Source organism: Cricetulus griseus, chromosome 4 (assembly GCF_003668045.3).
Source record: "Cricetulus griseus strain 17A/GY chromosome 4, alternate assembly CriGri-PICRH-1.0, whole genome shotgun sequence".
Lineage (NCBI taxonomy): Eukaryota > Metazoa > Chordata > Mammalia > Rodentia > Cricetidae > Cricetulus > Cricetulus griseus.
In genome coordinates this window covers 100,766,621-100,909,340 of record NC_048597.1, presented here as the reverse complement: position 1 = coordinate 100,909,340, position 142,720 = coordinate 100,766,621, and the positions used below count along the sequence as shown (strand labels likewise).

At 48.5% G+C, this 142,720-nt stretch overlaps 3 protein-coding genes across 4 annotated transcripts; 2 read left to right on the top strand and 1 right to left on the bottom strand.

The window, feature by feature from the left end:
- Positions 1 to 51,810: 51,810 nt before the first annotated feature.
- Positions 51,811 to 101,467, top strand: Rph3a (rabphilin 3A). Its single transcript, XM_035444566.1, has 20 exons — positions 51,811 to 51,869; positions 57,332 to 57,343; positions 64,742 to 64,888; positions 79,595 to 79,724; positions 81,303 to 81,389; positions 83,295 to 83,460; positions 85,097 to 85,135; positions 85,219 to 85,371; positions 87,199 to 87,285; positions 87,708 to 87,770; positions 88,790 to 88,984; positions 91,255 to 91,334; positions 92,908 to 92,982; positions 94,149 to 94,258; positions 94,992 to 95,118; positions 96,090 to 96,146; positions 96,732 to 96,886; positions 98,521 to 98,602; positions 100,542 to 100,638; positions 101,337 to 101,467. The coding sequence occupies exons 1-20, from the start codon at positions 51,811 to 51,813 to the stop codon at positions 101,465 to 101,467; spliced, it is 2,052 nt and encodes a 683-aa protein (XP_035300457.1).
- A 6,521-nt stretch (positions 101,468 to 107,988) lies between these two features.
- On the top strand, positions 107,989 to 120,104 carry LOC100770794 (2'-5'-oligoadenylate synthase 1A). Of its 2 annotated transcripts, none has more exons than XM_027414118.2 (6): positions 107,989 to 108,258; positions 110,218 to 110,506; positions 112,981 to 113,165; positions 116,113 to 116,345; positions 117,042 to 117,195; positions 118,295 to 120,104. In XM_027414118.2, the coding sequence occupies exons 1-6, from the start codon at positions 108,076 to 108,078 to the stop codon at positions 118,367 to 118,369; spliced, it is 1,119 nt and encodes a 372-aa protein (XP_027269919.1). In that variant the 5' UTR covers positions 107,989 to 108,075; the 3' UTR covers positions 118,370 to 120,104. The 2 variants fall into 2 exon arrangements, with proteins under 2 accessions (XP_027269919.1, XP_027269918.1); XM_027414117.2 differs by having other exon boundaries at positions 107,990 to 108,258; positions 118,205 to 120,104.
- An 891-nt stretch (positions 120,105 to 120,995) lies between these two features.
- Positions 120,996 to 131,133, bottom strand: LOC100761048 (2'-5'-oligoadenylate synthase 1A). Its single transcript, XM_027414121.2, has 7 exons — positions 130,865 to 131,133; positions 129,040 to 129,331; positions 126,200 to 126,384; positions 123,722 to 123,954; positions 122,903 to 123,056; positions 121,481 to 121,507; positions 120,996 to 121,352 (listed from the first exon to the last, which is right to left on the bottom strand). The coding sequence occupies exons 1-7, from the start codon at positions 131,045 to 131,047 to the stop codon at positions 121,320 to 121,322; spliced, it is 1,107 nt and encodes a 368-aa protein (XP_027269922.1). The 5' UTR covers positions 131,048 to 131,133; the 3' UTR covers positions 120,996 to 121,319.
- Between the last annotated feature and the right edge of the window lie 11,587 nt (positions 131,134 to 142,720).

The window sequence follows — 142,720 nt, the reverse complement described above, 5'->3', positions numbered from 1 at the left end:
TCAAGGCCAATGTCTTAGTTATTTTTTCTATTGGTATGATAAGTTACCGTAGCTATGGTAGCTTATAGAAGAAAGAGTCTATCTGGGACTTAAAATCAGAGGGTTTAGAGTCCATGATGGAGAGTCCATGATGGGGTAGCAAAGGCACAGGGACAGGAACAGCTGAGAACACACATTTTTTTAAATTAAAATTTTCTTTAGATTTATTCTTTTATATATATGAGTGTTTTGCCTGCATGAATGTCTGTGCACCACATGCATGTGTGGTATCCACTAAGATAGTGAGCTACCATGTGGGTGCTGGGACTTGAACCCAGGTTCTTTGCAAGAACAAGTTCTCTCAATCATGGAGGCAACTCTCTAGTCTGAGATCTCATCTGGACCCACAAGCAGGAAGCAGAGAGCACACTGGGAATGGCAAGGGTCATTTAGAAACCTCAGAGCCTCAGAGCTCACCCTAAGTGACATATGTCCTCCATCGAGGCTACACCTAACTGTTCCCAAACAGTTGCACTAACTAGGGACCAAGCATTCAAACTTAGGACCTGTGGGGGCCATTGTCATCCAGGTCATCACAGTTAACATGACAGTGTTGGGAATTACCTGGGAGACACACCTCGGGATATGTTTGTGAAGATGTTTCCAGAGAGGCTTGACTTAGCATTCATCTCTCCCTGCTTCCTGATTGTGGATGTGACCAATGCGTCATGCTCCAGCTGGCCTGCCTTCCCCATCATGATGTTTTGCACCCTCAAACTGTGAGCCAGTACAAACCCTTTCTTCTTTAAGTCGCTTTTGTTGGTCATTTTGTCACATATATTTTCAGATAAATCATACATTTGAGAAATTTTCTTTAAAATTTTAATTGTTTTAAAAGTTATGGGGTGCAGTGTGATGGCTTTGGATAGTTAATAAGAAATGTTCACTGTGGGGAGAGTATTGTGATAAATTGTAAAGAAACTGGTTGGGGGGACCTGGCTCAGTTAGCAGAGTGCTTGCCTAGCATATGTAGAGCCCTGGGCTGGACCCCAAACACCTCATAAAACTGGGTGCAGTGGCATGCCTGAGACCTCAGTACTTTGGAGGTGGAGGCAGGAGGGTCAGAAGTTTAAGGTCATACCCCACTACATAGCAAGTTTGTGGCCAGGTTGAGCTACATGAAACTCTCTAAGAGAAAGGCAGGTAAAATACAGACACCAGAGGTCATATACCAGGAGCCAGTATAGGAAATCAGCCTCTGGGGTGCATGGAAATCTAGGGAGAGGGATATTCTGGAATGTTCTGTAATATTCTGGAATGTGCAGAAGTCTAAAGAAGTCTTTTAGCTTCCTCTAGTGAAATTTATATTGCTGAGTCAATGGTTAGGATCTCAGCCAGAAAAAAAAAAATACTATTCTCTGACTCCGCTGTCTGAGAATTTGAGTATGGGGCTATCTCTGAGGCCACACTGTCCATGTCTAAAAGGTTCAGGGAGGCCTGGGCTCTGACTTTCAGATGTTTAGAAACAAAGCTTCTTTGCATGGGGAGTGGCTCCCGGTGAGTTATCAGTTGGCCTGGAGGATTCTGGGAACCCCATCTGACTGTGGACTCCCAGCTGCTATGGTATCATGGATCGTCAGAATCTTAGTGGGAGGGACCATCCTGCCTTGAGCTGGCACTGCCCACTTCATACACCAGACTTGTGGGAACCAAGCTGTCCTCCTGGAGCCTAGACAGTGTTTGCCAAGACCAATAGAATCCCCACTAAGGGCCAGGATGGAGCACATTCGGACATGTGATTAGCCTGTAGTCAGGTTTTGTCTGTTTTTTTTTTAGTTGTTTGGACCTGGAGTCACCTCTACTGCTGATACAGGGTAGCCCTGAAATCCAGGGGCACACCAGTTCTGCTATGGATGAGAACCAGATAGCACAGGAGCTTGTGAAGCAGGGGTGTGGGGTGGTCACTTGGAGGGGCATGCAGCTTTCAAACTCTTATTCATGATGAAGAACTTGACTGAATCATGCCCTGGGTTGTTCCACTTGGGAGAGAACTAATTTATGTCTCCCTGTAAAACACATTTGCCAAGTATCCATGTTCACCGGAGATCCCTTTTTCTGGGCTTTCTGGTGTGTCATCTCACCGATCTTTGCAGCCTCTCAGCCCCATTTGAAGAATTCATTTTTATCTGGATGGTTGTTTTGCCTGCATGCACATGTGCACAACATGCGTGTGCCACGGGGCTTAAGAAGACCATAGAGCGTGAAGGATCCCCTGGAAGTATATATAGAGTTTTGACCCACCATGTGGCTGCTGGGAATCAAATCCCAGTCCTCCGAGAGAGCATTAAGTTGCTCTTTATCACTGAGCCACATTTCCTTTCCCTTATTGGTTCAATGTATGGGTGAAGAAACTGAGACTCAGGAAGTGAAATGACTTGCCCAAAGCCACAAAAGCCAGCAGGTTGCAGAGGTGGGATTTGAACACAGGTCCCAAATCCCAGGGGCCAAATTCTACCCTCTACTGTTGGAATATTCTTTCCAGTTTGTTTGTCCAGGTATTCTTACAGTCAGTGTGTAGAGATCTGAGAGACGGCTCAGGCAGTAAAGTGAGAGCTGTGTAAGTAAAGTGTGAGGACCTGAGTTCAAATCCCAGAACCATGTTAAAAAAGCTGGACCTAGTGACACCTGTAATCCCAGTGCCTGGAAGGTGGAGATGGGGGGCTTGGGGCCAGCCAGTGTAGCTGAATCGGTGAGTTCCATGGTCAGTAAGAGACTGTACCATGCCCCATCAAAAAGAAAAGAGTGGAGATGGTCAAGGAGGACACCTGATTCTGACCTTTGTCCTCTACTTCCCACTGTCGCCACCACCAAACTTGTCTCGTGTGTCCCTAGGAAAAAAGACATCCTCTATTATGGTCATATTTCACTTTTTAAAACCAGGGAATCTGACGTCTCTATCCCATTAGCCACATAATCCTCAGCTCACTTCAAAATTTTGTCTCCCGTCCCAGCAATGTCCTCCTAACCCTTGTCCAGAACCCACTCCAGGGCACCACTTTCCAGTGAGGTGTCGTGTGCCGTGTATCACCCTTTCTTCTTTGTCTCTTTGACATCTTTGAAGGGTTCAGGCTGGCTTTGTAGAATGTCCCCTCAATTCAGGCTTTCTGGAATGTTCCCAACATGGCGGATGCATTTGGGGCAAAAGTAACCCAGCTGCCACCCTGAACTCTTATCCTTCCTCATGTCCTCAGGCACCTGCTGGTGGCCTGTGTATCCTTGGTGTGGCCGACACTCCACCGTCCTCCACTGTGAAGTTATCATGCCTCCCCCCTTTGTAAAGAAGAGGAGATTCATGTGAGCTGCTTTGAGACTAGTTATCTAGACGTGTTCAGACCACGTTATCCTGTAAACTCCCACCTGTAGGTTTACTCATCCAGGGAAGGTCTTTGCCCCCCTCCCCCGCCAGTTTCACATATATTATAATATTTGCCCCTATTGTGCTCTGGTGCCCCCTTCCTTTCCTTCCTCTTCTCCTCACCTATCCCCCAGCCACTACACCATGAGAGAAAAAGACACTCTCTCCCACCTCCAGCAACCAGTAACAGCCTTTGGCACATCAGGAAGGGGAGGCCTTGGGGGTGCCTCCGCCACCTGTGATGGGAATGTCCAGTATTGCACAGGCATCTGTCTATAACGGCTGTGTCTGTGCTTTCAAGCCATGTCATGGTGGATGGCAGCATTTTATGACACTCGTCCCCCTCCTACAGCAGTTAAAATTTTATGTCCTCTTCTGCAATGTTCCCTGGGCCTTTGTGGTACCTCCCCCTTCCTCATTCCCTCCCACTTAAAAAAAATCAAATCAATGCCTCTGAACTCTTAGCCATGCATAAATAGTCACAGCTAGCTCTCCAGATGCTCAGAGACAAACACACATCAAATATCTTCACACTTAAGCTTAGAATGACTTTTAGATCCACGCTAGGACTCAGTGTCTGGGAGGAAGGCAGGTGCTCATGTAACAATTGATGGCTTCATGCCACCAGCAGAGCCAGGGAGGGTCCAGAACCTCCAGTGCCCAGCCTGAGCCCCATGGGTTAAAAGGAACAAAGCTGGATACCAGCTCCCTGAGCCAAGCACCAGGCTGCCTGCAGGCAACTTAACTGGGATCTGGAGGCAAGAAAATATTTACCCTTGGTGCCAAGTACCACATGGGGGTGGGAATTCTGTCTTTGGTCTAGACCAGGAGGAGGGCATTGGCTGTATGGTCCCTATCACACTGTCTCCAGACACCTTCCTGCTCTGCTACTTGGCTCTCTGTCTGTCTCCCCAGCATCTCTCGCCCCCTCCTACTGCTTCTGCAGTTTTTATTTCCCTGATACCTCTTATCACCCCCCCCCCATCTCCCACACTCTGTTCCAGACAGGCAGAAGCGCCTCCAACCCTCCACCTCCAGTCCGGCTAGCCTCTATACTCAGTGTTTCTTTCCTGCCAGTGGGTCTGTGCCCGCCTCACCCTTTTTGAAGCACGAGGAGTTTTAAGTCTTTTCTTCAAGGCCTTGCATTGGTTTGAGCATTTATGTCCCTTCCCTGTCCTAGGCTAGCATTCTGACACTCAGTACCAAGAGATGGTACTGAGAGGTGGGGTTTGGGGAGATAAATGGATCTCAGAGGCAGAATACTGGTCAGTAGGATGGTTACCATTGGGATACCTGGGTTACTTAGATTTGTTGTGCTGTGGCAAAATAACCGAGACAATGTAGGAAAGTTTATTCTGGTTCATACAGCAGAGGTCTCAGTTGGGGGCCAGGGGCCCCCCACTGCTGGAGGCCTAGGATGAGAAGGGCACTGTGTGGGGAGAGGGCATGGTGGATGGAGCAAGGCTTCTCAGCTTCTGTGGCCCCGGGGAGAGGTGGAGGAGAGGCTCAGGTGACTAACTTCTATCTCCTAAAAGCCTTGCCAGCTCTGAGCTCAGCCTCAGCTTGACTCATGGAGGAGTCCAGTGTCCCCATGATCCTGTCACCTCTCAATACTACCTCCAGTGTCTTCAACACAGGAGCCTTTTTAGAGGGGACACTTCATATCCTCGCCACAGCAAGGTCTCATTGACAAGCCCTGCTTGTCCCTTCAACCCCAGGAACGCATGGCCAGATGTCTATCTATGAACCAAGAAGTGTCCTCACAAGACACACCAGCTGGTGACTTCATCTAAGACTTGTGAGCAACCAGGACTGAGAAACAACCTTCCGTGGTTATTAAGCCATCCAGCTTATGGATTTTTGTTATAGAAGTGGGAATGGACTTGAGATACCTACCGTTGCATCCCCTAAACCTTTTAATGTGACTGCTATGATAATAGTTCTCTTTTTTCTCCTTTTGAGACAGAATCTTGTGTAGCTCAGGCTTGTCCCAAACTTGCCCTGTAGCCAAGGATGACTTTGAACTCATCCTGGTGCTCCATCTCCCAAGGGCTGGGATTAGAGGTGTATACCATGGTGCCTTGTTTGCGTGGTCCTGGGGATTGAGCTCAGGGCTTCCTGCAAGCAGACAATAAACTTTTACCTACTGGATTAATTACTTTTAGAAAAGCATCCAGTGCAAAGTGAGTGCTCAGTAAGTATTTGTTGAATGATTAAATGAGCTCATAGGAGGCTGGCTCTGATTTCCCCTAGTCTGTTTCCATGCACCCATAGCATCTGTATCTGCTGTAGTGCTGTTGTCCCAACCTCCATCATCATTGCCTACCTAGTGTGCTAGTCATACTAGCTGAAAGGGAGGCTGGGAAATGTAGTCCTGAGAGTGCCTTGGACGATGCAGAGAACAGGTTTGGTTGGCAGCTGGTAGCCTATTATCTCTGGTTCCCTGTTTGGGTCCCAGTGAAAGCCTAGGGCACATCTGCCTGGTCATCTGCATTCAGGGCCACGCATGCATCTTGGCTCACTGTAGCAGTGGCTCCCAAACTTGACTGCACATGGTTATTATTTAAGGATATCTCAAGTATCCTGATGCGCAATACTTGTGTATTCTGTGTCATTGCTACAGTGTGGGACCTGGACACTAGGATTTTAAGGCTCATTACCCAAATAAATAAATGCATGCGTTCTCAAATGAACATGATCAGAAGCCTATGCTCTGTTGCACAAATTATAGATTGATATTTTGGGGAAGGAATATGCTTAGAGGAGGGTTAGGGGTGTGTGTGTGTGTGTGTGTGTGTGTGTTTAACTGCATCAATTTTTCTGGCTAAGAAGAAGGCTCAGTGGGTAAGAGCACTTATTGCACAATCATGAGGACCTGAGTTCAGATCCCCAGCACCCATGTAATAAAAACCCACTCATGGCCATGCATGCCTGTATACCCAGCACTGGTGCGGGTGAGAGGGAGGCAAGTAGATCCTAGGAGTTCACTGGGCAGCTAGCCTAGCCCAACCCATGAGCTTTAGGTTAGTGCGAGAGCCTTTCTCAGGGGAATAAGGTAGAAAGTAATAGAGCAGACTTGATGTCCTCCAGGCACTCATACCCAGCACCCACATGTGAGCACCCCTCCGTACATGCACACACAGAGACAAAATAGAACTACACCAATCTTCAAGATTTAAGAGCAGGAAGACCGACCATGTTTTGCATCTTGGCTTCTCTTTAAGGAGAGTCCATTGTGCCTTAATACGGTGGCTGCTGGAAGCAGAAAGCAGACACCTACAGCTAAACACTGAACTGAACTCCTGGAACTCAGTTGCAAAGAGGGAGGAGTGATGAGCAAAGGGGTCAAGACCGGGCTGGTGAAACCCACAGAAACAGCTGACCTGAACAAGGGGGAGCTCAGGGACCCCAGACTGAGAAGAAGGGGGATGGGGTGAGGGATTGGAGGGACTGGTGGAGGGGTAGGGGAGGAGGGGAGGGAGAAGGAGCTGGGATTGGCATGTGAAGCAAGCTTGTTTCTAATTTAAATAAAAATAAATAAATAAAAAGAGAGAGAGAGAGAAAGTCCATTGCAGCATGGACTTCTTGACCTTGTCCCATGCGCCACAAGTCCCACCACTCCCTTATTCTCACCCCTTACAAGCATTTGTCTTTGATTCCTTCCATCTAACTGATCTTATCCCACAGTTGCTCTTTTCCCAGGTAAGAGGGAGTGAAGGAGATATTAATTCCCAGGGTCATTCTAGACTGGCACTGCACTGCCTCTGCCTTTTATTTACCGGGTCCTACAACCCAGCCCTGCTTAAAACAAAAACAAAAACAAAAATAAAAAAAAACAGAGTTCTTCCTCATTGAAAAAGCCATTTTGAGGTAGCTGGTTGCTTATCGGATGGCTGGGCCCTGAAATGGAACTGCGCACACGTCTCTCCCTAATGGAAACCAGCACTGATGCCGCATCCCACTGGGCTGAGCTGTGTGGCAGTTAATTACAGCAGCAAATAGATGATCGCTGTACAAACCCTATTAGCAGGCATAGGAGAGATTAGATCTTTAGAGGTGACTTAGGAATGCATGCTGCCATCATCTGAGGAAGGGTTTGTGTTTTCATTTTCAACCTGATGAATAGTTTGTTTATGGCTGGCGCCTCCAGAAAGACATCTATTTAAGAGCTCCAATACACAGTGCCCAGCTGGCCTTTTGAGTTGCTGCTTGCTCATTTTTCCTGAATGGATGTCTCTAAGAAGTCCAGATGTCAGGATCTGCAGGGTGGCCTTGCGGTGGGGTGCTGAATAATGCATTTGGGTCTGGGCCCTAGAGGGACAGCTGAACCTGCAAAGTGCCTCTCAGGGGAGGTAAGATGGAGTTGGGGGTTCCTTTCTCTTTTAGGTAGAGGGGGAGATTTTGAAAGGCAGATGTTACCTTGTCATGAGGAAGAGTGATTGCATGAGGATCATTAGGGCTGAGGAGGTGGCTCAGTTGGTAGTGTTTGCCTATCATATACAAAGCTCTGGGTTCAACTCCCACCCCCCAACAAGATACAGTGGCACACACTTGTAATCCCAGCATTTGAGAAATGGAGGCAGAAGGATCAGAAGTTCAAGGTTATCCTTAACAACATAGTGAGTTTAAACTTAGCCAGGTCAACATAAGGCCCTGTTTCAAAACAAAGCAAAAAAACCAAATTAAATAAATAAATGAACACACACACACACACACACACACACACACACACACACACACACACACAATCTGCCACCAGCCCTTTAACACTGTGAACTTACCTGTAGGGCATGTCCATGTCAGATCAGTGCCAATGTCGAGAGTGGCTTTGCAATTGGTCAGTGTTTTAATGTGCACTCCTCAGAAGGTCACCCTAAGTTAGAGATACAACTGTAAGAATTTCCTGTGTGATAATGTCCCTGGGAACCCTGGGAGGGAAGGAAGACATAGGAAGGAAGAGAAAAGCTTGTGGTATTCATGCCTGCAATCCCAGCACTCAGGGGGCTGATAGGAGGCATTGGAAGTTGGAGACTAGCTTGGGCTACATAGGTCAAAACAAAAAAAAATGGACGTAAGTAATTAAAGAAGGGCAGGACATGATCTGAGAATGAGAGTCGGCAGGTCAGGGTTAGGCTGAGTAGTGATGACTAGCCAGTCTGTACCATGGGTGGCCGTGAGGGCCTTTGTTGCTCTGTGGAAGGGTTGAGGGAATCAGGGTGTAAATCGTTTTTATCTTCAGGTTCTGATTCAGGACAATGGTCTTTTGCTGGGGATAGAGTGGCAGTGAGTCCCTCTGAGAGTTGGAGTATGGAATCCCCCTGGATGCCTGGACCCTGCTCCCCTAGTGTGCTGTTGGCTTTTGCCCTCCACTCGGTGGCAGTGAAACCTGTCCCTGCTGGGGATGTAGGAATGAGTGGGAGGACACAGCTCAGGTGGAAACTCACACAGGCTCTGAAGTGAGCAGCACCTGGTCAGGTGGGGCCAATTACACAGGCTCACAGTGAGTACTCAGGTCTGGTGGCGCCAGTGGGAGGCTGGGGTTCTGAGGATGACCTCACTCTCTTGGGAACTTGCAAAATCAGTCCTTTCTTCCTCTGACAAGACTTGGGAAGGTGTGAGGATCATCCTTAGCCCATAAAGAGGGTTTGGGGGAACACTGAACCCTGACCCACAGTGGTCGGGCAAAGAGTGTCTTTCTGGGGGTCAGCCTTGTCCATAGCCCTTCCTTGGAACTTCTGATTATTTGAGTCAACACATCACTGAGTCATTCACCTCAACTCCAGTTCTCTGTGTTGACTGGTGGAGCAGACTCCACACCTGATTGCAATAGGGACCGCCTCCCTGGTGTTGGGGTTACAAGTACTCACTGCCATCCTTGGCTTTTAAACCTGGGTTCTGGGGATCCAAACTCAGGTCCTCATGCTTTTGCAGGAAGGACTTTACCAAATGAATTGTTTCCCTGGCCCAGAATCTTTTTTGCTTTGTTTGTTTGTTTGTTTTTGAGACAGAGTTTCTCTGAGTAACAGCCCTGGCTGTCCTGGAACTCACTTTATGGACCAGGCTGACCTTGAATTTACAGAGATCCACCTGCCTCTGCCTCCCAAGTGCTGGGATTAAAGGTGCATGCCACCACTATCCAGCCCAGAATGTATTCTTAAGTGGAAGTTTCAATGTCTATTATTTGAGTATTTGGTTATTATACAACAACCATACTAGATTTGACAATCAGAACACAATACATTCTTTCTATTTTAAAAGCACAAATGAGACCCGGTTCTCCTGAAGGGCTGTATTATCAAGAGCCTCTCATTTTTATGAATATAAAATGAGTTTTCGCTTTCCAACAGAAGCTCTGACTCACAGAGATGAGTTTTGGAAGCTTTTTATTTGTGTCTTGTTATCAAAGTAAGAAAAAAATTCAATTACAGAAATCTACACCTTCCCCACTCTCGGATTATTTCACTCCTAAAGTCCAAAATGTATTTATTTTTAGCCTTTGGATGCATGAAGTTATCTCTGAGCTTATTTTTCAGGTGTGTGATAATTTGAATCTTCTACTCAAGGTCCCCTCTTTGACTTGCAAAACATAAACACAGCCTTCTATGAGACGTGGGTGGTCTTTACTTCAGATGGAACATGAAGTGAAGCTCTTTCTTAAGATCCAAAACCTGAACGGATGTGCATATTGTTACATGTGTGCACGTGTGTGCCCGTGTGTGTGTGTGTGCGTGCGCATGCGTGCGTGCGTGCGTGCAGCACCCATGGAGGCCAGAAGAGGGCACCAGATCCTGGAATCCAGATGGCTGTGAGTTGCAGGTGAGTGGGTGGGTGATGGGAATTGAACTGGGGTCTCCTGCAAGAGTGGTAAGAGCTCTTAATTGCTGAGCCATCTCTTAGTCCAGTCCCTGTTTTCTTTATAAAAGACACGGACCCTGTGCAGAATCATCTGACAAGTTTACATATTTATTTACTTAAACACAAGACTACATTTTATAAGGAGCTCCCTGCCCCTTGCTTTTTTTCATTTAGTGATGTATCTTGGACACCCTTCCCCAGAACTGGGTTGGTTCTCTGTTGCTATTCCCTATTGGAAGTCTCACCTTGGGTCTTAGAGAATAGAATGTATGGTGTGGTCTTTTAACTTTGATTGGGCTAATGGGGGGGGCGGGTTGGGATGTGAGGGCTTGTCTTGCAATCAGGAGCTTTGTGACTTACTGTGGGAAGAGCATGTGTGACCAGTGGGCCCTGCCCCAAGCCTGGCTCTTTAGTGAGACCCAGACTCCAGCTGCAATCAGCTCTTCTTCTGCTGAATGCAGTCTCACTACCCTGTGCATGAGGGTGAACCTCTCCATTAAGTGATTTGTTGGGTAGTGCTCTTTTGGAAACATCAAGTCCTCTTTGCCTCGCTATGAAACAGTATACACAAAGCTTTCCCTATCAGCCATGCACCCTGCCTGAAGACACCGTGTTGACCTTCAGACACCTGTCTCCTCTTCCGAGGCATCTGGGGAGATGGCCCAGGAGGCAGATGCTTGCTGCAAAAGTATGAGGACCAGAGATCAGGACCAGAGAATGCAAGTAAAGGACAGACAGGTATGGAGGCTGCCTGTAATCCCAGCACTGGGGAGGTGCAGACCCAGGACTCAAGAGCAGGCTGGCTGGATAGATTGGCTGATTCAGTAAGCCCCGGGTTCAAGGAAGAGATCCTGCCTCAGTATATAAGGTGGTATCTTAAGGTTTCTATTACTGTGACCAAGCATTGTGACAGGGAAGGGTTTATTTCAGTGTACACTTCCACATTACAGTTCACCACTAAGGAACTCAAGGCAGGAACCTGGAGGCAGGAACTGAAGCAAAGGCCTTGGAGGAAACCTGCTTACTGGCTTGCTTCTCACAACTTATTCATCTTGCTTTCTTATAACACCCAGGACCATTTGCCCAAGGGTGGCACCATCTGCAGTGAGCTGGACCTCCCACATCAATTGTCAATCAAGAGAGAGCATCACAGGCTTGCCCACAGGCCAATCTGGTGTGTGTGTGTGTGTGTGTGTGTGTGTGTGTGTGTGTGTGTGTGTGCGCGCGCGCGCGCGCGCGCGTGTGCACGCGCATGCGCGCGCGCACATGCATGCTTGGGGTATGTGTGATTTTTCTCAACTGAGGTTCATTCCTCCAAAATGACTCTAGCTTGTGTCAAGGTGACATAAAAACCAGCCAGCAGGTGGATAGAGATTGAGGAAGATGCTGGATGTCAACTTCAGGCTTCCACTGCACACATGTGCACATAGTCACACACATACATCCCAACATACATGCACACATAAGCACTATGCCCAGAGGTGTGATTATCCCTCAAATGCATTCCCTAGTTCTGCAGTGACCATCCCTGCATGTGTTTGGTCTTAGTCATCTTGCACAGGCCTGCGTATTCTGTGGGATGTGCTCCCAGGGAAGTCTCCTCTGTACATCTGGCCTAGCTTGATATGGAGCTACAGAGCCATGCTTCCATAAAAAGACACAGTAATGACACCCACCTTTCAGATAAGTGATATGCTATGCTTCAGCACTCATGGGTGAACCTTGCTGGGGAAATAACTGTGGGAAGCAGGCCTGGGGGTGGGGTTGGGGGTGGGGGTGGCGGGCTTTCCAGACAGACACACCCACTGTGGCCACCAGAAATAGGTTTCATGGTCCCTGCCTGACTCTAGTGATCTACCCGAGATCCCACCTTGTTCTCCATGGAGCTGGTGTGTGGTCCTGTGATTAACAGCCTGGCCACAGGCATTGCTTTGGAAGCATGCAAAGTAGAAGATGCAAACAAGCTCAGACGGCCTAGAGGTGACCATCGGGGATGTACAGTCTCTGTCTGAAGTGTAGCCATTTTTAATACTGATAACCAGCATGGTGAATGTAGTTGACCACAATGTATATTTTATCCTGTTGAACACTGGCATCTCTAGTGGATTGTTGGACGAAAGCAGAGCATGAAGGACTTGACCAAGGTTGTATAGCTTATATGGGCAAAGCTGGTATTAGAATGTGGGTCTCCAGATCCTGTTCTTGGATGGGGGCATTACTGCCTCAGGCTGCAGGGTCCTTGAGGTCTACATACATGGTCCTAACTCCAAGCTTAGAAGGATGAGGGTTTGGGAAATGGGAAGAGTTTCTGAGTCTTGCAACACCCTGACTCTCCACCAATAGCCCTTCCCCATGTTTCCCACTGTCTCTCCAGTGGAGCCCTCAGCGAACACCAAGATCCCAGGCTCAGTTCCCTCCCTCCACCACAGGTAAGATGTTGATCATCCTTCTAAAAGCACAAGCTATTTAAAGAGCCACGTGTTTCCAGTGCTGAGTCATTCTGAGTTGGACCTGAGGCTGGGCAGTGCAGATGCTCACGTACTGGACTGCAGGCTGTCACTGCAGCCTGCTTCAGATCTCCTCAAACCAGCCTGGAGATGCTCTGCTGTGGTTAATAAGACCAGAGGGGGCACTGATGCTTTCACTGCCTTCTAGCAGGCCACTTTATTACCATGGCAATCAACCAACTATCACAGGACCTACAGCTCTGCTACTGTGTGACCTTGGGAGGAGTTGAACAACTTATGGGAGTCCCAGTGCCCTCATTTATAAAATGGGGTTAAATAGTTACATCGTCCAGTAGAGGAGGATGTAAATATGACCATGTTTGGGAAGCCTATACCACACTCTCCAGCATAAAGCAGGCAAACAAACGATAGAAACTTGAATTAACATGAGTGAGTCAAGAGGGAGGAGCCCTGTGGACTGCATTTCCTAGACTTCACAGCCCCTACCTGGGACAGCCAATGGAAATGCTTTCAGGCAGAATGAAGTAGGGCTGGGGTGCATTTCTGGGTCCCCTGCCTCTTTCCCCTCCAACCTTCCTTTGCAGTGGTCTCCTCTTGCTGGCTCTAGCTTTGCCTTGTGACCTAACCCTGTGCTCCTCTCTCTGTCCACACATTTAAGAACAATTGTGGCTTCTTTGTGTGTGCATGTCTGCATTCGGGGATACATGAGTGCAGATGTGCATTAGGGGAAACGTGTGTGGAGATGTCATCCTTCTGGCATTGTCCACCTCATGTTTGGAGAGATCTAGGGCTCTCCACCTAGGTTGGCTGGTACAAGAGTCCAGAGACCCTCCTGTCTTCCCAGGACAGTGCTGGGATTACAAGCTTGAAACACCATGCTAGGCTTTTAAGTGGATTCTGGGATTGCACTTTACCAACCAAGGCATCCCCCCAGCCCCCAAGTGTGTCTTCTTGCCATGACTGACCTCTTCCTGGCCTCTTTCTCTTCTCATGGCTTCTGGACTTTTCCATCTGTAATTTCCAGTTTCAAGTCTCATCTGTTTGGAAACCTAAAGTGGAAGAGTGGAGTCTTACTGTTTAGTGTCTGAATGTCTTCCTGTGAGTGTTGCCTCGAGAGAGAGAAGTCACCTTCTTCTGGACTCTGTATTCATTCAGCATTTTCTATCCATCAAATATCCTGCTGCTTGCCTGCCTGGTTCCAGCTGCTCTAAGAAGAACAAGCCTGTGGGTAGTCAAAAGACACTCACTGTGCAAGTGGCTGGGGGATGGACGCAGGGTGTGTACCTGAGGGAAGTTAGTCTCTTACATCCACATTTTGAGTTTTACATAAGGAATTCAAGTTTATGTGAATTATGATCCTAAGACATTGGCTTAAAGCTGTTTGTGCCTTTCCCAACAAGGGTGGGATCCAGCAAGCAAAGACTCCAGAGGTAGGACCAACTCTTGCTCCCTTCATGAGTTTGCTCAAGGCTGCCTCTTCCACTTAATTAAAATGGAAATGTATGACCTGGTACTCACTACCCATGCACTCAAGTGACTGTTCCCTAACATGGTCAGTGTTTAATCGTGTGTGCATGTGCATCTCTCTGTGTGTGCATCTGTGTGTGTGTGTGTGTGTGTGTGTGTGTGCGTGTGCATGTGTGAATGTGTGTGTGTGCATGTACATCTCTGTGTGTGTGTGTGCATCTGTGTGTGCATCTGTGTGGGTGCATCTGTGTGTGTGTGTGTGCGTGTGCATCTCTGTGTGTATGTGCATATGTGTGTGTGCATGTACATCTCTGTGAGTGCATCTCTGAGTGTGTGCATATGTGTGTGTACATCTGTGTCTGTACATGTGTTTCTCTGTGTGTGTGCATACAGGGGTGCATATATGTGGAGACCAGAAGTCAACATCTGGTCTTCCTTAATGGCTTTCTGCCTTGTCTTTTGAAACAAAGGCTCTCAGTGAACCTGATTGATTTGGGTTGCCTGGTCAATGAACTCCAGGGACCCATCCATCTCTGTGCCCTGTGCTAGGCTTATGAACTTGTGATGTGTTGGCTCTTAACATGGGTTTTAGGGATCTGAACTCAGGTCCTCGTGTATGATAGGCTCTTTACTGACTGAGCCGTCTCCCCAGCCCAGAGTCTAATAAATGCTTGCATTTGTGACAACAAAATTTCTAATCTCACTGTTTTCATGGGCATCTCCTTTAGTCTTTAACCTGCCACCTCTCTGAGGTTTCTTGCTTTCTCCTGGCTCATCCCCTAAGAGGCAGGGTGAGCATTACCCTTGTAGTCTAATTAGGAAGCTGCTCTAGAAAACAACTTGCATCTCACTTTGAAGCAAACTTTACTTTCTTTAAAGGACAGCAGAACCCCTACTGAATTCTGTACTGCAATGAAATTAGTTTTCCAAAGCAGATGTGGAAGCTAATTTGTGTATTGCTGTCAGCAGGAAGCTTTGAAATTAATTGTCTTTGCCAACCTCATCGAGATCTAACATGGTACGTTTAATGCACGAACCCACTCCTTCCCTACCAGTGTCTGGGGACAGAGACCTGCCTCCTTCTCCCTCAAGATGGAGAGGGGGTTGGTGTTGACTTCAAAATTGAGATGGGGAAGAAACTGGCAGCAGAAAGAACTGTCAGAGTCTGAGGTAGGTTGTAGAACTTGGATTCTAGAAGCAGCTCTGATGCCTGCAGGCAGGGGGCTTTCTGTGTATTTGTGTGGTGTGTGCATGCTCACACAGGTATGAGTGTATGTAGGCCAGAGGCAGACATCAAATGTCTTGCCTCAGTTACTCTCCACCCCATATTCTAAAGCAGGGTCTCTCAATGAACCTAGAGCTAGCTGATTTGGCTTGTCTAGTCAGCCAGCTCACCCTGGAAATGCCCTGCCCCCACCTCCCAAGCTTTGGGGTCATGGGTGAGCTCCTATGCTCTCTGGCTTTTATGTGTGTCCTCATGCTTGTGTGGTAAGCCCCGTACCACCAAGGCATCTTCCCAGCACTGGGAGCAATATATCCTAGAAAAAATTTTACTTACATAATACTGAAAAATATTTTGTTATATGTATATATATATTTAAATCTGTGAACAAGACTGGCATCCCATTTAGTCAGACTCCTTCAAGTGTCTGATGTAGCTTGGTAGATTTTGCGTTTTCAGGTGACATTCTTATGCACGTGTACATTAATATAATCACTTATCAGTTAATGTCAAGGGCACATTCTGAGAAATGTGCCTACAGGTAATTTCGTGCGACGAGCTTACATTAAAATGCTTGCAGTGTTGCCAGGCAATGAGATGGCTTCGTCACCAGGCATAGGCCCTTAAGGAGCCATGTGGCCCATTGTTTTCTATAAAGGTACAGTGTCCCAGTTTGAATGTGAAATGTCCCCAACAGGCCCATGAGTTTAAATATTTGGTTCCCCAGAGGGTTGCACTGTTTGGGGAGATTGTGGAGTTTCTGGAGTAAGAGGCAGGTCTGGCAGAAGTCCACTGGACATGTGTCTCGGAGGAGGTGTCTGCTGCGAGTGCACTTAGCTCTCTGATCTACTACTATGAAGTGAAATGGCATGTGACCTGCTCCTGCCACCCTGGCTCTGGCTGCCCCAGCCACCATCCCTTCACCAGTGATAAAAACTTGCTCCTTTAGGTTTGTTTCTGGCTGCTGGTTTTTTTGTTTTTTGTTTTTGTTTTGTTTTTTTCGAGACAGGGTTTCTCTGTGTAGCTTTGGAGCCTATCCTGGCTCTGTAGACCAGGCTGGCTCACAGAGATCAGCCTGCCTCTGCAAATTAAGCATGCTTTATTATCTGCTAGACAGGGCTGGGTCCCTAAAGCAAGGATTGAGAGAATAGCATTGAACACAGGAGAAGGTGGGGTTTATATTAGCCTCCAAAACTGAAAGATTAGTTTTTTTTTTTTTTTTTTTTTTTTTTTTAAGGGTTGGGGGATTTCCAGAGGAATTTGTGTTATGTAGGGACTTGGCTGAACATTTCAATGATTTGGAAGACATCTTATTTTATCAGGGTGTTGGTTAGATATAGGGTGTGAACATGTGAGATTTCAGAAAATGTATCAAGACATGGTTAAACCCAAGTTTTACAGAAAACAGGAATGAACTTATTTTGAAAGGGTAACAAGATGGTTTTTAATCTCAAGATGGAGTCAGGCTGGTCTATCACTTCCTTCAGGTCTTCATAGGGGATAGAGTCACACTCCCACCACAGCCACCAGACACATGTACCACAGGGAAAGGCCGTAGGGCAGGCAGAGGCTTTCTGGGAAAGGAAAATCAAGTAAGGATGCCAAGATGGACTGAGTGTGTGCTGACAAAGGAACAAGTCACGCCATGAAAGGAAAAGAGCCCCAGAGCACAATGGATGAATCCTTAGGATTAGTTCCCCCACCCCAGCCACTTTCATGTGTATGTTTTACGTGTGTGTGTGTGTGTGTGTGTGTGTGTGTGTGTGTGTGTGTGTGTGTGTGTGTGTTCATGCATGTGGATCTTTGATCACTTTTCCATCTTATTCACTATTCTCTCAGTCAAACCCAGAGTTTGCCAATATGGCTAGTCTCACTGGGCAGCTTGCCCCCAGAATCTCCCATGTCCATCTTCTGAGGCTGGAATTGCAGGCAGGCTGCCACACCAACTTTGCACTTATATGGGCTCTGGGGATCTCAGTTACGGTTTTCATGGTCACTCAAGAAACTTTTTACCATTGAGCTCCTTCCTAGCTTTTAATGATAGCAAAGGGGTTGGAATAAGCGAAGATCTTTTTTTTTTTTTCATTGGTGGGAAATTCTCAGATTGCGACTGGCATATGGAAGGTCAAGGCTGGCTGCATGTGAATTGTAACATTTACTGAATGAGACCATTAAACTACATTCGGCTGCCAGGGTCCTATGGATGGCTCAGAGAGTAGCGAGCCCAGAGAACCAGTCGGAGCCCTGGGAATCTCTCTCTAGTTTACGATGCTCCTTTACACAGAGTTTCTCAGCCCCATGTCCTTGACATAGCATCTCGACTGCTTAGCTTGCAAGGTTTGGTTTGGTGAGGCTGAAAGCAGTTACAAAAACACGTTGTTCATAAAGAACAAAGGACGGTGATGCATACCTGCAGTGCTAGTACTTGGAGGCTGAGACAAGAGGATTGTGAGTCCTAGGCTAGCCCGGGCTACACAGACAGATCCCTTTTAGAAAAGGACATTGTGTTTAAAGTATAATAGTTACAATAATAACATTTTAAAATAGTTTTGTTCTAAATCCAGTAAGTGCTGGGTACTGTGTTAGGCCCCGCGGCTGCTCTGCAGGGTCTAGAGAAGCAGGGATAGATTACTTTGGATGGGGGTAGGGAAACTGATTCATTTTAGATTATGACACCTGAGCTAAAAAATGGAAAATAACCACAAAAGAACTTTTAAAAGTGTAACTTCCAAGTTTATGGTGAAAAATGTAAAAGTCAGGAAAAGGCAGAAGAGGGAACCATGGTAAAAGCATCGTAAAGAAAACCCAAAATTTGATGGCAGAAAGAAATTCAAATGGAACCTCAGTGTCAATAAATATAAATGGCCTAAACTCGCCAGTTAAGAGATAGGGATCAAAGATGGGATGTGATGATGGTGAGGAATTTAGCTATGTCCCTGTGGTAGTTTGGATGTAATTGGCCCTCGTAAACTCATAGGGAGTGGCACTATTAGGAGGTGTGGCCCTGTTAGAGTGGGTGTGGCCTTGTTGGAGGAAGTGTGGGGGTGGGCTTTATGGTCTCCTATGCTCAAGATACACTCAGTGTGGACACAGACTCCTGCTGCCTGCAGATCAAGATGTAGGACTCTCAGCTAGTTCTCTAGCTCTGTGTCTGCCTGCACACTGCCGTGGCCTGCCACAGTGATAATAGACTAACCCTTTGAAACTGTAAGCCAGCACCAATGAAATGTTTTCCTTTATAAGAGTTGCCATGGGGGCTGGAGAGATGGCTCAGAGGTTAAGAGCACTGCCTGCTCTTCCAGAGGTTCTGAGTTCAATTCCCAGCAACCACATGGTGGCTCACAGCCATCTATAATGAGATCTGGTGTCCTCCACTGGCCTGCAGAGATATATGCAAGCAAACACTATATACATAATAAATAAATAAATCTTAAAAAAAAAGAGTTGCCATGGTCATGATGTCTCTTCATAGCAATAGAAACCCTAAGTAAGACAGTCCTTTTCTTATATTTTTATTCTAATTACTCTTTGCTTGTGTATGATAGATGTTTGTCACATCCACCTTTCATTAACATCTAGACATTATAACATAAAACAGAGATTTGTTTCCAGGAATGGATTATATTTATGTCAAACATGTTTTCTCCCTATTTAACATGTGTCCCTTTCCTGAGTGACCGCACAATAACACAGGGATTGAATTACATCAACAGATTAAGGATAAAGGGTGGGAAAGAAAAGAAAGGGAAGGGTATTTATTGAATTAGGTACTGGGTGCTTATTTTATTTATTGTGTGTGGACATGAATGCTATAGTGCCAGCAGAGGTCAGAAGACACGCTGTGGGAGTCACTTATCTCCTTCCACCGTGTGGATCCCCGGGATCAAATTCTGATTGTCAATCTTGGTGGCAACGCCTTTTATCTTCTGAGCCATCTTGCCAGTCTCTGGAAGGTTTTTAAAAATAGAAATAAAGTGGCTTAATGTAGAAAGGTATATTCTGTATATTGATCTAATACACTGGGGTGTCAAACAGACATAGTTTAATTAGTGCATATTGAATACCCACTGTGGAATAGGCTGTTAGCAAGTCACTTCCTCATTCTATCAGTTACCAACCACTACCTTAGAGGCTGTGTAAGAAACATCCACAAATCCCCAGTGGCTCTATAGATATGTATGTATGTATTTCTCCATAGTCTATAGATACCTGTGCTCATCTGCGTAGAGCTTGGTTAATCTTGCTGGGTTTGCTGTGACTCTGGGCACTAGCCAGTCTAAGTGGCCTTGGTTTGAGGACTCTTGTCTTCCTGCAGACCAACTTGGACCATAGTTGAGGCAGGGATCAAAGATAGGGAGGGCTGGTGTCAGATGCTGTGGGGCCTTGAACAGTCCAGGAGTATTTACTGGCGAGAGCAAGGTGCAGACTGAACCCAATTCAAGGGCCGGAGAAACTGACTCCACCTCCACGGGCAGATCTGCAAGGTCATGTGGCAAGGATCATGCACAGGAAGAGAAAGCATTAGGTAGACCTTTTGTTTTTGTGGCCGACCTGTTATGCTTCCATAGTTTTGTGAAGCTGTAAGAAGCCCCATCAACGAGGTAACATGTGCATACACAGCGTGACTTGGAGTCAGGTCTGCAGGAGTCTCTCAGAAGACACAACCATTGTCATTGTGTCATTGTTACCACAGTCACTGGTCTGCATTGTCCTGTCCCTGGGGTCACTGGTTGAGGGTGCTGGTCCCCATGTCGACATCGATACTGTCTGCCTGTGCTCTCCCTTTTCACAGAGGAGCAAGGCAGTCGGTGGTGCTTCCTTGCTGTCGTTGTACGTTAGTGTCCTTAAGCTGTTAGCTGTCCAGACAGCCAGGGTGGCAATCTATTTAAAGAACATTTGGGTGGCTTTTTCCTTGGCTACCAAAGCTACACCATGACAAAGATGTATCTGAAACAGGTGCACAAAGGCCCTAGAATGCCATAGAACCACCTAATCTAGAGAGGGAGTGCCTGGGATGTTTGCTTTCCTTTTGTTCATTGTGGACCATGAATGAGTTATTTATTTTTATTTCCAAGGGAGAGAGATTGAGTCTGAAACCGGCTACAATTTGGCCCTGCCTAGGCCACCTTGTTGGATTACCTCTTCATGAACTCTCTTTACACTGATACAGGACAAGGCTTTGTCCAGGCTTGGCTGTGCTGGGCCTTTGTTTATTCTCAAGCCAACATCACCAGGGTCCTCCTCTGCCACACAGGATGAACCCAAAATGTAACTGATCTGATAGGTGTGACGTCAATTTCCCTTCCATATGGGAGGCACCGGCGTTCCCCCAGAGAACCCACACTCAGGGCGAAGAGCGCATGAATATATCAATAGACACCCCGCAGCTCTCAGCATTTTAAGGAGAAGGAAACCCCCTCTCTCTCCAGAAATGCCAGAGAGCAAATGTGTTACTGAGTCATCAGAAAACAGACAGATTCCCATCCCCTCTTATTTTTAGACGTCGCTGTCTAGGTACTGGGAGCTGTCGACAGAGATTATATTTGGAAGTCCTAATTTGGGAGAGGCTAGCTTTAAAAAGCCGACAAGCTCCATGGAAGCTGCTTGGCTCCTTCCCTTCGCTCTGTCATCCCGAAGTCCTATAAGCAGATCCTATGCCGAATCAAATGAATCCATCTTGCCCACCCTTGATGTTTGCTTGACGTTGTAGTTTTTCTCTCAAAGCCACAGTCTCAACTTTGGGCTCTCATTGGAAAGAAATGGCAACAGGGACTTTGAGTTTGAAAAAAGTTTGGAATGCCTGACTCAAAAGAGACCAAAGCAAAAATGGAGGAGGCAAGGGAGGAGGAAGAGGAGAAGAATGAGGAATGGGGGAGGAGGGGGAGGAGAGGGGGGAGGGGGAGGAAGAGGGGGAAGTGGAGGAGGATGGGGAGAAAGAAGAGCAGGGGAGGAGCAGCAGGAGGAAGAACTGATTTGTATTGTGGGAAAGCACAGGAGCTTCAGGCGTGGCTGGATCTGGGTGCTCAGTTACCATCAGGGCTCAGTTCCCTTTCTTGCCCTTTTGCAGGTATGTCAGTCTCAGGTCACAGGGTACAAAGCCTTCAGGCGTCCTAGGCTTACATTCTAACACTTAGTGATTGCAATAAAAAGACGGTTCTCTCTGCACATGCCAGAACCCTCCTTTAATTCCAGGGCTCAGAAGACAGAGGCAGGCAGATCTCTGTGAGTTCAAGGCAGCTAGGGGTATATAGTGAGACCCTGTCACAAAAACTAAAACCCAAAATGATGTGCCTCTCCTCGTTTCTCCTCCCTCTCCCCTCCCCACTCTTTGTTTTCAAGACAGGATCATGCTATGTTCTGTGTTTTAAGTAGCTCAGGATAACTTTGGATTCATGCAATGTACCCCAGAAGGCCTTAAACTTTTATCGAATCTTAGCCTCCTTACTGTTGGGATAACAGGCATATGCCTCCATGCCTGGTTTCCCCTCATCCCACTCTAATACTGAGGATGGAAGTCAGGGCCTTAAGCTTGCTAGACAAATGCTCTGTTACTGGGCTCCCCTCAACCCAAGACATAACCAACAGAAATTTCAGATCAGAACTCGTTAGCTTGTTGAGGCTCTCTTGAGCCCTTTTCCACATCAATTGTTGTGTTCATGGAGTAGATGAACACATCTTGGGTGAGTGCTGGTGCCTGAACCACAGAGAGAACTTCCAAAATCTTCCAGGACTGGCCAAGAGGGAAGGACTGTCTACTGGAAGGATAGTGCTGCAGCTCTCAAGGTTCTCACCACAGTCCTCTACTGCCTTTGGAGAGGCTGCACCAAGGCGCCTTGCCACTCCAGGTCAGTGCATCTGCCTGCTTAGCCATCTCATCCTCTCTGATGTGTTCTGCCCAGCCCTCCTCACTTGGCCAAGTGGGGATCTTGGTACAAGGTCAGTTTGTCTCTGCCTTTCCCAAGCTTGCTGATTATCTGTCATGTTGCGCTAAGATTACATAACCGTGGTGTTGAGAGAACTCCTGGGAGGGGAGATGCTCCCCAGATGTGCAGGGAATGCTGGGGTAGGGAGGGAGAAAGGCTCAGGGCAGTGAGGGGCTGGTCACGTGGCTTCCCTGCTCCCTGCCCTGCTTCCCTGGTCTCTGAGGATGTAACCTGATTCATTATCTTCCTCCCTAATGAAACAGAAATAAGCCTCCCACAGCTCTCTGTGGGCTCCCTCACACTGCGCTGTGATTTGGGGACTCTTGCTTCTCTTCTGGGGCCTGTGGCTTAGAAAATGGAGCTCCAGTCATCTGTATCTGTGGTTTCTGCTTTAAGATAACAGTTTTGAAAACTGGGGATTGAAAGATAGCTCAGTGGGTAAGGTGCTTGCTGTGCAAGCCTGGGGACCTGAGTTTAGATCCCCAGGACCCATGTCAAAGCTGGGCATGGCAGTGGAGCACGTCTGTCACTCCAGTGCCATCCAGGTAGAGGCAGTGGATCCTGGGGACTTGCTGGCCAGCTGGTTTTGTTGAAATGGTTCTAGGTGCAGTGAGAGATATTGCCTCAAAAAATATAGGGGGAGGAGCCGAGGAAGATGCAAAGTTCATCTCCAGCCTCTGCCCAGGCACATTCACTCACTCACACTCACACAACTCTCTCTCTCTCTCTCTCTCTCTCTCTCTCTCTCTCTCTCTCTCTCTGTCTGTCTTTCTCTCTCACACACACACAACTCTCTCTCTCTCTGTGTCTCTGTCTCTCTCTCTCTCTCACACACACACACAACTCTCTCAGTCTCTCTCTCTCACACACACACAACTCTCTCTGTCTCTCCGTCTCTCACACACACACATACACACACACACACACTCACTCAAACACATTCACACACACATTCACTTGAACTCACACACTCATACACACTCATACTGTCACACACACACTCACAATGCACTCATACACGTGTATCCACACATACTCACTCACACACACTCATACACATTCATACACACTTACACACACTAAGATAACTAATAAAGAAACATGGAGATACAGTAAATCTGGGGAAGAAAGGCTGGAGAGATGGCTGAGCAGTTAAGAGCTGCTGTTAAGCACTGGCTGTTCTTTCAGAGGACCCAGGTTCAATTCCCTGCATCTACATGGTGGTTCATAACCACCCCCCCATAACTCCAGTTCCAGGGGATTCCATGTCCTCTTCTGACCTCCACAGGCACCAGGATTGCACATGGTAACAGACATTCAGGCAGGCAGAACACTCATACACATAATAAAATAAATACATCCCTTTTGTTTTAAGAGCTGGGGGAGAAATTGAAATTTTCCAGCAAATGTCAGCTCATCCATTCTCCATGCCTTGGTGGGCATGAGGACATCTGAGTTCATCTCTCAAGTTGCTGGCCCTCTGTGCTCTCCTGGCTTTCTGCTTGCTCATTCAACCCAACACATTTCCATCCTTGCCCCACACAAAGGACCCAGCCCCTCACCTGCCTCTCTGCCTGCCTTGGCGGCTCAGCCCAGAGCCTGTTACATTGTCCCAAGACAGCAAGCCATGCCTTGAATACTCGGGGTTCCTGCCAGTGGCTACCCTGCACACCTGATAGATCCCACCTCTGGTTGGGGCTCTTCAGAGGGGTTCAGTGAGGTGCAGTTCAGCCTGCAGTGGCCACAACTGGTTGTTTGCAAGCCAGAAAGGAAGGACAACAGTGGCTTCCTTCATCCCCCTGTCGTAGATTGTCCTTCTGGCTTCACAGGCTTAAGTGGGGAAGGTTCAGTCACTAGGTGGTGGTGGAGGGGAGGTGTCCAAGCAGTAAGACAAACCTAACACACACTAGGGGTTGGTAACAACCAAGGCAAGCAACTGTGCTAAGACACTGAAACTGTTATAGAGGGCTACAAACCATGAGTATAGCACAGAGAGGCTTTACCAAAACCACTCAGCTCTTATGTGGGATTTGAAATTTGGCAACTTTGCTTTGAAACTTGGCCCTCTGACTCTGATTATTTTTACCCTGCCTGCTACAGATACCTGGCTTTTCCTCCCTGCTGCTGATTGGGTACCACCCGCTTAGCTACAGTCCTTGGGGATGAAAGGAGCACATAGTAGGTGCTGTCCTTGGGGAAGAAAGGAGCACACAGTTAGGTGCTCAATGACAGCTGCTGTTTGCTCTTTGGTGAATGAGGCCCCTCATTCCTAACATTCCTAGCAGGACAGGTGGTCTACTCCCCCTTCTCGGGCAAGAAACTGAGGCTTAGAGTCTGTCAGCCACGAGGCCAAGGTCACACCACCAGTAGGAAATGAACCAAGAGTCCAATCATCAAGTCCAAGTTCCCAGCTGTGCGCGGCGCCTAGCCTGATAACACCAAACTGGCTGATTAATAAGTAATACTGGCTCATCTGTCTCCTTGAGCCCTGCTGCGGCGCCTCTGTAATTACCTGGCTGTTTCCCAGGGGGGTGCAGTGATCTCCCGGGACGAGCCCCTTTTGATGGTGAGAAGAATCTGTCTGGCCATGCAGGCCAAACACGGGGGTCCCTGCAGCCCACCTGCCCTTCTTTCTTCTCTCTCCCCCATGCAGCCCTTCCCCTCCTCCTGTACTTGCATCTCTCTGCTTCTTTTTCTTGTTGTCTCTGATCCTCCAAAAGGAGTCTGTGTCTGAAAGCATCTCTCTGGAGTGGGGAAGTGGACAGGGCAGTGAGCATAGCCCAGGGGGATGGAGGCCTTTCTGGTGTAGGTCTCTTGCCTGAACACCGCCAGGCACCCAGGCTGTATCTTCAGAACAGTTTGATGTGATCGGGTCACCATGTCCTTCAACTAAGAGGGCACTCAGTCTTAACTCCCCGGCCAGTGAAGGTACCCCCTGGGCTGCACCCCCCGCTGGAGGTCTGGGGATGTCTTGCCTTTCCAGCTTCTTGAGGGTGAGGGGGGCCTGGTGGGTACCTTCACTGAAAGACCCTTGAGCCAGAACTGCAAACTCTCCCATCTGTGGCATTTTAAACCCCTAAGCACATGGTCGCTTCTCCCAGCAGCTGCCAGCAACCCATACAGTGAGAGAGTGCTGGAGACCTTCACTGGCCGGGGAGTTAAGACTGAGTGCCCCTTTGGTTGAAGGGCATGGTGACCCGATCACATCAAACTGTTCTGAAGATACAGCCTGGGTGCGGGGCGGTGGTGGTGGTGGTGGTGGTGGTGGTGTTGGGGTGTGTGTGCAGGCGAGAGACCTATACCAGAAAGCCTCCTTCCCCTCCCCATCCCCCAGGGCTGTGCGCTCCCTGCACCTCTCCAAAAGGCAGAGAGTGATAGAGCAGGTCACCAATATTGTCCTTTGGCCTCTGGTGTGTTGGAGCCTAAACATACGTGTCCATATAGACCCCGCATACACTGACATTGTTTAGCATGAACCGAGAATCACCTGAAAGTTTCAACTGAGTAATTGCTGTTATCAGATTGGACTGGGGGTACATTTGTGGGGCATTTTCTTGATTGTTAATTGATGCGGAGGGGCCAGCCCACTGTGGGCAGCATCACTCTTGAGGAACGTGGGCTCGGGTTGTATAAAGAAACTAGCTGAGATGAGCCTGCAAGTGAGCTGGCTAGCAGTGTTCTCCAAAGTCTCTGCTTCAAGTTCCTGCCCTGACTGCCCTCACTGATGGACTGACTGTAAGCTGAAATCAATCCATTTCTTCCTCTAAGTTTCTCTCTCTCTCTCTCTCTCTCTCTCTCTCTCTCTCTCTCTCTCTCTCTCTTCTTTTTTGCTTTTTTGAGACAGGGTTTCTCTGTATTGCTTTGGAGGTTGTCCTGGAACTCTTATCTTTGTTTAACTATGTTGCTTTTAAAATGCTGTGACAGAACTCTGCTTCAGTGAAGCTTGGGCAGGAGCCCAGCATACAAAAGCAGCTAGAAGCATCCAGTTAAAACCAGGCTCTTTGCGGGTATGTGTGGAGGGTTATCAGGCCAGGCCTCCTTTACCTTTGCCCAGGAAGTTTAGAGGACCTGACTGAAGAAAGGATGATAAAGACCAGGCTGGTCTTGAACTCACAGAGATCTGTCTGCCTCTGCCTCCTGAGTGCTGGGAATAAAGGTGTGTGCCACCAAAGCCTGGCTCTAAGTTGCTTTCTTAAAAAAATAAAAAAAACATTAAAAAAGCATTTCTTTTTATGTATGTGTGTTAAGCGCCAGCACATATGTCTGTGTTCTATGTGTGTGCCTGGTGTCAGAGGAGGCCGTAGATCCTATGGAACTGGGGTTACAGACAGTTGTGAGCTTGCATGTGGGTTCTGGGAGTCAAACCCTGGGCCTTTTCCACGGCAGTGAGCACTTTTAACTGCTGAGCTGTCTCTTTAACCTCTCCCCCCTTAAGTTGCTTTTGGTCACAGTGCTTTATCACAATGGTAGAGATGAAACTAGAAAGCACACACAAGCACACACACACACACACACACACACACACACACACACACACACACACACACACACACACACACACCGATATGGAGCTGGGAAGAGCCTGGAGTGCTTGAGAGCTCACTTGTAGCCATCATGGCTCGCCCTGCTGTGGGTAGCTGAGAGTTCTAACTGGCTGTACACAAGAACAAGAGCAGGACAAGGCAGCTGGTTGTTGCTGCACCCAGCCCCTTGGGATGCTCTTTGCAAGCTCTGACTTGAATGAAGCCTCAGGGAGAAGCCTCGAGGAATCTGGTTTCAAGGCAGCTCCCTACTGCAGTGGCTGCCAGGCTCATAGCAGCTGCCGGCAGCTCTGAATGGCTTCTCAGTGCACTTGGGGCAGAAGAGGAGTTTGGGGACTGAACAGGGATCTGGGAAGGTGAGTGAGTCCCCCTGAGAAGACAACGTAGATTCCTAGAGGGTAGACACCAGGGAGGGTGCAGAGCTGATGTTTAACTATGTTGCTTTTAAAATGCTGTGACAGAACTCTGCTTCAGTGAAGCTTGGGCAGGAGCCCAGCATACAAAAGCAGCTAGAAGCATCCAGTTAAAACCAGGCTCTTTGGGGGTATGTGTGGAGGGTTATCAGGCCAGGCCTCCTTTACCTTTGCCCAGGAAGTTTAGAGGACCTGACTGAAGAAAGGATGATAAAGACATAGATTTTGGCAGACAGATGTCCTTCCTGTCACCTGCACCCTGGCTGTGTGAGTTTGGGGCTTCACTCTCCCCTTCTGGGTTTCTCATCTGTAGCTGGACAACCTAACTCACCTCATGTCATTATAAAAACAAATGACAGTAATTGTGGCTGGACTGGACACACAATAGGTGTCTTGGCATTTAGTATTTGGTGGCTCTGTTTCTTCCTGAAGAGAAACCTGACTCTGAGATAGGTCCTCCCAGAATGCATGCCTCATGGTCAAGGAAGCCATACTGGAGTAGGAGCTCCTCAGGATCCAGGAATCAAGACTCCTGGGAGATATTTGGGTTCTGTTGCATCATCAGTGCCCAGTGTGACTTTTGTTATTCTTTGAGTTTCTTGAGTGGTTGTTCAAATGTTTATTGAAGGCTTACCATGTGCTGGGCTTGTCTAGGTATGAGAACCCAGGCTCTGGCATCCAAATGCACTCAGTTCTGTCTTCCATTCTGCTTGCAAGGTCTTTGACTAAAGAGACTCTCCTACCTCCTGGGTCCTCAGTTTCTCCATCTGTGAAGTGAGAGGAAGAGATTTGTGCCATAGTCTCTTCTAAGAAAATACTCAGTGAGGTCTTGCCCCCAAATTGAAGGTGACCATTGAGTGGTCCTGCAGGACAGATGTCTTAGGGGGCATGCTTCGGAATCACAATCCTGGGTATGATTCCTGTGACTGTCACTGTGTAACCTTGAGCAAGGAATTGAATTTCTTGAGTCTCAACTTCCTTGTTTATATAATGAGAATGATATAAGCCTCAGAGGGGGCACAGAGGACCCCAGATGTCATAATGTTACATGAAAAGTTCCTGGAACATAGCAACATATCAGTCTCTCTCTCTCTCTCTCTCTCTCTCTCTCTCTCTCTCTCTCTCTCTCTCTCTCTCTCTTGAGACAGGGTTTCTATGTGTAGTCCTAACTGTCCTAGAACTCACTCAATGGACCAGGCTAGCTGTGAACTCAAAGATCTGCCTGCCTCTGCCTTCCAAGTGCTGGGATTAAAGGCGTGCACCACCAGTGACCAGCCATAGCAGGTTCTTAATAGTGAATATGGCCATAACTATCACAATCAATGCTATAATCATTATTACCATGATCGCCACCACCACTGTCGTCAACAACATCATCACCACTGATACAATCATTGCCAACACCATCACCATCTTCATCAACATTACCATTATCATAAACACCATCACAATTATCATCATCATCTTCATGTCATCATCATCACCATTATGATCGACATCACCATCAATGCCTTGCTGTCATCACCCAGGTCACCACCACCATCATCAACACCACCATAATGATGATTGTCTATAGAGCCAAGCTCCAAATGGTCTCTCAGACCCTGACAGTCTGGATCCTAGCTCTCAAAGGGAGAATTTAGTGGCAAATGTAGTGACTAATTAATTCTGGGCCATCGATGGGAAACTTACATATGTGTCTCCAATGGAGAGAGGGACCTCCCTCCCTTTGCTGGGAGGTTTCTAAGTGGCTCTTGGCTTGTTTGAGCTCTCCCGTTCTTTCTCCAGCATGAGCACTTTCTCACAGTTGGCAGGCGCAGAACCCTTGGGAGCTGGGCTGTTGGTGCCATGGGAACACATTCCCATTGTATATACCACCCCCCAATGATTTATTTCCTGTGTGTAGTGTCTTTACTTCAGAAAGCCAGTCTGGTTTGGGGAGATGGGTCTTTGGCAGAGGACCATGTCTGCTCTGAAACTCCCAGAATTCCAAGCTCCATCCCACTCAAACCACATGCTGCAGGTTGGCATGTGCCATCCTGGTTGGCTGTCAGCTCCTTTATCTCCGTCAAAACATTTGAATCATAGGGTGGGTTATACATCTTGGAATCGTAGCAGCCCCTAGTGTGGGCATTCCTATTGCTGTCGTCTTAGCCTCGTTCTTCTTGCTGTTAGGATAATGAGGTAGTCATGTCTTCATTTTGCAGACACGATAGTGAAACATTAAGGGACTTCCCAAGGTTTCATGAGGACTGTTTAACCAAATCACCCTCCCCTTAAAGCACTCTTGCTTTCCTAGCTTTGTTTGTCCTGCTGTCTTCTGAGCATGAGGTGCAGACTTCAGCAGCAATGTGAATGATTTTGGAAGCCACAGGGAGACACTTACACAGGGACCAGTGAAGGCCAGGGGTTATTGAGGGGAGAGGGGCAGTGAAGTTACAGCTCATTTGACAGTATTAGCTTAAGTGTGCAGTGAGGTGGCCCGCCTGCAGTCTGACAGAACAGCCCCTGTGCCTCTACTCTGGCCTCCCTCTTCCTCCAGCCATCCAATAACTTCCCCTCTTCTGTCTTGGGGTTGGTGGCCGCCCTTCCCCTCCTCTTGCGTCCTGGTGCTGTCCGTGGTGCTGACTGCCAATCCGGATCGTTCTGGGGCGCCCAGCCTCCCCTCCTGGCCTCCCACCTCTCCTCCTGCAAGCAACGCGGCACAATGCATCACGGTGGGAGGCAGGCTCAGCTCCCCTGCGCCGGGAAGCGGCTGCCCCTCCCTCTGGATCACACAAGGTTTTTGCAGTAGTGGTGACAACCCGATTGGGCACGGGGGAAGCAATTGATTCGTTTACTGCATACAGCCTAGAGTTAGAGAGAGAGAGAGAGAGAGAGAGAGAGAGAGAGAGAGAGAGAGAGAGAGAGAGAGAGAGAGAGAGAGACTTACAAAACCTTCCATCCATGTGGAGTAGTCTGAGCGAATCACTGCCCACCGTCTGCAGACTCCAACTGTACTTAGTTTCCGCCTCTGCCGGGGGTATTTCTTTTTATCCTGGTTTTGCATGATTTAGGGGCATGTGTGCATGCTGATGCCTTGATTTTTATTTTGGGAAGACCAGGAGAATCAAATGCACAATTTTCTTTCAGGCACATCTGCTGATCTTTCAAGCCAAGTCGCCGGGACTTAACATCTCCCCGCCAGCAGGGAAGGCAAGGAGTTGGCAAGAATTTGGCTCACCCATTCCACTGCAATCTTCTACTGTCCTGGTGAGTGACATTCTTCCTGGTTGTGCAAACAGACTAGGAGATCTCAGTACCCTCACTGAGATGAGTGTGCACGAGCCGAAGGAGAGGGTAGCGGGGAAGGTAGGGCTGTTGAGAAATGGCCATAGTTCTTTGCCTGCATTCTGCAGGGTTTTATCAGTAGAGCGACACACTAGAGACAAATGAGATTTTAGCTCAGTGCCCAGGGAGGGGGCAAATGTGTGCCTGTTCAGGCAACATGAGCAAGAGAGTGGTTTCTGCCCAGCTTGTCCGCTTTGCAGCAGAAGCTAGGGAAAGTGATTGGCAGCTCCTGAAGTTAACCCTTCATGGCTGTTCAGGCACAGGGGGGCTTTGTGTGTTCTGATTTAGTGGGTGGGCACCTTGGCCCTGATTGGGAGAGTCACCTGAGACTGGAAGGTTAACCCTTGCCTAGGCATCCTGGGCCAGTGTTTGCTTAGGACGGGGCTCAGACTGGGCTGTCTGCCAGGGCCCGCTGAGTAATTGAATTGTGGTGGGTTCTGCAAACTCAGCTGTCCTGAGACGGGAGAGCAGGGATCCATGAAACCACCACCTTTTCTCTTGGCATGAATGATCAAGCAGTCAGCTGCCTGATGAACTAAGGGTTCTTCATTTTTACAGGTGGTATCACCTGTAAGAGACTGGATGGGGGTATGTGTGTGGCTGTGACACAGGGACTCTGTCACTGAGCCCATCTCACCATTGAGAAGGGGGACGGGACATTCTGATCCCAGGTCCTCAGTTGCAGGGCAAGCTGAACCCCACACCAGTTTCTTTCTCTGCCATCCCAGTGAGGTGACCCCACACTAACCTGTTAGCGATCGGGAAGCAGAGGCCCCTTGCCACTCAATCCCGAAGCTCTTCTTTAATTTTAACATGCTTTGGCCAGTAATCTGTGATCTGTGGGAGAGGATTCTGCTTTCCTTTGTGCTTTAATTACTTCTACCCTTTTTTTTTGGGAAATGAAAGTCTTTATTTTTAGCACTGTGATCCACTCAGAGGCCACTTCAGCAGTCTCAATCCATTGGAATTCCTTCAGGAGGTTGATCTTGGGAGGTAAAAGGAAGACAAGGTTAGCCCCAGGGACTGGCAAGATGGAAATGTCAGGAGGGTCACCCAGCCCCAGAGCCAAGAGGGGCTGGGGAGTACAGAGGCAGGACGCAGGAGGAGAGCGTAGGTGGTGGTCTGGTGGTTAGTGCCAAGGTTATCATCCTCTGAGTCCTGTCTTCCCATCTGGGTGACCTTGAGGAAGCTGCCTCCCTAGGAGGCTGTAAGTATGAATAGGAAATGAAGAAATTTGGCTTGAATGAGAAGCTGCAGGCTTGCCCAGGGGTGACACTTTAAATGCTGGACTCTCACACTCTTTGCTCAGAATGGACTATGGCTGGACATTGGAGTAGGGTGCCTTTGAGGTCCACTGCTGTACTGAGTGTTAACCCTTCAACTACTGGGCTGTGGGGAGACTGCGGGGCTTGGAAGATTATCAAAGGGACATGAAGGGTCCCAGGGAAGTGTCACAGATACCTTGGGACATTTCTCTAGTCAACTTCTAGTTCCCAACCCTGCAGCACAGGACAGCCCCTTGGACCAGCCCAGGCCTGGGGTGACCAGACATGAGGGTTTCCTGGCCATCTCTGTGCCTCATCACCTCCCTGGGGGTGGCTGGGAGCCAGCAGCCTGCCTCTTCCTGTCACATCAGAAGTGGTGCATTGGGGTGCACCAGTTAGAGAAACAAAGAGAACCTTCCGGAAAGATTCTTGGACTTAAATCAAGGCACTTGAGTCTTGGGGCTTCTCTTGCCCTTTTGAGCCTCAGTTTCTCCATCTGTGCAATGAGCCAGCTTCTCTGGGTGACTAAGGCTGTATCCAGATCCTCTGATCTTCATGACAGCGGATGTGGCAAGGGGTGGCCATACTTTTAGGGAAAACTAGTGTTTTTCTCTAATCCCAACTTTCAGGGGGGACCAGAGAGGGAAAGCGCCTTGTCCATAAACCACACAGCAAGTCCTAGCCCTGTTGGAATCCACCTTCATGAAGATCAAGGAATCTTCTTACCCCTCTATCCCCACAGCCCCCACTTCCTATCCCTAGCCTGGCATATGGAAGGGATACCATCATCACCCCTCCAAACCTGTACTGGGTTGGGAAGCTGAGCCCTGGAGGCAGATATAGACAATCCTTGTAGAAGGGGATTCCACAATCCCACCAGGGTGGAGGAGTGTGGGTCCCAGCAGCTCCTGCTGCCCTGTTCACTCAGTAACTGTGTCTGGTGTGTGTTTGGGGTGGGTGGCTGCAGGGCGTGGGCTGTAGTGGCTTGTAGGATATGGCATATATAGGCCACGAGAGTCTTTATTAACCCTTTCCCTTTTCTGTATTGCTCACAGACAGTGGCTTTCTGTCACCATCACCCCCACGTCCACCTCCCCAGACAACATATGGTTCTGTTTCTTTTCCTGTAAGGGCCTGGGGGCAGGGTGGTCCTGCAGGCAGACAAGTTAAGGTGGTGGGGTTTATTTCTGTTAAGAGCTGTGGCTGAACTTGGATAAAAATAAACCCGGGACCCAGGAGTGGTGGGCTGGGCCGAAGCATCTAAATTATTCAGCTGCCACCCAGGATGGAGAGGCTCATGTGTTCAGAGGAGGAGGAGACACTGCAGATACAGCCCATCATTCCTGTTGCCCGCCTGCCCGCCCTACTGCCTGCGAGTCTGGGAGCTGCAGTGTAGGTGCTGGGGCTGTGTGACTTCAGGCAGGGCTTTAACCTCTCTGAGCCTCAGTTTCCTCCGTTAGGTGTGTTAAGGTAAAACAATATTGTAGTCAAGACCACAGGCTCTGAGATCTTGGTTTAGATCTTGGTTCTAGAATGTTGCGTGTCCCTGGACCCCACCTCATCTGAAGAATGGGGCTGGTGACAGTACTAAGGACAGTTAAGAGTTAGTGCATGCCAGGTACTTTGTCCTGAGGCTGACAAGGAATAATAAACCTGGCTAGGGGGTGGGGGCTGGATGGAGTGAGGAGGTTGTGTTAGCATCAGTAATAGCAAGATTGCCCACACTGAGGCAAGCCTGGGTGAGGGGAGCCTAGAAGGACCCCTGGTCCAGGACAAGGCCGTGAGACCCAGGAGAGAGCAGGTAGGCTTGCTGAGGGATCGGAGGCCTCAGTTTCTCCATCTGTAAAGTGGACACAATGACCTTCTTTTACCAGGCCATCCCAGATCATCCATCGTGCAGGGTGGCCATAGGGAGGGTTAGAGAAAATCTTCTGCCTGCAAGGTCTATGTTTCTCATAGCTCCAGGTCCCCTGGAGATTTTGCCGAGTCATCCCATCCAATAAGCTCAGGGTGTAGGGTTTTGCTTTTCTTCCTCCTAGGAGTCTTTTTTTTTTTTTTTTTAAATCTATCCTGGTGTTCCTTCCTCAGGGGCCTAAGATGCTACATGGTAAGGCCCTTAAGTGCTAGGCTGTCAGGGTGAACCCAGTAGTGGCTTATCACCAACTGGCTGAATGAATGAACTAATCAGTTGAAGGGTGAGATGTTAGTTGATTGGCTAATGGATGGGTCAGTCTGAGAGTCGCCTTTAATCTGTGCTCTAGCCAGAGGCATGAATGCAGTAGGCACTCCATTAGTGTTTGTTGATAGTGATGAGTCATTGACGGGGTTGGTGGGGTTTTGCTCTCATCTCAGATCTGTTGCAGACAGATCCCTCTTTTGCTTGAAACTCACTGCTGCTGATTCACTTATTGAGCACCTATGGTATACCCAGATCCAGGCTGAACACTGAGACAAGGTCCCCCCCCTCCTTTGGGCTCTTGGGTAATGTGTACTATTGGGTTGGGGGAGAGCACAGAAGGGGGTCTCTGGACACCTTGAAGCACAGTGGCATGAATAGATGAAATTCCGTGCAAAGGTTTAGTCCCTTGTCCTAAAGTGTTGATTAATGTCGGATGCTTCTGGGGTAGGGTGGGTGGAGAGTCAATGCAGCTATTTGTAGTCATTTACACTATAGTAAAAAGGCCTATGCCTTCCTACCTGTGAGGCAGGCTTAGGTTTTGCGGCAGAGGAGTTCGTATCAATCAGGGCTACAGGGGTGGCAGAGACAGCCAAGGACTGAGAAAGGTCAAAGGTGCTAGCTGTGTCCTGCTGAGCAGGGTGAGGAGGGTGGGGAGGGTGGTGGATACTGAATTTCCCTCTTTTGTACCTGAGAGGCTGAGGCGCCTGGGTTGATGGCTGGTTCACTCTGTGTGATCCAGGAAGTCCCATAGTAACTTGTTATCAGGATTTCTTGATCCACAAACTCTTGAATGTGGGCACTTGTGTTTTCACAGCCCCAAGGGCTCTAAATGAAGGTATTTGTAAGACTACAGAGTCCTTGTGTAAACAACACTCTTGACAGTTCTAGTGTGTAATGAGACTTGGGCTGCTCCCCAGATCAGGCCTCTCTATGCAAGAGGCTGCGCAGGACTCAAATCTGGACCACGTTCCCACACACGCCATTTGCTTTCTGATTCTTGTCCCCATTCCTGCTAACCTTGGGGGACTCTGGGTTCTAACCTGGCACCAGACCAGTCTGCCATGTCACCACAGTTTCCTTGAAGCCGTTGTCCTGCTGTCATTAGCTTTAATGATATAATGCAGGCTGAAATCTCATTGCATTGGAGCCATGGCTGACTCTGCCTCAGTGAACCAGCCAGAGAGCAGGAGACTGTGCCTTAGGAAGCTGGGGTGGGCCCCCCCCCCACAATTAACCACCAACAGGGGCTCCTCTCCTCTCATGGCATCAAGGCATGTCTGGTTTACAAAGAGAGATGGAAGAAGGAAACTCTCTTCTGCCTCAGCTCCCACCTGGCGCTTCCGGCTGCCCTGTTCTTTTCCTTTTCCCCTTCACTGCATCATCACAGTGACAGGCAGAGACTTGTGAATGAAGCCACTTTCAGCAACACACACCTTACATAAGTGGCTTTTCTGTGCCAGCCGCTGATGGCAGGTGGCAGGCGTTTGGGGACCCACTTGGAGCAGAGATGGCCTGAAGTCAGTTAGGAGGCGATTCAGGCCAGCATCGGGAAGCACCTGTGTGGCTGGCCCTGGCCAGCATCCCCAACACCCCTCTACTTGCCTGTCCTCCCTGTATCACTGTGGTATGTTTTGGAGAGACTGCCTCTGTCTGTCTGTCTGTCTGTCTGTCTGTCTGTCTGTCCTGCATCCCCATCTCTTTTCCTTCCCTTTAAACCTCCCCTTCTTTTTCTTCATGGGCTCACTTCTCCTTACTGTGTTTTCTCCCCATCTTTTTCCTGTCCCCTCCCTTATCCCTTTCTTCTAGTCCCCCTCCTCTGACCCATTGTTGTTACCCAGTGAGCAATGGGTCAGGGGAGGGAGCTAGAGGATGAAGGGACCATGTGTGAGGTCCTGGGGCTCAACCAACCAACTTGCCTGGGGCTGTCTATACTCACATCAGCACCCAGAGCAGCTGGAACAAGTCAGTCATCTTTCCTCCAAGCCATGCGCACCTGGAGCTCAGCAAGGCTTTCCAGAGGCCCGAGGCTGTGTGCTCTTGGTGAGTTGCTCTCCTACACACTGGCTTCTGAAGATCCCCCCAGCCTGGGAATCCTGCTGCTTAGGCAGGCAGTGCAGTTACCTATCCAGGGGTTAAGTGGACTCCCTCTGCCATCCAGCCACTCATCCATCACCGGTCACCAGGGGGAATTGAGAGCATTATTGCAGATTCAACTCCAAGTACTCTGTCAGATTCCCCTGCAGGACTCCTATCAGTTTGGGGATCTGTGAGGCTAGGATAGGGTTCACAGACCTGCGTGTCTGACATGTTCTTACATGGCACTGAGGTGGCTGACCAAGGCCCCACACTTAAAGGGTCACTGTCATTTACGGAGTTGGCTCTGTTCCCACACCCACAAGTACAGGTGGTGTGTACCATGGGTTAAGACCCTTCTTGGGCACTAGGGACCCCAGCAGCAGGTGAAGTACAGTATTCACCCCAATGCCCCAGCTAGCAGGTCTTCTATGAAGCAGTGATGACAAAAGACAAAAAGTTGTGTATGAAGGATCCAGATAGATCCAGTTCGGTGCTGGGGAGGAGATGGATGGGAGGGGTACAGTGGTGGCATGAGGGCTGCTTTTGCATAGGGAGCCCCAGGGAAGAATGACTGGTAAATGGCTACTTTGCTGGGGGTGGGGGATGACTTTTAGCAGGGGAGTCCATGACCGCCACTCATGACACTAGCAGTGATTGCTGATCTGGAGTCTCAGTGGAGATGGACAAGGAAAAGTGAGACAGAAACCAGGGAACTGTGAGCAGAGCCACACTGGGCCTGTGCCCGGTGGTAGCAGGAAAGCAGGAGGTGAGATGTGAGTATATATTGCAGCTGTGTGATCAGGGCCCATTCCAGGGGCAGTGACTGTCCTTGGCCAATGTCCAGTGCCTGTGATCTTGGGGACCCTGACTCTAGTGGAGAGGGGCCTCGTTGTGTGCAGGGACCAGTGGAGTGTAGCAAGACCAGCAGAAAGTGCCGAGTGAGACTACCTGGGAGTTGCAGGTGCCCACTGCATGTGGTAAAGGCATAGTCCTCTCTCTACAGAAGATGTGGTGGCTGGGAGTGGCCATGTTCATCAGACACTAGATATAGGACAGGGCAGCTCAACAGGGGTAGTGAGGCTCCTGGAGGTGACTGATGCCCTGAGAGGCCTGGTGTGTCCCTTCAATCACCTTCTCAAAAGTCTAGAGGTGAGGACTTGTGGCTTAGTTTACTCTGGTTCTGCTTTTGGCTTCCAGAGTCATTTAGACCAATTCTTAAGGGAACTAGCAACTATGGCAAAAAGCAAGACCAGGGGCCAGTCAGAGGCTGAGACAGACCAGCAGGTCTACATGCATCAAACTTGCCTGTCTTAGTGGACCATTGCTGCTATCTTTCACCCAACTGTATGGTGTGTGTGTTTGTGTGTGTGTGTGTGTGTGTGTGTGTGTGTGTGTGTGTGTGTGTGTGTGTTAGTGAAGGTTCTCTACAGGAACAGAACTGATATAGGATGAACACACACACACACACACACACACACACACACACACACACACACACACACACACACACACGGATTTGTTAGAACAATTACAGGCTGTGGTCTAACTAGTCCAACAATAGGTTTCTATCAACAGGATGTCCAAGAATCCTGTAGTTGTTCAGTCCATGAGACTGGAAGTGCCCGCTAGTCTTCAGTATACTCTGAATTCCAGAATTCCAAAGAAGTAGGTTCAAATGCCAGTGAAGGAATGGGCTTGCCAGGGAGAGCAAGCAGGCAAAGAGCAAGCTTCCTTCTTCCAAGTCCTCTATATAGGCTGCCAGTGGAAGGTGTGGCTCAGATTAAAGGTGGATCTTCCCACCTTAAAGATCTGGATTAGCAGTAAATTGTCTTGCTTCAAGTGTTTTACCTAAGGAAAAAAAATTCCTCACAGGTGTGCCCAGCCATTTGGGTTTTAGTTAATTCCAGATGTTGTCAAGTTGACAACCAAGAACAGACATCACAGTGTCCATCCTCAGAGGAAGCCTGAGTTTTGTCTTCATCCTTGGCTAATATCTGTCTGGGAAAATAAATAGTGGCCTGGGGAGGTTAGGAGTGTGAGTGGGGATTCACTTCTGGTAACTCTGCCAGTCTTGGTCACCACTGCTCAGTTATCCATGGAAGAGGCTGGGGCTTTGTAAATTAGCAGAGATTTGTTGTTTTGCTTTTTTGAAATAGGACCTCAAACTCACTATGTAGCTGAGGATGCCCAGCTTATACTTCTTATTTGCCAGGCTTACAGCCCATGTCTTCCAGCCTAGGACAGAAGACCTGTTTTGGTGGGAGGCAGAGTCCAGTCACTCCTCATCTTCATTTCCTAAGACTGGCCTTCAACTGGTGTGTTCCTCTTTACTGGCATTTCATCAATTGTTCTCTTTTATCTCCAGATGACACTCTCCTCCCTCTCCACTCCCCTTCCTTCATAAGCAATGCTGTTCTATGCTGTTAATAGTCTCCCTTTTGATGGCAGATGCAAGTTTTGAACACGCCTTTAAACTTACATAACCAGTGTTGTGCCGGACAGCCTGAAGTTTCTCACTTTCCATATGATTCTCTGCTTCTACACTATTGCTGGGCTCCAAGGTGTGAATTGGCCAGTTTCTAATGTGTTTAATTATGTGGTGTGTGTGTGCTCAAACATGCATGGTGCTAGTGATTGTACCCCAAGTCTTGCATACATCATTCAAATGTCTACTACCTAGCTGCTCCCCAGCTCCCATTCTCTGCCAGCCCACAGTATTCCTGAAATTTCCTTGCACTCACTGACTGCAATTCCTTCAGGACACAGAAGTCACTGTTGGTTTTTGTTATTTTTCTTGACAAACACTAGGCACCAACTTATGATACCAGGCCCAGAGCATGTAGAAGAGGCAGAAGATTGCCTGGGGTCTGGAACTGGGTTTTTGTTTGTTTGTTTGAGAAAGGATTTCTCTGTGTAGCCCTGGCCATCCTGGATCAAGCTGGGCTTGAACTCAAAGATCCACCTTTGCCACCACTGCCTGGCTGGAGCTGGTTTTGAATCCCAGCTCTGCTACCCAATGGCTGTGTGACTTTCGGTGAGGTCAGTTTCTCTGAGCCTCAATTTCTTCTTCTGCAACATGGGATAAAGATATTCATTTTATAAAGTTGAGTGTGAAGTAGGATGACAGGTGGCTTGCTTTGGGTTAGGAAGCCTTTCCAGAGGGCAGTCTTAGAAATAAACAAACAGGATGTTGATTGTCCGTGTTAACCACTTTTTCATTACTGTAATAAAATACCCAAGACAATAAACTTAAAAAGAAGTAAGGTTTGTTGTAGCTCATAGTTGTGGAGGTTTTAGCTCCTGGCCTGTTGGCCCCCTTGCTTTTGGTCATAACCTGATCAGAGCATGGTTGAGCAAGCTGATTTACAGTGACTGGGAAGCAAAGAGAAACAGACAGGAGTCCCAAAACCTAACTACAAGGCAGGCTGGGGCTTCAATGGCAGGGTAGTCACTGACATCTCAGGGGCCCTACAGAACATCTTGTCACCCCCACCCTCACTCCCCAGCCCTGTTAGAAAGACCAGGGAGCTGAGAGCCAGCTCTCCTGAGTTCCACTACCCATTGGTCTCCCACAGCTGCAGCTTTGAGGCTGACAGAGGATTACTCAGAAGTCCATGGTGCCCTAGGTCTCTCTCTAGCTGGGGACCTTCTCCTTAGTTGCTCTTAATTCTAGGAGGAGCCTTGGACCATAGGCACAGTTGTCACCTCTATTGTGCAAATGACACAGAGGCAGCTATGCCTAGGAATTCTCAGTCTCCAGAGCCCAACTGTGAGGAAAGGGTGGATGCAGGCCCTCAAACCAGACCCTTGCTGATGCCAAACTTAAATCTTGAATTCTCATAGTCAGGAAATGGCCACCCTTGTGCCCTCCTCTGTCCCGTGCCAGTTCTGCTTACTTATTGGAGGATTTCTGAGGATAAAGGAACTGCCAGAGAGTCTTTGTAACAAGTGTTCTTTATTTGTAGCCTGGGTGGATATGGCAAAGCATAAATGCCATTACAACTAGACCATATGACCATTAGGGGGCAGTGTGATCAGTGGCTGGAAGCACCCTGCTGTCTTCTGAGTCAGAGATCCCGCTTGTCAACCTGTGCCATGGACCTGGCCTCATAGCCTCTATTTACTCACTGTACTGTTGGACCCCAGGCCCCACGGGGTCTCTGTGAGTTGCTTGTCAACCAATAACCACAGGTGCATCCTGTTTTCTAGTCCTGGCTTACAGACCCGGCCTTGCCCCACTATACCTGGGAAAACATGAACTCTTACACCTAGGGTTTCGCCACTGTACTGTAAGTGTATAAAATGCTGTTCTCCCTCTGGAATAAGGTCAGACAGATGCACATAGCACAAGTGGCCAAAGTCTCTGCTTTTAACTAAATCTCCAGGCTTTTGCCTGACACTTGTACTTAGTCATGTGCACAAGTGGAGGTTCCACCGAGATCAGGAAAGAAAGGGGACCCTGAGAGATCCCCCTCGGAAGGCTGGCCAGCAAGTAAAGATTTATGAGAGAACTAGATTGGTAAAGGTAGTGGAAGGGTGCTCAACTCCTGAGAAAGTTGGATAGGAAAAGTGCTGGAAAATGGGTACCTCAACTTCTAAGAGAGTTGGAATAGAGAAGTGTTGTCTCAAAGGAAAATACACAGAGAAAGTTTAAAGAAGCAAGGTACTGGTATTAAGATGAAAAAATAAAAGTAAAAATAAAATAGAATAATAAATAAATAAGCCACGTAAAGATGGAAAATACACAGAGAATCTGGATACTGTATGCTATTGTGTTGTCTTTGAATTGTTTAAAGTTGGACAGATGCACATAGCACAATCTCCAGGCTTTTGCCTAATACTCAGACTTATTACATGGATGCCACACTGTACTTTGGGAATCAGTATGGCATCTTCCCAATGCCCCCATCAAGAGAGTCTTGAGAGACTCTCTTGTGAGAGGCCCTACAGGCTAACTGAGTGCAGAGGAATTTCTAATTTTAAAACGATTGCTTTGGTACTGGAGGACAGAGTGGGAGTTAGCGTTCCCCTTAACAGAGGAGGAACGGGCATCACACAGGGGAGACAATCGTCTGTGCTTACAGGTAGGTAGGGGCTATGGAGGGTTCTGTCTTCAAGGGTAACAACATCTAAAGTGTGGCAGGTGCACCAGGCTACCAGCACACACAGCAGGCTGAAAAAACGTGGGCAGGCACTTGGTGGCCTCAGGATCTTTCCTGGTGGGCTTCCAGGTGAGCTCTGTGGACTTCCAGTAGGGGCACAGGTGGACCCTGCAGCTATCCCATGACACTGAGCACAAGGCCTCCCAGCAGCTTGCTCTCTCTAGAGTCTGAAGTGGAACCTCCTTCTGCTTCAAGGCTTTGTCTCCTGTACGAGCCATCAGCTGGGCCCGGGGAAGCTTTGCTGGTAGATGGAAACCACAAAGTACCATATGGCCTATGTTCAAATCTGTTTTGGTCAAAAACAGCTTTTGCTGTTCTCACCTTGACAGTTATCCAGGCTCCCGGTACGTCAGTTTCTTTCACTGTAGAATGAAGATCCTGTTCATAAAAGGCGGATGTCAGAAGTTTCAATAAAAAAGCCAAATAGGTTCCTATGAGAAGGACTCTTAAGACACTGTCATCATCACCATCACCACCAACATCACCACCATCCTCCCCATCAGCACCACCACCATCCTCCCCATCATCATCACCACCATCCTCCCCATCATCATCACCACCATCCTCCCCATCATCACCACCACCATCCTCCCCATCATCACCACCACCATCCTCCCCATCATCATCACCACCATCCTCCCCATCATCATCACCACCATCCTCCCCATCATCACCACCACCATCCTCCCCATCATCACCACCACCATCCTCCCCATCATCATCACCATCATCCTCCCCATCATCACCACCACCATCCTCCCCATCAGCACCACCACCATCCTCCCCATCATCATCACCACCATCCTCCCCATCAGCACCACCACCATCCTCCCCATCATCATCACCACCATCCTCCCCATCAGCATCATCTTCATCGCCACCACCACATTGCCACAACCTTCATCACCATTACTGATACTTGACAGCCATCACAGACTTGCAGATCTTTGGATCCCCCTAATTCAAGAACCTGCTGGAAAGTTCTCTTTTACTGGTGGCTTCCAAACTTGGATTGGCCTGCTATTTTTCTGCTGGTTGCAGTGAAGTGAGTGAGGCAAATAAGGCATTTACAGATGGGTGCGATGTTGCTGGCTCTCTTTCCTGAGAAGGACTTCCCACTATCCTGCTGCTGTCATTTCTTCTTCAGCATTCAAATGTCGCTTTAAAGACAAAGCTGTGGCCAGAGTTGATTGCAACTTCTTTTGCAAAGCTAGTTTTAAGTGTTCTTTGAAAGTAAAACTGGTGATGGTGACAGACAATGGAGGGAGCTGTACTCCTCTGAGGAATCCAATATCCAGGAGTTAAGCTCCCCCTGCCCCGACCCCCCACCCCAGACACTGATATCCGTGTGTGAATGAGGCCTCCCCCTTCCAGGCAGGACCCCAAGGCCCTTCCCTGAGATCCTGGGAAGCTGTGCATTGGTTTCCTGAGTGTTCCAGTTGCAGCTGTTCTGTGGGGCATTCTGGGAGCGGTGCTGTACTTCCTGGATGGCATGCCACCTTATCTTTCCTGGCACAGATAGGCCCAAATGGCTCTGGAGAGGGAGAGCCAGTGCCTGAAGAGCAGCCTTGTGCATGGTTGGCCAATCCTGATGAGCTGGGTTGGTATTTTCTCTTCCGTATGTGTGTGTGTGTGTGTGTGTGTGTGTGTGTGTGTGTGTGTTCATGCATTGCAGCTACACATGTGTGCATATGCACATGTATGTGGAGATCAGAGGTCAACCTTAGGTGTCACCCTCACAAACATCATCTACATCCTTTGAGACAGGGTCTCTTCTTGTCTTGGAACTCACCAGTTGGGCTAGCCTGGCAGCTAGTGAGCCCCAGGGATGTGTCTGTCAACACTCCCCAGCACTGGGCTACAAATGTGAATAGTTACAGCCCCTGATGTTTTTGTGTGGGTTCTATGGGATCAAACTCAGGCCCCTGTGCCTACCCTGTCAGTCTCTAAACCCCTCTGCTCACCCATTTCCCCTTCCAGAAAATGGGGATAAGAACATGGACCTCACTGACTTGTCACCACTATCCAGTCTTGGCTTAGAGTGAGACTTGGCACTCAGCAAACCTTAGGTATTACTCTGATAAAGAGGATGATTCAACCTTGGACTGGGGATTCTAGAAGGGAAGCTGTTAGCCGGTCCCACCTCCGGTCATTCCTACCACCTTCCCAGTGAGTCCTTTTCTACTCCCTCATTTAAAATAGCACTTTTTTCCTGAGGACTCCTCCACCTCCATAGGACCTGGCACCCTGAGATACTTTCTAACAGTGCATTTTGTTATTGTCTGTTTCCAGAATGGGACAATTTGACTGTGGTATTTCCCTCTATGCCCTTCACATGCTGTGTGCCACAGTGCTCAGCATGCAGTAGGTGCCCAATATTTGTTGGCTAAATGGAGCTGGCAATGTTAGTGCAATGATTCTGGCTCTAATTGGAAACCTTTCCTCCTCTCCTGGCTGCTCCAACTCACTTGACAGGTCATTACACAGAACAGAAGCAAAGGGAAGGAATAAAAATCCCAGCTGAACCTCCACTGGCCTGGAGGCTGGGCAGGAGACATGGGGATACGAGGCAGGGGGTGACAAGGGAGGAATCAAGACATTTTTCATGAAACTGGCTCCTCTGCCAGGTTGTTAGAAGCTGCTGAGCCATCTTGAGCCTTTGCAAATATCCACGCCCACTCCATGGACCCCTGTGGTTGATGGGGGTGGCAGCTCAAGTTGGAATTTCAGGAGACCTGCATTGTGATGAGGATTGGGCTCACTTGTGTGAGAGCATGCAGCCAGTGCTCACAGATAACCCTAGAAGCGGTGGATTACTTTTGAAAAGGAGAGAAATAAAGAAGGAAGATTTTAAAAAGCCCTCAGCATACCCTGGCTTTCCATAGAGTCTGCTTGTCAGCCTGGGTGACACACTCTAAGCTCTTCTAGAGTCCTTCTCCAGTTAGGGATTGTTTATGGTGAGGGCTGGCAGAGGGGCAGTAGCTCAGGCTGGGCTCCCACTTGCTGTGTAACCCATTGTGAGTTCAGTCTGGGGTGTTCAGGTAGCAACGGGGAAGTGGATGAAGCTTTCTGGGGTGGATGGGAGCTTTTGGGTATATCCGGTTGTTTCTTGACAACTGCATAAGGTACCAGTTCACATCCTTTTGGGGAGCTAGGACCACAAGGATATTCTCAGAAGAGTCCTCTGGGTACCTGAATGTTTTGATGATCTTCTTAGGAGGTGATGGCAGAAGAGGAGATGGGTATCCACTGTATCCTTGCAGGCTGATCTTGGCTTTGGGATGCCATGCTAGAGTGATTGCTATTCTCAGAGGGGAAGCAGGCAGGGAGGGAGTAGTTCTCACGAGCTAGCACACCCCTTGCTAGATGCTCTGCACCCCTTCCTTCACCCCATCCTAACTTCAGCTCAGGGAAGCTGTTCAGTTACTTTTTTTTTTTTTTAAAGATTTATTTATGTATTGTGTATATAGTGTTCTGCCTGCATGTATGCCTGCAGGCCAGATGAGGGCATCAGATCTCATTACAGATGGCTGTGAGCCACCATGTTATTGCTGGGAATTGAACTCAGGTCCTCTGGAAGAGCAGCCAGTGCTTTTAACCTCTGAGCCATCTCTCCAGCCCAAGCTGTTTAGTTATAATCCCCACTTTTTTTTCCAGACAAGGAAAATGAGGCGCAAAGGGTCTCAAGAGCCTGCTCAAGGTCCCGGGCTAGCAAGAGACTGAGCTGGGACTGGCCCTGCTTGTAGTAGCTCCTTCATGTCAGACAAGGGCCTGGTCTACAGTCTGTGGGCTTCCCAGGAAAGGCAGTCACTGAAGGGAGCTGCTGTGGATGTCCCAAGAGGCACATGACAGGTGACCTGGGAGGAACGCCCATCCTTGGCTCCTCTTATTCCTTCTAGGTTCTGAGGTACCACGCCTCCTCCTATGTCACAAGATTTTGGTTTGGTGTGTTCCCCAGATGAGCAAGGACCAAATGAGGAGGGAAGACTTCCTGGAGCTGTTTGCGTTTTCCTGTCTTGTTTCTTGTGGTAGTGCAGTCACATGAGACCAGAACAGAGCTCAGAGATATCCCTGTAAACTTAAGAGACTCCCAATCTCCCATTATTAAGGAACACGTTAAGTTAGCATTGAAGGGATTCAGTCTATTCTGTCCTCAGCTCTAAAAGATGGAGGCCCCCATGCCCTCCCACCTGAGTACCGTGTTGTTCTAGAAACTGAGCCGCAGCTTAGCTTGGAGTGAACCTCTTGCAGCTTCCTGTAGCATGCCCTCAGCTCCCGGCAAGGTTTTTACTTTTGAGCCTGTCTGCAGACACCAGAAACTGGAAAGGCACTTAGAGAGACCCATTTGCAGCCCAGCTCAGCTGTTATCTGATCAGGCCCCAGGGCGGCTGGATGCTAGACCAACACTTGTAAGTCATCAGTAGTGGTGGGTCTCCAGGCTGGCAGGCTTGCTTTGGCGAGCTTCCCTCCTCCTGCCTCCACAGGGATGAGGTGAACCTGCATCTTTAGGTTCCTGTAGAACAGTGGTTCTCAACCTGTGGGCAGAAACCCCTTTGGGGATTGAATGGCCATCTCACTGGGGTCACATATCAGATATTCTGCATATCAGATATTTATTATTATGATTCATAGCAGTAGCAAAATTACAGTTATGAAGTAGTAATGAAATAATTTTATGGTGTGTGTGGGGGGGGCAGTCACCACAACGTGAGGAACTGCGTTAAAGGGTTACAGCATTAGGAAGGTTGAAAACCTCTGCTGTAGGAGATGGCGGCCAGGAAACAGCCTCCAGGACAGGACTTCACTGCTCCCTGTCACTTCACCTTTTAAATGGCCTCGTTTGGACAGTCATATCATGATGAGCCCATTGCCTCTGCCACACTCAGAAAATAAGACATAAAACAGGCCCACTCCTCTTGTCTCTGTGAGAGTGAAGAGTGCTCGCTGATCATTCTCATGTTTAATAAGTTACAAATCAGACTATGAGATGAATCTGCACATTAAAGCCTAAGTTTGGTCACAGGGAGGGACCTATATGGTAGAAGGAGAGAACCAACTCCCCTAAGTTGTGACTCCCACTCATCCACCCATTCACGCACCCCTCCCCCAAATTTCCTTTTGAGACAGGGTTTCCAAGAAAAACTTTGCTGTTTATAGATTGGCTCCTGTGAGAAAATGTTCCCATGTGACATGCTTTATAGAAAATGAATTAGATACCTTGTTCAGGCACAAGGTACATCCAACCATCAGCCACAGCGAATCCACAGCACTCATGTGACAATCCCTCAGGTATTACAAAACTGTCATTGCCTCTGTGTGGCTGTTGTTGACATTTCCATCCTCCCTCTGTTACCATCAACTCCATGTCCATTCTCCGAGCTCAGGAAGCCAGGGACATGTCATTCTCAAGCCAAAGTAGGACCCCCCCCCCCGTCTCTTTAGGAAAACTCAGCCGACTTTAGCAGTAATAAATTAATAATGCTTCCACTCCATAAGGGGCTGTTGGATGCCTGGTCTTGATCTCACATGTAGCATCTCATTTAACCCTCACAGTTCCATGTTGAGATGGGTTCTACTTTTATTCCTAGCCTTCATGTGAGGTAATAGAGGCACAGGAGGAAAGATGTGTGCCCAAGGTGACCTCGCTCAGAAATGGCAAACCAGCCTTCAACGCTGTATTTTTCCTGGTCGGGATCCATATTCACCAAACCTCCCATTGCCTAACATCCCGTCCCTGGGATGCTGAGTCTTCATTCACTCAGTGCCCCTCCCCCACTCTTTCTTCTCTTCCTGCTTTATGACTTGTATACCATAGTTGCCACTTCAAACCCAAGCTTTCCTTTTCTGGGGAGATCTCCCACCCTTACCTCTCACTCATCTGTCCTAGCATGTCTGCCCCGTGTCATTTAGTGTGTCAGTGCAATTTGAACCTTTTCTAGAAGCACACGCATGCACACACACACACACACACACACACACACACACACACACACACACTACACTACACTACACATACCACACACATGGTTTTTAAAGGGGGAAGACAATCATCTTTGGTTTTAATTAAGGCCAGCTTGCTCATCCTGACTTTTAATACCATCACCTCATTTGTCTTGTTAAGTACTTAGTTTTGCTTTTAATTAGTGTTGTTTCTTGTTGCTGAGTTTTAATTGCCAGGGCAGGGTCCCTTTGGGGAGGATGCATCTGAGGGCAGAGCCTAGGGGACAGTCAGAGACCTACTGTGGTCCGGATGGGAACTAGCATTAATTTTTCAGGTCCCACAGCTCGGGTTGCCTTTGGAATCCCTGCTTGCTCCAAGCTGACATGGGGCCCTGCAGTGACAAAAATTCAATTCAAATTTGACTTCATTGGCTAATGATAGCTCAAATGACAACTATGGATTCAGGCATGGCAGGATCCAGCACCCCCCAACCCACCTGTGTCCCATGGGACAGTAGCATTTCTCTATCTCCCTGCAGAAGGCTTTCTCTGAAAGGTGGCTTCTGTCCCTGCCAGCTTAATACCTGAGACAGAAAGAAAATCACTGTCTACAGCATTCCAGCAAAGCTTTCATTGGCCCAGATCAGGTCATATGCTGATCCCTGAGCCAATCACAGCAGGCCAACTACTGATTGACCAGAAGTGGGCCACAGGCCCATCTCTAAGGGCAGAGCTAGGTGAACCCAACCTGAACCTCACTGGTGGATTTTAAGAAAGGAACCATCTTCAAGGAAATCTGGGGTACTCCTACCCCCACCCCAATACTAAATTAGGGATGCGTATGGACTGGAATGATGACTCAATCAGTAAAGTGCTTGTCATATAAGCATGAGGACCTGAGTTTGACCTCCAGATCCCATGTAAAAAGATAGGCATGGTGGTGCCTGCCTTAACCCAAGCAATGGAGAGAGGGAAACAGGCAGATCTCTGGGGCTCACTAGCCAGCTGGCCTAGCTGAACTGGCAACCTACATGCCAGCAAAAGACCAGTGGACAACTCCTGAGAAATGGCACCTAAAGTTGACCTCTGATCTACACACACACACACACACACACACACACACACACACACACACACACACACACACAGTGCACCCCAGGTATCTATTACACCTTCACTCAGACTTACAACATCCCAAAGATGGACATTTCTCCTCACCTCTCCCAGGTGCACCAGGAACATGGACTGAGTGCTCTGTGGCTGGAGCCTGGAAAGCAAGTTGGCTGACAAAGCCTTTGGGGCAGTCACTCATTAGCCTGGGAGGTAAGCTCCCCAGAGTGGGAGTCCTCATTTCAGAGCGGGATAGCTAGCCAGGGTCACTCAGAAAAGGATGCAGGGTTGGATGTGGGAGTTGGGTCTGAGCCAGCACCTTCTGTCTGACTGTGCTGTATAACAAACCATCCCGCTAACAAGTAACTCAGAACCACCATGGTTGGTTGTCTTCCAGTTCTCTATGGCAGCTATTTTCAGCAGGGCAGTTCCTCTGGTCTAGGCCAGATTTGGCTCACTTGGCTGGGTAAGTTGCTGTTCCAGTGAACTAGCCTGGGTTCCTCATATACAGCAAGAAGCCAGATGTAGAGCATTTGCATCTTCAAAATCCCAGCTGGCCAAACATGCTGCCATCCCATTGGTCATGGGAAGTTGCATAGCCAATCAGAGAATGAGGAATCCAGGTTCATCTGTGGATAAACACTGCTTCTCTGATACCCAGCCTGCTCCCTCCTCTCTAGCTTCCCTGATGTTTTTCTAATTTACCAGGTGCTTGCCCATCCCAGGGCCTTTGCAGTTCATTTTCCATCTGTCTGAGATGGTTTGTTCCAGTTGTCCACACAGATCAGTCCCCTGCTCCAGGTCAAATGTCATGGTTCAGCAAGACCTTCCTGACACCTATGTAAAACCAAACATCCAACCCCTCCCCAGCTTCTTTCTGTGTCAGTAGCTGGCACATTTCATACTCAGCTTGCGTGCTTTCTGTCTTCCCCACCCGAAGCCAGCCTCATTTCTGTTTCTAGTTTGTGTTTTGATGCTGTTTCTCTAGATCTAGACCAGTGTTAGACACTTAGTGACAGTGGGTGCCCTGGGAAAGGAAAAGGGAGGGGAAAGGGAGAGAAGGAGGGAGATGCGTATAGGCCAGAGGACAACCTTGAGAGCCACCTACCTTGTTTTTGTAGACAGGGTCTCTCACTGGGATCTGGAACTCTCCAAATAAGCTAGACCATCTGGCCAGTGAGTCTGAGCCCCCTGCCTCTGCCTCATCAGAGCGGATTTTCAGGTTTCCACCACCATGCCCAGCTTTGTTATACGGGTCCTGTGGATCAAACGCAGACCCTTGTGCTTTCGAGGCAAGCATGTTACTGACTGACTGAACCAACCAGCCCTCCATGAGTTGCATTGGCTTCTCTGTCTCTCTCTCTCTCTGTGCCTCTCTCTGTGTCTCTGTCTCTGTCTCTGTCTCTCTCTCTCTCTCTCTCTGTGTTTGTGTGTGTGTGTGTGTGTGTGTGTGTGTGTGTGTGTTTTAATTCAAGTTTTTTGAGAGAAGCTCCCAGTCTTAATGCCTCCTCACTTCTGGCTTAGTTTTACTTAAAAAAAAAATACCATGTAGCTCAAGCATAATATAAGTCTGGCTGCGGTGTTGTTCGTTCATGTGTGTTCCCTCCTCAGTCTAAGTCCCTTGTTAGATGTCATCTTCGACCTCCAGTAATCTGAACAGGTCTGCAGGAGCCTTACTGGTCAGTGATGAGCCAGAGGCAGGGAAAGGAGGCAGGTGAGGGTGGAAATGGAGTCAGAAGTATCCGGATGCCATCCAAGATGTTGTGTGCAGGTCCCCCATGATTTAACACAGGGCTATGGGACACAGAGGCTGGCCATAGTTTTGAATCCCCTCTCACATCTGCAGGTGACACAGACCCCTGCAGCTCTCCAGAGTACCATGTGAGGTCCCTGCCAGCCAAGTCCAGCCTCACTAGTCAACTTCAGACACTGCTGTGCTTTTAAATGAGCTTTGAACTTTTCCCCACTTATCTTTAAGCAGAAAAAGACCAAGAAGATTCTGAGGCGTGGGACTCACTTGTCCTTAGCAATGGATGCTGACAGAGAGAAGTAGGGACAAGATGCAAAGGGGAAGGGTCCCATAGTGTGTCTTTCTAGGGTTTGGACAGTGGCTTTTGTGGCAGTCCAAGATGCAGTGTGGCCTACGGGTCAACAGGCTATTGCAGCAGGCTGGCTCTGATGTTTCACACATCTGTGTACTCGTCAACTACATACCACATATAGGGCTGATTGCAAAGTATAAATTTCTAGATTTCTCATGCAAGACTTGTGAATAATCCCAGGAAATGAGCACAGAGCTTTGAGCTTAGGGGTCTAGGCCACCTGCAGATGATTGTATGGGGGTGTGGGATCCTTCTGCACACAGTCCACACAGCTGCTTGGCTCACAGGTCCATGATGCTGGCCCTTTGTGCACTGAGGAGCTGCAGTTGAACAAATGCAGTCTGGAACTTGTGGCTCTTACTGACTAGGTGGAGAGATAAATGCAGATAGCAAGAAGACAAATCAGATGCCATGCTAAGCTGCAGGATGAGGAAGAACGGGACTAGGGGAGGGACTTAGTATGACCGGGGAAGGTGTCTTCTTGGAAGAAGTGGCATTTGAGCAGAGACTGTTTGGAGTCTGGCTTTCTTCTTTTAGCACCCACAGTGAGCAAGCATATCTGGTCATTCTTTCCTGATTTCAAACATCTGCCCATGGTGTGGTGGACTTGGGGCCACTTCCACTCTGTGCTGTTATGAACATCAGATTCTGGTAGAGAAAGGAGTTTTCACTCCTCCTGGGAGATGCCTAGAGGTGGGATGGATGGGCCAGTGGACTCCCTGTGACTTACTGTGGAGATGTTTGCCAAACTATAAGTTTTTCAAGTGCTCCCTGACTGATGTGTGGAGGGTAAACTGATACTGGGCTGGGCAGATACAGAGATGCCCAAGCCACTGTAACAAGGAGCCCACCACAGGCTGTGTGTGAAGTAGAGAAAGGTTGATTTGTATTCATGAGTTTGGAGACTCAAGTCAAAGACTGGATGACCCCATAGCTGTGCCCTTTGGCATGACTGGCACATCCTAATGTCTGATCAAACTGCTCACACCACAGCCAAATAACAGAGGGATCACAGAACCAAGGCTCCTTGTTCTTCAAGGACAAGTTCTCAATGACCCCAACACCTCCTTAAAAGTTCACAACAGGCCCCCCAGCACCACAATGGGGACCTGTGTCACCAATAAACAGGAAGCATGCTGCCCCATCTCTCACCACTAGGTGGCTGTGACTCCCAGGGGGTCACTGCTCCTTAGTGGTGCAAGGTTCTGCACCTGGACAGTAGAGGTGCTGGCTGGGTCAAGCTCCCTCCCTTTTCTGTGTCTCCATATGTGTGGCATAGAGTGAGCGCGCATGAGCTAAAAGTGGCCAGATGATTGGGTAACTGTCTTGGATGGGTGTTTTCCAGGTGTGCCAGCCTTCTGCCATGACTGACACTGTGGTGAACCGGTGGATGTACCCTGGCGATGGCCCGCTTCAGTCAAAGTAAGTCTGTGGTGACCCTGGAAGTAGCTCATTTGATTTGGGCATTCCTAAAAGTCTTCCTCTGAAGGGAGGAGAAGAGCTGTGAGTTTCTTTCCCTGGGCTAGGTGTGTGTGTGTGTGTGTGTTGTATATGCACATACGTATGGGTGTACGTACATGTGTGGGTACACATGTATATGTCTGCATGTGAGGCACAAAGTTGACATTGGACATCTTCCTCTGTCACTCCCAACTGTATTGATTGAGGCTGAGTCTCTCACTGCAGGCCTAGCTTCCCAGCCCCATGGTGAGTTTTATGGTATAAGCTTCTCAATTTTCCATTACCCCCCCCCCACACACACACACTATTCCCTGTGTCTCTAATAGGAAACCTACCATGGGTGTCTGTGTTATCCACCCAGCCCTGTGGCCATGGTTTAGAGACAGCCTCTCTAACCTCTATGCCTCAGTGTGGTGGCTCTGTTTAACAGAATTTTAAAGACACCATAAGGTTGAAGTTCCTAGTCGGAAGGGAAGTGGAGAGTAGTGGACTGTTTGCTGATGACTATTGCTGGCCCAAAGAATACAGAAGGGGTTTCTGTAATGGTTTCTGTCTGTTAGGAAAAGAAGTTTCTTTGATGAGGGGGTGAAGACTACACTTACCTGTGGGTATAGGGCAAGTGTTTATAGAGTGTTGTTCTGGATTATGCTGGTTTACTAATAATAGTACCTATTGATTCTTTTCCAATAACTATACTTTTGCTAGTTCTGAGTACTTGGCTAGGTTTCTAGTTACCGGGCATGGTTTCCCTTTTGTTGAGCCCATCTTTGAGGCCTGGTGGGCTTTCCCCTTTGCCCCATCCTGTTTGGCATGTTCATTGATGTCATCCTTGTTCTGCTCATGTTTAGGCAGTCACGTTGGTGAGACTTTATGGGCATAGCTTCAGGCATTCCTAGGAGACACAATCTCACATCAAACTCCCTGATTCCCTGACCCTTACAATCTTTTCTGCAATGTTCCCTGAGCCTGAGGTACGGGAATGTTTTGTCGATGTAACCATGGGGACTGGGCTCTGCAATGGTGCATTTTGATTGGTTGTAATTTTATAATCATGCCATATCGGACAGGGAAAATCCTATGAGGGCTCACAACCCTACACAAAGAACTACAAACAACTGACAAATGCCAGGAGGTGGGGGGCGGGTGGTCCTCCCCAAGAAGAACACGGCACTTGGTTATCCAGTGCCAACAGCCCTGAAAATATAACATACAAGTAACATTATATGGACTCAACAGGTTATATATATGGCTCTTTCTCTCCCTCCCCCCTCCCTCTTTCCCTCTCTCTGTGTAATAACACTTGATGAGAAAAGAGGCCATGGATTTAAAGGAAAGCAGGAAGGGTATATAGGACGGTTTGGAGGGACAAAAGGGAGAATTGTTGTAATTAAAATAACAAATATAACACTCCCCCCACAAATAAATTAAAAGAAGAATGCAGAAGAGATTTTCAACTAAGGCCATTTCTTATTGGGTGGAAAAGTGTGCCATCATTTGTCATATGGCCATACCTTTACAATTTTCCTCTTATCTATGAAACATCCCCATTACTATCTTTTTAAACTTGACTCATAACTCTCACTTTTATTAAAGAAGAAATTGTCTTTTACAAGAGGATGCAAATAGATACTACACACTTTCCAGGAAATCAAAAAGTAATTATAAAAATAAATAATATTTACTAATATTTTGAAACAATGTCATTATCTCCTCCCTTATACTGTAGGGGAAGTGGACCATTGAAAGAACCAGTTTTCAAAACAAACTGTTACATCTGGCCAGTAAGAATAGACCACTAAAAGAAACACTGTGGGGATTACCTAGTCTAGATTGTAGCAAAAATAGATAATTAAAAGAAACAGTGTTGTGTGCAGAGGGAAGATGTAGCAAAAATAGATAATTAAAGGAAACAATGTAAGTCGGCCTAGCTCTCTGTCTCAGGCTCCCAGAGACTCCAGCCTGAGATATTTTCAGGACACTACTTTTTCATTAAACCATTGTATTATATTTTTAGAATTTTAAGTTACTTTATTTCTGATAATTTCTTTTCATTGTCTTTAGTATTTTCCTGGTCCTTTAAGTCTCCAGCTCTTTGATCAGTTTTTGTTTGTTGTGTTTTTGTTTGTTTTCATAAAGGATCTCACTACAAAGCCCAGGCTGGCCTTGAACTCACAATCCTCCTGCCTCAGCTCAAGTGCTGATATTAGTGTACTATGAATGTGGCCCATGTCTTTGATGAGCTTTGTGTACATTTCATGTCTTTGACCACATGGTGACATCACTCATGAATGATCACTGCGGACTCAGTGGTGTGCTAATCATCCACAGGACTTCTTCACAATTGATGTGTAAATTCAGGACCTTTGCAAGCCACTTGCTGATCATGGCCACAACTGAAAATTGATATAAATTTATAATCACACTTTATTACACAAAAGGTGATGAGTACTTGAAATTAATTACATTTAAATAACCCAATGACAGGTTGATACTCTCTCTGCTATTGATTTATTACCCCTGGGTACTCTGAATACTATACAGAGGGATGTCTTGGCATGTCCCCAGCTCCGAATATTGTGATGGCATTCTAGTCAGTCATGATGACTGTGAACATTGCTAAGCATCTACCACACACCTGAAGTCCTTGCCTGTATAGATAAGATGTTTATTGTCCCTGCAGTGACATCATCATCATCAATATAAATTATTATTGTTGTTGTTAGATAGGTCTCACTCTGTATTGCTGGTTGAACTGCATGTGTGTGGGTGTGTGGTGGGTGCATACACATGGGTGCAGTACTGCTAGAGGCCAGAAGAGGGCACAAGAGCCCCCTGAAAATGGAGTTATAGATGGTTGTGAGTCATCATTTGGGTTCTGAGAACTGAACCCTGGTCCCCTGCTCTTGAGCAGCCTGTGCTCCTATTGGCATAGCCGGCTCTCCAGCCCCATCTTTCTGTGTTTTTAAGGGCAGGTCCATTTTCTTTTGTCATTAAACTTGTCATTCAGGCTAAATTCCTTTGTTACAGAATTTTATAGTTTCCCACAATCTGTGACTTAGGTTTTCTTTTTCATAATAAACTCTTCAGGAGGGGAGACCATTTTATGTTTTGTTGAAATATGTTTCTCTGTTTTGAATAAAAGAGCTGAAGAAAAATCCCCTTCTTTCTAACAGTCCTTGAGTAGCAATGGAAAGCATGGCTTGGGGGATAAGGCTCAGGTGCTGGATACAGCCCACCATGCACAAGGCTTTGCACAATACCCTGCATCACCTATAATCCCATCACTTGGGAGGTGGAGACAGGAGGATCATAAATTCAGTTCATCCTCAGCTACCCACAGAGTTTGGAGCCAGCTAGGCTACATGAGACCTTATCTTTAAAAAAAAAATGCCTTTAATTAATTTGTTGAGGACCTACATAAATACCTAGGAAGAGTTTTTTGACCGACCCTATACTCAAAAACTCAGGTCCATCTGAGACCTGGGTTTGATCCCCAGAACCCACATGGTGACTCACAACCATCTGTAACTCTAATTCCAGGAGATCTGATGCCTCATCTGGCGGCCTCATGCACCAGACATGTGTGTGGTACACAGACATGTGCAGAAACACCTATACATCTAAAATAAAAATAATTAAGTTCTCTGTCTGTTCCCCAGGTCTACCTACAGCCTTCCTCTATTCCTTGGAAGATACCACAGAACTCTGGGTGCGCCTCTCAGCAGGACACCTCGGGCACTTCCCTCAGTGTTTTCTTGGACAAACTTACTGTGTAGATAGTATTCTACCCACCAAAAAGTGTGTCTCAGTGAGATAAATAGTTTCCCAGAGGGTGGACAGGGTAAAATATTTATTTTATTTAAGAAACACAAGTTAATTAAAATCCCATCCATCAGAATTTACTTGATAGGAAGCCAAATAATTTGTCTGGCAATTAAATTAGAATTATTCCAGCAGTCTAGACACAGCTTCATTAACCACTCCTGTGCTCCCATGCTGCATCCTGGTGCTCTGAACACGCATGCTGCCTTGCTCACTGCTCGACCTCCTCCAGACATTAAATAATAGCTGAATTGCAGGCATCACACACACTGTTGAGCCTGGCACCATAGCTTGACCTGGGAGGAACACGATTTTCATGTCTTCCTCCAGGTGAGGAAGAATAGAATCTTCGTCAGCTGCTGCCTAACCAAAGAGACTGCCTGCTTTTGCAATTTCCAGAAACCCTTCTGGTTCAGCCTCCTGCGACCTAGGAATACTGTCTGTAGGTGCCAGTGTGGGAGTGAGAAAGAATGTATGCATCTGTTCCTGCCCCTGTGGGAGCAGAGTGAGGATGATCAGAGAGGATGCTGCCAGCAGCCAGTGCCAGGGATGCGAGGTGGAAACTGAGGTACCAAGACAGGTTGCCAGCTGCCTGTGGTGGCGAGGTACTGGAAGTAGACGGTTGCACCTCCACACATATCTTGCTGTGCAGGAGTCATGAACAGGATCTCCCACTTATCCTGCTGTTCAGGATCTCCCGCTGTTTGAAATAACTCAGCCCAAGATGGGGAGAATCAGACTTTCATTGAGTGATTTCCCTTAGTGTCACATAGAAACAGTATTCAAATATATAAATGGGTGCCAGGGCTGGGGCTCAGTTGGTAGAGTGCTTGCCTAGCATGCTCAAAGCCCTGGCTTCAATCCTTAGAGATGGATAAACATGATGATTTTGGAATTGAGTAGGTAGAGGCAGAAAGATCAGGGGTCAAAGCATCCTTAATTGTACTCTGTGTAGTCAAGGCTGGCCTGGGCCACATGGACCTCTATCTCAACAAAGGGAACAAGAAGGAATGGAGGGCTGATCAGTGTGGTTTATTAATGAATTGACTTATTTGGTCTCTACTTACAGATGGAATTTTGTAGCCCTACCCAGAGGCAGCCAGGGTTTAGATGTGACACTAAATAAATCCAATGTGCAGAGGAACAACTCTGTAACCCCAGCAGTTGGGAAGCTGAAGCAGGAGGATTGCTGTGAAATCAAGGCTATACATTAGAGACCTTTCAAAGCAAACAAAAGGAAGATAATGAGTACACACACACACACACACACACACACGAAAACTGAAAGTGGGCCATCAGAATTCAAACTATGATATTGCATCTGAACAATGTGGGCAGGATGATGAGTTTTTTAAGATTCATTTTCTTTTTAATTATGCATACATGCTTGTGTTTCTGGATGCGTGTGCACGTGTGAGTGCAGTAGCCACAGGAGCCAGAAGAGGGAAGAACTTCTCCTGGAGCTGAAGCTAGCAGGTGGCAGTGAGCTGGCTGAGGGATGCTGGGAACTGAACTCAGGTCCTCTTTAAGGTCTTGCTCCTGAGAATTCTTAGATAACCTCTTTCGTTTTCTCTTTCTCTCCTTGCTTGGCATGCCCGCAGTGACAAGGAACAGTAAGTATTTCACTCCATTTTCATTTTTCTGCAAATTGAGTTTTGATGCTTTTTCTGATTAATGTGATAAGCTGGTGAAGAGGGAATGAGCCAAATGTGTGTGTGTGTGTGTGTGTGTGTGTGTGTGTGTGTGTGTGCGCGCGTGCGCACGTGCTCACGTGCTCACACACACGTGTGCTCGTGCAAAAAATGTGAGTATTTCCAGGGAGGAAATAAGAAATCTCAAAAGGAAATTCCATCTTGGTATAAAGATGGGATGTGTTCCTGAAGCAAGCCCACAGTCGAGATTCTGGGTAGTCTTTGGTATTTTGGGTGACAGTGCTGTGTCTGTGTCATTGGCCCTTCAAGTTTTGCTAGGACAATAACTCCAGTCAGTGTTGTTCTGAATCAAAGTGGTAGTGATTGGGGCAGTGCTGGAAGGCTCTCTAGGCCATGCCTCCTGGCTGTCTCTTTCTGGAGGTCACCCTGACTGCTGTGAGATGTGCCATCAGCTCCTAGTGTCTGGCTTTGCTCACCGAATTTGTGTTTTGAATTAGATTCATGTACTAACTATGCATGACAAATTGGATGTTGGCAACAACAAAGGGGCTGCCAGGCAGCTCCATCTTAGTGACAAACACATCCAGACGCTATAGGATGTCATTGTCACCCTGGAATGATGAGAGGCTAAGACTCATCATCACTATGGCCTTATCTATCACACTCCCCATCATTTCCCTAGACTGTCCTGTCTGTAAAGTGGGTTTGATAACCTGCCTTTCCTTATCTGAGGGTGGAGGAGCCTTCACATGTAAACTGTAAAGCACCAGCAATCAATGGAGGTGTAATCACCAACTTGTACTCCCATTGGTGGTTGTAGTGTGGAGAGAACAGACTTGAATGTTGGGTCCAGCCTGTTTGGATCCAAATAATCTGACCCTCAGTCCTCCAGGGAATGGCTGGACCCCAATAACATATACCCAAGTGACCCCTGCCATCTTCCTCTGCTCTAGGCCTCAGTTTCCACATACGTCCAATGGGCACTCAGTGATCTCTGTGCTTGGCTGGTGGGACCCTGGTCACACAAGGTTTGCTTTTCATTAAACCACAGATGTGTTATTGAGAAGTGTCAGGGACAGGGGCTGAGGCGCTGTCAGATTAATGGTGGATGAGAAGTCTCAGAGGGACAGATGCTGCCTGTCACCTCTCACATGTGGACTCTAGACTGAAGTGTGTGCACACTTCTGAAGTGGAAAGGGAACCAAGAAAGGAAAGAGTATTCAGGGATGGGCAGGGGTGAAAGGGAGGATGACAGAGGGGACATATGGCATGATAGCAGAAAGGAGGGCTATTTGGGTAGAGGAAGGGGGCAGCAGGAGGGAGGCGGGAGTGCAGCAGGGAAGAGGCTAAAGAGAACGAAGAGGAATCACACGTGTTCATGAAAACACTGTAGTGAAACCCACTACTTTGAATGCTAACTTAAATGATTTATATTTATGTATTGCCAGTCTGTGCACCACATGCGTGTAGGAACACGTGGAGGTGAGAGGAGGGAGTTGGGTCCCCTGAAACTAGAATTATGAGTGGTTGTGAGCCGCCATGTGGGTGCTGGAAACTGAACCTAGGTTCTCTGCAAGAACAGCCAGGGCCCTTCACTGCAGAGTCATTTCTAAGCCCCTTAAACAATTAAAAACCAAAACAAAACTGTAAATAGGACATCACTGAGCCATGACTCCACAGGGTCTCAGAGCTCATAGAGGCTTCTGGGTACTGAAGGCTGAGAGAGTTTGCTCTCATTCCCCTCCCCCTTTCCTCCCCCTCGCCCCTACTGTCCCTCCCTTCCTCTTCTTGTTCTTTTCCTCTCTCTTCCTATTTCCAGTGGTGTCACACACCTTTAATCCCAGCACTCAAGAGGCAGAGGCAGGTGGATCTCTGTGACCTCAAGGCCAGCCTGGTCTACAAAGTGAATTCTAGGACAGGCTCCAAAGCTACAGAGAAACCCTGTCTTGAAAAACCAAAAAATAGAATAAAATAAAATAGCCAGGAATGGTGGCATATGCCTTTAATCCCAGAACTTGGGAGGCAGACGCAGCTGGATCTCTGTGAAGTCAAGGCCAGCCTGGTCTACAAAGTGAGTTTCAGGACAGCTAGGGATACACAGAGAAACCCTGTCTCAAGAAAATAAAAAAGACCAAGTACCTACTGTATACCAGCTGCCATGTTAAGCACCAGAGACACATGCGTAGCCCCAGTGTGGGTGACATCTAGTGGGGTCTACACTCAAACCACCTGTAATCAACAAGCATACTTTCCCATATAAGGAAAAACATAATTGTGGGACCCTGAGTAATATTATGTATCCCAGGCTTGGGGACCATGATTTGAGAGTTTTCCAGAGAAAGAGTGGTGTAAAGGCAGGCCGGATAAGAGAGAAACATCGATCCACACAGGAAGTGTCTTCAGGCAGTATCTTCATGTGAAAGTGCAGAACTTCAGAGAGGCTGAGGGGGTCGATGGCTTGCATTTGAGGACAGTGGCAACCCCAGGGTCCCTCTGCATCCCCTGTGGTGTCACTAGGATGGAATCCATGCAGAGGGGCCTTGCCGACCATGAATGAAAATGTCTCACAGCACAGCCCTCCTGGTTCCTTCATTAAATCTCCCCACTGAGCTGCAAAGATACCCTCTGATACCTGCACTGTGCGCATCCCAGGAAAGGGAGGGCAGGAGGGAGGGACACAGAAGGGTTCATTTTGGCTGCTGTGGAGAAAGCTTCGGAGCCCCTGCACGCTAACAGCACTTCCATCACCCAATTCCTCTGGGGACCCATCATGTATTAATAGACATCTGGTAGGCACGTGATGATTGTGCATGGAAAATGAATGCAGGTGGGTGTGGGAAGGGGCGAGGCGTTCTCTGTGTGTTTCAGGGACAGACAGGTGGGTGGGGCTTCCAGGGGGGTCACCCATCTCCTGTTGTCTAGAGTCCTCTGATGCAGGCTTTGGTGGCAGCAACCATCCGCTTTCTTTAGGTGTGGGGACAGATGCGGCAGGGGCTGTTTCTGTCAGTTCCTGGCCATGCTGTCTCTAGTCTGCATCAGTCCCTTCCCCTAAGTGTCGGGCATCCAGGAAATGGAGCATTTGATAGCGGTGATCTTTCTGCTTCCATTAGCCATGAAATTTTCTCTGGATAATATTTTATTCAAAAGCTAAATATTGGAGAGCCTCGGGAATATAGCTGGGTAAAGACCTTCCGTGGCCGAGAGTATTCACGATGAACTTTATACAGCTGCTATTTAAAATAATACCTGTAAAGTGAGTCCGGCAGTTTGCCCTTTCCTCTCTTTGTTGTCACGTGTATCATTTAGCTTCTGTTGTGTGAAAAAACATCTTAAACTCAGCGAACCCTATTTACAGGCACCCCAGTTACCTAACTTGTCAACAGACCCACAGAAATAAACACCCTACCCTCAAGTTCTTGCCACTTAATCTCACACTGGGTTACCTGGGAACCTGCTTCCTCAGAGGATTGAGCTGGCAGGTGTGGGGTGTGCCCTCTGGGCACATGATCCTCTGTGTAACTTGTCCCATGGATAACAGTGCTTCTGTCTCCAGCATTGGCTTTCAGCAAGACCCCTGGTAGAGTGCTTGCCTGATATGCAAGAGGCCCTAAGTCTGATCCTCAGCACCTTATACACTGGGCGTGATAGTCCATACCGTAATCTCAGCACTCAGGAGGTGGCGGCAGGAGGATCAGGAATTTAAGGTCATCCTCGGCTACTTAGAAATTCCAAGGCCAGCCTGGGATGCCTGAGACCCTGTCAGAAAAGTAAATAACAACAAAACAAAAACTCCAAACCTTGTCCTGACCACGGCAACTCTTTTGTTGTTGTTTTTTTGGTTTTTGTTTTGTTTTTCAAACAGGGTTTCTCTGTGTAGCTTTGGAGGTTGTCCTGGAACTCACTCTGTAGACCAGGCTGGCCTTGAACTCACAGAGATCCTCCTGCCTCTGCCTCCCGAGTGCTGGGATTAAAGGCGTGCGCCACCAACGCCCAGCTGACCACGGCAACTCTTATAAAGGAAAATATTTAATTGAGGCTAGTGGCTTACAGTTTCAGAGGTTTAGTCTATTGTTGTCTTGGTGGGGGAGCATGAAGCCATGCAGGCAGACATAGTGCTGGAGAAAGAGCTGCTACCTGTTGACACGCAGGTAAAAGGAAGTCGACTGAGACACTGGACAGTATCTTGAGCATATATGAGACCTCAAAGCCCACCTCCATAGTGACACACTTCCTCCACCTAAACCACACCTACTCCAACAAGGCCACATCTCCTAATAGTGCCACTCCCCATGAGATCATGGGGGCCAATTTCATTCAAACTACCACAACGTCCAATATGCAGAGACCACACTGTCTTGTCCCAGGGCCCCCATGTCCACAAGGTTTCACAGCCCGGGGGCTCCTTCTGTTCCCGGAGAAGGGCTTTGGTTGAAAAGCCCTTCTCATTTCCATCTGTTTGCTTTGGGAATGAAAGCATGTAATCCACAGGAGGCCTATGGTCTCCCACTGAGACCCAGGAGGAAGTTTCCAAACACCAGCTGAGCTATGTGTCAACTGCTTGGTCTACATCAGTATAGAAGGAGGCTTCAGACGAAGCAGCAGCTTCCAGCCACCTTCGGCTCCCTACAGTCTACAGAGGGAAGCAGTCTTCCTATAAGGGACCTTGGGGACACATCCACTCTGCTCATTTGTGTCTCTGAAGCCACACTTGTGCAGCAGCTTAAGTTCCTGGTGTGCACAGAGCCCAGCAGGTTGTATGGTGGTGGGTGGGAGGGAGGCACTGGCTACGGTGCCTGGGACCAGACTGAACCATAGAACATGTCCTTGGGGGGTCTACACTGGGTGGGCCTCAGGTAGGAATGTCCCAAGTTAAGAGTGGAATTGCTATGTAAAGTCAGGAAAGCACTGGAGGCAGGAGACCATTGGGGGGCAGTGACGGTTCATATTGGTGGTGGACTTAACAAGATTTCTAGAATCATCTTGAAGACCCTCTGGGCATCCCTGTGGAGATATCTGAGATTAGGCCAGTTGATGTGGGAAGACCCACCTCATGTGTGGTCAGTTCCATCCCATAGGCTGGGGTACTGGACTGACTACCAAGGGGAAAGTGAGCTGAGCGCCAGCGTTCATCTCCGTCTGCTTCCTGACTGTGGGTGCCTTGTGATTCTCTGCCTCACACTCCTGCCATCCGCCCCTGCTGTGCCTTCCCTGGTATGAGGGATCACACCCGCCCCCACATGTGAGTTCAAATGAGCCCTTCCTTAAGCTGCTTCTCAGGGCAGGGCAATAGGAAAAGGGACTAAAACCAGGACCCGAGGAGCAAGCAAGGGAAAGATGTGGAGTTGAAAACAAGAAGAATTGGGCCGATGGAGACCACCATCCCCCTGGGAAACCACAGGCCTGGGGAGATGGCTGGGCACTGTGGGATGGGTCAGGAGCCACCGTGTCAATCTCAAGTAGGGGAAGAAACCTCAGGCAGGCCTCTCTCCCAGCTCTCTCTATCCCTTCTTCCCTCCCTCACCCAGCTCATCTCTGAGGTCTTGGCATAGCCTGGAGGGATCTGAAGTTTCCTTAATTTAGGAGTCCTTCCTCCAGAGGTGGAAGACAAGTCCAACTTTTGCAAAAATTTCCAAGGAATTGACCAATGCCAGGACACCCCAGAGCCTGAAATGGGGTTAGGTGAACACAAACTCTGAATTCCTAGTGTCCCCAGGATCCCAGGAGCCTTTCACCTTCCGGGACAGTGCGCTGTGGTTTGTCTAGACTGAGGGGGAGGAGTATGCCTTGCTTCCACCCCACTGCGGAAGACTTTAACATCCCTCTGTTTACAAGAGCCTGGTTTCTAGTCAAGGTCTCTGTGTCCCTGTGTCCTCAGATATTGTGTTTCCATCAGATCGCTCCAGATGCCACCCTCTTTCCTCTCTCACAAGACCACTCGGGACATCTGCTTCCCTTCCCTCTAGTCCTCCTCTGCTCTCCCAAAGCAACCTGATAGATGAGGGAAACAGAGGAGGAGGAGAGGGAAGGCAGAAAGGGGAGGAGAGAGGAGAGGAAGGAGAAGAGGATGGGGAGGAAGAGAACTAGGTTTTAATTCCCAACTGCTGAATCAAAAGCAATCTCATTGCCCCCATGCCAAAGTGACCCTGAGCTGGTGGCTCAGTGTCCTGGACTCCAGGGCTTTCCCAGATCTAAGTTTTCCAAGTAGCTAAAGAAGTCTGAGAGCTTCCTAGTTGGTATTTAACTCAGGAGAGTGGGGTGGGGTGGGGGTATCTCAGTCCTGTGTTGTGGAGCACGGAGTTGAGAGGACAGGCAACGCTCTTCATGAACACAGCACATGTGCTCCCAGAAGGTCCTCCCTACACACCAGGAAAGGGGGACAAGGGCAGGGATGCTATGAAGATCAAAGCTGCTGACTTGGATATGTCCTCTATGTCTGTATTTGCTTTTTACAAGTGGTAGAAGGAGGCTGGGGGCATAGCTCGGCCGATAGAGTGCTTGCCCGGCGTGGATGAAGGCCTGGGTGTGAACCCCAGTGCCACATAAACTAGGGGTAGTAGTGAACACCCATAATTCCAGCACTTGTGAGATGGAGGCAGGAGAATCAGAAGTTCAAAGCTGACCGTTGCTATATCGCTAGTTCAAGGCCAATCTGGGTGATGTGAGACCCTGTCTCTCAAAACGGGCAGGGCAGGGGAGAATGCATAAAGTCCCAAATGTTACCAGAGTCTTTAATGTTTGGAAACCTGGTTATTTGTCCTTATAAAGATATACTTACAACCATATTTTAAACAACTGGTTTAAGTTTAAAGAGAACTGTACCTCCACTCCAGGTATGGCAGCACATAGCACTCACCTTTGTTCTTGGAAGGTAGAGGGAGGAGGACCAGGGGTTCAAGGTGTCATCCTCAGCTACAGAGGGAGCTCCAGTTCAGTTTGGACTATATGAGATCATGTCTAAAAATAAACATGTATCAAGCAAAAAACATCTTTGGGTCAGGCCATCCATGGGGTCCACCTGGCCTGACTGTATTCCCTGCAGCTGTATGTGTGTGTTGTGTGTGTGTATGGAGTCTGGTTTAGGATTTTTGTGAAAATATCTTACCTTTTAACTTCTTTTCACGCATGTGGTCTGTGACACTTTCTGAAACAGATGCATCAGAGTGGGATGAAGGAATGATGCATGTTGCATTGTTCAGAAAGGCAAGCTGAGGTTCAGAAGCACAATTCTGCCTAGGGTCTCTGGGCTAGAGAGTCTCCCTGCAGAAAGAAGCTCCAGCCCTGGTTTTGCAGATCCCTGGGTCTCTGTTCTGATTGCCGGGATTCTCCAACCCACCTCATGTGTTCTCCTTGGCCTCACAGGCTGCAGGCAGGATGGTCTGTCCATCCCGGAGTGCAGACCGACAGGCAGAGGAACCAGGAAGAACTGACAGACGAGGAGAAGGAGATTATCAACCGGGTGATCGCTCGGGCAGAGAAGATGGAGGCAATGGAACAGGAGCGCATTGGGTGAGGCCAGCTTCACCTCCCCCCGGGGCTGCACGGTGATGCTGGGGTCGGAGGGCTTGGGCACTTGTGATTCAGAATCCTTGTTGCATGAGGTGGCAATCTGATCCAGAAGACGAGGAGGATGGAGAGAGGACGGGACTGGCTGGGGTCAGGGCATGTCCATGTTGGGTGTGCATAGAAGGAGGGAGGTTGAGGGGTTTACCAGGGCAGAGGGAGGTTTCCCAGGGAGGCTGTGCTGTGGTTGTGAACACTGGCCGTCTTAGCTGATGAGAGCTGTACAGAGATTTCTGGAAGTATTGAATGCCTCACTGAGGGTGGAGTTAGCAGAGATGGTGAGCAGAAGACACTGCATTTGACAGTATAGGCAAAGGCTCAGAGGTAGGGCAGAGTTGGAGAAAGGGTTCATGGCTGGGGCAGGGAGCAAGAGGAAAGGAATCTGGTACCCTACAGTGCAGGATAGTGACCATGGATGCCAATGAACTGAGTGTTTTAAGACAGCTAGCAGAGAGGTGTTGAGTATTTCTAATGATGAGATGGACACAAGGAGGACACCCACCTGATCATGGCAGAACACACATGTGTGTCTATATGTGTGTGTGTGTATACATACGTGTATATATGCATATGTGTGTATAATGTATGTATTATGTATCAAGGCATCACTATGCATCCCATAAATATGTTAAAGAGAATGTATAAGAACACATCCTAAAGTAAGCTATAGAGTTACCCTGGCAACAGGCATATGGCAGTCAGGCATCCTGTGGGCAAGGCAGCTGAGGTGGACCCAGTGTGGGGACACTCTGGGCTTAGAGAACCCGGAGTCCTTGGTGGAACTGGAGCACAAAGATTTACTTCCCTGAGCCCCATCTGCTGACAGGAGGAAGGGCATAATGATACCACAGGGTTCTAAAGAGGATAGAGTGAGATGATGGGCGTGCTCCAGTTGTAACTGTGTTTAATGGATGGGAGGAAAGAGGGCAAAGTAGGTCTCAGGGAGCAGGGATAATGGCTTGTGTATGGGAGGGAGGTGGGGCTTGCAGGAAGCAGATGTGGAAGAGAACAGAGTACATGCTGCAGGGGAGTTGGAAGCTGTGTAGATGGGAAAATGTCAGGTATCATCAGGGTCAGGGTGACTGAGAAAAGGGGAGACTCTAGGCGTGGCTACAGAGGGACCCACCGAGCAGTCCCTTACACTCCATTCTCCAGTGGGAAGTAGGGAGCAGCTGAGAAGCCACTTCGCCTCTTGTCCTCAGGAAATCTCTTACTGTCCCAGTGCAAAGTGAAACAGATGCATCGTGTGTGTGTGTGTGTGTGTGTGTGTGTGTGTGTGTGTGTGTGTGTGTGTGTGTGTAGGCTGGCCGGCCAATGGCCCAGGGATCCTCCTTTCTCTCACCCCTAAGCTCTGGCACTTACTGCCATGTCTGACTTACAAGTCTGCTGGGGATCACAGCAGCCTCATTACCCACTGAGCCATCTCCCCAGGCCTGCAGATGTGTGTGGTACCATTCTACAGGCTGGGGTCCTGGGCTAGCATATAAGGAAATAGCTGAGTGCAAACAGTTTCTTGCACCTTGCAGAGAACCTGACCCGGCCCTTCTGGTCCTCAACTTTAAAGGCACCCTCCCACACACTTAGCACAGGGTCAGTGAGTCCCTGTCTTGTCCTCTGTGGCCTGACACTGACTTGATGTCATGAGGCAGAGTGTTGTGGTTGAGAGCTAGGGTTCCCAGATCAAGGAGACCTGGGTTCAAATTCTGCCATTCATTTTCTCTGTGACCTCATGGTAGCCACTTTGCTTCTGGGCCTCAGTTTCCTTATGTGTAAAATGGACATGACACTCTTTGGTGAATAAATATGCAAAGGATGACGGTGAGGCACACATTTAGTAAATAATAGCTATCCAAGCAACAAAGGCCAGCTTAGTTTTTAAAGCAAGAGGCTCTTTTTGTTTTGGTGCTTGCTGGCGCTTTTGGTCTGCACCTGTGCTGGGATGCTCCAGTTTGGCAAGCCCCGGAGTCCCAGCATCCCTTGGCTTCCCCGGAAGGAGATTTGAGAGACTTCCAGGGATCCTGGGCCAAATCTGGGCTGGCAGGGTGTACCTCTGCTGAGCTGGTGTATTTTCTGGCTTCCCAGAGTGGGGAGGGCAGCCCTGGAGGCCTGAACAGCCTGTGTCTCCTCCATCTCGGGCCGTCAGCCCTCGCTGGAAGCATCGCCAGAGGCAAGCCCGATGCTATTTGTGTCTTCTAAGCTCCACACCGTGCCTTCATTCCTGTTCCTCCTACACTTCCTGGAGGAAAATCAGATGAAAGCCAGGTGGGGTAGCAGGTGGGGCACAGGACCTGAAGTGAGACTATGAAAGGAGTTCTGCTATCTGGGGCATCCACTGCAGAAGCCAAGGCTCTCAGTGAGCAAGGCTTCTACCTCAGTTTCCCTAGGTGACACTCAGGTGCCTTCATGCTCATCCAGCTGCTATGGTGGTTGGGCATGGTGAGGACCTCACTGTGCATTGTTGGCTGTGTCTCTGAGGAAGGGGACTCTTTGTAACTGGGTTAGGATTTCAGGTGCTGAGTTTTCCCTTCTGTTACCCAAGGGAAGCCATCTGGGACAGTATGATGTCACTTTGAATCAACATGGAAACTAAGCCCCATAAGGGACACTACTTACCGTGCACCCACGATGTGCCATGTCCTGCATTTATTTATTTACTTATTTATTTGGGACTTGGCCTCATGTAGCCCAGGCTAGCCTGGAGCTCAGTATATAGCTGAGGATGACCTTGAATTTCTGACTACCCTACCTCTACTTCCTGAGTTCTGGGGTTACCAGCATGTACCACCACACCTAGTTTTTATGGTGCTGGCAACGAGACCCAGGGCTTCGTTTATTGTAGGCAAGCTCTCCACCCACTGAACCCCAGCCCTGAGTCCTGTGGTTTAAAACCTCATTTGACTCAACACATTTACTGCTTCTCTTAACCCCATGGAGGCGGCACTATAGTATCTCCACTATACAGATGGGGAAACTAAGGCTGGGAGAGACAGGGTCATAGACATGGTAGATTTGCTGCTTCCTTTCTGGTCAGCTCTCAGAATGATGTCCTTAACTCCATATGGTGTCTTTCCTGGACCTGTCCCCAAACTCTCTGACTCTGTGGACCTAAACTTCTAAAAATATATACGCCATGTTACTGCTTTCCATGCACACGTGTGTGCCATGGCATATGTACAGGGGCAGGAGGTAATTCTTGTGGGTCAACTTTCTCCCTTCACTGTGTCGTTATGGGGATTGAACTCGGTTCATCAGTCTTGGCAGCAAGCCCCTTTACATGCTGAGCCATTTTACCAGCCCCAAATCCAAACTTCCATTGAAGAATTCAAGCTCAGCAGGGCACCTCTCCAACAGACTCTTTCCTGCCTTGTTTATCTACTTCCTGTGCCAGCAGTGTTGGGCTCTGATTTCTGGGGAGGAAGGCATCAGGCCCCCCAGGAGGCTTTACTTCCTCTGTGGGACAGTTTTGCTGGAACTAAGAACCCAGGAGAGCCCCAGGCTGTGCGGAGTTCCAAGCTACCTTCCTGCAGCTCCATCCCAGAGTTTAAATGCTCAACCGCCCTTCACCACCTCCCCAGCTCTGCCCTGTTCAGGATGTGAGGATAGAGAGATGATGACCGGGAGAGAATCTCTTCTAACTGTCCTTTGTATGCATTGCATCTTCGGGCTCAAGGTGGTTTGTCCTTCATGATTAGCTAAAGCAGACTTCAAGGGGTTAAGAATTTGGGCATGGCTCTGCTGGGTGGTTTTCTATCCTGTGGGCCCTCTGGGTGGCTCACTGTGTTCATCTGGCAGTAGAACTACACCACACTGGAGGGTCCAGTGTCTTCTTGCTCCCCAGACCTCTCACACCCTTCCTTGTTCAGTAGCCCACCCCTGCCTGGCCCCTTTACAGGTCTCAGAGAGCAAAGGTGGAGGTCACTAAATGTCTTTGTAGCCAAGTCTGGGACTGAGACCATGGTTGAAGGTCCCATCTCCTTAAGAGAAGAGTGGCTGGAGTGTGCAGGGCAATGTGACTGGCTGCCATCTTCCCCCAAGCTGTGCACACAGGGGGACCTCACGGAGGCTACAGGGCTGTCCCACAGGGTCTGCAATCAGGCATACAACCTCAGAAAAAAAAAAAAAGAAACAAAAAACCTCACCCCATGTGTTAGCAAACGCTGCCGCATCTCCATGGAAACAAAGCTGCTGGGGGCTCCTCTGAGTAGGAAAGGGCTCCAGCTGAGTCAGAAAGACACACTGATTATCACTGGACTTTCAGAATGTGCTAAGTCTGGAATAAAACGTTTGCCTAGAAAAGCGGTTTGCACCCCCACTCCCTCTACGTGACAGTGCCTCTGTCCGTGAGGCTGTCCTTCTGTGTCCCCATTGCACTTCCTTCTGTCTGGATCCTCTCCAAGGCATTTGCACGTATCCTGCCTGCAAAGAGGCAGCAGCTGGGTGGCTCTGTTCGAGGTCAGCTTCCTGAAACAGACGGGCTCAAAAAAAAAGTAATTAGAGTTGTCATTAACCTTGGCATCCCAACTCGATGATGGAGGAAGAAGCCAGAGAGATGAAGGAAGACCTGTTGTCACAGACTCCATTGTGTCCCTGCCACTTCCCTGTTGGAGTTCACTACCCCCTCCCAACTGTTTGGCAAAGAATTTTTCCACAGTGTTTGTCCTTAGGCAGGTGTCATTCCTATGGCTGGGCAAGGACACAGACAGCCAGGTCAGTCTCATCCCTTCTACACCAGTCTGGAGCCCTGGCCTTCCAGAGAGGGGTGTGAGGCAGGGTAGGGACAGCCAACGTTCAGGACATTGTTATACACATGTTCTTTTTTTTTTTTTTTTTTTTTTTTTTTTTTTGCAAGAAGCAAACATCCATGGATTTCGTCAGGTTTAGTAGTACTCTGTAACTTCCCAATATTAAAAACTGCTAAGCAGTGCCTCAGTTTCCCCAAGTGTTAGATAAGTGCTTTTAGTATCCATTCAGCCTTAACCATATTTAGTGGTACATGCCTATAATCCTAGTACTCAGGGGGCTGAGGCAGGAGGATGTCAAGTTCAAGGTCAGCTTGGGCTCACAGTGAGACCTTAGCTCAAAAAAAAAAAAAAAAAAAAAAGCAAGCAAACAAACCCTGAAGCTGGAGGCTGTCTCAGTTAGTAAAATGTCTGCCAAGCAAATGTAAGGACCTGAGTTTGGATCCCAGCCCTCATATAAAAGCCAGCAGGAGCTAGGGGCAGTGGGTGGAGACAAACTGATGTCAGGAGTTCATTGGCCGGCCAGGCTATCTGAATCAGTGAGCAACATCCAAGGTCAATGGGAGACTTGGTCTCAAAAAGTAAGATGAAGTGCCATAACATTGACCTCTGACCTCCACACATGGCTGCATGCATGATGAGCACAAGCATGCAGACACTCACGCGCACACACACACACTCAAGCATATACACACACTTGAGCATGCAATGCACTCAAGCATACACAGACACTTCAAGCACACACACACTCAAGCACAGACACACAGGCACTCCAACACACACACACACACACACACACACACACACACACACACACACAGAGAGAAACATACACTCTATCCCTGAAGTTTTGTGGAACCTGTTGGCACAAAGCAAATGACAGTTTAAAAAAATTTCCTAATTGCCCCAGGTTCTGCGTCAAGGGACTGTAAATTGTCACACTGTGTGAATGGTACACGCAGGTGGGCTGTAAATTCAACTGTCTTTCACTGAGGCTCTTTAAACTTGAGGCATCCCATAACCCACCTATAAAGTGGGAAGTCCAGTCAGGTGGCTCCCAAGTCCCTCTCTCACCCAGGCATTTCATCCTCAATACCCACCTGCATGTGTGCCTGGGAGACTCTTCATATTGATGGCTGTGCTGTGCATTGTATGATGTTTAAATAGCATCTCTGGCTTCTACCATTCTACCTACCAGCTCCCTGTAGGTAATGCCACCGGCTATGATAACCAAAACCGTCTCCAGACACTGAGCAGTAGCCTCCAGAGGCAAAGTCAGCTGAAAACCATTCCCTGTACAGGGACTGGTGGTTCATGGACAGAAGAAATGAGCTGAGGAGTCTGGTGTATTATAGTCAACCAGAGCGTGCCAGGGGCAGCAAGCAGGGAGGCCAGAGAGAAGGGGCCCCATGTGCCTTGCAGCCCCTTAAAACCCTATCATGAGTCATTTTGACCTCACCTTGACCACTCCCCGACAGGTGTGGTCAGGCACACCTGTAACCAGCTTCTAGCAGGTATGGCTTACACTGTCCTCTACTTTAGGGGTCGATCAAAGAGAACACTGAGCTAAATCATCCAGTGTCAGCCCCGTGCTTTAGAGCTCCAAGCTGGGCAGTTACTGTCTCAGCAGTGGCCCAGAGCACATTGCCACCACCATTTTGAGGAGCAAACTGAAGCACAGAGAGGCTAAGCAACCTGCTCAGAGCCACACAGGTGATGGAACTAGGAACAGGTGCCCAGGGTAGCCCACAGCTGTAGCCCTATTTTGTGGTTCCACAAAGAAGTATTTCTTGCATCTTGCACCCTGTGCCAGGAACTCTTGGATGCTGATCACTTCCTCTTACCCGTGTAACGTTCCAGGGAAAGAAAGACTCATTACTGCCTAGCTGCTAAGGAATCTGAAGCCATTCACCCAGGCATGCGCAGCCTTCCTGTGGCCACCTGAGACCTGTGTCTTTCACATCCTACTGCCTCTGGGGCGTGCAAGTGTCAAGGGCAGTTGACAGATGGTGGAGGGACACAGAGAGACAGGCAGTCACAGTTTCTTGGACATCCCTCGGATTGACTGGTTCTATCTCACTCGTTGGGGTTCGTCACTTTCTCTCAGTTCCGTTTATCATGATGGGAGCTGGTGGAGCAGCATAGCCTGAGCCATAACCCTAAGCACTGAAATACACAAAACTTCCCTTGTCCAAAGTCCAGGCAGTTAGAACAGCTGCCAGGGCCACTTGCAAGTGACTGCCCTGCACATGTCTCAGTGTCCCCATCTGTAAAGTGGGGGTGAATGGTAGAATTGATCCCATAGGTGCTCACTGATCAAGAAAAACGTGGCAGGGAGTACTTAGCATGGCACCTGGTACACTAAACGCCCCAAGGTGAGATGGGAACTGTGGCCGCTTGGGTGGGAGAATTGATGAGCTTGCCAGGCACCAGCTGTGAGTGCCAGCTGTGCATGGGGTGGGGCAGCTCGGTCATTTGAGGACAGGTTCTGAGAGCCATGCCTGGGAGCCTGGGGCTGGCCTCCACCAGAACAGCCACCTTCTGCTCATGGCAGATGGGCCATTTCTGCTTCTGACAATACTACAGCCCTGAAGCTCAATAAGCGCCACACTAATATCCCCCTGCTTAGCAATCGGGGAGCCAATGAGTGCGCAGAGGGATTCAGGAATTGATGGGGGAGGGAGAGAGGATGTGGGGAACAGAGATGGATGGACAGACAACACAATGCCTACTGTCTGTGCTGAGACATTGTAAGGTAATGCAGCAGCTGCCCTGGCCCCTGCCTACTCCTTGGTGGGACCACATAGTTCAGCCATTTTCCATGCTGGCTCAGGGACCAGTGCACGAACCACCACATCCAGGTTAGCTGGGCAGCTTCTGTCACATAGGTTTCCTCTGCAGCAGAAAGCCATTTGACTCCTCCACATCTCAGGAGCCACAGCCATGCTAACTGGCAGTTAGTGGTGGGGGTATTGTGGAGGCCAGCTTGAACTTTCACGGGAGCCTGAGAGTCACAAACACAGTTGCTGGTCTCTGCAGGGCAGGTTGGAGATGGGTTCTCCCAGGAGCCAAGAGCCATGGTTGTGTGCAAACGTGTGTTCTTGCATGTAGATGCTGATTGTCTGAGTGTGCACTGAATGTTCCAGGGTGCAGGTATTCCTATGCCAGTGGTTCTCAACCTGTGGGGATTGACTGACTCTTTCACAGGGGTTACATATCAGATATCCTGCATATCAGATATTTACACTGTGATTCATAACAGTAGCAAAATTACAGTTATGAAGTAGCAAATGATTTCATGGTTAGGGGTCACAACAACCTGAGGAACTGTATTAAAGTGTCACAGCACTAGGGAGGGTGAGTACCACTGTCCTATGTGATATGTGTCTAGAATAGGCCTTGAGCCCTATGGTCATTGCAGCCTTTTACAAAATGGGAATGGGTTCCCAAGCATCCTGGTCACAGAGACACATGGGACAGCTGGAGAGTACAGAAAGTATAAAAGTCTGCAGCCATCAGTGAATGTCACCACGACCCAGGCACATACACATCATTTCCTCTCTATAACATTCCCAGAGCGAAGGGCTTGGTTCTCCCTAGGTCACAGGGCAAGGAGCCGAGGCCCAGAATGGCTAAGTTACTCACCTGGCATCACTGAACTGGGAAGTGACAGATGCAGAGCCAAAACTGGTTGCATCCTAACTGTCCCTTGTCTCACAGTATGGGGTACGCAGCAGGTTTCAATGTTTGACACCATGCTCATCTTCCTGAATTGGAGTGGCAACATCTGGCCAGTGGTGATCCACTTCCCACTTGCTCCAGAGGTCAAACATTGCTATCCAGAAAGGAGGGTAGAGGAACGTGACCCTTCCTATGCTCCCAAGGACATCTTAGGGAGTGGGAGGTGCCCACCCAATTCCTTTGAGTAGTCAGTGGTCCCCTGAAGCACCCGCCTTGTGATGGATGTGTCCTGGATGGCACCAGGCATCATAAAGTTAATTGGGCATGTGAAGACCTAACTAGAGAGTGACAGCTACTTACAGTGGCCAGCTAATTGCTTGAGCAGAGGAAGAGTGGAAAAGAGACAGCTATAAAACCAGGCTCCCTCAGGGACTGTCTCAGCACCAAGGACCAGAAGGGACATCTGAGTGTTTGGGCTCTAGGACCTAAGGTCTCTCAGTGCTGTCTACATTAGGAAGTTTGAGGAGTGGCTTCTATGACCCTCTTAGAGCAGAAGCTAGACAGAGGGTACCAGGAGAGCCAGGTTCATTCAAAGTCACTGGGCTGGTTAGTTTTTTTTTTTTTTTTTTGTCAACTTGACACAAGCTAGAGTCACCTGGGAAGAGGGAACCTCAATTGAGAAAATGCTTTTGGGTAAGTTTCTGAGGACATTTTCTTGATTGGTGATTGATGGAGGAGGGCCCAACCCACTGTGGGTGGTGCCATCCCCTGGGCTGGTAACCCTGGGAAGCATAAGAAAGGTGGTTGAATATGAGCCCATGGGGGCAAGCCAGTAATTAGTGTTCCTCCATGGTTTCTACTTTTGTTCCCACCTCCAGGTTCCTGCCCTGACTTCCCTCAGTGATAGACTATAAGTTGTAAGCCGCCAAATAAGCTCTTTTCTATCCCAAGTTGTTTTTGGTCATGGTCTTTATCAGAGCAATAGAAAATTAGCTTGGACAGTAATTGGTCCCATAGAATGGGCTACTACTGTGACAAACCTGACTGTGTGGTCTTGGGGTGGGGGGTTGTGGAATGATTTTGGAGCTTGGGGCTGGCAAAGCTACTACTGAGTGTTCAGAGCTTAATGAGCCATTGCAGGAACTTGGACATAAGAAATGCTATAAGAGAAGCAGACCATGGGGGCCTGCTCAGCTTGGGAGATTTCACTGGGAAGTCTGAAAGCCCCTTCCAGGCTCTATGGGGCTGTTTGTGCAGTATTTTTTTTGAATGAAGGATCTGTGATTTCTGCTCATCTTGAGCTGCATAATCAGTGGTAATTAAGAAAATACCAACACAGCCGTCAACTGGCTAAGAGGAAGGGTTCCCACTCACACTCTTCAGCATTTCACCTGCACACCTCAAGCTTGGGGAATTTCCTTTTCTTGTCTAATGAAAGGTGATGTGTGTTGCCCATGAAGAGTTAAAGTATGGAGGAGAAGCCTTTGGCGATGCTTCCTGTGGGAGACAGGGACAATAGTTACTGCCAGTGTTTTGATTTTTCTTTTGTTTTCTCTTTGATGCACACAACAAAGGTATTCAGACATAACACCTCCAATCTCATATTCACAGCCTGATGGATTTTGCACTCTGGCTCGGGGCTCTTTTCCCACTTAGCAGATTGAGGCAAGGGTTCACATGAGGTTCTCCCTCACCTCTTCTGAAGCAGCATTTGGCAAGGCGGGGGAGCTGGAGCTGGTCTGTGCAAGCTCAGGAGTGGAGGGAGCATCAGCTTCATACACATGAGGCCTTAGGTTCCACCCCCAGAACCAGAAAATAACAACAAAAATGAAACAGTGCAGAGTGCATATGGAGCCCCTTTTAAAAATTCAGGTTCTTGAGTCTTGTTCTGTGTGGTGATATCTTGAGTGTACAAATAAAGTCTGTCTGTAGATCAGAGAATGGAGCTTGCCACTAGCTAACCATAGAGGTCTGTAGGTCTGTACAGCAACATATATTCACAGCTTACAGTTCTGAGCCCATAGAACCATCTTCTAAGCATTACATGTGCTCTCTGGAGGATCAAGATGGGCCATGGGTTTGGGGAACATTTGCTCAAGGTTGCATAACTGAACACGGATGTTCAGGCTTAGCTGGACCAGTCACCAAGATGGAGCCAGAACCCGATCATGAGAACTTTGTCACAAAGTTGGGTGATTGACAGTTAGTGAGGGGGTCCCAGTGTGCCCTGAGCTCTCCTGCTGAGATCTGTAAGAGCAGATGGTTCTGGTGTAAAAGAACAGAGAGCTTTGTCACCAGACTGTGAACCTGCTGGTCACACATAGTGGCATGGTTTTGTCCTAGCCCCTTGCAAAATTTTGTTGCTGGATTTGAAATCTCCAGCTCTAGAGGCCTTCCAAGTAGGCCACATTTGGTGCCGAGTGGAGAGTGTCCATGTAGGTGGATATGAGATGCCTTGTTCATTCCTGGGACAAGAAGAAAGGTCCACCTGTCACCTCACAGCCTCCTCCTAACTGCTGTGACAAGGGCTGGGGGCATCAGGTTATGGCCTTCATTCAGTCTGTAGGACTTGTAAAGCCTCTAATGCACACTCAGGAAACCTGCCGTGGACGTATGGGGTAACAAGCCTGCAAGCATGATGGAAGGACCAGGAATTCTGATGGGGCAGTTACAATGTGGGCTTGCAAGTGGGGACAGTCTATGCCCTGTTTGTCCAAGAAGAGGTAGAAAAGCAGGAAACCCCCTTAAAATGGTCACCAGTGAAGCATGTTGCAGATTGGCCATAGCTGTGTGACCTTTGTGAGCCTCTTACCCTCTCTGTGCCATGGACCCCCATGATAGACAGATCCTATCAGTTAAATCTGAAATGCTCCCTCAGCCAGGCTTCTGTGTTGAATATCTGCTCCCCATATGGGGGAGCTCTTTTGGGGAGGCCATGGAACTTCCTGAGACAGGGCTTTGTTGGAGGCAGGAGGTCACTAGGGAGCAGCCTTTGGAGATTATACCCACTTCTGGCCCCTGGTGCACTCTGCCTCTTCCACATGCTCCCTCTGCTGTGGATTAGACAGCTTTTTCCTTTCCCTACCGTGATGGACTGAGACCCTCTGAAACTGTGAGCCAAATGAGCGCTCCTCCCTTTAGTTGCTTCTGTCAGCTGACTTGTCACTGGTGATGAACAGGGACCGAGGCACGGGAGATAAAGTTTTCCAGCCAGAGCAGTGGAAGAGAAGTCTTGACAAGAAGAATGTCATCATGCATTGCTTCCACTTTCCCTACAGCTGCCCTCAGGTTCTCACACTGTACAATCCGACTGCATGGAGAGGAGCCATGCTGTTTCACTGTGAGGCCAAATTGCCAAAGGTGAACTCACCCAGCAGCCCCAACTAGTAGAGATGAATTCGGGCTGGCTCAGAGGAGATGGGGTATGGAGCTCTCAGAATCTCCTGCCACCCCCCACCTCAGCTGGCCCTGCAGAACCCCCAGGACACTGAGAAGCACAATTTAGCAAACATTGGTATGACCACTATTGTCTGGATGAGACTGAACTGTAGACAGGCAAGCCAGGCTGAAATCCCAACATCAGGATCCTACAGTAAGGTGGCTTGCTTGTTGGGTGGTTGATCTCTTCCCCCTCCCTCCCTCCCTCCCTCCCTCCCTCCCTCCCTCCTCCCTCCCTCCCTCCCTCCCTCCCCCCTCCCTCCCTCCCTCCCCTCTTCCCCCCTCTTTTGTCTGTCTCTCTGTTCATGTGTGTGCAGGTGCACATGTATGTAGAGGCCCCAGGACATTTGGTTCATTCCCCAGGAGCTATCCACTTTGTTATCCAGACAGGGGCTCACTGGCCTGGAGCTCTCCAAGCAGGTTGGGCTGGCTGGCCAGTGGGCCCCAGGGGTCTCCCATTTCACTGCTGCAGTTACCAGTGAGCACCCCCACATCCTACATTAACTCAGATTTCTGGAAATTTCTCATGTTCTTATGCTTGCAAGGCAGGTGCTTTGTCAACTTCACTATCTCCCCAGCCCCTGGTATTTTTGTTGTTGTTGTTTTCTTTGGTGGGAGAGGTACACAGGATAGCCCATGTGTCCATGCTGTCCTGAAACTCACTAAGTAGCCCAGGCTGTCCTCACACTCCTGATCCTCCTGCCTCAGCCTTCCAGATGCTCAGATTGCAGGTGTGACTACCCTGCTCAGTTGCAGGGCACAGAAGCAGCACTGAGGTCACTTTGCCATTGGTGTGGGAAAGGCATGAGAACAGGGCAAGGTGAGGTTTGGCTGCTTGAGTGGAGCCCGACACTGCTTGGCATGTTGCTCTGTGTGTGGCAGTAAGGGACAGGGCCTGGGACAGACTGCCTGAATCTTGATCTCTCTTGTGAGAGTGGCCCCAGTAAGCCACTTAGCCTCAGGTTTCTGAACTGAGTAAATGGGTACAGGAGCATGGAGGATCCTCATTGTGTGCCGGGGTGGTAGGATAAACTCATCGTAAGTTGCAAAAGTCATAAGTAGGAAATGCATGTGACTTTTCACTGTTAAGTGGCCCAGTGCACAGTCAAATGCAGTCATTTCTCATAATGATTGTGGGGCTGGCAGGAAGCCAGGCCCACTGCTGCCACACACCATCATGAAAGAGGACTACACCATAGAATTTTTATCTTCTAGAAGGAGATAAAAATTACAGATAGTTTTTGTCTATTTAGTTCGTTATTTTCTTTGAGACAGGGTCTCATGTAGCCCAGACTGGCCTCATACTCACCATGACCTTGAACTTCTGATTCTCCTGCCTCTGCCTCCCAAGTGCTGAGACTATAGGCGCGTGCCACCACTCCTGATTTACGTGTGCTGGCCATAGAACCCAGGGCTTGGTTTATGCTAGACAAGTAGCCAGCCAGCTGAGCCATGTCCTTACCTAGGATGGTTTTAACTTGAGTCTCTTTAATACCACAGGGAAGGAAAAAATTCTTAAGTCAGGGATAGTGGGAATTGTGAGTCCCTGGAGAGGTTGGAAGGTTTGCTCAGTGAACTGATACAAAGTGTTGACCTTGGTGCCAATCACATGGCAAGTGCACCGCAGGGGCAGTTACCACCACCTTGGGCATTCTGGGAGCACAGACTGTTGGTGGCTCCAGTTACTGCCTCTATGGGTCCATAGGAATAGTTTCTGGGGAGAGGTGTGTGAGCTTGGGTTCTTCGCTGATGCCTCCCAGAAGTGAGGTGTAGCCTAGGTCACAGTGGCTTACAGAGTGCTCTTCATTCCTCCCTTGGGGGGACTTGAAGGGGAAGTACCAGCAAATGATTTTCAGGAGCCATGGGGCCCTCGGGCAGAGTCCATATTTGATGGCTGTGGGCAGGGCTGCCGGGGGACCCTCTGGAGCCTGTGGTTCCCAGGTCCCTCCAAGGCCTCTCTTGCCCACTGTGCACTATGGGCTTCACATCACAAAGGTATGGCCGAGTCTAGTTCCAGTGCCCCACCCTACCCCCGGGTCTAGAATAAGACAACACGGCTTTCAGTTTTGTTTGACATCTCTTTCATTTTGTTTGAGACAGGCTCTTACTCTATAACCTTGGAACACAACCTGACCTGGGATTCCCAGCAATCCTCCCAGCTACCCAGGTGCTGGGATTATAGATGTGAGCCATCTCACTCAGATGGACCAGTAGATCTTTGGTTCGAGGAAAGGACAGGGAGAGGACTTGAAACCAGTAGATATGTCTGAAAACCCAGATGCCAACCCACAGGGTGCCTGCAGGTTTAGTGTTTACACCTGTTGCTTCATTATCCAGCCAGAGCCTGGGCCAGCAGCATTAAGCAACTCTGCTTCAGAGCTTTCTAGAAAGTTCCCCCTCAGACTCATGTTTCAGAACCGGCATTTTGGCAGGTGCCTACAGTATGCTTAGTTTGAAAGCATTTATTCCAGAGGCTTGTGATGATGGCCAAGTGCAGGTGTGTTACAATTAGCTAGCTGACTCAGAACTCTGAAGGCAGGTCCTTGGAGGCTGTGACAGTTAGGAAAGGCCTGGCCCTGAAGCCATTAGCATAGATGGGCACTGAGGGGCCTGGACTTGGAGTGGGCTCAGGAATTCTGAAAGAGCTGGCACCTGGAAGTCTTTCCAGGGAAGGTTCCACAGCCACTGTCAGAGTCTCAAGAACATAGACTCAGAGATGGAGGGCCTTGCTCTGCTTGGGCCACATTGGGAGTGCATGGTTCTGAGGGTCTTTACTGCCCTGTCTCTGCTCCAGGCGCCTGGTGGACCGTCTGGAGAACATGAGGAAGAATGTGGCCGGGGATGGCGTGAACCGCTGCATTCTATGTGGAGAGCAGCTGGGCATGCTGGGCTCTACCTGTGTCGTGTGTGAAGACTGTAAGAAGGTACCAACATCACACACCCTTCCTTTCCTGTTGGACACCTGCATGGGGAAGAGTGATGTGGGGGACTGAACTGTGGATCTGGGGCCTGAGGTCTGTAGGATGGAGTTTGGCTTCTAAAGGCAGTTGTAGGATATGAATTCTGCAGGATTCTCAGTCTCCCAAAGTCACCTGGGTGCTGGTTCCTTCCATGGAAGGCCTTTCTGTCCCTTTAGAGCTGAGTTCATCTATACAAGATGAACTCAGGAGTCTGGGGCATGACAATCCTGTCTATAGGTTAGTTAGTAAGTTAGGTGTGGTCTGAAGAGCATGGTGTGTGAATGTGTGTGTAGGTATGTGTGTACACATATGTATGTACATGCATGCACATACATTAGCTCACACACATTTGTGTGTTCCCTTAACATGCATCAAGCTATAAGAGACTTAGATAACAAAGGCAGGCAAGATGGCTCAGCAGGTAAGGCACCTGTCATACAAGCCTAGTGACCTGACTCCATCCTGGAACCCTGGCAATGTAGAAGAAAAGAATGCCACAGAGTTCTCCTCTGGCCGCACACACACTAAAACCCACACTAGTATAAAAATAAAATTACTTTTTAAAAAGGAAGATTTAGAAAGTCTCTCTCCAGCCAACATGGACTCCTTGGACTTTAAGAGCATTTTTCCAAGCAGAGAAACCCCTCCCTGAGCTCTTGCCCTGACCACCACCAAACTATGAGCACCCAGCCTTTCCAGAACAGAGACATGACTGCCTTTGATCCACCTGATCCCACTCAAGGGAATTCGGTGATTCACCCAGCTAGAGATACCCATCATGCTATTGGGCATCTCCCACCCGGTGATACTGTAGAGTCAGTATTGAGATAGCTGGGCGTGGTAGCTCAGGTCTTTAGTCCCAGCACTTGGGAGGCAGAAGGCAGGCAGATCTCTGTGAGTTTGAGGCCAGCCTTGTCTACAGAGTGAGTTCCAGGACAGCCAAGGCTACACAGAGAAACCCTGACTCAAAGAAAGCAAATATAGTATTGGGGAAAGTTCATCTGAAAGATAATACATTATAACAGTTATCTTGACAGACAATTTTATGCACTCTTGGGTTTTCCTGTTTGTCCTTAACTGATTCAATGCCCCTCTGTGTTGTCAGGTTGTTATTCAGACATTGTTTGTTTACTAGAATAGTGGGTGTGTGGTCATGGCTAAAACTGTCTCAAGTCTTCTGGGAAACGAAAGAAGCCAATAAACAATGAATATACTGACATTTCTTAAAAATCATGCCAGTGGTTTCCTCCATGTGGTGGGTGAGAACCCAGACCCTACAGGATGGATTCTTTGAGAGATCTCCCCTCCAACCCTTGGAAAGAATTCAGCTCTTGCCATTGGCAGCAAGACCCAAAGTGAAACTTTGTTCCAATTGGTCTTGCTCTCCCGAGAAAGTGAGGAAGGGTTTTAGATCTTTTCATCCCCCAAGATATCTTGAACTCCATTGCTGCACCCACTCCCCACCCCCACCCTACCATCCTTAGTCCCCCAACAGCTCAAAGTGCCTCACCTGTGTGTGTGCCCTGGCTGTTTTGTTCACAGAATGTCTGCACCAAGTGTGGGGTGGAGACCTCCAACAACCGCCCGCATCCAGTATGGCTCTGTAAGATCTGCCTTGAGCAGAGGGAGGTGAGTGACCAGGCCTGTGCCTGGAGGTGAGGTGAGTGGTGATGCTTGGAGGCTTGGCGCTTGGCCTGGCTCTTGTGTCTTAAGGGTTTGGAAGGATAGGAACCAGCCTAGATCTAGGGTTGTGGCTAGTGGATAGTGTTTGGTTAATACACATGAGACCTGTATTTAGCCTCCAACATGGCTTGAACTGGGCATGGTGGTGCACATTTGTAATCTTAGAACTGGAGAGGTGGGTGTAGGAGGATCAGGAGTTCAAGGTCAGCCTCAAACTCATAGTGGATCTGAGGCCAGCCTGGATCCACAAGACCCTGTCTAAAAACATAAAAGGAATGAATGGCTGGTGAAGTGTCAGTGTCTCTTCCTGTGCCACTGTGGCCTTTCTCTTCCTCCCATCCTCCCTTTGCCTCTTTATCACTGCCCTCCTCATCCCTGTCCCTCACTTTCTGAGTATCTCTCCCCCAAGTCTCCCTCTCCGTCTTTCTCTATGTGTGGCATAAGTGTATATGCACGTGTGTGATAGTGTGCTCACCCAGGTGTGAACCTGTAGTATCCAGAGGTCAACATCAGGTGTCTGTCATTATTGTCTTTGCCCTGCTTTTAAGTCAGGGTCTCTCGCTGAGCCTGGGTTCAGCTAGGCTGGCTGGCCAGTGGGCCCCTGGGATTCCCCAGCACTGGAGTGACAGGCATACACTGCCCAGATTTTTTGTGGGTGCTAGAGATCTGACAGGTCCTCATGCTTGCCCTCTACCCACTGAGTCATCTCCACAGAACCCCCTGCATCTCTTCTTCCTCCTTGCTTGTTGCCTTTCTCATCTCCCCATTTTCTGATCCTTTCCCTCTCCCCTCCTCCACAATATTTTTCTCTTCACTCTTGTTTCCTTCTCTTCCTGTGCTCTCCCATCCTTCATCCCTTTTCTCTGCTCATTCTTTGCTTTGATCTCCTCTTCAATCTTTCTCCCACCCAGACCTGCTTTGTGTTATTGATTTATCTCCAACCCCTTTACCACTCACCGCCTGTTGCAGATGCTTGCCTTGGAGAGATTGTCACAGTGGCCACATTCTCTCTTTTCAGCCTCAGGACAATAAGGCATGCAGGAAGGGTTGATGATGTGTTATTCATGGCAGAGTGGGGAAAACAAGAAGTGGAGGGGGGACCTCTAACATGAGTGATGGCAGGTCTCTGAATCCACTCCATGGTCTGAAAGAAAAAGGAAGGAGGGCACAGTAGCCAGGAAGATAGGTGGAGGGTACAGGGTCATCACCACCCAGAAGTAGGGAGAGAGCCAAGGGTATAAACACGATGACTCACCTCTCCACATTACACATTCCTCTGGTATTCTGGATCACATAAGCCAGAGGACCAAAGTCATGGAAGCCCTGTTATTATGAGCCACACTGGGTAACTTTGTAGGGCATATAGCAAGATGGGAATGAGGGAGTCTTCCAGATGTCCCCACATCATCTTGTCTAACCTGAAGTCATGATAAAGGCCTGGGGTCTTGAAGAAGTTGTCAGGGAATAGATCATCTATTTTGTCTTTTTGAGGCAAAGTCTTGTATAGCACAGGATGACCTCAAATATGAATTCCTGATCCTCCTGCCTCCAAGCATTAGGGCTTATAGGTACATCCCACCTTCCTTACATCAAGTGCAAGGCCATAGTTAGAAGATGAGAGAATTGGCATTGAGCCCTCACTCTTCCTCTCTCTGGCCGTGAGCTATTGGATAGATCCTTGACATGGTAAACATTTAACTTTCTCTATCAATAAAATGGCCATCATGTTGGTGAGGCTGATGAGTGGAACAGATGTATATGGCCACTGTCATGGCCATGAGCCATGGGAGCAAAGATAAAAATTGGCAGTTGCCTGCCATCTCTCCCACACCTGCCTCCCTCCCTTCCCAGGTCTGGAAGCGCTCAGGAGCATGGTTCTTCAAAGGTTTCCCCAAACAGGTCCTTCCACAGCCCATGCCTATAAAGAAGACCAAGCCCCAGCAGCCTGCTGGTGAGCCTGCCGCCCTGGAGCAGCCTACACCTGAGTCCAGGCACACAGCCAGGGCTCCAGCTCGAGGTAGGACAAAACTAACCCTTTTCAGAACCTTGGACAGGTCCTGGCCTACTGGTCTACCTGAAGGCATCCTAGGAAACTGTTTGTTGCCAGCTAACTTCTGGCCTCTGTCTAAGTTTCCTTAACCCCTTCACAGTTTACCATGAACCTTGTTTGGGAGGGTAGCACAGGGAACTTTCTAGAAACGCCAGCTTGCTAAGTGGCTTTGATGTCTTCCTTAGTGGGAATTTGAAAAGCACAAAAGAAATTAAAATTAGAAGTTGGGAGAGGCCCCCACTCAGCTGAATATGCCACGTAACCCAGGAAACTTGGGCCTGCTAAAGAGGCTCTCTTGGTTTTCTTGTGTTTCCTTCTCCTCTCTCCCTTCTTTTTTCTCCTTCCTCCTCCTTTTTCTTCTCCCCTTCCTTCTCCTCTCTGTCCCCTTCTCCCTCTCCTCTTTCTTTTTCCCCTTCTTCTTTTTCTTCTTGGGCAGAATCATGTGTAGCACAGGATACTCTGGAACTCCCTTTGTATCTGAGGATTTGGTGACCTTGAACCTTAATATCCTGCCTCTACCTCCCAAGTGCTGAGGTTACAGGTGTGCTGCACCATGCCTGATTTTCACTTGTATTTCTTCTGTTGACTATAAACAATTCTGAAACTGGACTAATTAAAAGTGAATGATGAATAGAAATGAAATTAGCAAAGAAAATTATCAGCACTATTAATAGCATGGCTATTATCTGAGTATGGTTATTAATAATTAAAGTGTTCATTAAAGAGAGAGAGAGGCAAACAGGAAGAAAAAATGACTCCACTGAATTGCATTTTCACTGGACAGCACCACTTGGACTGGCCAAATAAAGCCCTTGTAATAATCTCAATTAACACTGGATGGTAAGATCCAACTGGACCAGAAATGCTGGGGCATCATTTCTCAAAAGGGAGCTAGATATGCAGGGCTCAAATCTAAGCACCTGACATATCTCTCATAGAATGACTTCTCAGAGTCATGATGCCTGGTGCATAAGGTTTTCTTTATGGAGTGACATGAGCCATTTCTACTTCTTTTTTAATTTTTAATTTTTTTCATGTCTACTTATTGTGGAATCACCAATTTGTCAACAGATACTGTCCCTGAGGAATGTGCAGTCTTATCAACCATCCTTCCTCCTGGTCACCCTTTTCTCCCTTTGCCAGGAGTATCCAACCCCCCCATCCACAGGCCATATGCAGCCCAGGGTAGCTTTGAATGCAGCCCAAAACGAAATTGCAAACTTATTTAGAACAGAAGCAGAATTTTTAGTCTTTTTTTTTGTAATGTGGCTGTGTGGTGCTTGATCATGGATTCACAGATAACAGTGTCCTGTTGGGATGTCAAAGGTTGGACAGACCTACCAGTCTAGGCAGAAGGTATGGTCATTGTTTTGTTGGTCTGTGCTTGTGTATTCACATACAATAAGGAAATGAGACACTGGGAACAAGCTCAGAGGAGAGGCTGGAGGGAAACTTAGTTATGACTCAAAAACTTTTCTCAGAAAGAGAGGCTGAGCCCCTGTGGATCTCTGAAATAAGAACTCTAGATGCCAGAAAACCAGCACTCTGCATTCTCTCTCTCTCTCTCTCTCTCTCTCTCTCTCTCTCTCTCTCTCTCTTCCAGGTGACATGGAGGAGAGGAGGGCCCCAGGTCAGAAGACAGGTGGGTTCTGCCAACTGTCTCACACTCTGGGACCCCACCCCACCACTTCCCTCTCTCTGTTCAAGCCATACCTTTCTTTGCAGGCCCCGACCTCACCTCTGCTCCTGGGCGAGGAAGCCATGGGCCTCCCATGCGCAGGGCCTCTGAGGCACGAATGAGTACGACTGCCCGGGATTCTGAGGGCTGGGACCATGGCCATGGTGGGGGTGCTGGAGACGCCAGCCAGAGCCCAGCAGGTAAGCGAGGTGGGCATGTGCTGTCTTTATTGAGCACCTACTATATAACATGTTTTGTTCCCATCATCTGTTCTGGTCTATAGTCAAGGATTCACACAATTCTAGCTCCAGATATCATACTTGTGATCAAGACTCTTCTTGCCCCAGCATGGCATATGAAAACCACATGAGTTTTAGCTTTGCTTGACTCCCAAAATGAGAAGAAAGGCCACTTAGCTTTGAGCAAAGTCCATCTAATTTCCCCTGTGGCTTCTGCTGTCACTATCAATGGGCAGGACAATATAGCCAGGACAACACTGATGACAGGTACCACTATCAGGGCCACTTCTTGGGACCACTAGAAGTAGATTACTATGAAATGTCCAGTGAGGAGAGTCTTGTTCATTTGACTTTGAAAACAAAGAGTGTTATGCTAGGAACATTTGTTTCTAATGAAACTATCTGAGCCTTGGGACAGCATCCCTGTTTTTATAGTGGGTGGCTGGGCCTCAACGTGGTAGCTAAGTGTTCAGGACCCACAGTGATCTCTTGTATCCAACCCCCAACACACACAGAAAGAGCAGAGGGAGAGGGAAAGGCATAATAGTCCATTGAACAGACATACCACATTTTATTTATCCATTCAGTCCAAGGACATTTAGGTTGTTACTACTTTTAGCTGTTTGTGAATTGTGCTGTTATGAATGTCTCTTACAAATATCTATTCACAGTCTTTGGAGTAGATACCTACAAGTGAGAATACCACAATGTTGGGCATTTTTATATCTAACCTTTTTAAGAAACCACCATACTGTTTCCGAAATAGTATAGACTACTATTATCTTTCTTTCAACAATACACAAGGGTTCCAGTTTCTATGTACCTTTGTCAGTGAGTGTGACTGGTTTGTTTCATTGTTTTGTATATTTGCTTGCTTGGTTGGCTTTTGGGAACAGGGCTTCCTGCTGTAGCTAGCCTGGACTGGAGTTTACCTCCTGTCTCAGCCTATTTGAGTACTAAGGCTACAAGCATGAGCCAGTAAGCCCAGCTGCTGGTTTTTTGTTTAATTGCTTTTTATATTTGAGGCAGGGTCTCATTGTGTAGCCCTGGCTGGCCTGGAACTCACTATGTAGACCAGACTGACCTCAAACTCACAGAGATCCACCTGCCACTGTCTCCCAAGTGCCAAGATTAAAGGTGTGCACCACCACACTCAGCTGTTGGTTGGTTTTTAAGAACTAGCTACCCCCATGGGTATGAATCAGTATCTCAGAGTGGTACCATAGATTTGATTGGCATTTCCCTGAAAGCTGATGGTACTTGGCTTTTCCCACTTGGATTCTCCATTGAAATGTCTAGTTTGGCTCTTGGCCCGTGTTTTAAACTGGACTCTGTTGCTGTTGGGTTACATCAAGGATTCCAACCCTTTGTCACCGTGTCATTTGTAAATGGCTTCCATCCCCTGGGGATTACTTGTTCTCTTTGTGGATGGTGTCACTTGACTTCCAGGAGTTTAGTGGCTTTGGAGGCTGTCCTGGAACTAGCTCTTATAGACCAGGCTGGTCTGGAACTCACAGAGATCCGCCTGCCTCTGTCCCCTCCCCCCAGTGCTGGGACTAAAGGCTTGCACCATCACCCACCTCCCAACCAGGGGTCTAGTTTTGATGAAGCCTAACTAGTCTGTTCTCTTTTGCTTCCTCTGCTTTGAGTGGCCAAGAAGCTGGGACATGAAGTTTGTCCTTCGTGCTTTCTCTGTATTTGATGCTTTAGTGTGTGTGTGTGTGTGTGTGTGTGTGTGTGTGGGTGTGTGTGTGAGTGAATTATGCTGTCTCCTTTCTTTTCCTGCAGGCTTGAGGCGGGCTAACTCAGTCCAGGCCTCCCGCCCTGCCCCAGTCTCAATGCCAAGCCCGGCACCACCTCAGCCTGTGCAGCCAGGTACCTGCCATGCAGCACCATGTGCTCCGGTGTCCCCCAGCAGTGACCCCAGTCCCATCACCCTGCAGGACTGAAACAGGCAGAGTCCTGAGGTCTTCTTAGACCCTGGGGTGAAGGAGGCCCTGTGCTTAAGGCAGGATGGTGGTAGAGGGGTGGGTGCAGCATCCTATCCACTGTGAAAGGACTGCGCCTTGGTGGTACCTCCTCCATATCTCAGAAGAAGAAGCAGGACTCAGGGGAAGAGCTCCATGCTGAGGCTGGACCTGGGCTTTTCCAATGCCAGTCCCCTCCCCCCACCAGTCCCCGACATCCCAGGAACCTCTGCACACCATTGTCTGCCTCCTGTCCACCCTGTGGAGTGAGGGGAGGGATGGACACCTGAAGTATGACCTCATCACCACCCCTTTTCCCTCCCCTCACAGGCCCCGCTGGGGGCAGCAGGGCTGCTCCTGGGCCAGGAGGACGCTTTCCAGAGCAGAGTGCAGGCAAGTATGAACTGTCCCAGCCACTCCCAAGTGTGAAATGTCCCAGCCTCGAGAACACATTTCCTCAGCCTGTACTCCAAGACCTGTCTGTTGAAGCCTAAACAGCCCACTTTCTAAACCCTGAACTGTCCACCTGACAAGCCAGTTCTGGTGGCTCAGAGTCCAGACTGGCACCACCCCTGGTCCTTCACTTCCAACTGTGTTACTCCTGGCCAATAACTAAACCTCTCTGAGCTTCAGGTTTTGTTTGTTTGTTTGGGGGGTTTTGGTTTTTGGTTTTTTGAGACAGGGTTTCTCTGTGTAGCCCTGGCTGTCCTGGAACTCACTTTGCAGACCAGGCTTGCCTGTAACTCACTGAGATCCACCTGCCTTTGCCTCCCAAGTGCTGGGATCAAAGGTGTGGGCCACCACTGCCCCCTGTTTTTTTCTTTCTAAGAAGTGTGAGTTGGTCTAGGACCTTCCTTACAGTCTTGTTAGGAAGATTAAACAAACTGAAACAATTTAAAAAATAGTTAAAATAAAACCCCCAAACTAACCAACCAAACAAAAACCACTTCTTGTGAAGCCTGGGGAATTTTTGGCCCATGATAAGCAAACAGTGATTATTCCATGACCCACATGCAGGCCTCAGGTGCCTGGTTGTCATGGTTACGAGGTAGCTTTTTTTTTTTTTTAATGAACTCTCATTATTTAATACAACTAATACTGATTGCCAGAGAGAGAAGCACCTTTGGATTTGGTAACTCTCATTCTACAAATAAGAAAACTTAAAGCTCAGAGATGTTAAGTAATTGACCCTATATCACACAACTGAAGTTAAGGTTCATGCTCTTTGGCTGAGTCTACACCTCTGACTGACTTCCGTGGGGTCTGTCTGGCTTTTATCCAGATCATTCCTGGGGTTTGGCGGTCACATGCAGACTCCAGGACCCCTGATTCTGAGTGTAGTCCGGGAACCTGCATCCTGGAAGCTTCCTCCAGAATGTTGATCGCCTCTTCCCTGTTTTGTGTTCCCACAGAGGCTCCTCCAAGTGACTCTGGCTATCCAGGGGCTGTCGCCCCATCCCGGGAGGAGAGGACAGGACCCTCAGGGGGCTTCCCCTCAGCTCCTCATACTGCAGGCCCCTATTCCCAGGCGGCCCCTGCCCGCCAGCCGCGGCCACCTGCAGAGGAGGAGGAGGAGGAAGCCAATAGCTACGACTCTGATGAAGCAAGTAGGTGACTGGGGGTGGGGTAGGGCATGTTGGGAAAGTCACCCAGAAACTGAACTGGGGATGGGGTGGGAATAGGACTCTGGAGTCAGTATGCCCCCTCACCGCTAACATGTGGACCCTCAAAATCCCGTGGTTCTGGGCATCAAACCCAGGGCTTTGCGTTTGCTGGGAAAGCACTACAGCCATCCACTCCCCAGAGCTGGGATGGCTGGTGAGCGCCATCATGTGGCCATAGTTGGTAGCGCGGAGCATCATTGAGTCATTTGAAGCCTCTTGTGGGGTTTCTTGAGGTTCAGCCATGTGGCCATGTGCCAAACAGAATTATCTGGTGGCATACAACCCCTTCAAACACGCACGAGTCCCTGAAGTCTAGTAATGTGTGTTTATCAGCAGTCATTTTTTTTCATGACTGGGATCCCTGCTAGATCATTAGATGCTCAATGGTTTATTAGGTACCTACTGGGTCCCTCTTGAATTCAGGCCTGGGGACACACACACACACACACACACACAGAGAGAGAGAGAGAGAGAGAGAGAGAGAGAGAGAGAGAGAGAGAGAGAGAGAGACAGAGACAGAGACAGAGAGACAGAGAGAGAGACAGAGACCTAACTTATCTTTGTCTGCTATGGCTGAAGCAGTCAGTACAGCAAAACTGTTGGATGCTACTGGGAGGTGGCGCTACCTGGTCTGGACCCCTAGCCCTTATTGCTTCCTTTGTGGGCTGATGGATGGGTAACCTGAGACACCGCAGGGAAAGTATTTGGTAACCTGGACACCGCCACGATCGTGTTGTGCTGAGCACACATGAGGAATGTCAGCAATGTTACCGCAAAGTGTGTAGGCCAGGAGAGAGGACGCTGGTGGAGCTGAGCTCCAGTGGGCCTCCCCTCCCACTAGGCCTTCCACACTCACTACTTCCTGTCCCTAGCAAGTGGGAATGGGACATTCTCTCCTCTCATTCTGCATATAGTCCTGGAAAGGCTCCCTGAGACTCAGAAATGGCCAGTTAGTTTCTATTGCTGTGATAAACACCATCACTAAAAGCAGCTGGAGGTAGAAAGGGTTTAACTTCATTTTACAGATTGTAATGCATCAAGAATGGAAGTCAAGTCAGGAACTCAAATAGGGCAGGAACTGATACAGAGGCCATGGAGGAGTGCTGCTTACTGGATTACTCAACCTACTTTCTTATGGAACCCAGGAACAGCAGCCCAGGGATGACATCACCCACAATGGGCTGGGCCCTCCCCATCAATCAAGCAAATGTCCCCCAGGCCAGTCTGGTAGGGTTATTTTCTCAACTGAGGTTCCCTCTTCCCAAATGACTCTAGCTTGTGTCAAGTTGACATAAAACTAGCCAGCGTAGCCAGTGAGTGGAGGGCCTGGCAGCTCATCGCAGGGCTTCAGTCACTTGAAGGCCACATTATATGATCTAGAAGGAATCCCCTTTGACATGGGGGCTCTCCAGAGATGGGGTCTCAGGAAGGGGGGAGGGGAGCCCGCCTGCCTTGCCAGCCCCAGCAGAATTCCATATGTACTGTTCCTCCACCCTTGTCCTGGATGCTTGTCAGTCCTCCATCACCTGAGTGTGGCCTCTCAGCCTCCGGCTTTCCCTGACATGAGCCCAGTCACAGGGCTGGGCACAGCAAGCCTGGCCTCTCTCTGGTTCACACTTGCTTGACAAGGATTTATTGACCTCATGTCAGGTGTCTCAACTTCTTCAGACACTAGGACATGGGAACAAAGGGCACAGGGGAGGCAGAGTCAAACTTTGAATAAGCTCATCACATGCTGAGTGACCTCACCAGTGTCTGCTTCAAGGACACAATCAGGGAGGGCTTCTGGAGGAGGTGACTTTTGAGCCAAGTTGTAGAGCATGAGAGGGTGTAAGCCATGTGAGCATTAAGAGAGAGAGAGAGCATTCCCAGCAAAGGAACAGCAAATGCTGACATTCGTCTGTTCCTGCAGCACATACAGCAGTACCTACTATGCGCTTCACACACAGTCAGAACATGGTGTTTAATCAAGAACCCTAGTTCTTATCTTCAGGGCGCTCTCAATCTGACAGGGGAGGCAGTCACTACACGTACACAAATGATTGCAGAAGGCTCCTAGGAGCTAGGTCTACCACGATGGAGTATGAGACCAAGGCCTGCCCTCCCTCTCTCCTGTGGTCCCAGTACCCAGCTGAGGCTTGGTAAGTGCCCAGGAAATGTTTGTGGATTGACTAAACAGATGTTTTCTTGACTCCTGTCTCTGTCGCCTGCAGCCACACTGGGTGCCCTGGAATTCAGCCTTCTCTATGACCAAGACAACAGCAACCTGCAGTGTACCATCATCAGGGCAAAGGTGTGTGGGGACCCCTGGGGATGCTCTGGTTTTCCTAAGAGACTTGGGGGTTGCTGTCACTGCTCTGTGGTAATGACAGAGTTATAAACAGGGTTGTCACCAGCCATGGCAAACTTCCGTAGGGAGGACTTCCTCTGGGGGTGGGGGGGAATGGTCCTGTGGCTGCTTCCTGGGAGTAGGAGGCAGCTTGGCTGTGAGGGTCACCTAGGCCACCTACAGCATGCAGAGAGGACACTTCAGGAGTCACCAAGACAGCCTGACTTGGTGACTCTGAGTTTTCTGTCTCCTGCTGATGTAGTCGTCCGCCGGGGCAGCAGTGAGGTGGGAACTATGCCTGTGGATACTAAGGTGGTTTTGTGGGGAGGGAGGGGCCACAGCAGGGTGCATGGAATGTGGGCTTAATGAATTCCAGACCTTGGGAGACCCGGGGTGAACTTAAGTCTGGGACCCCAGGAAAAACCCAGCAAGATCTGGACCAGATTCCCTTGGAGTGGCTGCTGGCTGAGGACACCTCACTGTGTTACCTAGGGAAGGTGGCTGACCATCTCTGACTCTGGGGTGACAGTAGCGTCCTTCCTCGAAGGCATGCTGGGAAAACCAAATGCAGAAAGTCTGGCCATTTGTGGGTATCTAGGACAGTCCCCTCTCTGTGCTTGCTAGCCTATGGTGGAAATGACACAGCCTTCCTTTCACTCCTGTCCTCCAGTTTGGAGGATAAACAAGAACCAACATGCTTAAAGCAACTCCTGCATCAATGCACCTTCCAGCCCAAACTACTTTTTGGCATGCACTTATTGAGCCCCTACTGTATACTAGACACTACAGCGAGGTGATCAGGTATATATTACTCTCTTCCCAGCTATTTTGGTGACCAGGTGAGGGAGACATTTTTATTAGTCCCATTAGTCAGGGGGGGAAACTGAGGCCAGCAACTAATGCCTGGGGTTACATCCGTGAATACAGGAGGCCCATCTTCAAAGGCAAGATTTCATTTGTTACTCTCTGAACCCCACAGAGCTGTGGACCTCATCGGCTCCATCAATTAGATGAGCAAGTTGAGGTCACAGGTGGGACTCCTATGGAGTCTGGGTGGGTGGACAGGGTGTCTGAGGTGCAAAACCTTGAGGGTTGCCCAGGTGAACAAGGTCAGTTTAACTCATCTCAGAAAATGATACTAAAACTACTTTCTCCTGGCCTTGAGGAGGGACAGACAGTGTAAAGTGGGGAAACTGAGGTCTCAAATGAAGGCAGAGGTGAGGTCCTGGATTCAGGAATGTCTCTGTCCTCAGCCACTCCTCTCTGCTAACTATACTGGGATGTCCTCTCCATTCCTTTTATAACACCCAGGGGCAACTATGCTAAAACTGCCTCCCCACCCCCATTCAATAGTGTGGAAACAGGCCCAGAGAAGCATAGAAAGCTGCCCATGGCCACACAGCTAGGGAGTGGTATGTTGCTAAACTCTGTACCTGATTCCAATGGCACAGCATCCCTCTGTTCTGTGCCTGCTGGGTGAGACAGATGTCATCCCCTGTTGTGGCTAACAATCTTGTGCCACCGCCTCCTCTTTCAGGGACTGAAGCCCATGGATTCCAATGGCTTGGCGGATCCCTATGTGAAGTTGCACCTGCTGCCTGGGGCCAGCAAGGTACTCAGCGACCCTGGGTTCTGCACTGGCTCTCCACTTAGAGCCTAAGTCCCCACCCCATCCCATGACAGGCAAAGCCCTCACAGTGAGGGAAGAGGCAGCATCCCCAGAACAAAACACTGGAGCCCAGCAGCTGCCAAAGGCCAGGAGGGAGGCAGCCACACACATGCAGATACCTTCACTGGCCCCAGTGCCAGCATAGTCTTCCTGCCCTCCAGCTAGTCCCAGCCAGTGCTCCTTTGAAGTGGAGGGAGCACTGTGCGTTGTGTTCATGGGACGATGCCTGTTATACATGCCTGTGAGTTTCAAATACCTAATAAGGTAAGAGAGAGCACATACATGTACATATACATTTAAACACATGTATACACACATGCATGTGTATACACATGTATACATAAATACATGCATATACACACGAAACACATATTCATACACACGCATACATTCATGAATGCACACACATACAGGTACACACACATTGTCTCATCATTGTCTCTGAGTAGCTAAGGGCATACTCACCACCCCTTGCTGTGATTGACTAGTGATGCTATGGTCCCTCCTCTCCTCCAGCTCACTGGTGACCGTTGCTGCCCATCAGAACCTATCAAGTCCAATCATTGACTTCCACATCAGTGTGAATTAGGACCATCTGGCCTCCTCTTGTGTTTGTAGCTGTATTTCTAGTCTTCTCTCCTGGAGTAAAATGAAAAACTTTGTGCTACTTTTTCAAAAGGCTGGACCTGAGGGCACAGGTTTATGACTCCAGAGACTGGGGAGGCTGAGGCAGGAGGGTCACCAGTTCAAGGCCTGCCTGAGCAACCTAGTGAGCTCCATGTTTAAGTTTGTTTTTGGGTGGAGGTGTTCCTCACGGGGGAATACCTGCCTACTGTGTCAAGGCCGTGGCTTTCCTCCTCAGTGCTGTGGGAGGGAGGAGGGAAAGCAGGCTGTCTCCTCTGAGGACTCGCAGGCATGGAGGACCCTGCCTGAGGACTCAGGAAACATCTCCATGCCCCTGCCTCAGAATGAGTGGCCTCATTTCCGCTGTAAGCCATGTCTGTCTCCATGGAAGACGCCCTAGCTGCCTCACTTAAGGGGATGTCCAAGGAGGGTCTCCAGGTTGTCTCTACTGATGGGTGCCCCTCTGTCTGTTTTGGGGGCTCTAGTCCAACAAGCTTCGTACAAAGACCCTGCGCAACACGCGGAACCCTGTATGGAACGAGACGCTGCAGTACCATGGCATTACAGAGGAGGACATGCAGAGAAAGACACTCAGGTGCCTGCAGGTGGCAGTGGAGGGTGGGGCTCTAGGGGGAACTGTAAATGCAGGGGGCCTTCCATGTTATGGTTAGCGCTCAGCCTGTGATGTACAGGCAGCTGTGACAACCATCTACACAAGCTCGGCACTGACTTAAGGGTTTTGTTCCTGAATGTGTTTGGATGCAGAGCTCACAGATGCAGGCATAGCTAAAACCCACAAGTGTGTTGCTGACAAAGCAACAGGGAAGGGTAGATAAGCAGGCAGTAGATAAGATAAGCAGGGTTGTGCATGCCTATCATCCCAGTAATCAGAAGGCTGAGGCAGGGGACTCAGGCATTCTAGGCTGTCTTGGATTAAACAGTGAATTTGAATCTAGTCTGGACTACATCACAAGTCCTAGCCTGGGCTACTTCCCAAGTCCTTGTCTCAAGAAAAGCTGGTGTGCACTGTGTGGTCCTGTTTACACAGGATCAAGTGCAGGTGCATAGCTCCTTGCAGGCAAGAGTGGGTGGGTCTCTTAGGGCAAGGGAGGGTCTAGTTAAGGACCTTGATTGAGGACCTCTGGCATTGCAATGTTCTAGCTCGGGTTGTATGGTGGTTATATGGGATCATGAGAGGGATAGACCCCTCAGTCTGGGAACTGAGTCACTCACTGGACTGCAGGTAAACTGAGGCCATACCCAGTGCCCCTCACCCAGGTTCACAGGGGGCTCAGTATCCGTTGCTCTTTCTCTCTGGTCCACGACAGGATCTCTGTGTGCGATGAGGACAAGTTTGGCCACAACGAGTTCATTGGTGAGACCAGGTTCTCGCTCAAGAAGCTGAAAGCTAACCAGAGGAAAAACTTCAATATCTGCCTGGAGCGGGTGATCCCAGTGAGTGCTGGCTGTGTGGGCATCAGGCAGGGACTGTGGCAGTGCAGAGCACCAGGCGGAGGTGGGGTGACCTAGGGTCAGGAGCAAAAGCCAGGGACACCCAAGAAGTTGAGATCCAGCTCCCCCTAGGGAAGCCTCGGGATGGAAGGTGCACCTGCAGCCTCTTTGTGCTAGATGGCCAGGAAAGGATGTTTTACTAGGCACTGGGTTGTGCTTCTACAGCCAACTGGGAGTGTGGCTCACACTGTGTAAGTCATGAAAGCCAGTCCTGGGCATGAGGTGTCTTTTGGGGACCCTGTCTGGTGGCAGCTGGTTCTTCAGGCTTCTTTCTCTTTCTCACTCAATGAATCCAGCTGCTCAGGAAAGTGGCTAAGTCATGTCTTCATCATCACCAGCTTCTGGGTATGCCTGTCTTGCTAAATTAGTGGACATGGCTGTCCCAGGACACAGAGGTAGACTGGTGTCTGAGGAGACGCCTCCTTCCACCTTACTGTGCTGCACTAAGGACGGTGGTCTCGTCAATGCTGTTCCTTCCTCCCAGATGTCCTTAGCTCTATAGGGCAGAGGTTGAGTTTAACCCATAGTTCACAACCCTGCTCCTCAGAGCCTTGGGGTCCATCAGAAGGACCCCAGAGTCACACAGAAGAGACATCTGGTAGGCCAGACCACAAGAGCCCTGAACCATGCAGCCCGAGTGAATGAATACTTGGGGTTTATATGTGGGCTTCCCAACACTTGGACAGCCTGCTGGTCCTCTCTGACCTTTGGTGTCACCTTCTGTAAATTGGGGGATGCAGTAAAGCTCACACATGGCTGCTGCTCCCATCGTGACAGTTAATGCTGTGTAAACAGTGAATGGGACAGTGTGGGGCTGTCCCATTGGGCTTGGAGAGCCCACCATTGTGGTTCTGGGTCCTCCCTCAGCAGGGGGTGAACCCTTAAGTTACCTTCCATTCTGTCTCCTCCCACAGATGAAGCGTGCAGGGACCACTGGGTCAGCCCGTGGCATGGCACTCTACGAGGAGGAGGTAAGCTGGTTGTGGGTGAAACGTGGCAGTGGCTCTACTGAGACTACCAGGGGCTACTTCTCTTTCCTCTTCTTCCCTCCTTCTCCTCTCTCTTCTCCCCCCAGTCACTGACCTGCTGGCTCATGGTGGGAGGGGGAATGTCCTTCACCCCCAGGGACAGACCATGGGAGAAGGGACTGTCCCTATTCTTGCATACCTATGTTCCAGGGCCTACTTCACATGGCTTCTGCCACTGGCTCTACACTTAAAAGCAATGGTATGCTCATCCCTTTGTGGGAACATGGGGCCAGTCAGGTCAGAGACCAGGGTCAGCGTCTGTCAAGGTTAGGGACCAGGATGGAGACCAGCTCCAAAGAATGTTCCAAGTCAGGGCTCTGGTCACGTCTGACTCAAACTGAGCTTGTGCCTAATGTGCTATGTGTGAGCCTAGCTCCTGTGCCAGCCAGGCAGAGGCACCCACTGTCCGTGGTGCTGACAGACCCCCTTCGCTGCCCCCCGCCCCCCGCTCTCCACGGCAGCCTCCCACCATTAACTGTCCACATCTCCCGCCTCTCTGAGCCCCACACTGCCTTTTGCCACCCGTAGCAGGTGGAGCGAATTGGTGACATAGAGGAACGTGGCAAGATCCTGGTGTCCCTCATGTACAGCACACAGCAGGGTGGCCTCATCGTGGGCATTATCCGCTGTGTGCACCTGGCCGCCATGGATGCCAACGGCTACTCAGACCCCTTCGTCAAGCTGTGAGTCAAACAGCAGTGCTGGGAGATGAGAGGGGGTTGGGGGGCTCAGACCCTGAGAGAGGGAGGATGAGGATGAAAGACACCTCCACTATTAGCCATTGAGAGCAGAGAGGGAAGGAGTCTGCCCTGGGTCACACAGCTAAACTATGCCCAGAACAGACTGAAGGTGAGACTGGAGTGTCAGGAAGCCAGCCAGTGTGATGCCTGCCACATGGAAACCCTTGTAACTGTCCCTTCCTAGAGGGATTGGCATAGTGATCCCACTTACGGCATCTAGCCTTGCCAGTGTATTTGTGCTAGTGGCCACATCCCTTTGAGTGTGGCCTCAGGTGCAGATGGAAGAAGAAAGAGGTAAGCTTGAGGTGGGCTCTCTCTCTCCTCTATCTCTTGTCTCCTGTCTCTTCCTTCTCCTCCCTCTTACCTCTTGCTTGCCTCCCTCTCCTCTCTCTTCTCTATCACTTTTCTTTCTCTCCTCTCCCTCTTCTCCCCACTCTTTTCTCTCTCCTCTCTCCTTGCTCTCTTCTCTCTTGTTTCTCTATCTCCATTCTCTCTGTCTCTTTTCTCTCCTCTCCTGTCTCTCTCCATCTCTTCCTCTCTTCTCTCTCCATTTCATCTCTCTTCTGTCTCTTCTCTCTCCCTCTTCACTCTCTCATCTACTCCCTCTCTTCTCTTATCTCCCTCTCGTCTATATTCTGTCTCCTCTCTCCTCTCCTTTTGTCTCTGTCTCTGTCCTCTCTCTCTTCTCTGTCTCTTCTCTCCTCTCTCCCCTCCGTTTCTTCTCTCTCTCCTCTCTTCTTCTCTCCTCTCCTCTGTCTCTTTTCTCCTTTCCTCTCTCTCTCTCTCTCTCTCTCTCTCTCTCTCTCTCTCTCTCTCTCTCCCTCCCATTTCTGTCCCAAAGATACAAATATAGTGGCTTCATTCAAATTCACTATAGAAACACACGAAATTGCCAGGCAGTGGTGGCTCACACTTTTTATCCCAGCACTCAGGAGGTCAGACATCTACAAAGTGAGTTCCAGGACAGCCAGTGCTGTTACACAGAGAAACCCTGTCCTGGAAAAAACACCCAAAATATCTCAGACTTGGGGTTATTCCAGTAATATTGTCAAAGCTGCTCCACTATCAACCACTGGAGTCAGATGTCCCCACCCTGAGAGTGTGTTTAGACTTTTGTTCACTCCTGTAGAAACCACAATAAGAGCATAAGCAGACTTGGTTGGTGGAATGTTCTTCAGCCACTCTGATCATTAGTGTCTGTCACACAATGTCCCGTCCCACTTCCAAAGTACTTGTTTTCACCCACAAGATACTGGTTGAGCACCTACTGTGTGATAAATATTGTGCCTACTCTGAGAAAGAGCTTCCTGGCTGGAGAAAACAGTGCTGTGGCAAAGGCTGTGGGCTGGAGAGGAGGATGAGGAAGGGGTGCTAAAGAGCATGATGGGAGAGGGGGTGGCAGGGTGAATCTGGGACCCAACTACATGAACACTGGGAGGATTTTAAACTCTCCCCCGAGGTCACAGGAAGCCAGTGTTGAGCAGCAGAATGACCAGAGGTGCTCAGAGCAGGGCCCCCACCATTCAAGATGTCACCAGTGTTAGGTCACTTTCTGATATACGGGTGTCTCTTCCCAGCTGGCTGAAACCGGACATGGGGAAGAAAGCCAAGCACAAGACTCAGATTAAAAAGAAAACCCTGAACCCTGAGTTTAATGAGGTAAGGCGGACTCCTCCTTTGGAGTACTGGTAGAGACTTCCTGCATGTGAGAGAGAAATGAATCCCACCCAGAATATTCCTAATCACCCCAAAAGAGCATTTTGTAGTAGATCGGCTTGCATCATGTCAAAAGGAGAAAGGACAGACTCCCTGTCCCAGACAAAGCCAGCAGCTTGAGAACACCGCAGAGAGGAAGCCGGTTTTCAGACACTGAACTAACTCATCCCAGTGCCGTTCCTGGGCTGTGATGACAGGAATGAGGGCAGGGGCAGGCTTGGACACCTCCACATCCCCCTATTAAGTCCCACTGAGCACTGGGTACTCACGGATGCTCCCTCCTCCCCTGTGTTCTTCATGTTACACTTGGACCAGTGCAGTAGACTCCCAGCTCCTTCCTCCATGGAAAAGCAGAAAACTCGAATCTGAACCTGCTGTCCCCTTCTTCCGTGGCTGTACCACCCTGTGCCTCTTTTCCTCTCTGACAAACTCTTATCTGTAGGGAACAGGGCGTGGTCAAGGTGAGGTCAAGATGATGCGTGATAGGTTTTTAAGGGGCTGCAAGGCACATGGGAGCCCCTTCTCTCTGACCTGCCTGCCTTGCTGCCCCTGGCACACTCTGGCTTGTGTTTGGCTGGTGTTTTTCTAATAAAGGATATCTTTATCCCAAGCTCCTTTTATTTCCTAATACCTATCCATGCCTCAAAACAGAACCAGTGTGACCTCTTCCACACAAGCTTCCCCTATGTTTCCAGAGTCCTCTGTCCCTCCCTCTCACAATGAACCTCTGTTTCTCCATTACCAATTGATAAGCCAGCCAGGCAGGAGGGGTACAGGTGTCTGTCCCATCAGTAAAGGACTGAATAAGGAGTAGGAAGGAGCCGAGTTTGTAAGCTCACTCACCTGGACAGCCTCCATCTTAAACCCCAAACAAAGAGAAAAATACACTCTCCAGATGTGAGGAGACCAGGGCTGATCTGGATCCCTAGCCCTGGGTCCCACCCCTGCCGTGGGCTGTCCCACCTGTGTGCTCTTACTCTGGCCTGCCTCTGAGCTGGCTAATACTGGATTCTACTATGCTTTGTAAGTGGGGGGAGGAATGTATGATATAGTTCATTTATGATGGTTTTTGAAAACCAGCATCTAAAAACTCACACAGGAGACCCACACTGCAGCCTGCCCTACCTTCTCTCAGAATTTGAACAAGTCACAAATAAGAAATACAAGTGGGTCAGGGGCAGACCTGTGAGGCTGAGGACGGAGGTCCAGAAGTTCAAGGCTATCCTGGGATACCTAATGAGCTCCCCCCCCAAGACACTGTCTCAAAACAAAACAGGTATCTCATCAGACGTTTGCCCCCCCCCCCCGGCCTCAGAAGTGACTTTTTTCTGAAGCAACAATAGAATGCACTTGTAAGTTTACAGCCAGTTCACTCATAGTTCACCTGATATCACTGTATACACCAGAATCAGAAATGTATTTCCTGGAAATTGTCCTAAATTAGTCATCATGGATGGATGAAGTGATCCTGCCCCTTGGATGCCACTGGTGGTGTCATTCATGACTGGAAATTAGAGGCAGCGTACACACCCAACAGTGAGGGACCAGGTTACAGCCCAACAGCCATTAAATATCACCATGAAAATGATGGTGTAGACCCAGAGAGGTGGCTGAGTGAGTAATGAGCCTTTTGGCCAAGTATGATGGCCTGCATTTGCAATCTGAGACCTACATGGTAGGAGACTCCCACCAGTGGTCCTCTGACCCCTATATGTGAGCCATGGTGTGCAAACACACACAAATACATGCGTGTGTTTTTAAAATGATGACATTTAAGACACTTTTGTCCACTTGGTGGGTTTTTGTTTGTTTATTTTTTGACCCAATCCCTGGTTGGCCTGGAACTCACTCTGTAGTTAAACCCTCCCTCTGCTGTTTGCAGGAGTTTTTTTATGACATCAAACACAGCGACCTGGCTAAAAAGTCCCTGGATATCTCAGTATGGGACTACGACATCGGCAAATCTAATGATTACATTGGTGAGTGCCCTGGCTCTGGGGATAAGCCCCTCATCTGTCTCCCCCCACCTGTAGGATGCTTTGCAAGGCTGGGAGGGGGATGTTCACACCACCCCTCCTTCCAGCAGTTCTGTAGGCTCAGGGTCCTGACTTTAATCCCACCTGGATGTGCCTTTAGGTGAAAGAGGGTACACACCCACAGCAGACTAACTGAAACCCAGGAGAGTAGAACGTGTACCCTCTGCAAGAAGCAGTCAGAAGGGAGCCTCCCCTCCTTAATCTCTATGCAAGTTCCAGATGAAAGGTTTAACTTCACCAGCTCTTCCAAATGCCAAGGTTTGAAAGTCATAAACATGGCACAGGGAGAGATTCCAGGCAGGGATAAGGACAGAATTGACCCTTTGGGAAGTGACAGTGAATGCTTAGTATGTGGAGACAAAGGCAGAAAAGTAGAGGAGAAGCTGAGCAAGGATTTGTTGGGGCTCTGGCTTGTGGCTGCAGTAGGGAGCCATAGCCGGCTCTTGAGGTTTCAGAGGGTTAGTGATTATAATAATGATGACAGTCATGTAGCAACAGACCTCCTCTTAGAGGCTGGGTGAGGCTGTCACTACTTGGTGGGCATCTTTCTTCCAATTATACTCCTGAGTCTGGGGACATGACTGGACACGGTATCCCTCCCCACTGACCTACCCCTCCCTCCTTTCTCTGCTCATCTCCAGGAGGCTGCCAGCTGGGGATCTCTGCCAAAGGTGAGCGCTTGAAACATTGGTATGAATGTCTGAAGAACAAGGACAAGAAAATTGAACGCTGGCACCAACTGCAGAACGAGAACCACGTGTCCAGTGATTAGGACCTAGTGCCCCGTGCTCCCGTCTCCACCCCAGCTGCTTTCCCCTCTCAGCCTTCCTGCTACCCTTGAGCCTTTGCTATCTCCCCCACTTCAGACTGCTGCCAAAGACCCACTCCCTGGGCTGCAGGATCTGTATGCCAGCCCTCTCTGGTCCCTGGGATGGGGTGGTGGGAGTGGGGAGCTGTTTACAAAGGGGCTTGCTTTGACCTTGAACATATACAAGGTCATTCCTTGTGTCCTGTCTGTGTGTCCCCTTGGGCATTGGCAGACCCTTAGGGTAAGGACCAGCGCAGGGGGCAGAAATTGTACATTGATGCTGCCTCTGACCCCTCAAAACAATCAGACCTACCCCCAACTCTAGACACACCAGGAGATAGACACACAGAATATACAGAGGACCTGCACCCCCTCTTCCAGGAAAACGAATCCCCCTTCCTCTCTCCCTGCACCTCCCTCCTCCTTGCTATTTTCCATCCTACCAATACCTCTCACCCACCATCATGCCCGTCTGCCCTACTGCTTCTCTTCTATTCTCCCCCGTGCCCCTTGCCAGCCTGGTCAGCAACCTTACAAACTGGATAAATCTGGGCCCCACAACTCTGAAGTGACATCTCCCGTTGACATGCCTGGCTGTCCTTGGGCCTGGGAGCTGCAGCAGGCACAGCCTGGGTGCATGGCAGCCTTCCTCCAGCACTATAGACACTTTGAGGTCCTGGATCTCTTTCTTGTCCCTGGCTCCACAAATGAGCACAGGTGGCACAGAGCTCTGGATCTGAGGGGACCTCCTCCCAGGCCCCTTGCTTCTCCCCTTCTACTCTTTGGCAATGAACAAAGGAACCACATGTCAGAGCCACCTCTGTTCTGACTCTCTCTTCCCTAAGGTTCCTGGGGGTGATCAAATAGCAGTATTAACTCTAATCAGGGCAGGACCTTCTTGTCTATCACAAATCAAGAGGAAGGTTCATCAAGGCTGGAGCGGGCCATCTTCCACGCACGAGAAGAAAAGTCTGGTTTTTCCCATGTTGATAGTCTTTCCCTGTCAGTGTCTCAAACCCAGTTCTCCCCCGCCTCCCCCACTGAGGCAGTCAGACAAGACTAAAATCTCTCATTCCCAACTCAGCCTTGCTTGTTTCTTCCCATGTTCCTTGGGATGCTCCCCACTCTCAGTAACTTGTGCTGTTGCTGAGGGACTCTTGTGTTCCCCTGAAATGACTCTCTTCTAGAATCAGGCTCTGTCTACCCCAAGGTGGCTAACCATCTCCTGCTACCATTTTCCCCCTTACCTTTGACTCTGTTTAGTCCCTATAGTCCCCAAGCTCTATTCACTTCCCTGTTATGGTCACCCTTAGGAGAAAGCATGCTGGCTGTATTGCCCAAGCCTGATGCTGGTTTTGGCTCTGGACTCAGAATGCAGCCTGCTCGAAGCGCCCTGATGCCCTCCCCCACACACAACCTGCCCCTCCACGTAGAACACTCGCCCCTGGGTGCATGCACGATGCCCATTGCCTTTACTTTGCACTGATGTAGCCAAAAAATAAAGTAGGAATATCTGAGAAAGTGGCTGTCCTACCTCTCTTCTTGCTGGTTTCTAGACATTTCTTTTGCCTTCCTACCAGGAAATGTAATGGCTTGTGGATCACACAAGCAGTTTATCAGGGTGCATTGAAGGAAATCAACAGAGGTGCTATGTTGTTTGGCTGGTTTCATCCTGACTATAGGCAAATGGGCTCAGGAAACCCAGACCCCCATCTTCTTAGAAGCCAGGTGTGGGAGCCCACCAAATGGGGCATACCTTCATCCCCACCCTCCCATTTTCGGAGAAGTGCCAACAACTGTGAGATTAAGTATATTGATATCCTGGGGGCTGCAGAGATGGCTCAGTCAGTTAAGAGCCTGCCTGGAATATGAGAGCCTGAGTTCAGATCCCTAGAACCTATGTGAAGAGCCAGTTGTGTACCAGCAAGACAGCACACTGGGTAAAGGTTCTTGTTGCATGAGCCTGGAGACGTGGTTTCAGTCCCTGCAACACTGGGCTTGTCATGGCCCAATGCTCCACCCACATCACACACACACACACACACACACACACACACACACACACACACACACACACACAATAAAGCTGGGCATGGTGGTGTGGGACTGTAATCTGAGCACCAGGGAGGAAGAGGCAGGAGGAGGAGAAGCCCTGGTGTTCACTGCCCCGATGGTCAAGCCCCGTTAGTGAGCTCCAGGTTCACGGAGAGACCCTGCCTCCAAAAATAAGAGTGCAACAGAGGAAGGCACCATTGTCTACCCCGACCACCAGCTACACACATGTACATGCATACACACATATATACATACATACATACACCCCCACACACCGGAACCTAGACTTAGGCGGGGACCTGTTCAATCCATTCATTTATCAATCAGATGAGGAAACAAAGACCCAAGGAAGCTGGGAATGGAAGAGAGCTGGGCCTCCAGACTCTCGGGCCAGCGCTCAACATAATGACAGTAACTAAGGATCGCACAGACAATCCAACACCACCCTTGTGTTTTACCACCTTCCATCGCACAAGGAGCCTTCACCAATAGACCCACATTCCACTTTCTCAATGATCCCCAAAGCCAGATAAATAACTCTAGAAAATTCCCCCTCCCCACCCCCCAATTGTCCTGGATGACATATGTAGTCTAGGCTAGCTTTAAACTCCTAATCCTCCAGTTTCACCACTAGAATGTTCAGATTGGTTGCAGGTGTGCATGACCACCCTTGGCTCCTCAAGAGGATCCCTATATTATGTCCCTGAAAGACAAGAGCAATTTATTGGGAAGGCCATCTAGCCACTTCTTCTCCAGCTGGTCCATTCCTCCCAAGGCCAAGTTCTTCCAGGACATTTGGTCAAGTTCCTGGAATCACCTGGGAAGTTTCTTTTTAAATTACCCATGCTCTCCTCACCTCCAAAGACTCTGCTGACCCCTGGGAACAGTGTAAATTAGAAACTATTTCCCATATCTGGTCAATTCCCACCTCTATACTGACCGAAGAAAGCTGTCTCCAGGCTGAAGTTCAGCTTCTGGCCAGGGGCATTGCCTCACTGGGTTGAGTGACACATCAGATCTCTTTAAGACACACAGGAGGGCATGGAAGATGAATAGATGAGCTGGGCATAGTGGCACACTATAATCCTAGCACTCAGGTGTCTGGGTCAGGAGCCTAGCCTATGAGACTGTGTCCCAAAACAACAAAAATGGTCCGTGAGATGGCTCAATGGGTCCAGGTGTTTGCTGCCAAGACTGATGGCCTGAGTTTGATCCCTGGGACCCACGTGGTGGAAGGAGAGAGAGCTGGTGGCCTACAAGTTGTCCTCTGAGCCCACATGTTCAGACACCTGAAATAAATGTATTAGAATATTTTAAAATATAATTAGCTTGACCCTCGCCTAGATCTGCTCAGGACCCTCAACTGGTTTTTTGTTGTCCCATCCTGGCATCTGTGCCAGATCCTCCAGCATCACAGCTCCCTCAGGATTCACCAAGAAGGATCCCAATGAGGCCAAGAAGATTGTACTGGGGAGATGGTTAAGAGCCCTGGATGTTCTTGTAGAGGACTGAGGTTCAGTTCCCAGAATCTATATGGTGGCAAACAAGCATTTTGTTGTTGATTTCTCAAGACAAGGTCTCCTTACTGAGCTCTAGCCATCATGGCACTCACTCTGTGGACCAGGCTGACCTTGAAGAGACAGAGGTCCAACTTCCTCTGCCTCCCAAGTGCTGGGATCAAAGGCGTGAGCCGCTACACTCTACTAACAACAACAACAACAAAAAGCCGGGCGTTGGTGACGCTGGCCTTTAATTCCAGCACTCAAGAGGCAGAGGCAGGTGGATCACTGTGAGTTCAAGGCCAGCCTGGTCTCCAGAGCGAGTGCCAGGATAGGCTCCAAAGCTACACAGAAATCCTGTCTTGAAAAAAACAAAACAAAACAAAAAATTTTAGATGACACTTTTTGATGAAGGCTGACCCCCAACCTGGAATAACTCATCCAAAATTAACACAGCTTCCTGCTTTTGTGACTTTTCTCCCAGAAAGTGTGTTGTCAGCCACAGCCTTGGGCAGGATCATTCATTCCATTCATTTCCTCAATCTGTTGCAGCTTCCTTTTCTTACGCTCTGTAGTGAATCCAACTAGACCAGTCTTGTTATCCATCATCAGCCTCTGAGTGCTGGACTTCCAGGACCATCAGCAGTGCTGGGTTTCTTTCTTGGTTATCTACTTGTTTATTTAGGGGTATGCAAAGGTTTAATAACTTAGAAGCCTCAGGCTGTCACAGATTCCGGCAGAAAGAGATGCAGTGTTGACCTTAGAGGCAGTTAGGGAGGCCAACATAAGGACTCCACCAAAATTCACCAGCTTGGGAAGGCAGAAAATAGGCCTGCAGATGAATTCTTCCACCTCAAGGTCCCATTTATATCCTACAAAACCTAAAGCCCTTTGGGCCCTGGCACATAGTCTCCACCAGAGACTGCTTCCTTCAGTAGTCTGGTGAAAGCACAATTCTGCTCCTGTAAGAGGCCACAGTCAATGGGACCTGGTGGCACATGCCTTTCATCCCAGCACTCAGGAGACAGAGGCAGGCAGACCTCTGTGAGTTTGAGACCAGTCTGATCTACAGAGTGAGTTCCAGAACAGACTCTAAAGCTACACAGAGAAACCCTGCCTTGAAACAAAACAAAACAAAACAAAACAAAACACGGTCACAGTCAATTTTACATCACCTCTTTTGATCCTAACAGTGCATGCATGTATGTGTGTGTGTGTCTTTGTATATGTGTGTTTCTGTGTGTCTGTGTGTGTCTATTGGTGTCTGTATGTGTGTTGCTGTATGTTTGTCTCTCTCTGTGTTGTGTGTGTGTCTGTCTGTGTCTGTATGTGTGTGTGTCTGTGTGTATGGTTATGAGCTGCCATGTGGGTTCTGAGAATGGAACCAGGGTTCCCTGGAAGAGCAGCCAGAGCTCTTAAACATTGAGCCATCTCTCCAGCATTCTCTCTCTGAGATGGGTCTCACTATGGAGTCCTGGCTAGCCTAAAAGATACCATATAGACCGGGCTTGCCTCTATCACAAGGATCTACCAGTTTCGCCTCTTGAGTGCTGAGATTAAAGGCGTGAACCAGCACACACAGTGCTTTTTATTTTTATTTGTATGTATGTGTGTTCCCGAGCAAAATCTACGTACTGTCTGTACAATATCCACAATGCTCTTAGTGATGAGCTCTCTCTCCAGCCTCACAGTGTTGATTTTCTAAGGAACACTTTCTTCACCCTCTCATCGGTCTGTATCTGTATATTTACAGAAGCATATACATGATAAACATAGTCTTGCTGAATTATGAGAGTTTAAGGTTGCAACAGGCCCAGCTCCTGTGGTGATATTTTGCCTTGGGCATAAGTCAACACATATTGCAGAAAACACTAATAAGCCAGTTAGGAGAAGTGTGGGAATAGCTGGGCCCAGTGGCCTAGCCCTGTATCATGAGAAGGCCAATGTGGGGCACTTACCAGTTCAAATCCAGCCTTGGCCTCACAGTAAGATAACGACACCAACAAAGTGAAAAATCTAAACAAGAGATGAAGAGATGGAGGCAGGGGTTTGTGGGACATTGAAACGGTTTTGAATGACACCTTGGATGGTGGTTTCATGAGTGTGCATCTGGGACCTCCGCCACACAAAAGCTGAACGTCAACCTAGCCATGGCCAGACAGTTCACTGTAAAATCCCAATGCTGACCTGTCCAGTCCCCGCTTCCATCCCGTGAATTGTGCCTCATCTCCTGCCTTAAAACCCGGAGAGTTTCTGGGCATTGGTGGCCTTTAATCCCAGCACTTGAGAGGCAGAGGCAGTCGGATTTCTCTGAGTTCGAGGCCAGCCTGGTCTACAGAGCGAGTTCCAGGACAGCCTCCAAAACAATACAGAGAAACCTTGTCTCAAAAAACCAAAACCAAAACCAAAACCAAACAAAAAACCCCGGGGAGTTCAGTGGAACCAACAAAACAAAACCCCCCGGGGAGCTCAGTGGAACAGACTGTGCTTTATCCTAGGGTACCCTGGGTTGCCACTCCAGCACCACAGCGGAGAGAGGAGGGGATATGAGTAGGAGAGGGGCCTTTTGGGAACTCTGGGCTTTCTGTAAGAATTTTCTGTAACCCTAGAGTTGCAGGTCTAGAGTTAGAAGAAGATTAAAATCAGTTATGGTGGTTTTTAAAAAAAGAAAAACATGGAGCTCTTCCAATCGCCGCCTTCTGTTTTTCCAAACTTGGTTTCCCTTTTTTTCCAACATATACAGATTGCTCTTAAAACCTGCCGTGTAATGGCTTTTCGACAAAAAGAAACTCCCCAAAGCCAGATCTGTTTCATTAAGAGTTCTGAGATGCTAAGGAAACCCAGGCATGGACGGACCTTGTGAGAAGCCCCAAAGCCATTGGCTGCTCGGGCCTGGCTTATTTGCATAGCCCCGCCCTCCCGGGGAAATCGAAACCAAAAAGCAGAATTGCCCAGCTCAGTACTGGGGAGGTGAGACGCAGGAGATCCAGTGCAGGGGGAAAGCTTCAGGGCCCGAGGATGGGGCAGGGACTCAGCAGCACGCCGGCCTGGGAGCTGGACAAGTTCATAGAGGACCACCTCCTTCCTGACACCACCTTCCGTAAAGATGTCAAAGCCGTCATCGATATCATGTGCACTTTCCTGAAGGAGAGATGCTTCCGAGGCGCCGACCACCCTGTGAGGGTCTCCAAGGTGGTGAAGGTGAGCCCCCTCAGCCTGAACTGACCCCCATGGGGAGGGAGAGGACCCTCAGGAGCCAGGCTGCCGCCCTGATCCCTTCTCCTCACCTCTGATCACAGCTGTGGTGGGTTCTGCCCCCAGGTTTCCCATCTGTGTTAGAAAAAGAGCCTCAGCTACAGTTTATGTTCCACCCTCCCAGGCCACATCCATTTCAGAGTCAGGGAAACTGAGGCCAAGCTTGGGGAATCAGTTTTCTGGAGAGTGGTGGATCGGGGGACCCAACCTTTGCACTGCTGTGTGACCTTGGGTGAGTGAATTACCATCTCTGTGCCCAGTGTTCTCCGCACACCTCCTATAATGGCACAGGAATTGAAGACTAAGTCAAGTGTGACACAGAGGAAAGAGCAGGACCCCTCCTGCTGGGTGACTGGATTGATGGACCCTCAATGATCTCGGTTCTGGGTCTTAGACTTTATCAGGACCTAACTCACTGTGAAAAATTGAGATAAAATTGTGTGTGTGTTGTTGTTTATTTTTTGTAGCTGATTTTATGTTTATTGTTTCAATTTTGTGGATGGGGCCTGTGCAAGTGTTAATCCAGGTGTCCTCAGAGTTGATCAGTGGGTGTCATGTCCCTCAGAGCAGGAGTTACACAGGTGGTTGTGAGCTGGCCTCCGAGGGTGCTGGTCACTAAACTCAGGTCATCTGCAAGAATAGCAGCCGCTTTTAACTGCTGAGCCACCCCTCCGTCCCCAGACATGACATTTTTATCACCATCATCATCTTTATTAACATCCTGATCACAGTTTTCCCTTCCCCCACTTCCCCTCTGTCCCCCAATCCACTTCTCCTCAGTTTCTCTACAGAGAAGGACCGGCCTCCCATGGCTATCAGCCAACCATGGCATATCCTTCCCCTCATATCAAGTCTGGATGAGGCAATTCCAGTAGGGGGAGCAGGGTCCCAAAAGCTGGCAAAGGATTCAGAGACAGCCCCTGCTCCCACTGTTAGGAGTCCCATATGAAGACCAAGCTACACAACCATATTGTATAAGCAGAGGGCCTAGGTCAGTTCCAGACAGCCTCCCTGGTTGTCAGTTCAGTCTCTGTGAGGCCTTATGAGTCCAGGTTAGCTGGCTCTGTAGGTTTTTTTGTGATGCCCTTGACCCCTCTTGTGCAGAATTCTCCAAGTTCCACTAAATGTTTGACGATGGGTCCCCAGAAATGGCATTTGTAATGCCCACTCAGCAGTGGCTGGTGTTCACATGAGGGATTATTCTCAGCAAGAGTCCTTCTTTTTAAAATACTCTGTTTTATACATGTGGATCTCTTTTTACTCATTTTTTTCTGTTGCTCTATGATTTTTATATTATTTTGTGTTACATAAGGCGGCTTTCTTACAAGTATGTGATGTCATGTGAGTACATTTCCCCAGCTAACAATGGGATCATGAAAACAGTTTCTTATGTCTGTGTTAATTTACTCACACACACTGCCATCCCAACCTTTACCTACCACACTGAACCCCAAAGAGTCCCTCTCTGATTTCATGTCACGTGTGTGCAGCTAGACCTGGATTCCACATGACAGAACACGTGCTTTTTTGTCATCCCTCATGACCCAACTCTTGCTCCTTATTTTCTTTAGGCCCCTCCCCCACCTTTCCCACATAGTGCCCCTTGTATCCCCCATGCACGCACACCAACACACACACACCTTAAATCTAGAACCCACAGATAAACAGGTACGTTCGTCATTCTGAGACTGGCTTATCTTCCATACCATGAGAAGATCCAGAACCATCTATTTTCCTACATAGCTAATGATTTCATTATTCAGGGATGACTAGTGTTCCACTACACATGTGCTGGCTTTTTCTATCTATCCATCTCCCTGGGTGGTGGACCCCGAGGCTGTTCAGGGCCTGGACTGCTCTGCGTGACTCTGTCTGCTGCCTGTCATTCTCATTGTTCTTTTTCAGAGCGGCTCCTCGGGCAAAGGCACAGCCCTCAAGGGCAGGTCGGACGCTGACCTGGTGGTGTTCCTTAACAATCTCCACAGTTTTGAGGATCAGTTAAACCGACGGAGAGAGTTCATCCAGGAAATTAAGAAACAGCTCTACAAGTTTCAGAGAGAGAGACATATTTGGGTGAAGTTTGAGGTCCAGAGTTCATGGTGGTCCAACCCCCGGGCACTCAGCTTCAAGCTGAGTTCTCCACATCTTCAGCAGGAGGTGGAGTTTGATGTGCTGCCGGCCTATGATGTCCTGGGTAAGCAGGTTAGAACTTCAGCTTGCCTTTCCATGTGCCTTTATCCTCTTTTCTAACTCTCTCTCTCTCTCTCTCTCTCTCTCTCTCTCTCTCTCTCTCTGTGTGTGTGTGTGTATGAGGGGGCATGAGAATTCATTGTACATGAGTGTGACCATGAACTAACTGGCTAACACACTTAAGGAGCCATCCCTCTTTTTTTGAGGCCTGGTCTCTCCCTGGCCTGTATTTCCACATTAATCTTGACTGTCTGGGCAAAGCCCTGGGAACCCTCTTGTCTCCACCTCCCAAGCACTGTGATTACAATCCTATGTCACCATGCCCAGCTTTTCCCTGAGTCCCGGGGTTATAACATGGGTCCTCAGGCTTGTGTGACAAGCACGTTCCTCACTGACCACCTCCCCAGCCCACACCTTCTATTCCTGAACTGAAAACACATGTCTTTTGAGAATTTCACCCAAACAGACTACCTCTTTGAAGCTGAGCTGGGGGGAGGGATTTTAGAATTTTTGGAGTGAGAATCCATCAGAGAAGGACATAAAGTAGCAAACATGCTCAGTGAGGGGATGAGGGTCCCCTCAGCTTACCCTCACTAAAAATTAATAACTGATGCCTCTTCTCCCAAAGAATGGGAAACCTTAGACCTGTGCAGAGGCCTGGGTGTCTGTGGGAGGGTTAGTTCAGGAGGCAGAACTTCTCAAGGATCCATGTCTGCCTAAGGAAAAATGGAAATGCAGTCACAACCCCTACAGCCCCCCACATGCACACACTTGTTAAATTTTACTTTAAACGATCCTCTACGTAAAGATCGTACACCAGGCCTGACACACAGTGTCTCCAAATTTACAGATTGCCCAACTCTACCCAAAGACAACCAGGAACACGGCTGAAAGCACAGTGGGGGCTTGGGGAGCTGAGAGAATAGTTTTGGCTTTACATTTGAGGGGCACAGCACTCCCTGCTGGCCACAGTGAGAACTGCACTGTTAATTTAGAGACCAGGCTGTTTGCCCTGAGCTTAGGAGAGCCATGGAAACAGTACAGAGTCTCAGGCAGCAGGGAATGGGAAGCCAGCCTGGGAGTAGGATCAGGCAGCATGCTGTGGGAAGCTGCAAGAGGCTTAGATCCCTGCAGAGTGGAGGGAACCAGAGGGGGTGACCCAGAAATGAGCTGGGAGGGTGGCTCCCCAGAAGCCTGTGTTGTCATGGACTCCCCAGCCTCAGGCAGCTTTGCAGTGGGGAAGTGTGGCCACCACAGAAGCCCCTCCTTGGAAATGGCAGTGTAGGGGACAGCCCAAGAGAGGACCCCAGTCACATCCCTACCCAAAATGACTTAGCCAATGAGCTCTTCTGTGTGCTGGGCCCTGGAGTTAAAGGTAAACATATGAATGAGCAAGAGACCTTCCTGGGTCACTGAGTTCCCTGCGTCCCCAACTCATCCATCAGTAGGTGATTTTGCCCTATGTCAGAATCAAATCCCGATGGCATGGCCTGATCCAGCCACACCTAAGGCACAGCCTGCTGCCTGGCTAGTCTACTCAAATGTGTGCATTCACCCAGGTGCAGACACACATCCATATGCACTCTCTAGCCCGCTACCCATCCACTTTACAAGTAGACCACACACACACACACACACACACACACACTACTGCCATATCTTGTTGCTCTCAGGATCTTGTCAATCAAAACCACATGGTAATAAGTTAGGCCCTTAAAAACCCACAGTGCCTGTGGAGGCAGTTCAGTGGATAAGGGCAATTGCTGCAAAAGCATGAGTACCTGAGTTCAAATCCTGAACATTCACCTAACTTAGGAAGTGCCACACATTGACCTGTAACCCAAGCACTATGTGGGACAGAGACAGGAGAATCTCTGTGACCTGCTGGATGCCAGCCAAGCTCCTCATTCACAGAGAGAACCTGCCTCTAAGGAAGAAGGTGACAAATTATAAAGGAAGACACCCAGTGTCCTCTCCTCTCCAAACATATAACTTCTCATGGACACACATACACAATTCATATACAAAATAGGGCAGAGACTCTGTAAGCATGAGATACATGATGTACAAATGCAGCAGACTGCTCCACAGTAAATCTGACACAAGCAGCAGTGTACACACACGGCACACACCATGCAGAAGACACTGGACACCAGAGCATGGTTGGCCATTATTAGATGACCATGCACTCCTCTAGTGAGTGTGACCACAGTGAGCTGTTTCCTCCCAACACTGTCTCCAGGCCTTTGAGGAAGGCTCTGTACTACGACCAGTTGGTGGCAGGGACTTTCCAGGCCCACATGGTGTATGCTGTATTGAGGTGTGGTGGGGCACATGGATGTATGGGGAGTGATGTTTGCTGCGGTAAAACTCTACCCTGTTCACTGAACCCAACAGTCTGTGAGCTTGTCACCCTAGATAGATCCAAGAACCCCAGGGAAGGGCTGGGGTGTTAGCTGAATGAAGCCATCTTTACAGGTCATGTCAGCATCTTCAGCAAGCCTGACCCTGCAATCTACAGAAGGCTCATCAGTAAGTGCACCTCCTTGGGGAAAGAGGGCGAGTTCTCTACTTGCTTCACAGAGCTCCAGCGAAACTTCCTGAAGCGTCGTACAACCAAGCTGAAGGGTCTGATCCGCCTGGTCAAGCACTGGTACCAACTGGTATGGCATCTGATCCACCTAGCATGGGCCCCATCTTTACAGGGGATGGATACAGCCAGAGACCAGGAGTATTCTAGTTTGCTTTCTATTGACATGATACCTTTATCACATGGCCAAAAGCCACATGGGAAGGGAAGGTCTTATTAGGTCGCACATCCTAGTCACAGTCTGTCACTGAGGGAAGTCAGGGCAGTACCTGCAGCAGAGACCATGGAAGAATTCTGCTCACTGGTTTTCTCTCTATGGCCCACTCAGCTTGCATTTAATATACAGCCCAAGGTCACCTGACCAGGAATGGCACCAGCCACGTGGGATGGGCAGACCCACATCAATCATTAATTAGTAACATACCCCCACAAACTACCCTAACCCAGTCTGATGGAGGCATTTTCTTGATTAAGATTCCCTCCTACCAGATGTCTAGTTGATGAAAACTAACCAGCACAACTGGCTGCTTTTCAAGTTGATACACAAACATACCACTATTAAACCATAACCTTTCCTTTCTTGGTTATCCCTAAGCTCTTATGTCAGTATCACATTATAAAATACAATATAGCCTTAAAAGTCTCCAAGTTAAAAAAAAAAAACACTCCAACACTTATAAAGATTAGTCTCTCAACTGTGAGCTCCTATAAAATTAAGAACTCAAGTTAAATACTTTCTTACTACAAGAGGGAAGAACCAGGGCACAGTCATAATCAAATAAAAACAAACCAAGTCCATCAGTGCAAAAATCCCAGTGTCTGATATCTGGATCACCACTCTCTGAGCTTCAGAGGACCTGGACAGCTGTTCTTCCCGGGCTCTGCCATCCACAGCACACAGCTGGCCTCACAGGCTCAGGTCAGCACCGTTCACATGTTCTGCTGTCCTTGGCAGTGGTCTCATGTTCAGGGGACCTTCAGTATTTTAGGGTCCCCACTGCACTTGAGGCTGCACTTTCTCCTATGGTCTCTCCTGGCCTCTCTCAGTCCAGGCCTCAGCTGCTCTCCATGGCACCTTCAATCCTGCAGCCCTGATGGGATGTAAATGGTACCACCTGGGGGAGACCTTGCCACAGGAGCAGGTCTGGTTGCCACCTGGAGATTCAGACTTGGGCCCCTGGACCACAGCTTGTGTGTGTGACCATGAGGAAACTCTTTCCAGAAGACTTGGCCTCCATGGAGCCTGTCTCTTCTTACTCAGAGATGAGTTTCAGCCCCAGCTGATGAGAAACCACTGATTGTTAATTCTAAGATCTCACACAAACAGCCCAGACAGAGTCTTTGCTTCCCTCTGAAACTCACACACCAGCCTCTGTCATCTGCCTCTCTCCACTCGTATCCTCTGAGTTCCCACAAACAGCCCATTAGGCTCTAAGCACTCAATGGCTTTTCCAACCCAAATTTCCAAAATCCTTCCACTGTCCTCCCAAAGAGGTGGGTGTGTCACAGGAGCAGCAGTCCCCTGTCTAGGACCAACTTCTGTCCTATTGCTATGGTAAAGACGATGGCAAAAGCAGTTTGGAGAGGAAAGGGATTGTTTTGCTAATTAGTCCATATCACACTCCAGGTCTAAGGGAAGTCGATGCAGGAACTGAAGCAAATGCCACGGAGGAACACTGCTTACTGGCTTCATACTCTTTGATTGCTCAGCTTGCTGATTATCTATCTATCTATCTATCTATCTATCTATCTATCTATCTATCTATCTATTTTTAAAGCAACCCAGAACCACCTACCCAGGGGTGGCTCTGCCTGCAATGGGCTGGGTATTCCTACATCAATCACTGATCAAGAAAATGCTCCCCAGGCTTGCCCACAGCCGGTCTGATGGAGGCATTTTCTCCTTTGTTCAATCTTCCCAAGGTGACTCTTGCTTTTGCCATGTTGACAAAAAGAAAACAAATGACAGAAATGGTGAGGGGAAACCATGAGAAGGAAGTGTGGGTGGAAGGGAAACTGAGGGGGAGAGGATGAGAGAGAATCGAGGGGTGAGAGGGGGTGGCGAGGTGGGCGACACTGAGGGAGGGAGAAGGAAGGGGAGGGACGGGACCTGTCTATGCTGGTTCTCATTGATCTTTTTCTAGTTCACTTTGTGGTCAGCTAACTCTCTTTAGCCATGTCTACTTCACATTTCGCTGGATGCTGCATCGTTTGTGCCTTTGGATTTTCCTTCTTTGGCAAATCTTTCATGTTACTTTCAATCACTTTGATTTTTTCTGACCTATCAAGCAATTATCTCTTTAAACGTTTGATTTCTTGTTATATTCTGGGCTTTTTGGATCTGTGTGTCTTTATACCTGTTCATGGGAGCACGTGTGTGTGTGTGTGTGTGTGTGTGTGTGTGTGTGTGTGTGTGTGTGTGTGTGTGTTCATTAGCATTTGAGGCCAGAGACTAATGTCAGGCACTTTCCACCTTATATATCCAGGCATGGTCTGATGCTTGAATCCATAGCATGTTGAGTCATCAAGTCTAGACTCTCATGTATCTCTGGAGACCCCCATCTCCACCCCCTGAAGCTGGGATTATGAGTCAGCTTCTTCACGAGCCTGACACTCATGTTCATGTTGGGGACCTGAACTTCCTGGCTTGCCTGGGGACAGCTTAACCACTGTGCCATCTCGCTAGCCCCTCCCCAGTTATCTCAGAGCCTGTGATGAAACCTTCAATAGTGAGCATCATTGCTTTCCCACCCCACCCTCACTCCCTGGCTGTCACTCAAGTGTCATGATTCCTCCTATGACTGCTGGTAACTGCTCAATCTTTGTGGACCACACAATCTCTCTCTCAACCACTCAGTCCTTAGCTATAGCAAGGAGCATCCATAGTCTGACTACATGAATGGGTGTGGCTGTGTGCCAGTGAACTTGCAATGACATCAAGTGGCTGCTAAATTGATCCTGTGAGAAGTGGCCCCCCCCACAACTGCTGACAGCCCCATTTTTCTCATTGCCTTTCTCAGTGTAAGGAGAAGCTGGGGAAACCATTGCCTCCACAGTATGCCCTGGAACTGCTCACAGTCTATGCCTGGGAACGTGGGAGTAGATTCACTGAGTTCAACACAGCCGAGGGCTTCAGGACAGTCTTGGAACTGGTCACCAACTACAGGCAGCTTCGAATCTACTGGACAGAGTATTATGACTTTCAAGACCAGGAGGTCTCCAACTACCTGCACAGTCAGCTCAGCAGAGCCAGGTAGCCTGTCCCCTCATGGCTCAGCTCCCCACAGGGAGGACCAGACTGCAGCAGTGTGGAAATGGGGAGGTGGGAGCTCAGTGTCAATGGGACACCTCTTGTCCTGTCACTGTGCTGGGCACTGTCCTGCTGTCACCTGATTGACATGAGGACCTGCAGCCCTAGGAGGCAGGGGTGGGGTCTCCTGACTGCAGATGGGGAGACCAAGGCGCTGACTCTGTCCAGACTCAAACAGTAGATAGAGGGGAGTACATGGAGTAGTAACTGAAACATTCCAGCAGCAACAAAAGTCATAAGGGCTGCTAGGCAACAAAGACTAACTCATTGACCAATTAATTGTAAATATTACAGTAGATTTTTCACCAAAGGTAGGGACATGTCTTGATCCTGTGTTGGGTTGTGTTCATCCCTTACACCTTATCCTTTGACTTTGGCTGGTTGAACTCTACCCATCTTATGGATCAGAGAGGCTGAGGGACCTGCCCCAGGACACACAGATACTAAAGGTACAGGATTCAAGCCCGGGCCTTCCAGGTCATAAGCAAGCATCCCTCCAGGTTTGCTCTGTGCTGAGGAGCAGGGACTCAGGACACACTTGGGATAGGGGTGCTCTGCTGGGCTCCTCCACTGCCCTGTGCCGTGGCACCTGGGGCACTGGTCAGCTGGTCACTTCCCTCTCTGAATGTTGCTCTGCAGGCCTGTGATCCTGGACCCGGCTGACCCAACAGGGAATGTGGCTGGTGGGAACTCAGATGGCTGGGAGCGATTGGCAGGAGAGGCTGTGGCCTGGCTTCGGTACCCTTGCTTTAAGAAGAGGGATGGTTCACAAGTGTGCTCCTGGGATGTGCCGGTGAGACCTTGTCATCGTCCTGTCCCCTTGCACACAGCTTTGGTCACTCCATCTATTTGGGAAATATTCTCACAAAGATGTAGTCTTTTGCTAAAGATCTCCACACTCCTAGGAAAGCCAGCTGCTTCCCTGATATACAGTCATCTTAGCGGCGTTCAGAGATTTCAGAGTCTGGGAAGATGGCACGGTAGGCAAAGCACGTGCTGCCAACACTAGTGACCTGGGTTGATCCCTAGAACCCTATGGCAGAAGGAGAGAGCAACTCCTCCAAGTTATCCTCTGAGCTTCACCTCTGTGTTGTTACACAAGTGAACATGGACACACAGACACACACACACTCACAGACACAGGTACACCCACACACCAACACACACATAGAGAGTTTTAAAAGGGGACTCAGAGCCGAAACCACTGTCTCAGGGATGCCCAGCTAAGGAGAGCTGGCGCTGGGAGTCCCATGGGCTCTGAAGCCAGTGCTCACGTCCAGGAAGCAGCCCATCTTTCCTGTCTCATCATTATTTGGCCAACGGGTCTAAGGGGGGCTTGCTATACCTCCAAAAAGACACAGAGGGACCTGCACTGAACTTTTCACCTCCTGGTGCAGGGGACTTTCTAACGCTAGGGAACTGATGGTGCCATGGGTGCCCGAGCTTAGCATGGGTGCAGGGATGTTGGAACCAAACGCCAGTCCAAGAAGGAAGTGAGAGGGGACAATAGGGATGTAGAAGGGAGGCTAGTGAAGCTGCATGGGCCTCTGGGCCTGTCCTACAGCAGACGGTTGCCCATTCTCTCATGTGAGAGATCTGTGAATGAATGAGGGGCCCTCAGGTGGGAGGCGTGGCTTCCAGAGAAGTACTCTACATACACACAAGGGCCTGAGTCCTGACCTTGGCTTACTGGCCACCTCCCAGCCTACTGTCCAAGGAGCCCCTGTGGCCTGTCACAACACCCACACCCAGGGATCAATAAGAATGCAGGGTCCTGACATGATCGTGTTTTTCTGTTGCAGACGGAGGTTGACGTGCCATATCAGGAGAGTCATTTTTTTCGAAATCTCTGTTTATTTTTGTTATTTTTGTTTTTTTTTCATTGTTTCAAGGGCTTCTTCTGCATAACTAAGGCTAGCCTGGGCTCACCATCCTCCTGCCTCAGTGCTGGGATGACTGCAGCGTAGGCATGATGTGCCCTGCCTTCCCTCCATCCTCAAATGGAGGAAAACTGGACTTGCATCCTCCTGTGAGCACAGCAGCACCTGCCCAGAAGGCTCCGGAGTCAAGGGATGTGCTCCTCTGTGCAGGCCTTGACCAGAGAGGGCCGGATGCTGCCCAAGGCCCCAGTGAGAGAGTGTCCAACCTGGGGTCAGACTCCAGGCTCCCGACACCTGCCTGCCCACCCTTCCATCCTGCTCCATCACAGACAGCCTTCCTCACAGCCTGCTTCATCCGCCTTATCCTCTGATGGTGTTCTCTGGGGGAAAAGAGATTCAGAAGGGAGGGGAGAACTCAAGCTTGACTTCCCTCAGCAATGGACAGAGAAGAACCAAATCATTACAGCTTGTTTTTTTTCCAGGTAGCTTGGGAATCCCTCCAGGTTGCTTATACATAAACCAGAGACAGGAATCCTTGGTTCCTTCTTGCCAAGAGCTGTTGGTTGCAAGAGGCCGTGGGCATGTGCAGCAGTGAAAGCTAATGTTTAACAAGTCGACCCACTTGGGGAGCCCCCCTTGGCAAAGCTGTGGGGCTATTGACTGTAAATGACTGGTTGTTTTCTGTCTGTAACTTTCTTAGTTGCCACTACTATACCTCCCTTATAAGAACAGCTGTGGGGTTCTTTCCATAGCCCTTTGGTGGTGTGTTTTACTCTTACTGAGCTCACATATAGCTGGCCAGGAAGATGATGCTTAATCTGTATAACTCTGATGAATAGAAATAATAGTAGGATTTTTTTTTTTTTACATTACTCAGACTGGCATAGGATTCTCAGTCACAAAAACAGCCTTTTACACAGACAGCTAACTTTAGACTTCACAGCAGTTTCAAAGCAGGCTGGTTGCCCCTAGAGACAAATACAGGAGGTCATTTTCCCAGGTGTTGTTTTGCTGATTCAAGGTCAGTATAAAAGCAACTTTAGACAAAACTCCCTGCAGCAATGGACTTTCCGGCACGCTGTCTCCAACTTAAAGGTTCAGCCAATTGTTTACTGTCTGGGAACCCTCACCCACTCAGAACTACTTGCAAGGCCATGGTTTCTCACTGGCCACTCAATATGACATTCCTAGCCTAAGAGAAACTTGTGATTTAACTCAGTGTATCAGAAGTTCATAATGGTCATAGACAACCATGTTTGATAGCCACCAGAGTCACAAATTCACTGCACTTTTTATTTTTCCTTGAACCCCAGCCTGCATGCTGCAGCCACAATACATCTTCCTGTGCACTTCTTGAAGGACCAAAAATGAAAATTAATAAAAGTTTAAAAACTTGGGCCCTGAAAAGGGAACTTCTTATGACTGGGAATGCGATGGCTGGCTCCTGAGACCGGCTCTCAGAGAAGTGGAGGTGACTGTCCACCACTTGTGTCAACATTCCTATGTCTGCTAATTGCTAAGGTTGTAAAGATCCTTCAGCCCAGGGGATAACTGACAGACCCTGTGACTCTGTAACCCTGCAACCTGGTGCCTTGTCTTACCTTACTCAGATGTATCTTGCTTAAAATATATAGTTACTGTTTTACTTTGTACTTTGTATGTCTTTAAGTAACCATGGAAACGCTGAAATTTGTGGCCTTCAACCTTATGGTCTTCCCCTTTAAAAGTTTCTCTTTATGGCTCGTTGGCATCCCATTTCCCTGCCATGGAGTGAGATCCAAGCTGGCCAGCTTGAACAATAAAAAGAAACCTTTGCTTTTGCGTTGCAGGTGTCGGCTCCTTGGGTTGGTCTGGGGCTCCTCAAACCTGGCACAACATCCTCACATTCCTGGGTCACTTTGGCCACTTACAGCTGCAGAGCAGCTTCTGAGTCAATGGGGCAGGTCTTGAATCTTGTCTTGGGGACATGGACAAAAGGAAGCAAGGATTTCTGTCTAGGGTTTATATATAAGTGGCCTGGAGGGATCCCAAAGCACCCAGAATAAAAAGTTGCAATAATTTGTGTAGCACAGAAAATAAAAGACCCAGATCAGATATTGGGCTTCAAGCTTCAAGCTGAAGATCAGAGCAGCAAAGCAGCCAAACCAGTAGATCTTACCTCTACCCAGCTAAAATGGCAATTTTGTCTCCAGGAATCCTCAGAGGCACAAGGCTCCAAATTCCTGTCTCCTCCTCCTTGTATTCCTTTCTCTACCCAGCCATATCCTCTTGTCTCCACCTCCCTAGTGCTGGGATTAAAGGTGTGTGCTCTCAGGTAATGAGATCACCTTTGTGGGAGCTGTTTCTTTTAGGACTGGATCAATTTCGTGTAGTCATTGTGGCCTTGAACTAACAGAGATCCGGCTACCTCTTAATTCTGAGACCTGGGGTTAAAGGTGTGTGCCTGGCTTCTATGGCTAACTAGTATGGCTGCTTTGCTATTTTGAACTCCAGTGGCCTTAATAAATCATAAACAATTTATCACCACAAATTTGGTTCTGCTCTGTTCATTGCTGAGTGCTTGGTGTCTGGATCCATGTGGAGCATGTAGTAAGTGCTCAATAAATGCATCCAGTTGAACAATGAACACACACACACACACACACACACACACACACACACACACACACCTGCACTTCTATGGCCCTGTCCCTCAGAATTCACACACACCTCATGGCATCTTCTATGGTTTATTGATGTTGGTCAGACATTGGACAGAACCCTCCAACAGATACACAGATGGAAGTCAAGCTTGAGTTCTTCCTTCCCTTTGTATCTCTTCTCTCCCAGAGAACACTGACAAGGATAAGGTGGGTGAAGCAGGCTGTGAGGAAGGCTGTCTGTGATGGGACAGGATTAGGGTGGGCAGGCAGGGGTCAGGAGCCTAGAGTCTGACCCCAGGTTGGACACTCTCTCACTGGGGCCTTGGGCAGCACCCGGCACTCTCTGGTCAAGGCCTGCACAGAGGAGAACATCCCCTGGGCAGGTGCTGCTGTGTTCACAGGAGGACACATGCTCCATTCTCATCCACCTGGGAGTGGAGGGAAGGCAGGACACATCAGACCTACATGCAGTCATCCCAGCACTAAGGCTGGCCTGGGCTATGCAGATGAAGCCCACATCAAAACAATAAGAACAACAAATAAAAAAAAAACTAACCTCTTGGTTTGGCACAGGATCTTCAAACTGTAACAGAAAACACACAATCATGTCAGGAGCCCACATTCCTACTTGGAAGAGGATGCAAATGAGCTCTGAGGGTGGGCACCATGATGACACCAGAGACCCCCAGAAGAAGGACAGCACATCTCCATGTTGGGAAGATGACCATCAGGACATCTTTCTGATTTAGTTCATTGAGGGTACATATAGCCCCACCTGAGGTCCCCTCATTTGGAAACAGATCTGTCAAATGATAGGGCCTAGCCACCTCTCTGCTGCAGGGCAGCACTGAAGGCCCCTGCAGCCCCAGATGCCTCTCTCTTCTGTCTATTCTCAACCCTCCCTCTTCCCTTCTCACCTCCTGACCTTAGTAGTTTGGTTCAAAGTCACTGCACCCATGCTAAGCTCCATCATGGGGACACACGCAACTTCATCGGCTCCCTAGCATTAGAAGTCCCCTGCCCCAGCAGAGGAAAGGTCCAAGTGCAGGTCCCTCTGGGCCTCTATGGCTGTGACACAGCACCCTCCCCCCAGTCCCATTGACCACATGATGATGAGACAGGAAAGATGGGCTGCTGCCTGGACCTGAGCACTGGCTTCAGAGCCCACAGGAATCCCAGCCCTACCTCTCCTCAGCTGAGTGTCCCTGAGCCAGTGGCTTCAGCTTTCTTACCCTCTGTGTTTGTGTGTGTGTGTGTGTGTGTGTGTGTGTGAGAGAGAGAGAGAGAGAGAGAGAGAGAGAGAGAGAGAGAGAGAGAGAGAGAGACAGACCGACAGACAGACAGACAGACACACAGAGAGAGACAGATGGGGGGGAAGAATGAGTTTATGTAAGTGAGTATATGTACGGGTGAGTGAGAACATGTGTGAACATAAGAGTGTGTTAGTGTTAAGCTGGGCAGTAGTGGCACACACCTTTGATCCCAGCACTCTGGAGGTAGAGGCAGGTAGACCTCTGTGAGTTCAAGGCCAGCCTGGTCTACAAAGCTACACAGAAAAACCCTGTCTCAAAAAATCAAAAGAAAAAAAAAAAGAGTGTGTTAGTGTTTATGTGTATGTGAGTGTGAGTTTGTGTGTGTGTGTGTGTGTTCATGTCTGCTTGTGTAACAAACATCACAGAGGTGAAGGTCAAGGTAATATGGAGGAGTTGCTCTCTCCTTCCGCCATAGGGTTCTAGGGATCAACCCAGGCCACTAGTGTTGGCAGCACTTGATTTACCCACTGTGCCATCTTCCCAGCCTCTGAAATCTCTGAACGCCGCTAAGATGGCTGTAAATCAGGGAAGAAGCTGGCCTCCCTAGGAGTATGGAGATCTTTAGCAAAAGACCACATCTTTGTGAGAATATTTCCCAACATTCTACAGACAGATAGAGTGACCAAAGCTGTGTGCAAGGGGACAGGATGATGACAAGGTCTCACCGGCACATCCCAGGAGCGCACTAGAGATGTATCACAATTCCTAACACATGGATATCCAAGCCAGGCCACAGCTTCTTCTGCCAGCAGCCACCAGCCCAATGGGTTCCCACCAGCCACATTCCTTGTTGGGTCAGCTGGGTCCAGGATCACAGGCCTGCAGAGTAACATTCAGAGAGGGAAGTGACCAGCTGACCAGAGCTCCAGGTACCACTGCACAGAGACAGTGGAAGAGCCCAGCAGAGCACCCCTATCCCAAGTGTGTCCTGAGTCCCTGCTCCTCAGCACAGAGCAAGCCTGGAGGGATGCTTGCTTATGACCTGGAAGGCCCGGGCTTGAATCCTGTAGCCTTCAGTATCTGTGTGTCCTTAGGCAGGTCCCTCAGCCTCTCTGATCTGTGAGATGGGTAGAGTTCAACCAGCCAGAGTCAAAGGATAAGGTGTGAGGGCTGATCACACACAGCATTAAGACTTGTGTGAAGTCTACTGTGTTGTTTACAGTTTATTAGTTCAACACTGATCTTCCAAGCCCACAGCCCTTATGACTTCTGTTACTGCTGGAAAATCTCAGCTCCCACTCCTCTTCTACTGTTTGGGTCTGGACAAGGTCAGAGCCTTGGTCTCCCCATCTGCAGTCAGGAGACCCCACCCCTGCCTCCTAGGGCTGCAGGTCCTCATGTCAATCAGGTGACTGCAGGACAGTGCCCAGCACAGTGACAGGACAAGAGGTGTCCCATTGACACTGAGCTCCCACCTCCCCATTTCCACTCTGCTGCAGCCTGGTCCTCCCTGTGGGGAGCTGAGCCATGAGGGGACAGGCTACCTGGCTCTGCTGAGCTGTTTGTGCAGGCAGTTGGAGACATATTCATATTGAAAGTCATAATACACTGTCCAGTAGATTCGAAGCTGCCTGTAGTTGGTGACCAGTTCCAAGACTGTCCGGAATCCCTCGGCTGTGTTGAACTCAGGGAATCCACTCCCACGTTCCCAGGCATAGACTGTGAGCAGCTCCAGGGCATACTGTGGGGGCAGCGGCTCCCTCAGTTTCTCCTTACACTGAGAAGAGAAAGGCAATGAGAAAAACGGGGCTGTCAGCAGTTGTGTGGGGGCCACTTCTCATGGGGTCAATACAGCTGCCACCTGATGTTGTCATTGCAAGTTCACTGGCACATGGCCACACCTGCTCATGTAGTCAGTCTATGGGTTCTCCTGTGCTATAGCCAAGGACTGAGTGGTTGAGATGGAGACTGTGTGGTCAACAGTCTCTTATCAGCTCAACTGCACTTATCAGCAGTCACAGGAGGAATCATGACACTTGAGTGACAGCCAGGGAGTGAGTGTGGGGTGGGAGAGCAATGATGCTCACTATTGAAGGTTTTATCACAGGCACTGAGATAACTGGGGAGGGGCTAGGGAGATGGCCCAGTGAGTAAAGTGCCTGCCATGAATGTCAGGCAAGTGAGAAAACCCACTCATAATACCAGCTTCAAGGTGTGGAGTTGGGGGTTTCCAGGGCTATATGACTGTCCAGAACTGCTGATTTAGCATTCTGTGGGTTCAAACATGAGGCCCTGCCTGGATATTTAGGGTATAGTTACCGAGGCCCTGACAATGTTCTCTGGACTCAACATGTTTATATGCACACATGTGCACATGTACTCCCATGAATAGGCACGGGCATAGGTACATACACACACACACACACACACACACACACACACACACACACACACACACGCACGCACACACACGAATGCTTACAGCCTAATGTGATATTTGTGGGAACTTGGAAGATACAAATGTTGACAGACAGGCAGAAGATGGAGGCTGGTGTGTGAGTTTAAGAGACAAAAAAGACTCTCTGGGCTGCTTGTGTCAGATCTTAGAATTAAGAATCAGCGGTTTTGCCAGGCATTGGTGGCACACGCCTCTAATCCCAGCACTAGGGAGGCAGAGGCAGGCGAATCTCTGTGAGTTCAAGGCCACCCTGGTCTACAGAGCGAGTGCCAGGATAGGCTCCAAAACTACACAGAGAAACCCTGTCTCAACCCCCTCCCCGCCTGCCCCAAAATCAGTGGTTTCTCATCAGCTGGGGCTGAAACTCATCTCTGAGTAAGAAGAGACAGGCACCATGGAGTCCAAGTCTTCTGGAAAGTTTCCTCATGGTCACACATACAAGCTGTGATCCAGGGGCCCAGGTCTGAATCTCCAGGTGGCAGCCAGACCTGGTCCTGTGGTGAGGTCTCCCAGGTGGTATCATTTATATCCCAGCAGGACTGCAGGATTGAAGGGGTCATGGAGAGCAGCTGAGGCCTGGACTGAGAAGGCCAGGAGAGACCATAGGAGAAAGTGCAGCCTCAAGTGCAGCGGAGACCCTAAAATACTGAAGGTCCCCTGAACATGAGACCACTGCCAAGGACGGCAGAACATGTAAACAGAGCGGACCTGAGCCTGTGAGGCCAGCTGTGTGCTGTGGATGGCAGAGCCCAGGAAGAACAGCTGTCCAGGTCCTCTGAAGCTCAGAGAGTGGTGAGTCCAGATATCAGACACTGGGATTTTTGCACTGATGGACTTGGTTTTGTTTTTATTTGATTATGACTGTGCCCTGGTTCTTCCCTCTTGTAGTAAGAAAGTATTTAACTTGAGTTCTTAATTTTATAGGAGCTCACAGTTGAGAGACTAATCTTTATATTTGTTATTTAAAAAATATTAAGGACCTTAAAGTTATATTGTGTTTTGTGTTGTGAGATTGACAGGAGAACTTAAGGATCAGTAAGAAAGGAAAGGTTATGATTTAGTAGTGGTGTGTTTGAGTATCAACTTGACAAGGGTTCAATTGTGCTAATTAGTATTTGTCAACTTGACACAAGCAAGGGTCGTCGTAGTAGGAGGGAACCTTATTTGAGAAAATTCCTCCATGAAGCTGCCTCAGGGTAGTCTGAGGGTTCATGTTCCTAATTAATGATTGATGTGGGTCTGCCCATCCCAGGTGGTTGGTGCCATTCCTGGTCAGGTGACCCTGGGTTGTATATAAATGCAAGCTGAGCAGGCCATGGAGAGCAAACCAGTGAGCAGAATTCCTGCATGGCCTCCGCTTCAGGTACTTCCCTGACTTCCCTCAGTGACGGACTGTGACTGGGATATGCAACCAAATAAGACCTTTCCTTCCCACGAGGTTTTTGGTCATGTGATAAAGATATCGTGTCAATAGGAAGCAAACTAGAATAGTCTGGCTTTCCTCTGGCCCTGTATCCACCCCGTGTATAAACAGGAAGCACAGTGGCTGGGCCAGACGCCATACCAGTTGGTACCAGTGTTTGACCAGACGGATGAGATTCTTCAGCTGGGGTGGTCGATCCTTCAGGAAGTTTCCCTGGAGCTCCGTGAAACAGGTGTTGAACTCACCCTCCAGCCCCAGGGAGGTGCACTTAATGATGAGCCTTCCATAGATGTAGGGTTCAGGTTTCTGGTTGATGCTGACATCACCTGTAAAGGAGATTTTATTCATTTTAACACCCAGCTCTTCTCTGAGGTTCTTGGGTCTATCTGGGGTGACAAGCTCACAGACTGTGGGGTTCAGTGAACAGAACAGAGTTTTACCACAGCAAGCCTCACTCCCCATACATTCATGTTCCCCACCACACCTCCGGACTGCATACACCATGTGGGCCTGGAAAGTCCCTGCCACCAACTGGTCCTAATACAGTGCTTTCCTCACAGGCCTGGAGACAGTGGTGAGAGGAAACAGCTCACTGTGGCCACACACACTAGAGGGATGCATAGTCATCTAATAATGACCAACCATGCACAGGTGTCCGGTGTCTTCTGCACGGAACTTGTCATGTGTGTACACGGCTGCATGTGTCAGATTTACTGTGGAGTAGTCTGCTGCATTTGTACATCATGTATCTCAGGCTTACAGAGTCTGCCCTATTTTGTATATGTATTGTGTGTTTGCCATTACAAGGAGGTATACAGGTATGTCTGGAGGCCATAGGAGGACAGTGGTGTCTGCCTTTATTATTTGCCAACTTCTCCCTAAGAGGCAGAGTCTCTCTGTGAATGAGGGCGTGGCTGGCATCCAGCAGGTCATTGTCTCTGTCCCCATAGTTCTTGGGTTACAGGTCCATGTGTAGCACTTCCTAAGTTTAGGTGGGTGTTGGGGATTTGAACTCAGGCTCTTATGCTTGTGCAGCAATTGCCCTTATCCCTAATCTGTCTACCCAGCCACTGTGTTTTCACTGCATGATTTTCTGCAGGGCCTAACTTAATACCATGTGGTTTTGTTTGTCCAGGTCTTGAGAGCAACAGCAGGGTGTGTGTGTGTGTGTGTGTGTGTGTGTGTGTGTGTGTGTGTGTGTGTATGTATGTGTGTGTAGAGTGAATTGCAGCAGGCTATGTGGGTGTGTGGCTGTGTGTGGGTTCATGTGCACATTTGAGTGAACTAGACAGGCAGCAGGCTGTGTCTTTGGCGTGTAGCTGTAGTTGCAGCAGGCTATACCATCAGGATTTGATGTTGGCACAAGACAAAATCACCTACTGATGAAGTTGGGGACACATCCAGCCATGTCATGCAGTGACCCAGGGAATTCTTTCTCTCCTGTGCTTATTTTCAATTTCAGGGCCCAGCACACAGTAGAGCTCATTGGTTAAATAATCTTGGGTAGGGGTGTGACTGGGGTCCTCTCTTGGGCTGTCCCCCACACTGCTGTTTCCAAGGTGTTCCTTTTGTGGTGGCCCCACTTCCCCACTGCAAAGCCGCCTGAGGTTGAGGAGTCCATGACAACACAGGCTTCTGGGGAGCCACCCTCCCAGCTCATTCCTGGGTCACCCGCCTCTGGGTCCCCTTCACTCTGCAGGGGTCCAAGACTCTTGCAGCTTCCCACAGCATGCTGCCTGCTCCTGCTCCCAGGCTGGCCTCCCATTCCCTGCTGCCTGAGACTCTGTACTGTTTCCATGGCTCTCCTAAGCCCAGGGCAAACAGCCTGGTCTCTAAGTTAGTAGTGCAGTTCTCACTGTGGCCAGCAGGGAGTGCTGTGTCCCCCAAATGTAAAGCCAAAACTATTCTCTCAGCTCCCCAACCCTGAACTGTGCTCTTAAGGGTGTTCCTGGTTATCTTTGAATAGAGTTGGGCAATTTGTAATTTTGGAGACACACTGTGTGTCAGGCCTGGTGTAAGATCTTAATGTGGAGGATCATCAATGGTTAATGGCACATGTGTGCGCGTGGCAGGCTGGGGTGGTGGTATCTCCCTTTCCAGTTTTCCTGAGGCAGTGATCCTGGAGAAGTTCTGCCTCCTGCACTAACTCTCCCACAGACACCCGGGCCTCTGCTCAGGTCTCAGGTCTCCTATTCTTTGGGAGAAGATGCATCAGTTATTAATTTTCAGGGAGTTCTCTACTGCCTGGTGTTTAGGAAGACAAAGTCCACAGCTGGCTATGAAAATCACTGGTAAGCAGAGGGGCCATCTAAGGTGCCTTCATCCCCTCACTGAGCATGTTTGCTACTTTATGTCCTTCTCTGATGGATTCTCACTCCCCACTCCCAAAATTCTAAAATCTCCCCACCCCCAGCTCAGCTCTAAAGAGATAGCCAGTCTGTTTGGGTGAAATTCTCAAAAGACATGTGTTTTCAGTTCAGGGATAGAGGGTGTGAGCTGGGGATGTGGTCAGTGAGGAGCGTGCTTGGCACACAAGCTTGAGGATCCATGTCAGAACCCCAGGACTCAGGGAAAAGCTGGGCATGGTGACATAGGATTGTAATCACAGTGCTGGGGAGGTGGCGACAAGAGAGTACCCAGGGCTCTGCCCAGACAGTCAAGATTAATGTGGAAGTCCAGGCCAGAGAGAACAGGCTTCAGAAACAAATGGATAAGGCACAGTACATGATCACACACAATGAATCCACCTCTGTCTCTCTGTCTCTCTCTGTCTGTCTCTTTTTTTCTCATGTGCACTCGAGAGCGTGTGCGTGTGCGTGTGCTTGTGCGTGTGTGCGTGTGCTTGTGCGTGTGTGTGTGCGTGCGTGTGTGCGTGAGAGAGAGAGAGAGAGAGAGAGAGAGAGAGAGAGAGAGAGAGAGAGAGAAACACAAGTGAGGATGAAGGTACATGGAAGCGTGAGCTGAGGCTCTGATTGGCTTACCCAGGACATCATAGGCCAGCAGCACGTCAAACTCCACCTCCTGCTGGAGGAGCTGAGGAGACCTCAGTTTGAAGCTGAGCCCCTGGGAGTTGGGTTGATTTGAATCCTGAACCTCAAGCTTCAGATGAAATGTTTTTTCTTGCTGCAGTGCACACAGCTGTTTCTTGATTTCCTGGATGAACTTTCCCCGTTGCCTTAACTGATCTTCAAAGCAGGTGAGATTGTTAAGGAACACCACCAGGTCAGCTTCCCACTTGCCTAGGAGCATTTTGCCTTTGCCAGAGGAGCCTCCCTGAAAGATAATGATGAGAATGACAGGCAACAGACAGAGACCCATGCCCAACAGACCCTCAAAACAGCCTAGGCATCCACCATCCAGGGAGACGGATGGGTAGAGAAAGAAATCTGGCACATGGGCAGTGGAATACTAGTCAGCCCTGAAGAGTGCAATCAGGATCTATGCAGGAAAATAGATGCTTCTGGATCTCCTCGTGGTACTGGAGATAAGCCAGATTCAGAATGATGAAGTACCTGTTTAGCTGTGGAGCCTAGATTTAAGTGTGTGCGTGGGTGCATGTGTGTGTGTGTGTGTGTCTATGTGCCTATGTAGGAGAGCTTGGGGAGGGGCCTTGAAGAAATGAGGAGCAAGGGGGCAGAGGGAGAGATACAATAGCACATTTTCTCTCATGTGGGATCTAGATCTAGTAGCACACATACGACATCAAATCAGAGAGGAGCTCTCTGGGGAGGTCACTGTGCAGAGTAAAGGATGGGATGGCAGCGGATGGGAGGAGGCTGAGTGAATTAACACAGACATATGAAACTATTGCCATGGTCCCATTGCTAACATTGTCAGTTGGGGAAAATGTACTCACATGACATACTTGTAAGAAAACTGCCTTATTTGTAGTATTAAAATAACAGAAAAAGTCATAGACTTTTAGCAAAAGGTTAGCAAAAAGAAAGCCACATCTGTAAAAAAAAATATTTTTACAGAAGAATGAAGACTCATACAGAGAAGGGCCACCCTAAGTAAAATGCGGAGACAATCACTAACATACCTGAACACCGTCCACTGACGAGTGGTCATCACAAAATGCCACATCTGGGGGTGAGCAGTGATTCAGCACTTAAAAGCACCTGCTCTTCCTGCAGATGACCTGAGTTTAGTGACCAGCCCCTGTGTAGGCCAGCTCACAACCACCTATGGAACTCCTGCTCTGAGGGACATGACACCCACTCATCACCTCTGAGGGCACCTGCACTAACACATGCACAGCCCCCATCCACAGATTAAAACAATAAACAGCAAGTCAGCTACAAAAAAAGACGACGACAATTTTATCTCTGCAGCTTTCACAGTGAATTAGGCACTGATGAAGTCCAAGACCCAGAATCGAGCTCACTGAGGGTCCATCAATCCAGTCACCCAGCATGTGGGGGGTCCAGTTCTGTCCTCTGTGTCACATTTAACTTAGTTTGAGTGTTTGTGCCATAGTGGGAAATGTGCAGAGTACACTGTGCACAGAGAATGTCAGTAACTGACCAAAGGTCACACAGCAGTGCAAAGGTTGGGTCCCCCATCCACCACTCTCCAGAAAACTGATTCCCCAAGCTTGGCCTCAGTTTCCCTGACTCTGAAATGGATGTGGCCTGGGAGGGTGGAACATAAACTGTAGCTGAGGCTCTTTTTCTAACACAGATGGGAAACCTGGGGGCAGAACCCACCACAGCTGTGATCAGAGGTGAGGAGAAGGGATCAGGGCGGCAGCCTGGCTCCTGAGGGTCCTCTCCCTCCCCCCTGGAGTCAGGTGAGGGGGCTCACCTTCACCACCTTGGAGACCCTCACAGGGTGGTCGGCGCCTCGGAAGCATCTCTCCTTCAGGAAAGTGCACACGATGTCAATGATGGCTCGGACCTCATTATGGAAGCTGCTGTTGGAAAGAAGGTAGTCCTCTATGAACTTGTCCAGCTCTGCAGCCGGGGTACAGTTGAGTTCCAGCTCCATCCTTGGGCCAAGAGGCTTCTCCTCTGTAGCCCGAGGCTCCTGTGTGTCCCAGTTTGGCTGAGCTCAGGCAAAGGGCTTTTCAGTTTCAATTTCCTGGAAAAGGCGGGACTGTCAGTTGCTTCCAGTTTTTGACAAGGTCTTTCCAAGCTGGGCTTCCTTAGCATCCTACCCGGAAGTCTTGTCTTCTAGTCCCCAAGCAAAAAACTCATAACAAAGCAGATATCTTCTTTTCAGGGTTCCTTCCTGTTGAAAAATCTGTTTTTAAGAGCAATCTGTACATGTTAGAGAATAGGGGAGATCAAATCAGGACACTTCTGGTAGCTGGTGGGTCCCAAACCCAGCTTCCAGCTCCTGCAAATATTTTGGAGGGAGCTATACATTCTTTTCATTAAAAGCAAACAAATGAAAAGCTTGGCACATGCCTTTACATAGAGGGCAAAAGGCCGTGTGCACAAAGATAGGCACTGGAGAAGCCAGGGAAGTCAAACACACAGCTCACCTCTTCAGAGGAAGGAGCTGTGCAGCTGCTCGCCCTGGGATGCCAGGAATGATGTCCTTTTACAACCTGGTGATCCCTTGCTGTCTGATGAGACAGACTGATGCTCTTCTTAGGAGTGATGACAATTGTGCTTCAGGACAGCATAAGTGACTTCTGTATTATTCTAGGGCCAGGCCAATCCTGACTCCTACAGGCCTTATGTTTACCTCGGCCATTCTCCCTAGAGCCTTGAGTTTCTAAGTCAACAAGAAACTATCTTAGGGATGGAGCCACATTGACTTTGCTCAGAACTTCAATGTAAGCATGTCTTAAATTGTTGTGCACTTAGGAATGACTATCTTTTCCCCAAAGTGTGCTGTGCTTAAATGTGGTGAGAAGGATGGGCAAATATGACAGGCCCCTAATAACTCAGTTAAGAAGTAGGCCACAGTTCACAAACAAAGGGTGATCAAGCACCAAAGTCCCTGACCCTGGACGAGACACATACTCCTGTGCCAACACACCTCCCCCTTTACAGGTGATGACCAAATAAGGACAAAGCCTGAGACTTGTCCAGACTTGCCCAAGAATGGAAAAGTTATAACCCTGCTTGCCCTAACCCATTAGAAATGTACTAGTATGATTGCCACTTATGTAAGCCAGTAGAATGGTCACACTGCTTTCAAAATTCCTGTAGCTGTCTTAAAAGGGGCTTACACATTCTTCTCGAAGTCAATGCCATTTTGTACAGGAGGGTGCGACCCCCACATGCATGTGGAATAACAAAATCACACTTACTGATTGCACTGTGACTGGTACACTTATGGGGACTTCTTGCAGACCCCACTGATTACAGTAAAATTGAAGGAACCGGTTTCCCTTTTGGCAGCCATAATGGTCGAACATGTGCTTCTATGACCTTGACCTAGTCACTAAAGTCAGATGCCTGACTCGTGACAAGGAGCCAATCAGAGGTTAGCTGGTGGCGCTAGGCTTTACGACCCTGGGTGTGCTTTACGGACAAGCACACAGCAATGACGTAGAGAGCATAGCAACCACCCTGGGAGGGCCTATGGGCCATAACAACCAGTTGACCAATCAACACAGGGCAAGCCCTCCAAGCCTGGAGGCACACCAATCGTGAGCCTGTGCGTACCCCTAGACACTCCCCTTACGCTGCCCTATAAGATCTTTTGGGAGACCCAAGGAGCCGTCTTTTTCTAGCCGTCTGCCATGGCGGGTGGGTGAAAGACCCGAGCTAACATGGGGTTAGTTCGTTAAATTACAATAAAGCCTCGTGCAGTTTGCAGCAAGCTCTCGAATCCGCCTGGTGATTGGGGTGACCGCGAACCTGGCCTGAGACCCCGGATACTTGAGTTTTCGGGGGTCTAACATTTTGGGGGCTCGTCCGGGATTTGCGACCACCCTTCACCTGAGTGGATTCGATCTTGGAGGTAAGATGATTGGAGCTCGAAACTTATATATGTTCAATGTTCAATGTTTGCTTGTTTTGTCTCTTGCTGTTTTGTTTGGTGCCATGATTTGTATTTGATCTGCGCAGAATTTGTATTTGTAATTCGGACTTCTGGGGAAGACCCTGAAGTCCTGCCCTGGATGAAAGTCCGAGGGTTGCTTGATTTGATCTGCGCAGAATTTGTAATTTGTATTTGATCTGCGCAGAATTTGTAATTGAACCATAGGGTAAGCAGACTTGCGAGAACCTTGGTTCCACCCTGGATGAAAGTCCAAGGTTTGGTTGTAATTTTGGTTTGGGGCACCATTTCTTTGCCGCGGTTTGTCCTGTCTAATGTCTGTCCTGTCTAATGTCTCCATGTCTCATATTTGTGGCATGCATGGGTCAGGGGTCTTTTCTTGTTGCCCTAAGCACATGGCACGGGAAAGGAGTTCTGCCATGTGTCACGGGTTAGAATGTGTTATGTTGGAGTCCCCCGAGGCTGCTTTTCTGAACTCGAACCACTGCTGCAGCCCTTACAGCTGAGCCTGGCCCATGTAGGTGAGTCTTTCCCTATCCCCACTTGCCGGTCCCATGGGTCCCTGCCATTTGCCTAGCTGCCCGGCATTCTTTGTGCTCTACACACATGGTATGCAGGGGGGCCGCACGAGTCTTTTTCCCACACCTGGATTGGCCTAGGGTCTGGGGTTACCAGCAGCACCCCTACCCCAGGTCTCTCTGCCTTGAGCACATGGAGCTTATCTGGCCTGATCCGGACATCTAAATGGCCTTAAAGTTATTAAGAACTATAAAAGGGACTTTGACAAAATTTTTATGTTAACTAAAAAATAAGAAAAAAAATGTAAAAAACTTAAATAATAAAAAAAAATTGTCTAAAAATGTCTAAGAAAGTCAAAAAAATAAAATAAAAGGTTAAAGAGAGTTAAAACAAATGGTAAAAGTTATAGAGGGTTAAAGCAAGTTGTTGGAGGTCAGAGAAAAAGATTGTTACAGAAAGTTATAGAGGGTTAAAGTAAGTTGTAGAAGGTCAAAGAAAAGTTGTCGAAGGTCAGAGAAAAGGTTGTTACAAGCCAAAAAAAAAAAATGTAAACTGTGCTATGGTTTCTCATGTCTACAAATAAATTTTAAAAATGGTAATATAAGTTAAAATTTTAACCATATTAAGCTGATTTTGTTTTTTAAAAAGTCCTGTTTATTTCTCAAGTAAATTATGTATACTTGTTTTAAAATTGTTCTATTTCCTGGTATAAGCTTAAGCATGTTAAGCAAAGCAAGTTACGGCCATTTTGTAACTGGTCACATGACTTGACTGGTCGCCATTTTGCTAAAGTTAAAAAAAGAATACTTAAACCGCCATCTTGACTAAAGGTGACCACATGGAAATTAGAGGTACCATCTTAGAAACAAGTTTTTCAATTAAGATTTAAAATGTTAATGCTTCTATATATTACAGAAAGACCTTAAGGGAATTTAAATTTCTTTTTAAAACCAGTTTTCAAATGTTTGTTTTTATTAATATTTGTACTTAAAGAGCTTCAATTTAGAATTATTTTTAAGCAAAGCCTGACAATGTAAAGTTCTTGTTTTATGATGTTTTTAGAAGTTAAGTTTAAGATGTTGGTAACACACACCTTTAAGCTTAAGGTATTGGTGGCACACACCTTTAAGCTCAGGGTGTTGATGGCACACGACTTTAAGTTGAGGGCGTTGGTGGCATACGCCTTTAATCCCACCACTCGGGAGTAAGAGGCAGATGGATCTTTATGAGTTCAAGGCCTGCCTGGTCCGGCAGATCGAATTCCAGGACAGGCTCCAAAGTCACAGAAAAACCCTGCCTCAGAAAGAAGTTAAGCTACTGTTTAAGGAATATAAGGTAGCTCTATGCAGTTTTAAGTTCAGCTGTGCTGTTTCAAACATTTTACTAAGTTAAAACCAGTTACAGTCAGACTAAAAATCATTTACAGAAATAAGACCTTACCTAGCCACCTGTGTGCTTCTTGTGTGCTTAAGGAAAGCAACTAAAACAGACCTCTAATGCTTCAGAGATCTTCAGAATATGGCATTTAAATTGTTATCTTTAAAGTTTATAATGTCAGACAGACTGCCAGATCCTGACAGTGACCCAAAGTCTCCAAAGATTATGAGGCAACCCAGTTCCTGCACCTGGACCAGTGAGCAAGATGCTCAGATGTGATACCTGCCGCCTGCCAGAACCTAGCCGAGACTGTGGACAAAGCTGCTGGACACTGGAAAATTGATTGCACCCCTTTGCCTAGACAAAACAAGGTCAGTCTTTTCCATGTCCCTCTTCCACAGAGAGGAAAAAAACTCACAGTATAGGCCTGGCGAAGATTGCTGTTCTTTGAGACAGCTGCCTCCAACAGTAATGGAGAAACTTGGGTTTGGCTAACTGTATATAGACTGGCTTCTGTCACTTTTCAGTAGATTCGGATAAAATATACCCTTCTCAGATCTCTGAAATATTACTGGTTGTCAGCTTGACAGCATCAGGCAGTCAGATCCACTATAGACTAGTCAGTATGTTAGCTGATAAAATAGTGACTATCTACTGTTCAGGCACAAGTTCAAAGTTTTTAAGTTTATTTTGGTTGTCATCTAAGTACAAACTTAAAGGGCTTTTCATCAGGCCAAAGGCACCTCTGTCCAATCCATACCTGGCTCTCTGGACAGAAGAAAAATGTACATGCTTATAGCCCAAATCTACAGTTTTTGCTAGGACTCAAAGTTATAAATATGTTCCTGCTGTTTAAACAGATATCTGCTTTTTCTGCACTGCGGGCTTCAGTAAATAAGTTTTAACCTCTGTTCCTAGTTTAAACATGTCTTAAACAGGTTTCTGCTTCTCTCTGACATCTGAGTATCAGTTGCTGACTACCGGCTGTTCTAAGTAGACTGCGAGCCCTAGATTTGCTGTGGATGTGAACCAGTCCAGCTGATGTGGACACCCCCTGTCTCTGCAACAGTGTCTGCTAACCAGAAGCCCCTGATGGATTCCCCATTGCCTAAATTCCTTTTTGCTTTTGACTAGCATTTCAACCTTCTGGGGTCCCTAACTTCGTCCCAAAGTCAGCAGGAAGCAGTTTGGAAAAGAATTTCGGCGTCCATTTTCCCTGGTTAAAATGCTAAGTCAAAAGGAACTCCCTTACATGGGGATGCCAATATCTATCACTTCCTGATGGGGATGCTAGAGAGACAGCAATTCCATGATTGGAATTTCCAGAAAAGAAAATGGGGGAATGAAGGAACCGGTTTCCCTTTTGGCAGCCATAATGGTCGAACATGTGCTTCTATGACCTTGACCTAGTCACTAAAGTCAGATGCCTGACTCGTGACAAGGAGCCAATCAGAGGTTAGCTGGTGGCGCTAGGCTTTACGACCCTGGGTGTGCTTTACGGACAAGCACACAGCAATGACGTAGAGAGCATAGCAACCACCCTGGGAGGGCCTATGGGCCATAACAACCAGTTGACCAATCAACACAGGGCAAGCCCTCCAAGCCTGGAGGCACACCAATCGTGAGCCTGTGCGTACCCCTAGACACTCCCCTTACGCTGCCCTATAAGATCTTTTGGGAGACCCAAGGAGCCGTCTTTTTCTAGCCGTCTGCCATGGCGGGTGGGTGAAAGACCCGAGCTAACATGGGGTTAGTTCGTTAAATTACAATAAAGCCTCGTGCAGTTTGCAGCAAGCTCTCGAATCCGCCTGGTGATTGGGGTGACCGCGAACCTGGCCTGAGACCCCGGATACTTGAGTTTTCGGGGGTCTAACAAAATCATATATTATCTTTAAATTTATTTATTTATTTTTAAATGTATATGAGTTCTCTGAATGCCAGAAGAAGGCATCAGATCCTATTTTAGATGGTTGAGGGCCACCATGTGGTTTCTGGGAATTGAACCTAGGTCCTCTGGAAGAGCAGCCTCTTAACTCCTGAGCTGTCTCTCCAGCCCCTGTATTATCTTTTTTAATGTGAAGCATACCAACAAGACAAACCTGTCTGTGAGTTTGCCTTTTTCACCAGGAGACCTAGTAGTCCTAGAAAAAGTAAGTCCTGATTTCATGTATAAAATGCATTGACCAGGCAGTGGATGCTAACCAATAAAGCTAGAGTAGCCTTCAACATCATCAGAGAATTGAGAAGGATAAATATGAACAGGAAGTATAACCCAAATGGCCTTTGTATAAATTAAAATGACAGAGACTTACATATATGCCCGCCTTTGGTTTCTCCATGGAGATCTTGGTGGTTTTGTTGGGGACAGCTTTCCCAGGGTGGCACCAGGAATGTATCAGTCTTTGGCCATCCCACAGGACATCATTAACTCTTTGATTGGCACATGGAGCATCATTGGCCTCTGGCTGTCAGACCCTAAGGATCTGAGAGACTTCCTGTGGGTGCAACTGGCCTACCTCAACAAGGCAAAGAGGGGCAGTCAGTTCTCTAGTGTTCTCAAGATAAAGGTTCTAGGGAGAATGGCTGAGGTAAACATAAGGCTTGTAGTAGTCAGGATTGGCCTGGCCCTAGAATAATATAAAGTCACTTATGCTGTCAGATTTACTGTGGAGCAGTCTGCTGCATTTGTACATCATGTATCCTGTGCTTACAGAGTCTGTCCTATTTTGTGTATGTATTGCATATGTGGGTTCATGAGAAGTTATACACATATATTTGGAGACAAGAGAGGACACTGGGTGTCTTCCTGTATACTTTGCCACTTTCTCTCTCACAGGCAGGTCTCTCTGTGAATGAGGAGCTTGGCTGACATCCAGCAGGCCACAGAGATTCTCCTGTCTCTGTCCCCATAGTGCCAGGGTTACTGGTCTATACACAGCACTTCCTAAGTTAGGTGGTGTGGGCATTTGAACTCAGATCCTCAGGCTTGTGCAAAATTGCCTTTATCCACTCTGTTATCACCCCAGCCACTGTGTTTTTACTACACGATTGGACCTAACATAATATCATGTGGTTTTGTTTGTCTAGGACCTGAGAGCAACAGGACTGTGTGTGTGTGTGTGTGTGTGTGTGTGTGTGTGTGTGTGTGTGTGTGTGTGTTTGTGTGTTTGTGTGTATGCATGTGTATAGGCAGCAGCCTATGGAATAGATAATAGGTGTGGCTATGTGTAGGTGCAGGTACACATTTGAGTAGAATAGACAGGCAGCAGGCTGGATCTTAATTGTGTGCAGACGTGTGGACATGGTTGTTGCAGGTTATACCATCAGGTTTTGATGCTGACACAGGACACTATCATCTACTGATGGAATTGGGGACACATTCAGTCAGTGAAACAGGAGGGTTTCTCCCTCGTGTGCATATTTTCAACTTCATGGCCCAGCACACAGTAGGGCTCATCAGCTAACTCATCTTGGGTAGTTGGAGTCGTCCATTGCTGTGTCCATTGTCTTCTTGGAGATCTTGGGAGTCACTGCTAGGATCTAAGAGACTCTGTCTATTCATAAATTTAAATATCTAAATTCCACATTCAGCAAATCTCTGATAGTTTGAGGGCCTGAGCCAAACAACCTTTGTTTGTTTTTAGTTATTTATATTAGGCTATACCTTGAAAACATTTAAGAGGCTAGATAATTTTTTTCTGTATTTGATTACATTAGTGCTCGGTATGACTTGTAAGTATAGTTTTGGACATCTCAAAGCTTAATCATCTTTAACAGTTTATAATAAAAACAACAATTTCTGAGATGGAGAGTTATTGTCTAATGGGTAGGGTCTCTATTTTGTAGTAAGCTTATGAAGAATGGTTGAAAAACATGATGAATATATTTGATGGCACTGTGCATACATTTAAGTATGATTAAGATGGTAAATGTTGGGTATATTTTACCACAATAAAATAACCTAAATTAAAAAAATTCTGAATTGAAGCTTTTTCAGTATCAAGGTAAGACTTAATTTATAAACATATTCTAGAAAGAGTCTTTTAATTTTCCTGATCTTTACATAGTGTGCCATTATAGAATATAATACTTTCTTAGATGACTCAGTTTACCAAAATAGCTTCAGATTATCGATGTTAGTGTTCTGCCCAGTCCACTAGACCCCCAGAGAGATCACCAAGGAGCCGACTCACCAAATGCAATCACAAGGTTTCTTTATTGAATTCAAGCCTAGGCAGGGACCTCATCCCCCAGACTGACGTGGCAGTTGCAGGAGAAGGTCCGGAGCCCCACAAGCAAGCAGTTTACAAAGACAAACACCACAGGATAGGATGAGGAGTATAGGTTTAAATCTGATTGGCTGGGGTGTCTAGAGGAACTTGGGGAGGTTTCATAGATTTGTCTATGGTGCCACACATGCTAACCTGGAATTTCTGTAGATTTATCTCTAGCGTTTTATGTGCTCTCTGTATGTGACACATATGCCGTAAAGATTGTTTTTGCAACTCTGTTAATTGACTAACTCAGGGCTGTGGGGTTATCTGTTCTTCCCGACAGTCAGCTTTTCTCTGTAATGGAGAGTGTGTGTGTGTGTGTGTGTGTGTGTGTGTGTGTGTGTGTGTGTGTGTGTGTGTAAGCCTGCTGCACTAATCATGGGTGAGGTGAAGTGGAGTGTGTGTGTGTGTGTGTGTGTGTGTGTGTGTGTGTGTGTGTGTGTGTGTAAGCCTGCTGCACTAATCATGGGTGAGGTGAAGTTCTCATATGCTGTTTTTAGTATACTCTTTTAAAATGGCTCCGGTTTGGTCTCTCAGTTAGCAAAATCAGGGAGGTTAGGCTCATATCTTTAAACTAGTTTTTGTTAACTTGAATAAACTTTTAGTAAGGAGATATATTTTCTAAGCCAACCTTTTTTTTTTTGTGGTGCATTGTTACATAAATGTCCCACATACAGGTGACCCTAGGCTACTCCTCCAAAAAGGTCTTTTGAACTTAAAGGGTCTCGACCTATAGGTTGAGAAACTGTTCCAAGTTTTTTGCCAGACTGTTTAAGGCCACCATTTATTGCATCACAAGAGAAAACTATCCCACTTTCCATTGCTTATTAGTTGTGACCCTAACTTTACTTGGCCAGTGACAATACTGGGTGTTTGGGATTCCAGTGTAGTCATGAGCCTTCCTCAGGGTGAGCCTTTATGATAAAAACCATGTCTGGGGCTGACATATTTCAGTTACCAAAAATAGTCAGAAGCAGAAGTAAAGGGGTGAAAAAGCAAAGTTGGCACATTTGAATACTTGCCCAGCACTATAGATATTGATGGATTAGGTCTTTGTTTTAAGATTACCTATGTAGACTTCTGATTGTTAACCCTGGGTTAAAGTTTTACATTAACTTTTTGTTACAAATATTGCAGATTTTTAACCATACCCAGTAATTTAGTAACCAATCATTTCTTAGTTGCTCCTCTCTTGCCTCTTCTGCCCACCAAATTTGACCCAGCACATACAGACATTAAAAGCAAGCCCGGGTCTGAAAAAATGTGGGCCATAACCCAATTCCAGGGCCAGATTTTCAATAAAACAGGACAGCACAAAACAACTTTACTATTATTTACACCCAATTGACATTTGAATCCCTATTACATTAGTTCCAATGGCCAGAATGTCCAGAGATAAATTCTGAGTCCAGACATCCGGCTGCAACAATAACAACTGAGCTATAACCAAGACACAGAGAACACAGTAAACTCATACATTCAAGACCACTCAGGCACAGCCATGCAGTGGCCACATTCATGCATTCAAAACAGACAGACACACTTTCCTTGCTTCCTCCAGCTGTAATTTCGGGGTGGGCACAGAATCCAATTTCCATGGTGTTGTAGTGGGAGCGGTGTCTACTTCCCTGCTGGAGACTGTGGGCCTTAAGCTGCCCATCAGCCACAAATCATGGACCCCAGCTTCACTTAAAGGAGCCAAAAGCAGCACATTTTCTTTCCTTCTTTTTCCTTCCTTCCTTCCATTTTTGAAGTACTGTAGTATGAGACCTAGAGGCATAAGAGAAGTTGAGGTAGTTTGTCCCCATAATTTCAAACTATAAAACAAGACAGAGATCAACACAAAAGAGCAACATCAAAAAGAACTATGAGATGAGAAACTGGATGCAGACAACTGAGACACAATGGACAAATAAGACAGAGGAGACAACAATAGGACAAGAAGAAAATAAGATGGAGAAGACATCCTCCAATAAAGACGCCATCCCTGGTTTTGTGACCTGGGACCCAGGTCTAACCCAGGGAACCCAGAGATCCTGTTCCACTTGGGATACCAATCCCTGGATACCTCCCCACCTGGGACAGATCTCTCATGCAAGGGACCCCCTGGGACAAGAGAGGCATCCCTCCTCTTCCCTGGTGTCAAGGAGTCCTGGCTTGTCCGACTGGAGAGTTCAGGGTAGGAGGTGGGGTGGGGTATGCCAGTCAGGAGGGACATGGAACAAACAAGTAGAGGCTGAGGGATGCTGGGAGAACCTAACTGCCAGGTCCACTTTGATATATTAATGGTCACCTCAGTTAGACATTTGTCCTGGGATTGAGACCTAAAAGTCTTGACTGTACAAGCCTTTAATGCCAGCACTCAGGAAGCAGAGGCAGGAGAATCTCTCAGTCTGAGCCCAGTCTGGTCTATGGAGCAATTTCCAGAACATTTAGGGCTATACTGAGAAACCCTTCTTGAATAATCAAAAACCACAAGAAGATAAAATGAGTAAAAAACCCCTAGCTTCCTGACTAGTTTTGTTTTTCTTTTTAATGTAGACTTGCAGTTTTAGAATTACACAAAGTTCCCAGAAGCCCCCTCTCCTACTCATAGTGTAACAACCAGCCCTAACTGGTGACACTGGGCCATTGCTTGTCTAGGAAGGGGCTCCATGGATAATCCAGCTGAAATGCCCTAGGCATATGCCTGCCCCTATGCTAGAGCTACAGCGTCCATCTGACATCTTATAGGTCTCAAACTTGGGACATGTTTGATGTTTCTGAGCTGGTGAGGGTATCCGTATAGGAGCTGTTACTCCCATGAGAGCTAGATGAGAAGGCCTGAGAGGCAGGCATAAGTCAGAAAGCAGGGATGAGTGTCTAGATAATATCTTGTAGATGGCTAGGAGTTCACAGGAGCTTCAGGACAAAAGTCAATGGCTATTATGGGCATGCCTGGCGGAGATTATGTTTGTTTGCTTGTTTTAAAAGCTAAAATAAAGGAGGTATGACCAAACTGTTACACAAACCAGGCCCTCTACTTACTAGCAGTATCCATGCCTGACTGCTGACTGTGGGTTTTGTCTTTCTAAACACGAGGCAGTAGGAACTCACTGAAAATTAATAACTGATGCATCGTCTCCCAAGAATGGGGAACCCCAGACCTGTGCAGAGGCCCGGGTGTCTGTGGGAGGTTTAGTGCAGGATGCAGAACTTCTCAAGGATCACTGTCTGCCTCAGGAAAACTGGAAGTCCAGTCACAGCCACCCCAGCTCTACCCCACGTGCACACACCTGTTATATTGCACATTAAATGATCCTCTACATTAAGAGCTTACACCAGGCCTGACACACAGTGTGTCTCCAAAATTGCAAATTGCCCAACTCTACCCAAAGACAACCAGGAACACCTCTGAAAGCACAGTAGGGGCTGGGGGAGCTGAGAGAATAACTGAGGCTTTACATTTGGGGACACATCACCCCTGCTGGCCACGGTGAGAATTGCACTGTTAACTTAGAGACAAGGACTCTTGCCCTGGGCTTAGGAGAGC

Bases quoted from the DNA above. Each gene is read 5' to 3' on its own strand.
- Rph3a (XM_035444566.1), top strand. From the start codon at position 51,811: ATGACTGACACTGTGGTGAACCGGTGGATGTACCCTGGCGATGGCCCG. The intron at 92,983-94,148 runs GTACTCAGCGAC...TGGGGGCTCTAG, and splicing joins TGCTGCCTGGGGCCAGCAAG to TCCAACAAGCTTCGTACAAA. The intron at 95,119-96,089 runs GTGAGTGCTGGC...CTCCTCCCACAG, and splicing joins GCCTGGAGCGGGTGATCCCA to ATGAAGCGTGCAGGGACCAC.
- LOC100770794 (XM_027414117.2), top strand. From the start codon at position 108,076: ATGGGGCAGGGACTCAGCAGCACGCCGGCCTGGGAGCTGGACAAGTTC. The intron at 108,259-110,217 runs GTGAGCCCCCTC...GTTCTTTTTCAG, and splicing joins GGGTCTCCAAGGTGGTGAAG to AGCGGCTCCTCGGGCAAAGG. The intron at 113,166-116,112 runs GTATGGCATCTG...TGCCTTTCTCAG, and splicing joins TCAAGCACTGGTACCAACTG to TGTAAGGAGAAGCTGGGGAA.
- LOC100761048 (XM_027414121.2), bottom strand. From the start codon at position 131,047: ATGGAGCTGGAACTCAACTGTACCCCGGCTGCAGAGCTGGACAAGTTC. The intron at 126,385-129,039 runs GTAAGCCAATCA...TCTCCTTTACAG, and splicing joins GCTGGCCTATGATGTCCTGG to GTGATGTCAGCATCAACCAG. The intron at 123,955-126,199 runs GTATGGCGTCTG...TTCTCTTCTCAG, and splicing joins TCAAACACTGGTACCAACTG to TGTAAGGAGAAACTGAGGGA.